Source organism: Stegostoma tigrinum, chromosome 9, assembly GCF_030684315.1.
Source record: "Stegostoma tigrinum isolate sSteTig4 chromosome 9, sSteTig4.hap1, whole genome shotgun sequence".
Classification (NCBI taxonomy): domain Eukaryota; kingdom Metazoa; phylum Chordata; class Chondrichthyes; order Orectolobiformes; family Stegostomatidae; genus Stegostoma; species Stegostoma tigrinum.
The window spans coordinates 3,594,798-3,738,976 of record NC_081362.1 but is presented as its reverse complement, the minus strand read 5'-3'; the positions used below and the strand labels follow the sequence as shown (position 1 = coordinate 3,738,976).

The 144,179-nt window shown below is 43.5% G+C and overlaps 1 long non-coding RNA gene across 1 annotated transcript; it reads left to right on the top strand.

Moving 5' to 3' along the window:
- The first annotated feature begins 66,327 nt into the window (after window positions 1-66,327).
- Window positions 66,328-137,614, top strand: LOC132210029 (uncharacterized). The gene is made up of 3 exons (XR_009446193.1): window positions 66,328-66,464; window positions 93,135-93,257; window positions 137,502-137,614. It is a non-coding gene; the product is annotated as an uncharacterized LOC132210029 (long non-coding RNA).
- The last annotated feature ends 6,565 nt before the right edge of the window (window positions 137,615-144,179 follow it).

The following is a 144,179-nucleotide window of genomic DNA, read 5'->3' as shown; positions in this document are numbered from 1 at the left end:
GAATTCAAGAAAAATTTGGAATTAAAAGGCCAGTCTAATGATAATAATAATAACAATAATAATAATGAAACGTTAACTCTGTTTTCTCCCGCACAGATGCTGCCTGACCTGCTGAGCTTTTCCAGCAACTTTGTTTTTAACAGGAACAGAAACTGCTGATGAACCTCAGCAGGTCTGGCAACATCTGTGCAGAGAAAGCAGAGTCCAGTGGCATTTTCATAAATACACATCATAAATAAATACTGCTTAAAGAAACACCTTCAGGTTCAGTTTAAGCTCATCAGAACAGAGAATCCCACAGTAGCCCGGTACAGAAAAGAGGTTGTGAAACTTCAAAATGTTCAGAAAAGAGCTACAAAGATGTGGCCAGGGTTGGAGGATTTATCTATAGGGAGAGGCTGAATAGGCTGGGGTTAGCTCAGCTGGCTGGAAGGCTGGTGCATGCCGCAGAGTGAGGTCAGCAGTGTGGGTTCAATTTCCATGCCAGTTCAACTCACTATGAAGGATTCTTCTTCTCAACCTCCCCCCTTGCCTGAGGCGTGGTGACTTTCAGGTTAAACCAGCTCCAGTCTCCCCTCTCTGATGAGCATGCAGCCCTATGTTCTGGTAAGACTATGGTAACTTTCACAGCAATGCACAGCTCCCAGTGTCAGGGACCTCGGGCTGAGCCAGGAACAGCCCCAACCTCTGGGACAGTGAGATAATATTTCAAGAGAAAGAAATATAGAGGAAGGAGATCTTCAGTCTGACAGCCTGATCACAACATTTGGGAAAACTTTCCGTGATTAATGGCATGTATCAGCACAAGGAAGTGGTACTGCTGTAACAGTGCATATAATTCCCCTTGACCTACCTAGCCTGGAATTATGACTGATCATTTCAAATTATAATTTTGTTATGAAAATCTGCTTTCTCTCAGGGATAAACATAAAAATATGGCAATGCTTTCTTCATCTGAGTTTTGCAATAATAAAATAAGTCATTAATTCATTTAACCAAGTGTGCTTAATTTCTTGCTGGTCCTCTGTCGGTTGCATTTAGATAACCTCCCAATGATCTAATGGGTGGAAGTGAGGTTTCCTCTCATTTCAGTTTTGCTTGCTTCAGTCGTTACTCTGGGTCTAAGATATTCTCGCTGTTGAATAATCAACTGGACAGAAGTTGCCACGTGCTGTAATTTGGGGATAACTTTGATTTAATGAAGATGAAAAAGTAGCACAACTCATGGGCTCCTTTCAATTGCTTGGGAATTTGCACAAGTAATTTTATGATTGCCTTAGTGATGATGGCTGTCAAAATAATAGCCTGCGGTTGGAAGGTCAGGAAAAATATGCAAAAGACTTTGGAGTGTGCCAGATGATAGTGTAACCTTTAGACCATTGAATCATGGAGCTTTACTGACCCTCAAACAAGTTCAGAGGTTAGTAACAGAGAATGGATTAATATACTCTACCTTCAGTTTGTTCCTTCCAAAAGGTGATAACTGTGATAATTAAACAAGCAAAGTATCATTAATTGTAAAACTCATCTTTTTATCTGATAGTGGACAATTTGTTCTGTTTCCTTTATGGAGACATAGCTGAATCATGTTTAACCCCTTGTCTGCTATCAGCTTCCAAAGGGCAGTGTAACCACAGACTTGTTTGGGTTTATACCATGGCTGTGATCTGTCCTTCAAAGCTGGTGCGTCCCTCGAAGCTTGGTGCAAGTGACCTTTCCCCCCTTAGCCAGCCTCTATACACAGACGATCTGCCCCGAGTAGGGAAATTGCCATTTAAGCGTTTATGTTTACTGGGTCAGACTCCCCTTCAGTAATTCAAGACCAGAGGAAATAGGGGCCAAGTGTGTGTTCTCCAGATTAGAAATGGAAAAGAAATGGACCCATTCATTTTGCTAGGTTTCATTCTTTTTACAGAAAAAGGCAATGTATTTGTGATAGTACAATGTTTTGTTCATTGTGTGGATCTCCAATGATCAACAAGCAGCTTTGCAGAATAGTGTAACTGTGAACCACAACCCGTGTGTGCAACAGGAACAAATAGAGATTGTGCTAAAACAGTTATCATTTTGTTGCTTAACATGTCAAACAAGAGTTCAAGTACAATTTTGAAGCTGTTTCTCAATGAGGCCCGAAGCTTTTTTGACTTGGTTCACATCCCTCAAGAGGAAGCTATTTTAGCATTCAAATTCAAAACTTAGAACTATTGAGGGAAATGCACACTTTGGTAAAAGGAAGGGACAAAGTTCTTCTTCAGTAAGATCCTAAATATATTTTTTTAAAGCTAACAATTGGTTAGCTTGTTTATTTTTCACTTGAGAGGCTGCAAGAGCTAACTGTTGACTTGTGAACAAACTTTACAATCTTTGTTGATTAAACTGATGATTCCCAAGCTATCCACGCTATTGGATTGGACAGTGCACCCACGGATGAAGAATGTTGACTGAGTTTCAATGTTTTACGCAGTAATCTTGCTTTGGTGCACTTCACTTTTTTCCCCCTATCAATGAGCATTTTTTTTGTTTTAAGCGACTGCTGTTCTGACAGAGTTTCCTTCTCTCATGCTTGTGCTGACCCAGTTGGCCTTTGGCAGTGAAATTTAATACACTCTGCCCTGCAGTCAAACCATCAAATTTTCCTGTTTGTACGTTAAGAGTCCTGTAATGTGCCTCTGTTACAAACAATGGTAGCATGATTGCCTTTGGTGGTAATGACCTAATGGCCGAGTCCTGTTCATTGCAGCTTCTCTGAGCTTATACATTTTGTTATTTGTGGTTTTGACATTGATTGATATGATTTCTTGATTCAGACGTCGAATGTATTTGTTTGACTTGTTAATGCTGACTGCACATTTAACTAACGACAACTTTGCTTTCTTTCATCTTCTTCCTTGTCTCGAGTTTAAAAAAGGGAATGTTTTTTCGGCAACTTACGAGTGCACTGAACAAGTTGAGAGGAGCCATGATGGGATTTTGAGTTGTAAGACCAGCTTAGTCCACATTTAATACAAGATACCACCCCGGTAAATAGGCAGAAGCCCAGCACCAGCAAACTGGCTAAACAGCTAATCACCACATTAATGCCAGCTGGCACCCAAATCAAAGAAGGTGAATGGCGTCTTGATGCTTGTCGTCATAGAATTATACAGCATGGAAGCAGACCTTCAGTCCAACTCATTCATGCTGACCAGCCATTCTAAATTAATCTAGTCCCATTGGCCAGCATTTGGCCCATATCTGACTAAACCCTTCCTATTCATATACCATCCAGATGCCTTTTAAATGTTCTAACCGTACCCACCATTACCCCCGGCAGCTCAATCCTTCCATGCACCACCCTCTGTGTGAAAGCATTGCCCTTTAGGTCTGTTTTAAATCTTTCCTATCTCATCGTAAACCTATGTCTACTTGTTTTGTACGCCCCAACCTAAGAAAAAGACATTGGCTATTCAATGTCCTGCAGCTCAAACCTTCCAATTCCGGCAGCATCTCTGTACATCCTTTCTGCATGCTTTCAAGTTTACCAACATCTTTCCTATAGCAGTGAGACCAGAATTTCATGCAGTATCCCAGGTGTGGCCTAACCAATGACCTGTATAGCCGCAACATGACTTTTCAACTCCTTCACTCAATGCACTGACCAATAAAGGCAAGCATATCAAACTCCTTCACTATCCTATCTACTTGTGAGTCACTTTTGGGGAATTATGAGCCTGTATTCCAAGGTCTCTTTGTTTAGAAGCACCACCCAAGATCTTACCATTTAGTGTATAAGTCCTGTCCTGATTTGCTCCAACTGATATTCTATTCTGACAGCCTTGACTGTTTGGGAGTGAACATGGAGATGATTTTGATTCTCAGCAATTCCTTTTCAACATCTCTGCTGCTTCACTTGGCATGCCCAGCTTCTCATGACCAACACTACTTACATGAAGACCCAAGCCCTTCTGGAGATGTTTTGTGCACTTTGTCAAGAATTCACTTGAGCAACATTAATCCTGGGAATTCTTTGAGGGTCTTCACCCAATAACAGTCAGTGCTGTGCATCTGTAACCCCATAGAAATCAGGATTAGACAGGTATTGGTGGGTGTGTTCACAGAGTCAGCCAAGTTTGGTAATAGGAACTCAGATAAAGGGAGCAGGAATGATCTAAAAAGCCCGTCACTGTTGCTGTACCATTCAGTACAATTGCTGTTAATCTTGCGTCAACTTTGGTGAAGTTGGTAACACTCTTATCCCTAGGTTAAAACCCCACTCCAGATTCGTGCTGTTCATAGAATAGAATTCCTACAGTATGGAAGTAAGCCATTCAGCGCATTGAGTCCACACCAATCCTTCGAACCACATTCCAACCCCCTCCTTTACTCTGACCCTTTAACCCCACATTTCCCATGGCTCATCCACCTAACTTATACATCCCTGGACACTTTGGGCAATTTAGCACGCCAAGTCACTCTAGCCTGCACACCTTTGGAAGAAACCGGAGCACCTGGAGGAAACCCACGCAGATATGATGAGAATGTGCAAAGCCAACACAGGCAGTCGCCCGAGGCTGGAATAGAACCTGAGTCCCTGGTGCTGGGAGGTTGCAGTACCAGCTCTGAAGAAGGGTCCCAACCCAAAACCTCAACTTCCCCACTTCTGTGATGCTGCCTGGCCTGTTGTGTTCCTCCAGCTCCACACTGTATTATCTCTGACTCCAGCATCTCCGAGTGCTAACCACCGCTGAGTCACTGTGTTTTTGGAGATGCTGCTCCTGGATGAGGCATTAGAAACTGAGGCTCTGTCCTTTCTGTTGAATGTAAAAGAAATTCCCACGGCACAGCTTTGAAGAAGACCTGGATAATTATTCCCAGTGCCTGAGCCAATATTTTCCCCTCAATCAACATTGAGAAAACAGATTAGCTGGCTCGTTATCACATTTCTTCTTGTGGGAATTTACTGAGTTCATGTTGCTGTGTTTCGTTAGACCTTAAGATGTGGGAAGAGAATTAGGCCATTCAGCCCATTAGTCTGCTCTGCCATTCAATGCGGTCATGGCTGATCCGATAAAACCCATTTCAGCTCAATCATTGAACATATTTAAGAGAGAGATTGGCAGACATCTGGATACTAATGACATCAAGGGATATGGGGATCATGGTGTTGAGGTAGATGATCATCTGTGATCTGTTTGAATAAAGGAATAGGTTTGATGGACTGAATGGCCTACTCTTTCTTGTATTTCCTCTGGTTTCTGTCACTAGTTGAATGATGAACGGCAAAATGCTAACGTATCTCTTTTGGAAATTGCTCTTTTTCAAAACTTTTGAGTTGCTGCCACACTGCCAGCTTCCTTCATTTGTGTTTCCTCCATTCACCATGCTTCAAGTGGAGAGGCAGATGCATGGCTGCCACATCTTTGGCGAATGAGTTTTTTTAAAATGTCTCTTTGGAGTAGCTCAGGACCATTCAGGAAGGACTGTTGTCTATTTGAGATCAGTTAATTGCGTAAATCTTCCCCTGTTCTTAGACGGAAGCATTGGGGTGGGGGGAGAGGGGGAGCAAGGCACAGGGAGAGAGAGTGTGTGTGTGTGTGTGTGTGTGTGTGTGTGTGTGTGTGTGTGTGGTGTGCATGTGTGTGTGTCTGTGTGTTTATCCATTTACTAACAGCCCAGCAATACATTGAAGCAATACATTGATGCACCTTTATGGAGTGCTAGGAAATTAAGAATTGCACCTGACCAGTTGAAGAGGTTTGAACACTCAAATCCAACATATTTTTGGAACCTTCCTTCGGGGGAATGTGGATGTGTATCTCATCTTGGAATTAATCCACAGAGCCTTACAGAAAGTGTAGTTCATTGAAAGTACTTCCCTTCTGAGGACTGAAGGTTGAACACATCCCTCCTGTCTTTGCAGCAAGATATTGTGAAGGTAATGTGACTCTCATTTTGCCACTAAATTGAAATAAGGAACTGCAGATGCTGGAGATCTGAAATAAAAACAGAATTCCTGCAGAAACTCAGCAGATGTGGAGAGAGAAGCAATTCAAGTGCGATGACTCCTCACCAGAACTTATTTTGCCACACTGTCTTAACAATAGGACCAGGTGGGCAGTTTAAAATTTTATAGTTTTATTCCATACTTTTGTGAAAAGTGGAAAACTGACAAAAGTATGAGATTAAATGAAGCATTTGAATTTAAAGATTGCGAAAAGAAAAGATACTTATTTAGCACCTCCAAGGACCTCAGGAAGTCCTCAAAACCCTTTACACCAGTGAAGTACTTACTGCAACAGAGGGCTGTGGAGGTCACATCATTGTGAGTAGCTAAGACAGAGGTAGATAGGTTCTTGATTAGTAAGAGGATCAAGGGTTACGAGGAGAACACAGGTGAATGGGGCTGAGAAACTTATTGGCCATGATCGAATGGCAAAGCAGACTCGATGGGCTGAATGGCCTAACGCTGCTTCTACATCTTGTGGTCCTTATAAACGTCACAACACCGACACAGCCTCATTTTAACATTTCATCTTCCCAGTGAGGCATTCAACAGTTCCCACAATATGCATTGGAGTGCCAGCCTCCTGCTGAAATATCTGGAATGGTATTGGAACAACAGCTTTGTAGTCTTAGAAATGTTAACACCTGGTCCTGAATGACCCAGCAACAAGCTGCAGTATTTCAGTGCATTGGTCATAGTATTTACTGTAGTATATGACCATAGCATTGGTCATTGTTCACACCCATGAAACTGAAATCATTGCTCATACTTTGACCGTGTCACGTGTTATAAGAGGCAGGATTCGGGTGACCTAAATTTGTGTTAGATTACAAAACACTCAAAGTTCATTTACTTCCACACAACTTCCTCCCTGACCGGAATAAATGTTTCATATCCACTGAAGGTCACGAGATTGATTCTTAGACTAGGCTGAGTTTGCTGATCTGAACAAATACAAGGAAAGTCTTGAAATACTGAAGCCAGCATTCATTAGAGAACCAAAGATTAATGGATGATTTGATAGAAGTGATTTATATTGTGAAGTGTTAGAACTGAGTAGCTAGAATCAGGTTGCTTCCAGTGAGGGGTCAAGAACAAAGAAATGTAGAATAAATCAAAGCAATTTAGGAAAGGTAGTATGCAGAACATTTTTGCCAAAACTTTCATGAGGTTTCACAAAGGGAGGATAATGGAAATGGAAACTGGAACAACACTGAAAGTTTGTTTAGGTTGGGCCAGAGGAAAGAAAAGTAAATGTGAGAATTTTATATGTTTTTAACATTCATGGAGTGTGGCTGGGCCAGTATCTATTGCCCCATCCCTAGTTGCCTCTTGAGAAGGTGGAGATGAGCAGCCTTCTTGAACCTACAATCTGTGTTGTAGATTAACCCACAATATTGTGAGGGAGGGAGTTCCAAGATTTTGACCCGGTGACAGTGAGGGAACAGTGATATATTTCCAAGTTGGGATGATGAGTGGCTTGGATGGGAACTTGGAGGTGGTGATGATCCCATATATCTGCTACATTGTCCTTCTCAGTGGGTTTAGAAAGCGCTGCCTGCGAAATTTAGGTGAATTTCTGCAGTGCATCTTGCAAACAATTTACATCGCTGCTACTGAGCATTAGTGATGAAGGGAATGAATGTTTGCAAATGTGATACCCATCAAGCAGGTTGCTTTGTTTTGGATAGTGTCAAGTTTCTTGTGCATTATTGGAGCTGTGTTCATCCAGGCAAGTGGGCAATATTCTATCACACTCTTGTAGATGGTGTACCGGCATGAAGTGAGTTACTCACTGCAGCATTCCTCCCTCTGACCTGCACTGGTAGCTATTGTGTTTATACGGCTGGTCCAGTTGAGTTTCTGGTCAATGGTAACCCTCAGGATGTTGATCATAGGGGATTCAGTGATGGCAACGCCACTAATTGTAAAGGGTTATGGTTGGTTTTTCTCTTGCTGGGAGTGGTCATTGCCTGTCATCTGTGTGGTGTGAGAGTTACTTACCACCGGTCAGCCCAAGCCTGAATATTGTCCAGATCTTTTTGCATTTGGACATAGATGGATTCAGTATCTGAGGAGTCGCAAAAGGTGCTGAACATTGCACAATCATCAGTGAACATCCCCACTTCTGACCTTATGATGTAAGGAAGGCTTTCGATGAAGCAGCTAAAGTTGGCTAAGTGGAGAACACTACCCTGAGGAATTCCTTTTGAGATGATTGGCTTCCAACAACCACAACCGCCTTCCTATGTGCCAGGTATGACTCCAAACTGAGAGGAATTTTACACCTGATTCATGCTGTCTCCAGTTTTACCAGGGCTCCTTGATGCCACGCCCGGTCGAATGCAGCCTGGCTGTTAAGGGCTGCCACTCTCACCTCCCCTCGGGAATTCAGCTCTTTTATCCTTGTTTGAACCGAGGCTGTAGTGAGGCCTGGAGCTGAGTGGCCCTGACAGAACCCAAACTGGGTGTCACTGAGCAGGTTATTGCTGAGCAGGCGCTGCTCGATAGCTCTGTTACTGACACCTTCCATCACTTTACTGATGATCAACAGTAGATGCGGTAATTAGCTGGGTTGGATTTGTCCTGCTTTTTGGTGTACAGGACACACCTGGGCAATTTTCCACAATGTTGTCTAGGTGCCAGATACATAGTTGTACTGGAACAAGTTGGCTAGGGTTAGAGTTAGGGTCAGGGTTAGAGTTAGGGTCAGGGTTAGAGTTAGGGTCAGGGTTAGAGTTAGGGTCAGGGTTAGAGTTAGGGTTTGGGTTAGAGTTAGGGTCAGGGTTAGAGTTTGTGTTTGAGTTAGAGCTGGGTTAGGATTTGGGTTAGGGTTTGGATTAGGGTGAGGTTTAGGATTAGGGTTTGGATTAGAGTTAGGGTTTGGGTTAGAGTTAGGGTTTGGGTTAGAGTTAGGGTTAGTGGTAGAGTTAGGGTTAGGTTCAGGGTTTGTGTTAGAGTTCAGGGTTAAGATGAGGGTTAGGATCAAGGTTATGTTCAGGTTTAGGGTTAGGGTAATGGGGTTAGGATTATATTAAAGTTATGATTAGGGCCAGGGCCAGTGTTAGGGTAAGGGTTAGGATCAGGGTTACGGTTAGGGTCAGGATAAGGGCGAGAGTTAGGTCAGGCCATGTTGCGGGAATGTTGTCAGAGCCCATTGCTTTTGCAGTGTCCAGTGCCTTGAGCCACTTCATAAGGAGTGAATGGAATTGGTTGATGACTGGTATCTGTAATGTTGTGGACATCTGGAGGAGGCTGAAATGGATCATCCTTCAGCACTTTTGACTGAAGAGTGCAGTGACTGCTTCAGCCTTATCTTATGTAATGATGTTCCTGCCTCCCTCATTACTGAAAATGGGGAGATTTATGGAGTGTCCTCCTCCAGTGAGTTGCTTAATGGTCTCCAAATGGATGTGGCAAGGACTGTGAAATCGTTGCTGTTTAAAATGCTCTCCCCTCTCATTGTTAGTGAGTAAATTAAGAGTCTCATCTATGTAGCGCCTTTTGTACCTTCTGGATACGTCAAAGCATTTTAAGGTCAATTAACTGCCTTTGCAATGCTACTATTGTTTCGATGCAACAGGCACCACTAATGTCACTAAACTTGTGATCCAGAACCCCAGGCTAATGGTGTAGGGCCATGAGTTTGAATCCAACTACGGGCATTTGGTAAAATTTGAATCCAGTCAAGATCTAGGATAAAATGCCACCCTAATAGGACCACTGCCAATTGTAATAACCCATCTGGGTTCACTACTATCCTGTAGGGAAGGAATTTGCCAAACTTAACCTCAACGATGCATCTCAGCAAGTAGTGACCACAAATGAGAGGCAGGGGAAAGGAAGGAACTTTGTAAATTAAGAGGTGGTGTGAAGGGACCTTGCCACAAAAGCTGGTTAAGGGTATATCTGCGTTGGCAATGCAACAGCACCACACACTGTTGTAAAAAGAGGATTAGATTGAGGAAACACTGAACTCCCCAGGATCAGTTGCAGATTGAGCAGGGTCCTGTGACTTCCCTGTGAGTATAGAGCACAGGTCTGCATTAAATCAGGCTCTCTTTAAGGCACTTTATCATGCTCGTCTCTAACTTTTTACACTGTACACCTTTCTGAGAGATTGTACCCTTCTGACCGGGAGAGACGCTTTGAGCTGGATTTGCAAGCAGTTTTCAGCATGTTTGCCATGTCATGCATGACTTCTGCAGCTTTAAAATCAAGAGGATATTTTAAAAAGCGTAAAATGATGAGTTGGGAAACAGCTAAAATGAAGAAAACCTGGTTTGTGACCCTACATGTTGTTTAGAGCTGTGTTCTTAGCCCAGGGTATTTTTACTTAGCAGTGATGGTATGGTGGTAATTTCGCTGCTAAGTAATTCAAAATCTCAGATCAATGTTCTGAAGAAATCAGTTCCATTCCCACCAGAGCAGATGGTGAAACTTGAGTTCCATAAAGTGGGAAACAGTTAGGAATCAGAAAGCTGGTTTGACTGTTCATGAAACCCATCTGGCTTGCTCATGTCGTACAGGGAATTAAATCTGCCATCCTTACCTGGTCTGACCTACATATGACTCCTGGCCTTCAGCAACGGGGTTGACATCAAACTGACCTTTGGGTAATTAGGGACAGGCAATAAATGTCGTCTTTGCCAGTGATGACCACATCCCATGAGGAAATGTTTAAAAAAGGCCCTTGTGATCATTGCTGCACTGTAACCTCATCTCAAAATAAGCTACTTCCAGCTAAATATGTAACTTGTGAATGTTGCGCTACCATGGCACTAACCATCTCACTTTAAATTGTCGATTGAATGAGGTATGTACCCATTTTAATTTGAAAATTAATTAATTGGACCCCAAGGTGTGTGTGTGTGTGTGTGTGTGTGTGTGTGTGTGTGTGTGTGTGTGTGTGTGTGTGTGTGTGTGTGTGTGTCTGTGTGTGCAATGGAGGCCCCAATCCCAGGATAAATCCCCAAGCTGCATTCAGATATTTTCCCAAATCGACCTACTTAGAGCTATTGTTACAAGCTTCTGGAGCAGATGAGACTTGAACACCTAGCTCAGAGGCAGGACACTACCCACCATGCCACAGAGCTGCTACCCCCATGGCTGCATTCAAAGTACCTCACTCATTACCAACACATCTGCAAAGTCCAATCAGAGGGCTCAACTGAACTGCCAATCAAGGGCACCGAAGTGATGACGAATCAGAGTAGGGAAAAGCTGTCCCCGTAATAAGCCATTTTGAGGAAATCAATTAAATCTGAGAGAGTGCATCTGCTGGACAGTCATGATTATTGCCTTGAGTTTATAACCCCAGATGATTGGCTTGCAGTGCATGGGAGCCCTGGTTTGGCAATGCACAGCGATCATCCATGACTATCCAACATGATCCAAGAATCCAGTTTCTTTTTCATTCTGAAACACAAAGAAACAAAGTTAGGAACTCTGGGGCAGAGGGTGGAGGATTACTGAAAGTGAGCTATAGCAAATATAAAATGTGTGAGAGCAAATAGAAGGATACGAAGCAAAATTCCTCCTCTACCATCTGAGGAAATAGCTGATTTGATTTATTGCAGTCTTGTGTACCTAAGTACAGTGAAAAGTTTTGTTTTGCGAGCAGTACAGGTAGATCATAACAAACAAGGACATACAGATCATAGGGTGCTGAGACAGAGTGAGGCAGACAAGGTTACACTGCACAGGGAGATGCACAAAAGCAAGACCAACATTAGATTTGCAATTACAGAGGTCCATTTGCCAATCTGATAACAGAGGGGAAGAAGCTGTTCTTGAACCCATTGGTGCGGGTGTTCAAGCTTCTGTATCTTCTGCTTGTTGGAGGGAGTTTGAAGAGATGTGAGGAAGGGAAAGGTTGCCAGTGCTAGAAGTAAATTCTTGCATTGCAGGGCTGTGTGAGAATTAACAAGACATAAAAAGGGGTCTTACCATGACAACTGCGGTAACACGATTATGTTTCTTTCTGTATAGCAGCCGATTTGTATGAACTGTGCTACTGAAGGTTGCCTGACTAGTCATACTTTCTATCGCTGCCTTTCCAACACCTCACTGGTTCCTCGAGGATATCCTTCGGTGGATCACTGGACTGGGATCCTCTGATGGGTGTTTGCTGCCTGGCCTCCTACCAGTATCACCAGCAAAGTGGGTCAGCATCCATTTCTCCAAGGAGCCCAGATTCTGCCTAATCTTGAAATTGACATGCAACTCAAAGCCACCTCTTACCCAAAACTCAACTAATAGTCTTGACAGGCTCAAATTCAACTGCAAGTTTCCCTGAGCATATTTGACAATGCTAAGAGTTTGCTAAACTTTGTTTGACCTAATTATTTTTATAGTTTCATGATCACTATCATGATTTATAATGGAACAAACAGATGGCATGATTAAAACCTTAGAATCTCCTGGGCTTTGTATACTGCAGTATGTTAGCACAGTCCAATAGTGTAGATCACCTAGAATCTTAGAATGGCTAAAGCACAGAAGGTGGCCATTCGACCCCTCAAATGCACGCCAGCTCTCTGCAAGACCAACTGAATTGATCGCACTTCCCCATTCTTCCTGGCAACCTGTTTTATTTCTCTTTTAGGTGCTTATCTAATTCCTCTTTCAAAACCATGATTGCACCTCCCTCTATAAAACAGCGGCTCTGGGGATCACTTGCTACTTGAAATTTGTTCTTCCTCATGTTGCCTTGGATCGTTTGGGCACTTGCTAGAAACTTGTGTTCGACTGCTTCATGGCTTTCCTGCCAACGGCAGACATGACAAAAATAGGGGCATTTAAACAGTCCTTGGATAAGCATATGGATGATGATGGGATAGTGTAGGGGGAGGGGCTTAGATTAGTTCACAGGTCGGCGCAACATCGAGGGCCGAAAGGCCTGTTTTGTGCTGTATTGTTCTATGTTCTATGTTTTATGGTTCCCAGTTCAATTGTTCTTGACCTCATATGATTCTGGACTGTGCTCACAGATCTCCTCAGAACCTTCCCATCTGTAAGCTCCCAGACTTTAATAGAACGCATGTGAATCATAGAGTCCCTATAGCATGGAATCAGGCCATTCAGCCCATCAAGTCCAATCTGACCCTCCGAAGCGTATTCCACACAGACCCACACCCCTCCCCCCACCCTATCCCAGTAACGCTGCATTTCTATGGCTTACCCCATTCCCCCACTCCCGCCAGTCTGCACATTCCTGGACACTAAGGACACTTTAACATGGCCAATCCACCTAAACCTGTACACCTCTGGACGGTGGGAGGAAACCGGAGCACCGAGAGAAAACCCACGCAGACACGGGGAGAATGCGCAAACTCCGCACAGACTGTGCCCCGAGGCTGGGATTGAATCTGGAATCGAACCCTGAAGACTGGCAGTTGAAACCCAAGTCTCCTGGCCAATCACCTAGCCTCCGCACAGTGCATTGCCAGAGCTCTGCAAACCACCATCAGTGAACATCAAACGGCTAATTGAGTCTGATGGGTTGGAAGTCATGATAAAATAATTTTTTTGCTGGTACAATGAGGCAGTGTTTCTTTTGTGTATTGAAGGAAGTCTTGTGAGTTTACTCTTGATATCGGAGTGGCACTTAACCCATTGCAGTTGACATATCTGACCATCAATAATTGACTGTGAATTTCCTCTTAAGTACATAACCTTGACAAGTGTGTTAATTATCATGGCAGATAGCTTCTTTACAAAATAGAAATACTATATCTGCTGAGTGATTCAAAATGCTGACACGGTGGCAGGCTATCCTTCAGGGCTTACAGCAGCACGTCACAAAGTTACACGATATTCTGCTTAGAGCCTGCCTTGCACAGCGTTGGTCTGATTGATCAGGGTGAAGCTTCAAACATTTACAGAAAGCCAAAAGCTTACACAGCATCATAGATGAGTTTGTTCTAATGGAAGCATTGTTAATCGCTTTGTTTAATTAGCCTGCCTTATTAGGTGTAAACCTGCCAAATGGGAGTATTGATAATAACGTGGCTAAGGGATGTTAATTGTAATGACACCAGTCTTTGGTTTGTTTATACCCCAGTGTTGCATGCCATCAGAGCTGTGGGATACTCAATGACCCCCTGTGATAGATGAAGTTTTGGTCGTACATATTTAATTGTGACTGTTTAACTCATTACAGCAATCAATCATGAAGAGTTTATGTATTTAAATAAGTTGTTATGATTTCAGCATGCTTAATGATTCTAATGCATAAGGTTACCCTCCTCATGTTGTTAGACATTGCGGGCTCAAAGATAGTTTCTCACATGCATGGTAGCATGGAGTGTTTGGGCCAAATGGACTGATTCCTTGTTGTAACCTCGTGCTTTGTATACTCCTCATCAATAACATAAAGACACACCGAATCATTAGCAGGTGTTATGGGTGAGCTAATGTGCAGTTTCAAACAGGATTCCATGGGTAACATTGGGACATAACTGGACACTGAGCGTCTTTTGCTGCTGGCAGACTCCCTGCCCAAAGATCAGCCTGACTGATAGGCTTGCCTCTTAATGGTACAGTGATTGATGGGGTCAGTTAGCTGGGCTGCTGGTTTGTGAGGCCATTCCCACTCGAGCTGCGGATATAATGAGGGATTCTCTTTCTCAGCCTCACCCCTCACCTGAGGCGTGTAACCCTCAGGTTAAAACCCACCCAGTTGTCTCTCTCTAATGAGAGAGCAGCCCGAGGACTACGATGACTTTGCCTTTGCAGTAATTGAGCGCTTCATTGTGTTCAGGTGTTAGGTGGGTAAACATGGATCAATATTGATCATGCATCCAGGGAGCATGCTGAAAACATGGTCATTGGGTTTGGAGATGCGAGTGCGTAATTAGCATCTCTGTAAATAAAAGCTTATGAAAGTGTGCAAGCAAGCAGCATTATAGGAGCAGGCCAAGCAGCATCATAGGCACAGGAAGGCTGATGTTTCGGGCCTAGATCCTTCTCCAGCATCTCCAGTTCCTATTATCTCTGATAGCATTTCTGAAGAAGGGTCTAGGCCCGAAACGTCAGCCTTCCTGCTCCTATGATGCTGCTTGGCCTGCTGTGCTCATCCAGCTCCACACCTTGTTATCGCCAGAACACTAACCAGCCTCCTAAGAGCCTTGTGTTAAGCTCTGAAATTGGTGAGTTGATTTCCAAACATGCTCAGAGGTTTAAAGAGTCTTACCTCTTCACCTGATTCTTTCATCAGTTATCTGTGTTCCTCCTGTGATTGACTCTCCTGGTACTGGAAACATCTTTCCCTGGCATCACTTGACCATTGGCTTCTTAGTTTTGAACACTTCAAATAAATGGCACCTTAACCTTATTGTTTCATTATACCCTCACGTGAGTTCTTTGACACTTGTTACTAGCTCAGGTCAGATTTCCTGGTAACTGCTATACTATGTCCAGAAACAGGGCTCAAACTGTAAGGACATATTTAAGGATGAGCTGAGGAGAATTATCTTCACCCAGAGGGTGGAGAGCCTGTTGAATTCTCTACCATGGAACTAGTTGAGGCCAAAACATTGAATGGTCCCAAGAAGGAGTTTGACATGGTTCTTTGGCCTGAAGGGATCAAAGGATGTGGGGAGAATGTCGAAACAGGGGACTAAGTTTAATGATCAGCCATTATTAGATGGCCCAGGGTATGGAGGGGGCTGAGGGGTGTTGGCTAGAGCAGGCCAAATGCCAGGAGTGGGTGCAGGGATTAATGGCAGCAAGTGAGTGTCTCAGAATGGGTCGGAAGCCTGCACTGAGTAGGGGGGCTGTGGAGGCTGGCGGAAGGGGTAAGGGGGTATCCTATGACATGACCCAGCCTCCTTTCTGGCTGGGACTGATGAGAAGCCTAGGTGGAGATTTGGAGGCTACAGAGGAAGTATGTGGGAAGGGGAAGTTTGTTGGGAAAAGTAAAATGAACTCTTTTTATTCTGTTATGCAAGCTAATTTACATCCAGTAGGCACAATCTTTAGACAGAGATAATGGGAACTGCAGATGCTGGAGAATCCAAGATAACAAAGTGTAGAGCTCTACACTTTACAATCTTTAGACAGGCAGCTGCTTCCTGTCACTTGAGAGAGTTGGCAGTTTTCTGACCATCAATAGTTGCCATCCACATGGGGACTCAGCTTTTCATTGAAGCCATCACTACACTTCTCTGCTGAGAGAAGAATCCCAGTTTTTGCAGTATCTCCTTATAACTGATAACCTTCATCCCTGTAAAATTGCCAAAGCCCTTCTGGACCACACAACTGCTCTCACACTAGAGACAGTGTTAGAGAGACGACTGGGGGTGGTTTAACCTGAGGGTCACCATGTCTCAGGGTGAGGGGAAAGGTTGAGGAGGACAGTTCTTCATGTCTACCTCACCCAGTGCAGGAATTGAACCCACACTTGGCTTGGATTTATTCCATATTGCAAACCAGCCATCCAGCCAACTGAGTCCCAGTCATTCCTGTAAATCTCTGTTTAAGACATTGACATTCTTCCTAAAAGGGAGTTGCCAGAATGAGATACAAAATTTAGCCGATTCCTCAGCAATAACTCATAAAGTTTTAGCATAATTTTCATGATTTTGTGTCCCGTTGAAAGATTATTGAATGTGAATTCCCAAGACCCTTTCCTCCAACACCTTTTTTAAAACTGAACTATTTAATTTATATATAAGAGATAGCAGGCACTGCCAATGCTGGAGAATCTGAGATAACAAGGTGTAGATCTGGAAGAGAACAGCAGGCCAAGCAGCATCAGAGGAGCAGGAAGGCTGACAGTTCAGGTCTCGACAGTTCTTCAGAAACGGGCATTTCTGAAGAAAGGTGTAGGCCCGAAACGTCAGCCTTCCTGCTCCTCTGATGCTGCTTGGCCTGCTGTTCTCTTCCAGATCTACACCTTGTTATCTCTAATTTATATATCATATCTTTGCAAATTGGGCCTCCTCTTCATGGTTTAGTTGATGGCTTTAAATATTAGTCCATTTATAAGCAAAATATTTTCTTTATTCTTTCATGGGATTTGTGCCTTGTTGGCAAGACCAGGGTTTGTTACACATCCCTAATTGCCCTTGAAGAGAGTAATTTGCTGGGCCATTTCAGAGGGCAGTTAAGAGTCAACCACTCTGCTGTGGGTCTGAACTCACATGTAGGCCAGACTGGCTAAGGATGGCAGATTTTCTTCCCTGAAGGACAGGAGTAAAGCAGATGGATGCTCTTGTAGGTTTATTCAGGGAATCTGGGTGTTGCTGGCTGGCCCAGCATTTTATTCCAAATCGATAACTGATCTTGAGAAGGTGATGATGCAACACCATCTTGAGATGCTTCAGTCCTTAGGGGAAACCAAGCGGAGGCTTGGGGACTGCTTTGCAGAACACCTCCGCTCAGTTCGCAAAAAACAACTGCACCTCCCAGTCGCAAACCATTTCCACTCCCCCTCCCATTCTCTTGATGACATGTCCATCATGGGCCTCCTGCACTGCCACAATGATGCCACCCGAAGGTTGCAGGAACAGCAACTCATATTCCGCCTGGGAACCCTGCAGCCATATGGTATCAATGTGGACTTCACCAGCTTCAAAATCTCCCCTTCCCCTACTGCATCCCTCAACCAGCCCAGTTCATCCCCTCCCCCCACTGCACCACACAACCAGCCCAGCTCTTCCCCCCCACCCACTGCATCCCAAAACCAGTCCAACCTGTCTCTGCCTCCCTAACCGGTTCTTCCTCTCACCCATCCCTTCCTCCCACCCCAAGCCGCACCCCCCGCTACCTACTAACCTCATCCCACCTCCTTGACCTGTCCGTCTTCCCTGGACTGACCTATCCCCTCCCTACCTCCCCACCTACACTCTCTCCACCTATCTTCTTTACTCTCCATCTTCGGTCTGCCTCCCCCTCTCTCCCTATTTATTCCAGTTCCCTCCCCCCATCCCCCTCTCTGATGAAGGGTCTAGGCCCGAAACGTCAGCTTTTGTGCTCCTGAGATGCTGCTTGGCCTGCTGTGTTCGTCCAGCCTCACATTTTATTATCTCAGTCCTTAGGGTGTAGGCTGACCCACAAAGCCCTTAAGGAGGGAATTCCAGGCTTTTGACCCAGCGACGGTGAAGGAATGGGGATATATTTCCAAGTCAGGATGGTGAGTGGCTTGGAGGGGAACTTGCAAGGGGTGGTGTTTCCAAGCATCTGCTGCTCCTAATGGATCCATTTGGAATGTGTGAAGGAGCCTAAGATAATTTTTGCAGTGTGATTCATTAAGACCATTATTGCTTTGCTCAGGGAAGAATCCCAGCTTTTGCAGAACTCTCCCTATAACTGATTACCTCATCTTTGTAAAGCTGGTAAAATTGCCATTGTCTTCCTGAACCACAGGACTGCTCACTTATTAGAGAGGGAGACGACTGGTAGTAATTTAACCTGATGACAGCTTCAAGAACCTTTATATTCTAGGATAGTAGGAATTTTTTCTGAAGAAGGGTCCACACCAGAAACATAGCTTTCCTGCTCCTCTGATGCTGCTTGGCCTGCTGTGTTCATTCAGCTCTACATCATGTTATCTCTTTATATTCTAGATCTGTTAATGGAATGTAAGTTCCTCCAGCTGCTATGATGGGGCTCCTGGTCCAGTAACATTACCTCTCTGTCATGGTCTCACCCCATTAATGTTTGATACTATGAAACCTCTTTGGCATTTACAAATATAAAAGTAAAGGTTGATACCATCTAATCATTGCACCTCAACACATACTTCCTTTTCTCGTGGTTTGTTCAGTCCCATTATGTCCCAAACAATATCCCAGTACTCTTCATGCATTTAACTCACAGGTAGAAGTTTATTTTTTAAACTTCATTCATGGGACTGTAGTACTGAGCGTTTTAGTATATTTCTTTATTTTTCTACCTCTGCAACTGAGTTTTCATTCCCCGGTACTTTGTAGGTAAGATGGCACTGTGTGTGGCGATACAGCACACTTTTCACTGTACTCTTCTACCCGTGTACTTGAGCAAATGTGACAATAACACGTAAAGCTAAACCTAGGATGCTCTGTGTTCGCTAACAAGGCCAGTATGTATTGACTATCCCTAACTGCCCTTGAGAAGGTGGGAACACTGGAACAGTGTTTCACTGAATTTTGTGTTACTTCTCATCTCGCACTACCTGCACGTGGTCTCTTTGTGTAATTCAAACTCCTAGGGCTCTCGATACGTTTTATCTCACCACAGAGATTTCATACAGCACCTATTGTGGCAAAGTCTGTCAAAAAAAATCTATGTTTAATGTCCGCTGGAACATAATGATTACAGGCTCATAATAAAGGTCAATGTTGGTGGTAAATAACATTTGACGGTAACAGGGTTGATCATGAATAGAGAAAATCTATTATTTCTTAAATTGTTATGTTCTCCATTTTCAGTTTTGAGTGATGCTGCTGTTGGGATTGTAAATAACCTGCTGCAGTTTTGGTGTGATGGTCTTACTTAAAGTCTAGTGAATTCCATAATCTTGCTTCTCAGTGTTATTTATTGCAAGACAGCTGAAATAATTCTTTAAATAAAAATACTAAAAGGAGAAATTAGTCAAAGATTTATTAATAATAACAGTCCACTTTAATTGCTATACCTGGCGGCAAATTCTTAAAAGCCAGTATAAATTTGGCTTTACGAAAAAGCATTGTGACAAATGCTGATGTTGCTTTATCTCTGCAAAAGCAAGGCAGAACGGACCTCGGCATACTGCCTTCTTATTTAATAAATGTTATAGCTGTGCTAATAAAACTTAGTTTACATTATAACCACTGTCTGCCATGATATGCCTCCTCGGGCTCACTTAGCGTACATTAAGAATGCGCACACAGCCTTGTGGTTACTCACTGCAAATCTTAAATAATTCATTTATGCACCATTGCTTTCAGGCAGTGTTTTTACAAATTCTATAATGAGACAAGTCGTAAAATGTTTTACATGAAAAATGTGGTCTGGGAATGAGTGGAGAGCACTTCACCACATTCCCTGCCCAGAGACTTGAGGGAGAACTTTAAACAAATGGTGAGCTGCAAACCCCATTACTATTTGATTTTTCATCTCTGTGAGAATGATAGGTCAATGTAAGCTACTATCTCCCATGTATTCCTGCCCCCCCTACAAAGAAAGGTACCTTTGAAGCTTTTGTGTCTCCATTTCATTTCCCTTTCCCCAATGTTCCAATCGGTTGAAAATTAATTAAGCCAAAAGACAAATTAAAGCTGGTGAGTGTTTTTTTGAAATTCCCTTTCTTGCTGTTTGACTGCTTAATTTATCTTTGCTGTGCACCGTATGGGATTTCCACTTCCTTGTGTACTGGGTGTGACATGACTCTTACATACGAGCATGTATTAAAAGTAAGATCTTTAATCTGTGAAAATCAGATCCATTTAATTACAGAAAGCGTATCCCACTTAATGCGATAAGAAGTAAATTGTGTACCTATCATTCCTACTGCAAACCCCCTCCCACCCCCTACCTCCTGAAATCAGCAAAATGCTCTTTTTCACCAATGATTTATGACCCACTTTTGAACAATTCTTATCAGTTTCACACAAGCCTTTCTCCGAGCCTGCTCATGTCTGGATGACAAGAGACAGCTGAAACCATTATGCTCCGAAATCTCTCCCATGCATTCTAGACACCTAAGATTACATCTGGACCATTGATTTATTGCTGTGAATAACCAGAGGGACTAGTTTTCAGTTTGTTCAAGAGTTTCTCTGATTGTAAGACTGAAAAAAAAGTGTACATAAGTAAGTGATGGAGTTAGTATAGGGACACCAATTTTCAGAACACTCCAATGCTGCTTGCTGAAAGAAAATGCAGCATTTCATCAGGGGATAAAAGATTGGCATTTATAAAGTGCGCATCTTTGATTACTGGGCTCCTTAAAAGGCTTCACAGCTCATGACATATCTTGTTTTTGAGATACAGCCTCTTTTGCAATATAGAAACCGCTGCCACTAATTCACACAAAGCAAGATCCCATGTGATGATGATCAGAAAGTCTACACTTTAATGTGAAGTGGATTGAGGGACAAATATGGACCAAAACTTTGGAGTTAACATCCATTCTGCACTTCAGAATGAGGCCCAAAGGATCTTTAACATCTGTGCAAGGAAATGACAAATTTGATGTCTTATCAAAGTTGGAACTTCCCTCATTTCAGGACCGTCGCTTCAGCCTAGATATTTTAACACCATAGACCATAGGAAATAGGAACAGAAGTTGGCCATTCAGTCCCTTAAGCCTGCTACATCATTCCGTTCCGTCATGGCTGGTCAAACATTCCTCATATACGCCTGCTTGCCCTATCCCAATAACCCTTGTTTCCCCAACTGATCAAGAACATATCCACCTCAGCAGTCTTCTCACATCCTGCAAGAATCTTTTTTAAGGTTCCTGTTGAAATTTCTCAAGGGCTTTTTCTTTGATTTTTGAGCACTGATTTTTGGTTCTCAGAGGACACTTTCTCAATCTTATAAACTCCTTTGTTAGTTGATGCCATCACACAATGATATTACCTTCTGGATTTCTATTGTTGTGTGTGGTATTTGAAATCAACAAAAGCAGAATTGGAAGAATTTATTAAATCTTCAATAATTCTCGATCCTCCTTTGTATTTAAAACATGAACACGCAAGGAAAGATTGTTTTCTCATTACCGCAGCATCCAAATTGGCATAAGTTAACAACAAATGTTTTTTTTCAAAGCAACTGACAAATTTCTACATTCAAATAGCCATCATCTAAATGCTTTGCAGTTGAGGACATTAATGCATTTCCATCATATTTGCATAAAGTCACCATATTTCACCAGGTAATTGTTATCCTTTTTACTATATTTTAGATCTTAGTCTCAGGTGTCAGTTTAACAATTGATACAGTGTTCATTACAATTACACCCATTACCCTTCTCCCCAACTGCTTTGAGCTGGAGTTATCACATTCATTTGTTTTTTTTAGCTCCTAGTTAGCTGTGTGTTTCTTTGTTGTCAGGTTTGGAATTGCTTTGCCGTGTTAGCCTTCTTCTCATCCTTCTTTCCTTACAGTCTCCCTCTCTGTTCCTGTATTCCACCCTCCCTGTTCTCTCCACATCTCCCACCCCGCTACCCCGCAACCAACCACCTCCCCATTTCCCACATATCTTCCTGTTACCTGACTCCACCCAGCCACACCCCTTTTGCAGCTTTCCTGTTGACACCCCCCCCACCCCCCGACCTCCCCTTGGACCAACTGGGAGACTGGTCTGGGTGAAAAGGTAGCTCTGCTTTTTTGTCTCAGTCGCTGCTGCCTCCTGGATCCCAGCTCCTGGCTCCCCACACCGTTCTCAGTCTCTCAAGCTTTGCTGGATTGGGATTTAAACAAGAAACGTGTGATTCTGAGGCAATTGTACCATCAACTGAGCTACAGCCTGACTCGTTCACTGTGTTAGAATATCTTTGCTGTTTTCCTACTTTCTTTACATTAGCCTGTGCAAGCCACTTGGTCTTTTCAAGAGAGTGTTGGTGGAATGGTGGATGTGCAGATTAGGTGGGAAATGCAGGGTTATGGGGCTAAGGTTGGGGTCGGGGGTGGGGAGGGAGTTGGGGTGTGAGTCCAGGTGGCATGGTCTTGTGAATAGTGGTGTGGACTAGATGGGCCAAATGACCTGCTTCTACATTGAGGAGATCCTGTGATTCCATAACAATATGGCTCCTTTGTTTGAAGATAGTGTTATATACAGAAAATGCTCACTGGGAATCTGTAAACCTCCTACCTGACATCAGGCACTACAGTGCCACACTGACTAACTCATCATCGGACTGATGAGGTATATCGTGTTGGTATTGATAATGATTGACAATAGTTTAAGATGTTAAAAGTAAAGCTGTTAAGCTCCTTAAAGGTGTATGCATATCCTATAACAACATCCCCTTTTACCCAAAATAAAAATCTACCTTTAAAGAATTAAACTATTGACATGACAATGTCATTATTGTAACATTACTGTACTTTACCTCAGACCAATAAGATTATGAGTTTCTGAAACGTATTGCTTATCTGTTGAAGCTTGGTAATGGTGATCTTTGTGGCAGGATACTGTATATTTTCAAGCACTTTGGTTTGGGATACTTTCTGTTGTGTCCTAGACGGTTTGGTGTATCTGATTGTGGTAATGGCTTAATTTATGTCTGTTTCATCGCACCCACTTGGTAGGCCGACGGTTTCTGCCGGATTCCAGGTGTTATCAATGAATAATTCATGACCCACTTGCTCATCATGGGCATCTTTCAATTTCTGCTCTTTCTCAATCAAGGTCTCACAGCCTCCCGGAAGTATCAGTGCATGAGGAACTGGGAAGCCTGGTCTACACCTGTCTGCCTAATTGCTATTCCACTACCTATTCAGTTCAAACATTGCCACACAGCCAGTCAGCTGATGATCTCTGCTGCAAAATCAGGTGATCATCTCCCTGTGTAAGTAAAGTTCTGCTGGTGACACAACTCTGGTCTATGGGCCTCTTCATTGCCTTGACGATATGATGGGGAGGGATGTGGGCGATCATGTACAGTCCCTCATGTACTGCTAAGCCAGCAATTACCTGGAAATTTAGCGTCCACACACATTGTAAATATGGCTCTGTCAATCTTTTTGTAGTTGCTCTGGAGCTGAATGGATGTCATGGATAAAATCTCCAAGTCTTTGAACACAGTGAGGTTGGCATTGATTAGCATCATCAACTCTTGCCAGTTCTGTGGGTACACACATTTCAGTAATATTTCCACCTGCACCTAGTTTTGCATACAACCATACTATCTGTTGGCATTTAATGTAGTCAGTGGCAAAAAGCTTTTGTTGATGCCACCATGCCAATGCATTCTTCGGTGTTCACTGTGCTGAATATTGGTTCATTTTGTGCGTCATTGCCTGTTCATCCTCATGACAGGACGGTTTAATTTGACCTTGACACTGCTCAGTATGGACTCTATGCTTAGGCTGCTGTACCAGTCTGGATTTTGGATGGGGCCTCTCAAATGTTGAACTATTGCTTTGTCCTTCACTTTCTGCATTGCCCTTCTGATGCTTTCTGGTGCCACACATCTTGCACACAATGTTAAAAACTATCTATTTTTTGGTTGTATGTATGAGGACATGCTGCTTGCATTGTGTTCCAGGCTTGCCTGTGTTATCTATCATGCCAATGATGAATGAATTATGCATAGCTTAAAAATTCTATCATCTCATTTGTACGATTTTGTACTTGTGACAAAGTTGCATCTGGTCTTCATGTTATGGCTTTGGCTTGGTCCAGGATGTCTTTTTGGATGCTTCCTTTGAGTTTATGTTATTATGAGCTTAATTCTTCTGTCACTGATTACACCCTTTGTGACTGCATCTACCCATGAACTGATCAATGGTATATTCTAAAGCTGAGCTTAATTCTTAATTATCTTCAAATCTTGACCTTATTGCAGCTGGGTTTCTAAGATTAACGCCAGACAAAAGTGACATGTTTAGCCTGTGGAGACATTCATTACCTATTTCTGTACTAATTTCAACGGCTTGTTTATCTGTTTTAGAAAAGCTGAGGTCCACAGGTTGGTACGTCATTGGAACAAAATAAATTCAGAGGAGATTGCCTGTGGTCCAATTGAATGGAAAGTTTGAGCACATTTGGTGCTGCCTTGTGAAAGCTTTTCACAGCTACCTGGCTTTCTCAAGGTTTTCCAGAATTATAGTAGCTCTGAGTTGCATTACCTTCAGTAGCCATTGTCTTAGCTAGTGATCTGTTAGAACCTTCCTTTAAGCGTAGTACTGTTGTAAAATTTTTTGTCTTGCACTCATCAGGAACAATCACAAGAATTCCAAACGAAGGGGAAAACCAACATTACACTACTTGAAAGGATAGTGGTCATTGGCTGACAATGGACACTGATTGGTAGAGGCATTGACATGGAGGATGCAGTAGTTGATGATGATCGGCAGTTAACTGCTGGGTTGCATTTGAATTTAAACGAGGAAAGTTGCCTCTGTGTGGTCATGACATTGTCTTGAGAAATGAGCCAGTGACTGGCTGTCTCCTTTTTGTTTGTTTGAGGCAGGTACCTTGCGTGTCACGTTCTTACCATTTGCAAAGGTCAGGGCCCTCGATGATAAACTATGTAGCCTTCAGTACTCGCAAGTGTGCCACGCTCTCAACTGTTTCTCAGCAATGCTCAACTTCTGTCCTATCAAACAACTTTTTGTTGGCATAACTACTTTAACAACATACTATTAACAGTATGAGTAATCACTGAAGTTTTATACCCTCTGATGAACACATGGAGAACCACCTTAGCTCCCAGGAATAAGCCTTTATATCTTGAGATGTCAGTTAGTCCTTGCCTTATACACCATTTGCCTTTTCTACTCTACAGGTGATCAGGAGGGAGGCAAGGCAAAGTTATTCCAACTCTATATTTCACATTATATACAGTTTTAGTGAAAGAGCTTTCTCAGTCAGCGTAGTATGTTGCTTCTGGCTGAACCACCTCTCAGATTGCTCACTAACTAATTCACTTTAACCCTTACCCCACAAAGAGACTTAAAGAGGGTGGCACAGTGGCTCACCTGTTAGCGATGCTGCCTCAGAGCGCCAAGGGCCTGGGTTTGATTCCACCCTTGAGCGACTGTGTGGAGTTTGCATGTTCTCCATGTTTCTGTGTGGGTTTCTACCGGGTGCTCCAGTTTCCTCCCACAGTCCAAAGATGTGCAGGTTAGGTGGATGGGCCATGGGAAATTGACCATGTTGTCTCGGGATGTATGGGCTAGGGGGAATACCCATGGCAAATGCATGGTTACCAGGTAAGTGTGAGTCTGGGTGGGATGCTGTTTGGTCGTTGGTGTGGATTTGATGGGCCAAATGCCCTGCTTCCACACTGTAGGGATTCTATGGTTTACAAAGGTCATTAAATATCTATTTATCTGCTGTAAAATGGGACAGGTGCAGGAAGCTTATAGAATAGGCATAGACCTAAACATGCATTTTGGCAATGAGGTCATTTTACATTGGATTCATCTCATTTACTTTATATTACAGTCTATCCCATTTGCAATAAGACAGCATTGTCACACACATCTGTGTTCCCCCGTGATTTCTCAAATAAATAAACAGGAGTAAAACCAGCCCCACATTTGGAAAGTGGGTGTTCATTTTGTTTTGAACAGGTTGATGTCTTCTTTTTTTACCGGCTAACTGATCAATGACATTTTACTACCTCTGTCATTCGTAAATCAGCATCAGTCCATTCAGGTTCTGAAACCGTTCTGTGACCAGCAATAAGTAGGCAGTTGAAACCATTCTAGTACTTTCTACCCTCAAACTGCAACTTTCTGTTCTTTGATCTGAGTGTTTTAGTGCAGTGTGTCTCTATTCTGAGAGGAGAGATGAAGCGCTCAGGCAGATACCCTATTCACTACGCTGTCAATTCCCAATTTGTGCTCCAGAAGCGGATGCCTCTTCACAGGGCTCTTAATCTATTCTGTCTTCTCCCCAACTTTATTGCCTCCTCTATGTAGAGTGTAAGCTGAATGTTCTGGTGGCAGTACCGAAGTGGATGGGGAGGTGGGGGCAGGGGGTGTGGGGGAGGGGAAACGCGGTGGAGCGCTACATTGTCAGATGTACTGTGTGGTCAATGAAACGTGAGACAGAGGGTCCTGTCTGCCCTCTCACCTGGATGCAGAAGAAAAGCAAGAGATTTTTCTCCAGGCTTCTAAGGCCAATATTCATCCCTCAATTGCAAAACATCACCAAAAGAGATTAAGAGTAAGAACTGCCAATGCTGGAGTCAAAGAAAACACAGTGTGGAGCTGGAGAAACACAACAGGCCATGCAGCATCAGAGGAGCAAGAAAGTTGATGTTTCAGGCCAGGATCCTTCTTCAGAAAAGAAACTAGCTTGTGATTATTACTTTGCTGATTATAGAAGCTTGCTCTGCGTGTGAACCAGTAATTACATTGCTCCATTAGAGCAGTGGCTTCCCTCAACTGTACTGCATTGGCTGCGAAGTGCTCATATGTCCTGAGTTGCCAGGGAAATGCAACTACACCCTTTCCTGAAGGATAGCAAGATGTAATTTCACAGTCAACACAAAACAATAACAACCGCCAATGCTGGAAGTCAGAAACAAAAGCAACAATTGCTGGAAAAGCTCAGCAGATCCGGCAGCATCTGTGGAGAGAAGTCAGAGTTAACATATCAGGTCCGGTGACTCTTCTTCAAAACACGTTGGTTTGGAGGGTTTGGTGAGTTCTGTAGAAGGTTTACTAGACCTGAAACGTTAACCATGACTTCTCTCTCCACAGATGCTGCCAGAGTTGCTGAGCTTTTCTAGCAATTTCTGTTTTTGTTTGTAATTTCAGAGTCAGCCGGAAATGCACTTGCAAATCTCCCTTGTGCTTGTTACTCGTGTGTGTGTGTGTGTGTGTGTGTGTGTGTGTGTGTGCGTGTGCGTGTGTGTGTGTGTGCATGGATGTGTGTGCATGTATGTGCATGTGTATCTGTGTGTGTGGAGCCATGTTAACAACATATGAGAGGGATAGCAGTGGTTAGTTCTGGAGGTCACTGCAGGGTAGTCAAGTACATGGATCCTGGTCCTTTGTCCCCACTCACTCAGGGACTGATGATAATTATGGGTCACCTATGACAGACTCAACTTCGACCACAACTCTGGCCTTGACCTCAGTATTCTGCTTGTTACAATCCATTATGCCACACACTTTACCTGTGTGTCGGTGTTGATATATGACATTCTCTGTGTTTTATTGGCGTGGTGCTGAATTTACCTCTTCAATATGGAACTTACCAATGCAGCTCAGATTTTGGTTACCTTTATAAAGAGGCGAGCTGCAATGCTCAGTGAGTTTTAATATACCTTTTTATTGATAGTAATTTATTTTTTGGTAGTAATTAGAATATATTAAAATGTCAAATTTACTAGTTGGTATATATCCTTGGTGAGAGTAAAACATTTAAATTGCAGAAATAATGATTAAATTTCAGAAATTCACCAAGGCTCCTTAAACAGATTTCCCACTTCCATCTCGGAGGTCAAGGGCAGCAGATACATGGGAACACCACGCCCTACAATTTCTCCTCCAAGCCACTCTCCATCCTGACTTGGAAATATGTCGCCGTTCCTTCACTGTCACTGGGTCAAAATCCTGGAATTTCCTCTCCAAGGATTTTGGGTCTACCCACAGCACATGGACTGCAGCGGGTCAAGAAGGCAGCTCACCACCACATTCTCAAGGGCCAACTAGGGATGGGTAATAAATGCTGGCCCAGGCAGTGACACCCACATCCCGTGAGTGAATGGAAATGAAACCCAATATTTTATTTTATTCATGTCACAGAACTTATGTTTCCACACCGGAATGGATGTACAGTTAACATCGTAATATTTGATACATGATATTTACTGTATAAATCATTTGACTGCACTAAATAACCTTGGGTCCTTGTCTCATTAGAAAAGGAACTTTGGGCTCGGTTTTACAGATGCCAAGAGGACAGGTTGGCAGTGGGTTTGATGAGTGTGTAAATTACAACCCGGTAGATTTATTGCACCTCATAGCAGCTTAACCTAACAAGTGGTACATCACTGTCTTTGTTTCTCTTGTTACTGGCTGTTTAAAAAGCGTTTTCAAGACTTAGTGCTCTCTGATGAAGGGTCTAGGCCCGAAACGTCAGCTTTTGTGCTCCTGAGATGCTGCTTGGCCTGCTGTGTTCATCCAGCCTCACATTTTATTATATTCAAGACTTAGTGCTCTGGCCATTTCTCCGGCAGAATTTTCTAATCAGAGATATTTCCTTTGCAGCAGTTGTCGAGTTTTGCTGTCCAATCTTAAAGGGGTCCTGTTGATCTTTTGATAAAGTGATTTTTTTTAAGCCCTACTCTTCTCCAAATGATTTCAGATCTGTTTTTTTGATCTTCACTGTTGTCACAATTTTCGAAGAAGCGGATCCCACTACTGCCACCGTCATTTACCAGGTGGTCTCATGTCACACAATGGGCTTGGCGTCAAGAGACACTGGGCAAGGAGAGGACAAAGTCAAGACAATATCATCCTGAATATTGCTTTACATGGTCATCAAAAATAAAATAGTCTCTGACCTATAGTTACATTATTTCAAAATTAATTTATCTTCTTCATGCATTTACATATATGTAGAGTTCCTCCTCATGTTCTGATTGCAGCATATTCTAACTCCAACCACACTGTGCTATTTATACTCAGTGACATGCAGCTCCACTACATCATCGCAAGGCTGCTGCAGGGTCCTGAAGGCTTACACAACAGTTTGTGACAACCCTTTGCCTAAATGAATGGTTTCATGTTGAAAATATAATCAAACAGAATTAAGATTCCAATCACTGTTTGGATTGCTGGAATATAAGAGGGACCAGGGTTAGTTGTTGCAGGTTATAGCTGCACAATGAATCGATGCCTAATTGTAAACCCAGCTTTTCACTTGTAATCCAAAACAGTCTGAAAATTACAGTTATTTTGTCATTATCCTCTCTTTAGTCTATTAACGCTCAGCATGTTACCTCATTCAACAAAGACTGTAAAGTGCGAAGAGGATCAGAACAGTGAAATCATCAGACAAGGCCACTTGAGAGATTAACCACTCTCTGATTTACTCTGTGTCAGTCGTCAAACTCATTGTAATTAGGGCGCAGTCCTGTTTTGTGATATTACTTAACTTCTTTAACACGACTAATCAGTCCTGGTCTGCCCTCGGTGTACGTTTTCATTAATGTTTGAAGCACATCTTGAACACGTTACCCACTGTGTACAGCTTTGTCCTCACAACTTGCACTAGTGTTGTTTCATCATGCCAAAGTGCAAACACAGGACTGGAGGTTGGGACTGAAGGGCGAGCTTTATTAATGTGAAATCCCATCAGACGCAGGCTGGAATATTCCCTGTTAAAAACTTCATTCATTACTGAGTGGCATTAGTGACATGAGAAGCACATCGGGTCTATGAACAAGCTCTTTGGCGTGCAATAGCTATTATGAGTTGAACCCCACTGAAATTAGGATTCATTATTTTTTTGTCAATAACATTTGTGATCGGAACCAACTTTTTGACATTTTCACCTTGCAATTTAAGAAAACCTCAAATGGTTTTAGAACATGTTAGAATGTCAGTGTCGTGTTTCTCAAAAGCTTTATTTAGTTTACAAATTACATGATGCATACTGACATTTCCTAAATTGAAAAATTATGTGCTCACTGATTCTAGGAGGCTTGTTTCCTCTCGATGCCTTTGCAACCTGAGAATCTGAATGCTCAACCTACGTTTAGCGCAGGTTGGAAAATATACTTTGAGTTTGATTTTGGGCTTGAAAAATTGAGTGCGGAGCTCTTCTGATGACACAGAGAAGTTCAAGTTATCAGTTCTGTTAGGAGCCATAATTCAGCCGGAGATATGAGGAAGATTCTTACTGACTTGTAGAAAAATTTTTCACTATGACAGATTAAGTCAGCAAATAAGCAAAAATCAAAAGAACTGCCAATGACGGAAATCAGAAACAAAAGCAGAAATTGCAGGAAAAGATCACCAGGTCTGGCAGCATCTGTGGAGAGAAATCAGAGTTAATGTTTCGGGTCCAGTGACGCTTCTTCAGAACTTTTGAAGAATATGGGCCAAACTAGCACATGGTACTAGTTCAGTTTTGGAAATCTATTCAGCATAGCCAAGTTGGATTGAAAGGTCTGTTTCCATAGGCTATGTGATCCAGTGATGAGTTAAGCCTAGGGTCAGGAGAACGTTAGAAATGAAATGACACTAAAGGAAAATTCTGCCCCCCCCCACCCCCACCCTCCAGCTCCACTTTGATTTAGCCCTTTCCTCTTTCCCCACTTCCCCTCACTTTTGATGGTTATCTTTGCCCGTAATGGGCTTTGGTTGTAAATATTTGTTTGGCTACAGTGGTTAGTACTGATGGTAGTTAATAGGAACAAAATGAGAAAAAGGTCACTGATTTTGGTGGTGGGAAAGTTGCTCAGTTGTGCATAATAGCACTTCTGGTTATGTGGAACATACTTCTTGTCCCAGTACTTAGTTTGTATCTTGTTGATGCCAATCTTGCTTTGCAGTGTAACCTTGTATGCCTCACTCTGTCTAAGCACCCTATGACCTGTATGTCCTTGTTTGTTATGATCTGCCTATACTGCTCACAAACAAAGCTTTTCACTGTACTTAGGTACAGGTGACTACAACAAAGCAAATCAAATCAAAGATAACAAAATAAAAGATCTTCAAGCAGCCTACCAGTTAGGATTTATGGGTCATGCACAGTATACAGGACTGAAGCAGATCATTCAATCCATTCAAACTATGCCAGCATTTGAGACACACATTAACTTTCCCCCATCTTTCCTTACCTAAGCCTGAGCAACATAACTCTATTCCTTTCCCTCTCATATGCTTATCTAGCCTCTGTTCCATGGACTCAATGGCCTTTTGTCCCTGATAAAATCAACCAATATTTCAGTGCTGAAGGTGCTTGGATGCAGAGAATGAGTTGGGATTGGAGATCATGGCTGATCTGTGAACCGTCAGTTCCACTGCCTTTTCCTTTGTTGAGATTAATATCTACTTTCAATGTTTACTGACAGTGAAAAATTTCCAGTTCAAGTCACTATACCATGGGTTTGCAAACCATATGTGGGGATTAAAAAATGTCAAGGCTTAAAGATGGCAATTGCCCTCCATGGAGTTGAGTGAAATCGTTTTTTTTTCCGACACGTGTAGAATTTCAGTCCCTACAAGGGGCTTGAAGTGTTGTCACTCTACTTCCTAGTGCTTTTCAAGACAATGGGACAAAGCAGGCCATTCAGCCCATCAGGTCTGGTCAGCCGTTCAATGAAATCATGGCTGCTCTTGTAATCCTCAACTCCATTTTCTTGCCTTTTCTTTTAAGAATTATTTTCACTTCTCTTCTGTAGAAACAAAAAACAGCTGGAGGAAACCTGATTATTTTGGGATCTCTCTCTCTCTCTCTGAATCTCACCCTAACCCTTTCCTTCTCGTTATCAGACACACATTGTATTCCTGCTCCTAACATTGTCCCATTTCCCTGTCAAAGGCTACACTGAGGAGTTGTGGAAGGCTGCCACTTGTGGCTTAGTATACGGAAAGGGCCAGTTACCCCCAGGAGAAGCCACCACAGCTCCAACAGTTGGAATCTGATTGCTGCCCTCCACCCTTTCCCTCCTCAGCATTGCAGCAAATTCTGCCTGTTGACAGCACAACGCATTTGCTTAGCCACATAAGGATAAAACCCAGGATAGCGCACAATTGGGCATTTGTCTTATGTTCAGCTGCAACATTTTCTTGAATGAGGAAATGGGTGCTTCAAAACATATATTTGCTCAGAAGAATGTTTCATATACCTGTGGAGTATTGGATTTCATTTGTAGACATAACATACTGCAGGAAAGAAAATTATCGTAATTTTGTATAAACTAATAGTAAGTGTGTATAAATATCAAACTAAGAACTGGAACTGGAAGCACATGTGTCGTTCCACATTCAAACTTGACAATTCTACTGAGGTAGACATTCATTCTCAGTACTGCTTCAGCCTTGGAGATTCTATTTTGCAAACAAAGGTTGGTTATGCCTTTTTTTTAGAGCCAACAGCAGCAAACGAGTGGATCCTAAGGGTATGAAATTGAACAGGGGCCTTGTTTTGAGAATCCAGGCAGGCTGCTTCCACATTACCACTATCGCCCAGTTGAAGACCCCACTTTCAGGCCACGTGTTCAATGGCGGTGCCTGGGAGAGGGGGCTTGAGTGGTCAGAGACGGCAGGGAAGGGAACCACAACAATCATGGAAGTATGGTGGCGGTGTCCAACTGCTGTGGGGTCTACTGCAGACCTCACCCAGACTGTTGCAAGAAAAAAACCTTACAATGATCAGACATAGGAACTGAAGTAGACCATTCAACCCATCGATTCTGCTCCACCATTCAGTGAGATCACAGCTGATCTAAGAATCCTCAACTCCACTTTCCTGCCTTTTCCCCAGAACCCTCGATTGCCATCCTGATTAAAATCTGTCTCTCTCATCCTTGAATATACTTAATGATCCAACCTTGATAGCCCTCTGCAATAAAAAATTCCACAGATTCATTATCTTCTGATAGATGAAATTCCTCCTCATCTCTGTCTTTTATGGGCAATCCCCTTACTCTGAGATGAGGTTCTCTGGTCCTAGACTCTGCCACAAGGGGAAACAATTTCTCCATATCTACCCTATCAAGTCTTCTAAAACTCTTGTAAGTTTCAATAAAGCCACCTCTCACTCTTCTAAATTCAAATGAGTGTGGCCTGAGTCTACTCACTTCTTCACATAAGACAATCCTCATGACTGGTATCAGCTTAGACAGCCTTCTCTGGACTGCCTGCAGCTCTAAATTCCTCTGTGCTGTGGCCTTCTGCAGTCTTTCTCCATTTAAAAAATATTCAACTCCTCTATACTTCTTGCCAAAATCACAACTTCATATTTTCCAACATTATAGTTTATCTGCCATGTTTTTTCCCACTCACTTAAACCTGTCTATATCCCAATGTAGGCTCATACTTTCATCCTCACTGTTTGCTTTCCCATCTATTTTTGTGACATCTACAAATATGGTTATTCAAACATTCACTTTCCTCATCCAAGTCAGTAATATGCATTGTAACTATTTGTAGCCCCAGCACTGATCCCTGTGGAACTCCATAAGCTGCAGGTTGCCATCTTAAAAACTTCCACCCACCCCCTTATCCTAAAACCCTGTTTTTTCTAGTTAGCCACACCTCAATCCATGCTGACTTACCACCTCAACACCATGGTCTCTTATCATATCAAGTAGTCTATCGTATAGGTCCTTATCAGACACCTTTTGTGAACCTAGATATATTGTATCTACCAGTTCCCCTCTACCTATCCTGTTTGTTACCTCCTCAGAGAATTTGTCACATGTGATTATTCCTTTATGAAACCATGCTAACACTCTTTCATTATATTAAACATTTCAAGGTGCTACGTTATTATATCATTTATAACAGACTCTAACACATTCCCCTTTAAATTTCTTACCTCCTCCCATCAACATTTGAAATGATCTGATCAAAGATAATTGCTTGCTGTTGTAACTATTCAAACCTGTACTAACGAAACAGCTCCACCGCTTTTTCCTTCCTGCTTGCTCATTCGAGAAGTGACATAGCCCTGAATATTCCCAAGTGTAACAAGAACACCTATGTCTGTCCCCAAAAAAAGGCCCTGAGCTTCCAGTTGCCTGCCACTTCAACACACCGCCCTATCTCAGGCTTGCTGCAGTGCTCCAGTGAAGGTCAGTGCAAGCTGGAAGAACAGCACCTCATTTTCGGCTCTGGAACTCTGCAGCTTCCTGGACTCAAGGTCAAGTTCAATAATTTTGGAGCTTGAGGCACCCTTTTACATTTCTGTACCCCAACCCCCCACACAGTAGGCCTTGTTATCATGTAGTCTGCTATTCCACACAACCCTTTGTTAGCCACTAACAGTCCCCAATAGCAGACATTCATTCTCCTAGGCTCATCATTATTCACTCCTTTGATAACAAAGTGTGGAGCTCGATGAACACAACAGGCCAAGCAGCATCAAGGTTTTATGCTCCAAGATGCTGCTTGGCCTGCTGTGTTCATCCAGCTCCACACTTTGTTATCTTGGATTCTCCAGCATCTGCAGTTCCCATTATCACTGATATTATTTACTCTTTTGTTTGTCTAAATGCTCTTCTTTCTCCCTAGGCTCTATTGCTGCCTCTAGTCTACTTCATATCCCTTCCCCAAACCTTATCTTCTGCACAAAAGTCAAGCATTTCTTACCTACCTTCAGTTCTGAAGAAGGGTCACTGGACCTGAAATGTTCACTGTGATTTCTATTCCACTGATGCTACCAGATTGCTGAGTATTTCCAGCAATTTGTGTTTTTGTTTATTTACTTCCCAGTTTTGAACTCCTCTTAACCATGTCTCCCGAATGGCTAGTCAATCTCTTTACATCATTAATGCATTTATTTTATTCCGAGCCCTATGTACATTTAAATAGAGACCCATTAATTTTGCCTTTTATTTATTTATTCCTCTCTTTACCTCTGTTTTCTGCTTGATTTTTTTCATGTTTCTACACTGTGTCCTTTCCTATATCACTCTGAGTGTTATAAGGAGGTGCCCAGGAATCTTTTTGCTTTCTAAAGCTATGCTTCCCCACTCCCAAACTCTCTTCCCTCTAACTGGTTTAAAGGTCTCTCTTCAGCCCTAGTTATTCGATTTGCCAGGACACTGGCCCTTAACACGGTTTAAGTGCAGTCTATCCCATCAGAACAAGTTCCAAATAAAGTTCCTCTCCAGCCCTGGTTGTAGTAGGAGCTGGAATTACTGCATTAAAGAGCAGTGAGCTGAAACTTCTGCACAAGCTCCTATTTCACACAAAATCAGGGGCGTGCTGGGAGCTGACTGTAACACGCCGTTTGGAGCAATCTGGGACACTGTGCCCTGATAAAGCCTTTGGTCACACCTCCTCTTGGTGTAAGGGTATTATCATTGGACTATTAATCCAGAGACCCAGCTTTTGGGGACCTGGGTTCAATTCCTGCCACAGCAGATGGTGGAATTGGAACTCAATAAAAATCAGGATTTTTAAGTCTGATGATGACCATGGCCAATTGTTGGGGGGTGGGGGGAGAAAAACCCCACCAGGTTCACTGATAACACAGTGTGGAGCTGGAGGGACACAGCAGGTCAGGCAGCATCACAGGAGCAGGAAAGCTGAAAAAGAGTCTTCTTTAGAAGTGGGACATCTATGTTGTTCACTAATGTCCTTTAGGAAGCTGACCTACATGTGTATCCAGACCCACAGCATGTGGTTGACCCCCAACTGATGGGCAATAAATGCTGATCTAGCCAGCACCACCCTCACCCCTTAAGTGAATAAAAATGCACAATAGGGCCTGATTTCTACCCCTGTGTTTACTTATCGGTTCTGGATCGGACAGTAACCAGGGAAAAGAAATAACTACGAGCAGAAGATGGGGACAAAAGCAAATCAGACCTCACTTCACCGACATCAGTCTCTTCTCAAAGTTGTACCTAGGGTAAGGTCCCCAGTTGCCAAGTTGGTATAGGCATTCCTCTAAATCCTATTCTGAAATAGGATTGCCTATTGAAATCCATTCAATGCCCATGCAAGTGGTGGGCCCAATGGAAGCCTGATATTACTAGCTCTTCCTGTTCCTGAGGTAGCCAAAAACACCAGCTTATTGCTGGAGGCTCTCAAAAAGGTAAATCAATATTTATTTTCCACTTACCTGGTTATGAGCTCAAAGGCAGCTGGAGTATCCTGCTCATCATCCACAAAAACCTGATCACTGACCCCCACATCTACATCCACCCACTCAACCTGCATTTACCTTCCAGGCCTTGCCAGTAAGAGCAGGAGTAAGCTATTCAGCCCTTTGAGCCTGTTCCTCCGAGCAATATGACTTTGGTTGACCTCAATAGCCTGTTCCCACTTCTGTCCTGTCTACTTTGATGCCTTTATCACCAAGTGCGTTATCCAACTCCTTCGTGAAATAATACATTGGTTTGGCCATGACTGCTTTCTGTGGTCATGAATTCCATAGGAGCATTCTTGCCGATAAAGTTGGGAATGAACGTCAGTCAGGCACCACTTGCTTTCTTGGTGAATCTATTCCAACTACACCCGTGTGTCTCACTGATAACATCATCACCAGTGTCCAACATGTACAACCATTTACATTCATTTAGCAACTTTATCATAATCACATGTCCCAGGATGCTTCGCAGGAGCAACTACCAAGGGTGATTGGACCTTGAAGCAGGTAAGGTAAATGTTAGGATATTAGGTCAAAGAATTGGGTTTTGCAGATGGTCCAGAGAAAGGTAAGAGACAGACAGGAGCTGCAGACCCAAACACCAAACGAGCAGCAAAGAGAATTGGAGATAAACTGGGGGCCAGAATTAGAGGAGGCTGGAGACCATGGGGGGCTGTAGGCCTGGAGGACAATAGGGAGGGTATCAGGCCATGGAGCAATTTCAAAACAAAGATGAGAACCTTAACAGGAATGTATTTCCCACACTGTTGGTCAGTGAGTATAGGGGATTTGGGGGATGGGGTTTTGGGTGAATGGGACTTGATACATAACAGAACACAGGCTGCAAAGAATTAATTCAGGATAGTTTGGAAGATGGAAAGCCAGTCAGGAATATGAGAGTTGGTAAAGTCTAAAAGAAGAAAAAGAATACCTAATTATACATATAGATTCATGTACACGTTCACATACTATATTCACTCACACAAAGATCTCACAACCAACAGATCAGATCTAAGCTCTGCAGTCCTGCCACACCCAGTGGTGAATGGTGGCGCACAATTAAACAACTCACTGGAGGAGGAGGCTCCAGAAATATTCCCATCCTCAATGATGGAAGTGACATCAGCATTCACAGCAATCTTCAGCCAGACATGCCGAGTGGATGTTCCATCTCAGCCTCCACCAGTGGTCCCCAGTATCACAGACACCAGTCTTCAGCCAATTTAATTCACTCCAGGTGATATCAAGAAACGGTTGGAGACACTGGAGACTGCAAAGTCTATGGGCCCTGACCACATTCCAGCAATAGTACTGAAGATTTGTGCTCCAGAACTTGCCTCTCCCCTAGCCAAGCTGTTCCAGTACAGTTACAACACTAGGATCTACCCGGTAATGTGGAAAATTGCCCAGGTATGTCCTGCACACAAAAAGCAGGACAAATCCAACCCGACCAATTCCCACCCCATCAGTCTCCTCTCGATCATCAGTAAAGTGATGGAAGGTGTCAGTAACAGAGCTATCAGGCAGCACCAGCCGGAAATAACCTGCTCAGTGACACCCAGTTTGGGTTCTGCCAGGGCCACTCAGCTCCTGACCTCATTACAGCCTCGGTTCAAACATGGACAAAAGAGCTGAATTCCATAGGTGAGGTGAGAGTGACAGCCTCAAAGTTAAGAGTGTATTCGACTGAGTGTGGCATCAAGAAGCCTGTGTATCAGGGGGCAAACTCACCAGGCACAAAGGAAGATGGTCATGATTATTAGAGGTCAGTCATCTCAGCTCCAGGACATCTCTGCAGGTGTTCCTCACAGTAATGACCTGGGCCCAACCGTCTTCAGCTGCCTCTTCAATGACCTTCCGTCCATCATAATGTCAGAACTGGGGAAGTTCACTGATGATTGCACAGTGTTCAGCATCATCTGCAACTCCTCAGTTGCTGAAACAGCCCATGTTCAAATGCAGCAAGATCTGAACAATATCCAGGCTTGAATTGACAAATGGAAGGTAACATTTGCATGCCATACAAATGCCAGTTTATGACCATCATCAATAAGAGATAATCTAACCACCACCCCTTACCATCACTGAATTCCCCCACTATCAACATCCTGGGGGTTACAGTTGACCAGAAATTCACCGGACTTGCCATATAAGTATAATGGCTACAACAGCAGGCTAGGAATACTGTGGAGAATAACTCACCTCCTGACTCCTCAAAGCCTGTCCACCATCCACAAGGCACAAGTCAGGAATGTGATGGAATACTCCGCACTTACCTGGATGGAGGCAGCTCCAACAACACTCAAGAAGCTTGATACCATTCAGCACATCAGCCGGCTTGATTGGCACCACATCCACAAGCATTCACTCCCTCCACCACCAATGCTGAATAGCAGCAGTGTGTACCATCTATAAGATGCACTGCAGAAATTCACCAAAGATCCTCAGACAGCACTTTCCAAACTCACACCCACTTCCATCGAGAATGACAATAGCAGGAGATACATGGGAACACCATCACTTTCAAGTACCCCTCCAGGCCTCTCACCATCCTGACATGGAAATGTCTCACTGTTTCTTCAGTGTCGCTGAGTCAAAATCCTGGAACTCCCTCCCTAAGGCCACTGTGAGTGTATCTACAGCATATGGGCTGCAGAGGTCCAAGAAGGCAGCTCACCACCGCCTTCTCAAGGGGCAACTTGGGATGGGGCAATAAACGCTGGCACACATCCTACGAGTGAATTTTAAAAATACAAACCTAAAATGCAGAGCCTGAAAACATCGTTAACGATGGCATGTGCACCAATTTGTTTAAAATTAACCACATTCTAGTGTGTAGCTGCTGCATTTCACATGACTCCATTTATAATGTTATCGGAGCAAACAGAAACACAGAGTTATGTTATAGATCTCCGACTTCAGGGCAGGAATTCTGATGCCATTGTTACAGGGAGTTATATGAGAGTCTCTCCATACTGTTGATGCCAAGGCGCATTGCTTGTTGATTAGCTTTGGTAATCACATCTTCGTTAATCAAATTTCTTCAATATTCTGTCACATTTTTTGCATTATGCTGCATTATTTTTACAATTTGATTTCTTCAGGCCTTGACGTTGTTTTGTCTGTGGCTAACGTGATTAGATTATGGAGTCCTGCATGGCTGGATCTTTAAGCTGGCTGGGCCAAGCTGGGAGAGGCTGTGTCTGATAATCCTCCATCTCTAATAGGCAATAGAGTATGGACAGATGCAGGACAACAGGTTCGGTTCAGAGGGTGAAGGAGGGAGCTGTAATTCTCAGAGAAAGTGAGGTGGGTGGGGGGAGGTCTGGAAAATATTATTGTTACAGTGGGGTTGCTTTCAACAGAGGCGTAGTAATTGCTTAGGCATTCTGTCAAATAAAAATGAAACAAAGGCTTTGGGAAAAGACTGCAATTTCTTCCCTTTTCAAAAAAAGCGCATTCTAAAATGGTATACACAATCTCTTTCTTTAAAAAGTGCTTTCTAAAATGGTTGATACAATCTTTCCCTTAAAAAGCGTATTCTAAAATGGTATACACAATCTCTTTCTTTAAAAAGTGCTTTCTAAAATGGTTGATACAATCTTTCCCTTAAAAAGTGTATTCTAAAATGGTATACACAATCTTTTTCTTTAAAAAGTGCATTCTAAAATGGTACATACATTTTTTCATTTAAAAGAAGTCCATTCTAAAATGGCTTATACGTTTTCTTAATTTCAGAAGAAGTGCATTCTAAAATGATTTACACATATTTTCTTTTTGTAAAGAAGTGTGTTTGAAAATGGTTTATAAATTTTTTATTTTTTAAAAAAAAGTGCATTCTAAAATGGTTTATACATCATACAGATTTGATGATAGCTTCATTTAATGAACCCACTCTGGTGTACTCGTGACCGCAATTACACGTCGACTTTGCTCGTAAATTACTTCTCAACCTTTAAATATCACTTCTGACAAACAAAAAAAAGAATATGTAACTGAATTTCCTGAAGGGTTTGAAATATCAAGTTGGGATTATTATTGTTTATGTCTCTGTTTTTGTAGCTCCAATGTCTCCATAGTCTGCTGTGTTCTCTGCCTGGCACTGATGGATGACCAACACAGTGGCTTATTGGAAATGGGTTGATTTATAACCCTCCGTCTTTCAATCTAATGGCTTCATTTCTTTTCCAACAGCACATGATGTCACAGCCAAGGTCACCCTGCCAATGCCCTTTCTGTTGTCTGGCTGTTGATGGTCAGATTGTTTGGGATTCAGACCTGTGAGAAGGTAGCCTTTAATTTTTAATTTTTTTTTCCTCTCTCTCCCTCTCTCTCTTTCGCCTCCTGATAAGTACAAGCCAACAGTAGATTAAATGCCTTCTTATATTCCGTTCACACTGCTTGTCAGACAGTGGGCTGCTTTATGATGCTGGGTGAGAAACTGCATTACTCACATCTCCTTTAAATGACCAACATCAAATATATACAGCTCCCATTAAGGGCAGAATCAATAAAAATACCATTAAGATAGTAAAAGTTGCTGATATTAGTGGAGCCCAAACAAAATATTTGATTTTCTCTCAGATAGTTAGTGAGATGGGATAGAAACACTCTGAGAAAAGAGATCAGGCTATGCCTATGGTCAATAATTTATCTCTCAGATTCATATGGGTATATCTCCAGATATTGCCTTCTGTCTATTGATTTCCACATCATGATTTGTCATAAGCCACCCCTAACTCAAGGGGAAAATATACCCTGTGTCCAGTAGGGGCCATGCTGATAGAATGGAGAGAAGTTTTCATTAAATTCAAAGCTCCTGGGCTCCATCACAGCTCGTAGGCATTTTACAACACTCATTTCTTGCAAACTGGTTTTTATCTGTAAGCACGCAGGGAAGCAAGTGATTTACTTCAAACTGTTTGTTTCTTTTTAAACCTCCATAAGAAGTTATTTGAAACATATGGACTCAGCAGTAATATGCAATGGGGTATTTTCATGATGTTGCATTCTGATTAGTGACAGGGACAGCGGTGAGGACCAGACTTCACCGGCTCATATGTGTGTGTTTCCTCCGCTTCCCAACGTGCCCCCGCATTATCCCTTCAACCACACACCCCTTGCTCCCTTCCCCCACCCCATCAACTACAACCAGGGTGGATCCTCCATTGAGGAAAACGGAAAGTATCAGAGGGAACCTTGCGGAAGGAGACATCATCAGAGCAGGTACAACAGAGATGGATAACAGGATGGAGTCCTTACAGGAAGCAAGTTGTGAGGATGTGTAATCCAGGTAGCTGTGGTAGTCAGTGGGTTTGTAGTGGATATCAGTGACCAGCATACCCCCAGAACTGGAATCAGAGATGCTGAGGAAGGGAAAGGAGGAATCAGAGATAGACTGGGTGAAGATGAGGGAAGGACTGAAATTGGAAGCAAAATTGAGACATTTTCTTTCCATTTCGGGTTGGACCAAGAAGCAGCAACGAAGACTTCATCAATGTATTAGAGAAAGAGTTGTGAGTAGGAGCCCAAGTGGGACTGGGATAAAGAATGTTGGCAATGGCCTAGTAGTATTATTGAGAGACTATTAACTCAGAGACTCAGGTAATGTTCTGGGGACCCAGGTTCAAATCCTGCTGTGGCAGATGGTGGAATTGGTATTGAAGAGAAATCTGGAGTGATGAGTGCAATGATGATCATGAAAACATTACCAATTATTTGGGAAAAGCCCATTTCGTTCATTAATGTCCTTCATGAAAGGAAACTGTCATCCTTACCTGGTCTACATGTGACTCCAGACCCACAGCAACATGGTTGATTCCTGACTGCACACTGGGCTATTAGAAGTGTGTAATAAACCAGCTACACACATACCCTGTGAATAAACTTGAAACAAAATCGCACAAAGGGACAGCCGTAACTACAACCAAAGCAAAGGACCCATAGCCACACTTTTGATAAAAGTGAGACAAGTTAAAGAGAAAGTTGCTCAAACTGAGGAGGAGTTCAGCCAGGTGAAGGGGGTTAACGGGTGGATGGGGATGGTTCAGGCCTCCTTTCAAGGAAGAAGCAGAGAATCTTCAGACCATCCTGATAGGAGACGGGACATGGTGAGGGAGTGCACATCCATGGGGAAGACGAGGCAGATAGGACCAGAAACTGGAACTTGTGGAACCAATGTAAAGCACCAGAAGAATCACAAATGTGACTGGGAAAGAGTGAACAAAGGAGGAAGAAATAGAATCAAGATAGTAAGAAATAAGTTGAGTGGGGCAGGAGCAGGCTGAAATAATGGGAATGCCAGGGCACTCCTGTTTGTGGATTGCATGAAGAATGCAGAAGCAGGTTTGGGGGACGATGAGATGGGAAGCGGTAAAGTGGAGATGGCTGGTGATTCCCAGGCGGACAGAGGGAATCCTTCAGGGATGTCCTCAAAAACTCCTGAACAGGTCAAACATCATACCGACCCCTGGCTATTTATTGAGCAAAATGGAGAAGGCTCATGGAGAGCATCCATCAGAAGTCCACAGAGGGGATGGTCAAGGTCTGACAGGGAGTGTACAATCCTTCAAGTTTACAAGCCTTATGATGTGTAAGGGTAGCCAATCACATATCGGACTTATCGATCATGCCAGAGAGATGATCAAACCGGAGGAGTCACAAGAGCTGGGTCCTGACGAAGTGCCTGTGAAGAAAAGATAGCGTGAATCACTCCAGCAAGGACTCCTGCAGCTGGAGTGAGTGGAACTCGATTGCCTGGTGTTTAGAAGCAGGAAAGGGGACTCCATTACACATTGCAATGTGCAAAGGCTTGGCAGCTGAGAGGCTGTCACATCTGACTGGGGAACGTCACGGTGGGGATTATAGACCCCAGTGAGGAATGTTTAAGGCTGAAATCAGAAGCACTCCCTTCACTCAGAGGCTTGTGTATCTTCAGAATTCTCAGAATTAAGAAGTACCTGAGTGGCAACTGTTTTACACAGAGAGTAGTTTGTGTGTGATGAACTGCCAGAGGGGGTGTGGATGCAGTACAATGTTTAAAAGACATTTGGATAAGTACTTGAATAGGAAAGGTTTGGAAGGATGTGGCCAGACACAGGCAGGTGGGACTAGGCTGGCGAGCTGAGCATTCTCAGCCTTTGAGAATAATCTGGAAGGAGACTAATTGACTCTTGCCCCTACCGAGAGAATTGAGGCAGGAAAGTAGACTCAAAGTAGAAGACCAGCCCTGAACTGATTAAATGTTGCAACAGGCTTGAAGGGCTAACTGGAATACTTCAGTTCCAATCTCTCATTGAAGAATACGCTGTGGGTCAATGGTCAATCTGTCGGACTCTGTGACCCTCTAGCATGACAATGAAAGATGGATGAAAATTTCTTGGAGTTCTTTGCCTGTTCCATTTGGATTGTACTGAAAGATTAAACACTCTAATTACAGCGAAAACTGCTAGCATAAGGGAAGACAACTTGGCTTGATAAATGGTGCCCTTTTTTTTAAAACATATTTGCTGCCTTGCTAATTATACGCTAATTCCACCGATAACAAACAATGGCCCACTGACTGAATGTGCTGACTTTAATGGACATGCATTCTACAGATATTACGAGTTGTTCTTGGGAGCGAACAAGGCCATGAGATGATTGCTTTAATCTCTTCATTCTAGAAAGGTCAATGAGGTTTGGAAGCTAACCAGTGTAAAAGAAGAGGGAGAGAAAGCATTGGGCTGGGCACAGTTTTCTGCTGATTACACTCGATGATGACAGGAGCCTTAACAATGTACTTAAAAATCTCTGTGCAATCAGAACAAGTCAATGTTGTTTTATGAACAGGAATATGGTCATGTTTATTTGGGGTTTAATTTTGCATATGGAGCAAATGAGGTAGACAAAGGGGAACGAGTAGATGTTGGATTGAATTTACAGGAGCTAGTGCATTGCTCCACTTGCCCCCATTATAGCATCATAGAGTCATGCAGCACCGAAACAGACCCTTTGGCCAAACCAGTCCATGCTGACTAGGCTCCGAAACAAAACTAGTCCCACCTGCCTGTGTTTGGCCCATATCCTTCCAAACCTTTCCTATTCATGTACTTTTCGGATGTCTTTTAAACATTGTACTGTGCCTGCATCCACCACCCCCTCTGGCAGTTCATTTCACACACAAACTACTCTCTGTGTAAAAGAGTTGCCCTTCAGGCTCTGCTTAAATCTTTCTCTTCTCACTTTAAAAGTATGTTTCCTACTTTTGAACTCTCTCACTGCAGTGAAAAGACCTTTTTCATTCACCTTATCTGTGACCCGCATGATTTCGTAAACCGCTCAACCTGCTACATTCCAGCAGAGAAAGTTCCAGCCTATATTTATAGCTCAAACCCCCCATCCGCACAACATCCTGGTAAATCTGTTCTGAGCCCTCTCCTATCTAATAATATCCATCCCATAACAGGGCGACCAGAACTGCACGCAATACTCCGGAAGAGACCTCAACAATGTCCTGTACAACATTACAAAAATACTGGTGAATCCACAGGGAAATGGTCCTTTTGCTTGTTTGGATTTTCTGTTCTTTAGTTTCTCTTCTCCAGATTCACAGAAGGTGCTGCTGTTCAGCACACTAACTACAATGTCCCTTCACCACTGGTTAAAAGAAACAGCAACTGGTGAAGGAAAACAAAATGGCTTTCTTCAAGCTTTCTCAGAGATAGTAGGAACTGCCGATGCTGGAGTCAGAGATAACACAGTGCGGAGCTGGAGCAACACAGCAGGCCAGGCAACATCAAAGGAGCAGGAAACTTGACGTTCCGGTTCGGGACACTTCCGTGGAAATGAAGAAGGGTCCTAACCTGAAACATCAACTTTCCTGCTCCTCTGATGCTGCCTGACCTTCTGTGTTCCTCCAGCTCCACACTGTGTTATCCCTTCTTCAAACTTTTGATGTTTTTACTGGGCAGAAAGATAAACCTAGAGATGTAGCCACAACATCTGGATAATCCATTCGTGCTGCCAGACCTCCTGAGTTTTCCCAACTATTTCAGTTTTGGTTGCATGGGATTTCTGAAGCATTTTCTGCAAAGGAACAGTGAACAGCTGAAACAGTTCCAAATGCTTCCAACTCTCTGTTGTTAGATCCCATCCAAAACTGCCAAATCTTGCAGCCACGCAATAGTTTCTGAGTTTATTTCTTCAGTAGTACATTAGAAGCAACAGTTATGGTCTACCAAACACATTCAAGAAACTCACAAAGATATTATCTTACCACTACAACAACAACTTGCCTTATGGAGCACCTTTAACCCTGCAGCACTTCACTGGAAAGTTGTCAAATAAAATTTGGCGCCAAGACGTGTCGTGAGATAAGCAGAACAACTGATCAAATTTTTGACCAAAGAGCTGGATTCGAAGAAGCATCATAAAATGATAAAATATTAACATTAGAATCTGAGACGAGAGGACGGTGTAACCTTCTAAAGGGAGCGAAATTACAAGAGATCAGTAATGTACAACAGCGTGTAAATAAAAGAGTTTGCTGGAACTCCTAAGAATGAAACAAAAGGGAAGGTAGCTGCAGAGTTGCAACAAAGTCAGGGTGAAGTCTCTCAGTGTGGGACAGACCTCACTCCTTTCAACCCCAAGTGCCTATCCTCAAAGCATGACAGTTTATCTCAGAAGAAACAGTCAACTCAGGGCTGTATTGAGTGAAGAATGATCAAACCATGAAAAGCTAGGCAAGGTCACACTTCAACACTCAATATGAAGCAGCTGTCAGCTGTCACATGGTATGGCTAATTATTATTAGCAAATGGGACTAGATTAATGTAGAATATCTGGTCGGATTGGACAACTTGGTCCATTTCTGTGCTGTATATCTCTATAACTCTGTTAGTACCAAGCAAATTCACAGCAACTTGAAGACTGGAGCTCATTTGAATTCGGATCTTCAACAGTAGGAGTTCTAAAATAAAGTTTTCTAAAGATAGTATAAGTTCTTTATCGTATAAAGATTCCAATTGTTAGTTCCTGTTCATGTTTACGAAGTAAAACTAAATTTTGTACATTTCAAAGCAGAATATTAGCCATGCTGCACAATGTATGTCATCTGAGAGGCTATCTTCAAGTTGCTAATTCGTACCGAAACAAGAGATAGACTATAGGATCTTGACTTCTGTTCTTCTGTATTTGGAAATGAAACAAACTCATAACTAATGACTTCACATCAGAAATACTAAACAAGGATTCTAAATGAAAAAAAGAGAGCTTACTAGTTTGTGTTTAACATCTGGCTTCTGTCCTTCTAATTTCTAGAGAGCCTGCTCACTTTACAATTCCAAACCAGCTGAGTTCTAAGCTCAGACTCCCTGCACAAGCTATCATTTTACCTTGCTGCTATGTAAGCTGTGCCTTTGAGATTCACACAGTTTGCTTCATTGGAAGTTCTCTCTGCAGTGATGGGCAGGGATTAGGTCTCCACCCATGTTGCTATCTCCTGTCACTGTAGCAAATCTGATGATGCATTAATTCAATTCAGTTTGGCCCACCTAAATATAACATTGAAAACACAATATCACATCGCATTCCAGTATTCGTTTAAACTTATGCTTAAGTTTTCATCAAGAATCACTTCGGTGAATTATCAAGACATCTGAGCCTGAGCTCTGTCTATCCTGATTCTTTTTACCCTGTGTTTCAAACAATCCTCCATTCATTCTAATATATTACTCCCAGTTCTACAAGTCCTTACCTTTCTCTCATTGGATATAGATGCCTGTGACTGGGCCACCATTCATTTCCCATCCCATGAGAAGGTGAGCCACTGCTGTCCATGCGCTGTCGGTACATTGACAATGTCATTAGGGAGTGAATTGTCACAGTCTGTTGCCACAGTTTACTTCATAACACACATTGGGTATGACACTTGATTGGATGTCTTTCAAGGTACAAGTTACTATTTGGTCCTGACGAAGGGTCACCATTCCAAAATATTAACTCTGATTTTTCCTTCACAGATGCTGCCAGACCTACCGAGTTTTTCCAGCAGCTTTGGTTTTTGTTACTATTTGGTGGAATGGGTGATTGGGTGGCAGATGAAGTACTTTGGAAAGTGACTCAGTTTGGCAGAAGGAGTATGGAGAGACAGTGAACAACAATGGGTACAACGCGAAAGGAGCAGAGGGACTTGTGTGTGTGTGCATAGGTCACTGAAGGTCACAAGACAAGTTGACAGTGCAAAGGAGATCCTTGACTTTATCAATAGGGGTGTGTTAAAAGCTGTTTTAATGGAAATTCAAATCATGTTTACATTTTACTAACAAACCTGGGAGGAGTAATCCTGATTTATTTTCCAATTTACGTCAATATTTCTCACCGTTTCCCGTTTTCGAGACATAGAAAATAGAAGCCAGTTGGCCCTTTGAGTCTGCTCTACCATTCAATATGATCATAGTTAATTATCCAACTCAGTCCTCTCAGTTCCTGCTTTCTCCCAATGCCCTTTGATCTCTTTAGCCCTCAGAACTATATCTAACTCCTTCTTGAAAACATGAAATGTTTTGACCTCAACTGCTTCCTGCGGCAGAGAATGTTGAGCTGTATTTGAACTCCAATGTCAGAGTGGGAAGATGAATAAATGCTTCATCTTGTGACACACACAGTCTATTTTCCCCATGATAGACAACAATGAGGGACGCTTGCAGGGCATTGGAAGTTTCTCTGCCTCTGAGCCCGGTGGCCTGGATTCAAGTCCCACCTGCTCCATTGTCATAATATCTTTGAACAGACTAATTAGACAACATCGAAAGATTTCATACATCCACTTGATGTCATACATCCTAAGTAAATTGAATAGTTCCAATTTTTGTTTTTACAAAACCACGCAAGACAATTCTCCACAATATATTTCATGTGAGGAATTTTTTAACATCAGTTGCCAAACCTTGCATGAAATGAAAAAACATTGGCCAGAGGTAAAACTGATTGTTAAGTGGACTTAAAGCGGGTATTTTAATTTCTAAAATATACTTCAATCATATTTTTCTGTGAAAACAGGCAACACCAATACCTGCCACAGACTCAGTCCCAAGATAGGCACTTCTTGTGAAACTGTGCCTGCAAAAGTTTTCTAAAAGTCTCTGTTTGTAATTCTCCAGGCGTGAAGGTGTTAACAAGTAAGCAAAGGCAATCTGGCCTTGTCCCTCTTGTGCAATCAATGAGATATTTTCCTGAATCATCCTGTTACAGGAATGTTATGGCCCACTCTGGAGCAGGTGGGACTTGGTCCCAGCCTCCTGTCCCAGAGGTAGGGACGGTACCACTGCACCAATAGAGCATGCAATGAATGATTGTGCCCTGGTGGAATGGGCTTTTGTGGAAGGGAGAGATAATGGGAACTGCAGATGCTGGAGATTCCAAGATAATAAAATGTGAGGCTGGATGAACACAGCAGGCCAAGCAGCATCTCAGGAGCACAAAAGCTGACGTTTCGGGCCTAGACCCTTCATCAGAGAGGATGCAGGCTCTCTGATGAAGGGTCTAGGCCCGAAACGTCAGCTTTTGTGCTCCTGAGATGCTGCTTGGCCTGCTGTGTTCATCCAGCCTCACATTTTATTATTTTGTGGAAGGGAGCAGGTTTAATCTGTTCAACAGTAGAATCCAAATCGTCTTAAACCACCGCACATCCACTGTGAAGACTAGTATGTGATTATCATGCGTGTCATCAGCACACATTGTGTTGGCTTACCTTGCTTAACTGTAAATGCTTGGTTGAGCACCCAAATTCCAGACTGGCTCCCAGGCCTGTTAGGAGTTACTGATTAACAATTATTTCAGTAGCTGCTGCTTGTATTTTCCTTTCCTAGTGCATGAGAGTTAGTTTTATGATTTTTTAATTGAAGTGTAAATACTAGAGCACCATAAAATGCTTTGATTTATAGGTGACAGGTATGAGAGCTTGCGTCAGGGAAAGCAAGGTCGGTGGTTTCTACAGTTCCTGGCTTTTCAACACTAATGGTGTTCTCCATCAACTTCAGTTTCTCCAGCCCTGGGATTTATCCCGCACAGTTTAGAGTTCACTGCTGTGCCTTTCTTTGTAATGTACAGTCATTACTGGTTTAAATATTGTATGTACCTCATCTTCTGACTCCTCGGTCCATGAGCCACACCTCTCTGGGGGGATATTTACAAATGCAACCAAAAGCCACGATCAATGGGGCTGCCATGCAAGCTGCCTGCAAGGCAAAATTCCCACACCTCGCTCAAAAGCCTGCAAACCAACTCCTATTGTACTTTGCTTATCATCCATCAAACTGTCACTTTAATTCAGATGCAATGAGTTGTTTTAATAATATACTTTTCACACACACACGCATACACACACACACACACACACACACACACACACACACACACACACACACACACACACACACACACACACACACCAGAATCGGTAACAGTGGGATGGGGAGTTGACATCAGACTTTTATCAGTGAAACCAACTTCTTGAAGCTGGTCGTCAGGTTATATTCATGTAAGCATTCGGATTCACATAATTTGTATTAGATATTTTCCTAATCAACCTGCTCATTCTGGTAGGATACACCTCTAGAGCAGGTGGGACTTAGAGTCAGAAAGTCATTCAGCACAGAAACAGACCCTTCTGTCAAACCAGTCCATGCTGAACACAATCCCAAATTAAACTGGTCCCATCTGCCTGCTCCTGGCCCATATCACTCCAAATCTTTCCTATTCATGTACTCATCCAAATGTCTTTTAAATGTTGTAACTGTAACTGTACCCACATCCACCACTCCCTCTGGAAGTTCATTCCAGATGCACACCACACTCTGTGTAAAAAAATTTGCCCCTCCTGTTTTTAAATATCTCTCTTCTTACCTGAAAAATGTGCTCCCTCGTCTTGAAATCCTCCATCTCAGGGACAAGACAATTACCATTAACCCTATCCATACTCGTCATTATTTTATAAGCTTCTATAAGGTCGCCTCTCAACCTCCTATGCAGCAGTGAGAAAAGTCCCAGCATACCCAGCCTTTCCTTATAACTCAAACCCTCCATATCCAGCAACATCCTGGTAAATCTCTTCCGAGCCCTCTCCAGTTTAATAATATCCTTTCTGTAACTGGGTGACCAGAACTGGATGCAGCATTCCAGAAGCAGCCTCAACAATGTCCTGTATAACCTTGGCATGGCTTCCCAACCCCTGTACTCAAACGTTTGAGCAATAAAGGCAAGTTTGTCAAATGCCTTTCTAACTACCCTGTTTATGTGTAAAGGCAAACTTCAAAGAATTATATACCTGAACTCCTAGGCATCTCTGTTCTACAACACTACCCAAGGCCCTACCATTAAGTTTATAAGCCCTACCTGTATTTGTTGTACCAAAATGCAATACCTCACATTTAGCCATTTAGCTAGGTCTCCTAGCTCAGAGATATGGACAGTGCCACTGTGCCACAAAAGTTCTGTGCCTATGCTATTTTATCATTTATCCCTGCATCTACCCCAGTTATTTTCTAATGCAGCTATTCAGAAATGTTGTGACACACCACTGGAGCTGGTGGGACTTAAATCCAGGCCTCCTTCCTCAGAGGTAGGGGCACTACCATAAGAGCCTTGTCATAATCCAAATAACTCCCTTATTCAGCAAACCTGAATTAAAGAACCAGAGATAACGAGGTGTGGAGCTGGATGTACACAGCAGGCCAGGCAACAATAGAGGAGCAGGAAGGTTGACGTTTAGGTCCAGACCCTTCTTCAGAAATGGACCTGAAACGTCAGCCTTCCTGCTCCTCTGATGCTGCTTGGCCTGCTGTGTTCATCCAGATGTATACCTTGTTATCTCAGATTCTCCAGCATTGGCAGCTCCTACTGTCGCCTCATTTAAGAATCAGTGTTTTGCTTCTGTTTCGTTCCCCCAGAAAATGCCTTCAATATCTTTTTGTATTTCTCTGCCAATGGTTTAACTTCAGATTGAGTCGAGGCAACTGCATCAGTTCAGGTGAAACAACCCTTTGAGATGTGCCGGAGAGGATGACCGATTTTTTCTTTTTGATTAAAAGGTGTACCTTCACTAATGTTCATGCATGTGTTTACTGTTTTCGGAGTGTGTGTATATATACACATCCTGAGGAATCGGTGTAAATGACAGCCCCTTTAAATCAAAAGCAACTTGAAAAATGCCCCATCACGGTTAAAGCTTCTGCTGCATACCTGCTTTGAACTGTACAAATAATGAATGCCTTGCGTTTGTTTGCTGGATACAGTCACACTGTAATGCTTATTTCATCATATGCTACTGTAGAGAACCAAACTGCTTTAGGGACTGTGTATGCATGCATAAAAAGATACTTTTCTGAATAAAGTTTAATTTTGAAATTAAAAGAAAAGCTGCTTTAAATTCAAATTTTTTGCCAAAATATAACAAGAGTCTGTTATGATTCAAGGTTGCCTTAAAGGGAATCTAAATAGTTTCCTTTCATGTCTAGAAAACGTTTTTTGTGTTGCAACTGGATTGAAGCTCTAGCGAGGAATGTCAGAATTCCAACCTACTTTCTGCAATGCCTGTACACAACTGTCTAATTACTTATATATACCATTCGAACTCATTCCACCTGGACTTAATTACTCATTACACAATCTACTGGTGGAGTCAGTTGTGTCCCATCCGCTGAGCCAGGGGATCTGCTCCAGAGGTGGGTCATGACAGCTCTGTAACAGGTTGATTAGGAATATAACTTACTCACTGAAAAAAAAAACAGATTGCCTCTGCTTATGATTTAACACCTCCACACCTGGAGAATTCCAAACACAGACTTTTAGAAAAACTTCGACATGCAAAGTTTCACAAAAATGCCTACCTTGAGACTGAACCTGTGGCAGGTTTCAGTCTTCTGTGTTTTCACCGAAAAAAATATTACAACTGAAGCGTATTTTTGAAATTAAGAAAACCTGCTTTGAATTCACCACCAATCAGTTATCCCTTTCACCAAAGTAATTCTCAGTTTTTGGAAATTTGACAACTGATGCAAAAAAAGGCTCTTTTGAAATTTTGAAATAACTCCACAGAGGCTGCTATCCCATCATCAGGTCACCCTTTATTTACACAGTACGTGACATTTCTCTGTTTCCTCAGAGCCCACTCTTGGTATGAATGGATCCTCTGACACTCCTGTTTCTGTCTGTCAGCCAGGGCTCCCCGATTGGACTACATTAACAGTCCCAATCAGGGAAGTCATATTCTATGAGATACATAGAATACCTGGCTTACCTCATTATATTCGCTATAAAAGTGATAAAATGAGCATTGGTTGGCTGTGCAGTAGCTGAAGGACCAGTCTGTCCATGATAATTTTTTTTCTGATGCAGCTCTACCAACGCTCAAAAGGCTGTACACCATCCAGGTCAACCTGCATGTTCAGAACATCTATCCATAACAAGGACTTGAATGTATAAAGCACTTTTAATTTTGTAAAATATCCCAAGGCATTTTACAGGGTTTGTCATCAAACAACATTTGATATTGAGTTACCTGTCTAGGGAAATATATCAGCAGGTGACCAAAAGAATTAAAGGAGTGTTTTCAAAGAGAAATGTCCAGGCAATGGAGCTGTTTAAGGAGGGAATGCCAGAGCTTCAGACAGCTAAAGAAACACCCCCAGTGGTGAATCAATTGAAATTGGGAATCTGCAGGAGGCCAGAATTGGAGTTACGCAGAGATCTCATAGGGTCGTTGGGCAGAGAGGACATTACGGAGATACCAAGGGCTGAAATCATGAATAGATTTTTTAAAAAGGACAAGAAATTTAAAGTAGAGGTGTTGCTTAACAGGAAGCCAATGTGGCATGGGAAACAGGAGTAGTGGGTGAATGTGACTCATTGTGGGTTTGGATAGGAAGCAGAGTTTTGAAGACTGCACATTAACAAAGTATAGGTTGCAGAAGGCTGAGGTCTTGTAGAGAGGTTACAAAGCTCTGAATGACAGTTTCAGAAGGAAATGGGCTAATTTAGAGTTGAGATAACAAAGTGTGGAGCTGGATGAACACAGCAGGGCAAGCAGCAACTTAGGCCTGCTGGGTTCATCCAGCTCCACACCTTGTCATCTAGGATTCTCCAGCATCTGCGGTTCCCATTATCTCTAATGCAGAATTGAATCAGGTTATTGCTGGATCAATGGACAACTGTGGAGATGACACAGCAATGGCCAAAACGCCTACCCCATGGCACAAAGTTTCAGCACAAAGCATTGCCAAGCAGACGGATGGAGGCTGTGTCGTGGAAACAGATTCTGTTCGGGGTGTCAAAAGGCGACCTCTACTTTCCCAATAGCTATTTAACTGAAATTTTGCCAGGTCTATGATTGAATTTCAGATGAACAGTCTGACAACTCAAAGACAGAGAAGGGTAGTGACAAGATAGAGCTGGGTTCTGTCAGTGTTCATGTGAAGAGTGACACTAAGCTTTTGAATAATATTGGAAGGGGTTGAGCATGTACATAAGAAATAGAAAGGGTCAAAGTCAGGTCCTCCTGAGACGATAGAGCTAACTGTAGGAATGAGAACGTGTAGGGAAGACTATGATTTTCTACAGATAGATGGGTCAGAATGTATCCAGCTGAGTGCAGCTTCCTGACAGTGGGGTGGGACTGAAGAAGATCACTCTGTTAGACTTACAAGCCTTATCCATTTCAATGGCTTTGCCAAACAACTTGCCCCAAAGCAATACTCTGTGGCTGATACCTTCTGACACACTGTAGAAAAGATGAGAAGTCTAAGGAGGAATAGTTCACTTTTGTGACAGGTTGAAAGGAAACCAACGTTCATTCCTTCCACCGACAGCACCAGGGGTAGCAGTGTGCACCTTCTCCAAGATGCACTGCAGCAAATTGTCAAAACTCCTCCAACAGCGCCTTTCAAATGCACAACCTCCACCATCTAAAAGACCAAGGGCAGCAGATGCTGGGAACACCAGCCCCTGTAAGATCCGCCTCCAAGGTACTCACTATCCCGAGCTGGAAATATGTCACTGTCCCTTCAATGTCACTGGGACAAAATCATAACGGTGTTGTGGATTGACCCATGGCACATGGGCTGCAGCTGTTCAAGAAGGTAGCCCACTACCACCTTCTCAAGGGGCAACTAGGGATGGGCAAAGAATCCTGGCCCAGCCAGGATTCCATAACCCTTACTGAATAAGTAAATAAATCCATTGTCTGACTTACATAGGAGTAGCAAGGTGTTCAAAGAATTAGTTGTAATTATAGAGTAGATCCTGCTCATATTAAACAGGATATTCAGTCCTGCTGTTACTAACAGCAAATTTGAGCAATGAGGTACAAAATGGTGATAAGTACATCCCAGTCAATTTACTACAAAGTCTCATCAGCTTTCAGCAAGTGTCAGTCAAAGATTAGCACTGCCAGGGAGATGACAACTCAGAGAACACCAATGACAGCAGCATATTGCTCCCTAATGTGTCGCTGCTGATGTGAAGATAGCCTCTTATAATGTAGTTGCTATTAGATGACTGGTTGTATGAGAGGGGTTTGTATGCAGTTGCGTTTATTGGGGCTGGATTGAGAGCTCAGGTTGAGAGTGTGTAGCAAACTTACACTTTTATAAGATGAGATTCTAGCTCACTCATACAACAATGTTAAATCGGGCTCTCCACTGCAACATTCAGAACGTGGCATTCACCAAGATGTTGAGAACCACGTCCTGGACATCCCCCTAATTCCCATTGCCGGTTTCAGGTGAAGATCAGCAGATTCTGGATGACAGCTGCCATTTGGACAGCTCAGGGGCAGCATCAATTATGACAGGATTGCCCTTGAGAAGGTGGTAGTCAATAGCTTTCCTGACCTTCTGAATTTCTGTGGTGGAGGAACACAGGGAGTGATCTTTGAAACAGTGCTCCTATCTATGTTGCTCATAAAATACTTCAGTGGTTCATAGAATCCCTACAGTGCAGAAGCAGACCATTCAGTCCACACCAACTTTCCGAAGAGCATCCCATCCAATCCTTATATTGCTACATTCCCCACAGCTAATCCACCTAGTCTGCAGATCCCTGGGAAATTTAGCAAAGCCAATCCACTTAATTGTTGAACTGTGGGAGACACAGGGAGGATGTGCAAACTCCACGCAGACAGTCACCCCAGGGTGGGATTGAACCCAGGTCCCTGGCAATGTGAGGCAGCAGTGTTAACCACTGAGCCACCGTGCTGCCCTGTGGGGCTATGAAGTGTTTTGCAATGTTCAGAGATTATCAATGTATGGGTCTTTAGTTAATCACTGAAATATGTTGAATGGTTAGAAGTCAGTCTAACACTAACATAAACAGAAGTACTTCACCAATCTGCACAGCAGCATTAATAGTTTTACTATTTTCACCGTTTTTAATTAAAACTCTGGCACTATTTCTGCTTTCAGGATTGTCCCAGAATCTGAGTTCATACCGTAGATTTTTGTTTCTCTAGGAACAGAAAGGTAATATGAACTTTACAAATCCTACCTCCTGTTTTTATACTGATTGAATGTACCTACTTTATAGCACTCCATCCTTCGAAAGCTCCTGACTAGTTGTTAACTTTACAAGCCTTATCTATTTCAATGGCTCTGCCAAGAGACTTGCCCAAATGCTGCAACAAATATACTCTAACACATTGTCTTGTCAAGTCATTCCTACGGCATGTTGGAAAGAAATTTGCAGTAACTCTGGCAAAATTTCACATCTGGAATATAATTTACTATAAATTAATATAATTAATATTTTAGTTGTATTAACTCGTAACCAGATCTGTTTGGAATGTTCAGTTGTGTGGTCCAGGTGAACAAAGTTGTGACTATTCCCAGTTTAATGCGATACAGAGAGACGCAAGTCTATGAAATGAAAGGAGATTGAACAGGGCTAAAATCAACATCAGATACCTGCTCATATCAAGATCTACAGCATGAGTAACAAGCAGGCAGCAAGGGGAGTTTATTGACCTTCAAAGTTAAGGTTAGGCTTGTAGTCACCTTTGGATGCAAATTTAGTGCTAACTTTCCAAAGGGTATTGGGTATATTCATGGGCATTTGCAGATCCATAGTGAAAGGCTAGAGGGGAATGGTGCAGAAGTGATGGGCTGAATGGCTTCCTTCAGTGTGCTTTCATTCAATGATGCTAAAAGAGAAATGTGATCATTTTAAATACAATATCTGAGAAAACAGAAGCAATAGATCTCAAACTACACAGGTTATTTCCGCACATATTTGCTTAGATGCACACATGCACACATATACACCATGCTGGCCCATATGAAGTGGGTCCGTGGTTAACACTGCTGCCTCACAGTGCCAGGGACCATCCTCAGACAACTGTCTGTGTGGAGTTTGCACATTCTCCCCGTGTCTGTGTGGGTTTTCTCCAGGTACTCCGGTTTCCTCCCACAGTCCAAAGATGTGCAGCTTAGGTGATTGGCCATGCTAAATTGTCCCATAATGTCCAGGGATGTGCAGGCTAGGTGGATTAGCCAAGGGAAATAAGGAGTCAGGCTAGGTCTGGGCGGGATGCCCTTTGGAGAGTTGGTGGGCCTAATGGCCTCTTTCCACACTGTCGGGATTCTGTGATATACATACACAGAGGCATACAACACACCCTAAACCATCTTTCAGTATTGAATAAGCAGAGATTTTGTCCCATTGAATATTGGGAAGAATCAATACATTGTCTACGAACCCTGTCACAAACTCTGTCCCCTAGCCACTGATCTCCATTGTTCTGTTTGAGGCTGCTTACAAAGTCACGGCCATCAGATTCAACTCAGAGACAAGCTTCAAACTACACATTCACTGCCACATGAAAACTGCCTCTTCCTCTGGGACATTTTGGAACCCGTGACAGTGAGGCATTCCCTCAACACTGTACTGACCGCGAGCATTACCCTAGAATTTTCCCAGATCAGAAGAAATGCAAACGGCACATCGTGGTCTGACACAGCTTATTACTTCACAGTGAGGATCCAATACATTCATTTGAAGAGTTGGCCTTTCCCTCAGGAGAAGGGGAGCAGGGTGTTTATGGATCGGGCCCTCAAGTGGGACGTGAACTTGCAATCTTTTGACTCTAAGGGGAGATTATGACACTGAGATATGTCTTTACCGAAGAGCCAGTGTAGAGCAAAGTATCATGCCACAAGCAGCAAAGGGCCAGACTCTGTATGCAGTGAGAAAAGAGCTGGAGAACACTGGATACTTCCTAACAGTGTAATGATGAGTGGCAAGTTAAATATCTTGATTCTCCTTGTAAGGTTCCGTGAACCACTTTTTAAGAAGATAGGCTCCAGATTCACACTGGCAACATTTGACCCGTGGTCCCTGCTGTGCAATGGGTTACCTGATCTCAGGCTTGAGGGGGGAAGGCATTTAGGGGCGTACAATGGAGATTGGGGGTGTCACTTGACAATGAAATATCATTTTTCTTTTACAAGTTTAGTTAGTAGAGTCTGCATAATTTGTAGTTTCCTCTCAATTGTGCTTTAGGCCTGCAGACTGCTTTCGCGAAACCTAATATACTTAGCAGCAATGTCTGCTTAATTGTTAGGCATGTTCAAAAATATTGATACAGAGCACTAAAGAAACAATATAGTGGTTTAGTACACAGTGGAGATGTCATGACCCACTGTGAGACATGATTTACGTTTCCACATATATAGGAGACTGGATAGCTTACAAGTGATGAAATAAGTCTTGAGTTATGATCAGGGCCCTGAAGACTAATATAAATCAGTGCACATGACCAACTGTGATGATTTCTAACTCCATCATTTGACTAATATTATTTTGGGAGGGATTTGGGTAATTTGTGGAGTAATTATAAATATTTTATATTAATTTCTTCTCCCTGCTATCATTTTAAGCTGGCAACGAGAGACTAGAATTCAGCGATGCTGTGGGTTTCCCAATCGGGTGAATAACCAAGATCTTTTTCCCAGGGTAGGGGAGTCCACAACTACATGTTTAGGGTGAGAGGGGAAAGATTAAAAAGGGACCTGAGGGGTAACTTTTTCACAGAGAGGGTGGTGTATTTACGGAAATGAGCTGCCAGAGGAAATGGGGGAGGCTGGTGCAATTACAACATTTAAAAGGCATCTGGATGGGCATCTGAATAGGAAGGGTTTACAGGGCTATGGGCCAAATGCTGGCAAGTGTGACTTATCTGGTCAGCATGGAGGAGTTGGACCGAAGTGCCTGTTTCCCTGCTGTACAACTCTACGAATATTTATGAATGTCCGACTTACACGTTGATTTTATGAACATGCTCACATACAGGGGTGTAATTCTAGGATCTTGATACACAAACATTTCCTGTACTTATGAGCAGCTATTTTACATTGTCCTTGCATACAAATCAACTTGTGAACAGACTTCAGAACAAAACCTGTTCACAATCCAGGGACTGCCCGTAATTTAAACAACCTCGCAATTATCACCACCTTGAACATTCATTTAAGAAAAAGTAGGGTTAACGTTGAAGCATAAAAACAACACCTAGAAATCTGGCTTTGTTAGCTATATTACAATGAGGTAGGCACTTAGTCATACAACACTTGAGAAGTATGGAGGAAGCAGACATATTGTTGAAGTTTTTCATCTTGCACTCATCAGGACAGAATTGCAATGCCAAATCTCAAAGGGAACAATTTGTATTGCCTGAGTAGAGGTGCTGAAGAGTGGCAAGTGGGCACAGATTGCACAAGGCATCGCCATGGAGGCTGCGCCAGGGAACAGATAATATCTAAGCTTTAAGTTAGATTCAAACCAGACGAGTCAACTCCAACTGGTTGACAAAATGCTACGGGGATTGGTTGACCCTGAGACTTTGTCCAATTGAAAAAGGGGCAGTACCTGGACATGTTCAGATTGCAAAGGGCAGGGCCCTGTGGATGACTGTATGGAGCCGACAAGTGTGGGTGAGTCCTCATGCAAACCATCAATACCTTTCATGGTTCTATAAGCACTGGCCCTCTCCCAAATATGTGGATAACCTCCACCAACCTGATGCAGCTCTCAGAGATTTATCCAATTTTAATCATTCTGTTATTGGTGGCCATGTTTTCAGTTGCCTGGGTTTCAAGCTCTGGGCTTCCTTCCCAAAAATCCTTCATCTTTGATAGTCTGTCCTAAAATGTACCTCTATGGCCAATCTTTTGGTGATCTGTCCTAAAATCTCCACTGTGGCTCAGTGTTGAAATTTGTTGGTGGTTGCTCCTCGCAAACTCTTTGAGATGTTTTACCGAGTCAAAGGGGCTGTTTCAATGCCGATTCTTATTGTTGCAGTGTTGGGGTTTCGGTGTTCGGTCGCAAACACCTCGTTCTCTGCACGATGTGGTTGTCAATGAGAACAGCAGCAGAACTTTAAGCACACTGGTGAAACCTGGCTTCAGCATCATGATGGGGAGCCCTGCACACAGCAGCATTGGTGGCTTGTGAGGAGTTAGGGGGTGGCGAGAAAAGGGGGAAGGTGGAAGCTTTCATAACTGATACACTATTGGGGTGACAAGGTGGCTCACAGCACTAGGAACCCAGGTTCAATTCCACCCTCAGGCGACTATTTGCGTGGAGTTTGCATGTTCTCCCTGTGTCTGCATGGGTTTTCTCCCACAGTCCAAAGAAGTGCAGGGCAGATAGATTGACCATGCTAAGTTTACCCCATAAGTATCAGGGATGTGTAAGCTCGGCAGATTAGCCATGAGAATTGCAGAGATTGGGGAATGAGTTGGGTGAGATGCTATTAAGGAGAATTTGTGGGCTGAATGGCCTGCTTCCACACAGAGAGTCATTGACTGTCAACACAAATGTGCCCAGGGTCCAAAACATGAGAAATTCATCTCTGTGTGTCTCAAAATGTCTGATTGTGATCACAGGCTTCTTACATTTTACTCCTTCCTTTATCCTCTAGAGCACTTTTGCTTCTGACCTCTCTGTGACCCTCGGTTTGAACCTTTTCCAATCTACGTGCTGCTGAAGCCACAGTTTCTGCTCAGCTCGTACCTACAGTGACATTATTTGCTCACTTAATGTGAGGGATTGAGAGCTTGGGGGTTGGGTTAAAAATATGGACAAGGAGTAAGGAAACTAAAGTTGAAGTCAAATCAGAACTCTTAAATTCTTCACTTTATTGACTTGAATTCAAAAGAAAGAGTAATTGAAGGGCAAGAGAGTTTGGGGTGAATAATGTGAAACAATTTTTTAAAAAATTAAATAACAATATTTTTTCAACTTAACGTTTTAGCACTCTAAGGCCAATGAACGTTGTATTGACTGGGAAACTAACAGGACAACTGTCTCCAGCCCTACTGCGAACTAATTCATGCATACTCACATAATGGGTAGAATGTCTGCCTATCCAATGTTGCATTAGACACTGCAAATTGCATTTTCTTCATCTGCAGTAATTTTACACTGATTTTAGTGAGGGTGGTATTGAACTGGCTCAGATCATGCTTCGAGGTAATGGGAACTGCAGATGCTGGAGAATCCGAGATAACAACGTGTGAAGCTGGATGAACACAGCAGGCCAAGCAGCATCTCAGGAGCACAAAAGCTGACGTTTCGGGCCTAGACCCTTTTCTGATGAAGGGTCTAGGTCCGAAACGTCAGCTTTTGTGCTCCTAAGATGCTGTTTGGCCTGCTGTGTTCATCCACCTCCACACTTTGTTATCTCAGATCATGCTTACTTCAACTGATGTCATTCTTTGCAAGCGTGAAAGAGATGGACTGTTCAATAGTTTGATTGTTCTGTATTTGATTCGAAGAATCTGGTGCCTGGTGGGTGCTCAATTGGTTAAGACTGGGGTTTGACTCAGAAATGAGTAAACAGCCAACAAAGAGCAGAAGGTTTCCAGAAACTAAGAGTCGAGACATGCGCCTAAATCTTCAAGGATTAGGCAAGCACAGTCAGATCGCCACTCTGCTGCTACCTTCCTACGTTAGGATCCAACTCTACAACTCTCACTGCCCCTTCTGATCCTGGCTCTGTCAGGAATATGCAGGCCACCAGAAATCCAATTGGCCCTTCAGAGAGTACGATAGTCAGGGGGTGGTGGGGGGGGGGGGGGGGGGGGGTTTAACTCAGCCCCACTTTGTCAGAGCAGTAGATGCTGTATTTTGTCATGTTTAAACATTCCCAGGCTGTGTGTCAACAATAAATCGTTATCCCATGGGGATTTCTTTGTTTAGTGTAAACACATCAGCTCAAACACCCCACTTTCTGTCAGTGACCCCTTCCACACTCCCCCATTCCCTGTCAGTGACCCCACCCTCACTCCCCCACCCCATGACAGTGACCATTCCCTCACTCCCTCACTGTCTGTCAGTGACCCCTCCCTCACTCCCCCCCACGACAGTGACCATTCCCTCACTCCTTCACTCTCTGTGTGACCCCACCCCCTAACAGTGACCATTCCCTCATTCCACCACACCCCAACAGTGACTATTCCCTCAAGCCCCCACCCCCTTGACGACTCCCTCACTCCCTCACTCCCCCACCCCACAACAGTGATCACCCCCTCACCCCTGCTACTTCCATGTGGGAGGCTGACTGTTAGTGTGGCTATGGAGAGCTCTGATCCTCAGCTGATTGACTCTGAATTCTGTGACTCAGTGAACGTCAAGACCAGCTGTGAACAACTTGGGATGAATCTGTGTAAATAACCAGGCAAGTTACAATGCAAACAGTTCAAGTCTGTGTGGTGCAGATCTATCACAGAGCAATCCAAGCTGGGGTAAATGTTTGACTTCCTGGGTAAATACTACAGCTGTGCTCACACCCACACTTCCTCAGGGTCTTGAGGTACCTCAGTAACATATGTAGAGTTGGAGGCTTCTTCCCACATTGGAGGACCCAGTTGTAAAGTTTTAAAGCATTGTACAGAACCCACGATGTAATGTATTTACATGTCTGGTGACATCTCCACATTGCTATGAGGAAAATCAAACATAAAGAACACACCACACATCAAGTTGGTCACTCATTCGAGAGAGGCAACTCAACGTGACTTAATCTGAGGGTCACCATGCCTAAAGTGAGGGGTAAGGTTGAGATGGAGAGTCCTTCAGGGTAACCTCAGCTGCCACTGGAATTTTCTTACAGAATCCCTATGGTGTGGAAGCAGACCATTTGGCCCATCAGGTCTGCACTGCCCCTCTGAAGAGCATCCCACCCAGACCCATCCCTGGACCTCATCCTTGTAACCCTGCATTTCCTCCTGGCTAATCCACCTGACCTGCACATCCCTAGACACGATGGGCAAAACCTCCCAAGGAGAGTATCCACAGCCTGAAATCAAAGCCAGGTCTCTGGTGCTGTGAGGCACCACTGAGCCACTGAGCTGCCTCACACTGAACCCGCACTGTTGGCTTCACTTTGTATTTTGACCCAGCCATGCTGCTAACTAAGATAACAAGGTGTAGAGCTGGATGAACACAGCAGGCCAAGCAGCATCAGAGGAGCAGGAAGGCTAACGTTTCAGGTCTAGACCCTTCTACAGAAAATGCCAACTGAGCTGACCAAATACCACATGAGACACTATTTAAATGCAACTCTTCATTCTGTCCCAATATAATTTTGAAGCAGCTAAGAGTAGGCATGCAATGCCAGTCTAAGAATGACAGGGAGACTGAACCACATGTTCTTGCCATCCACTGACATGCCTGGTTCCTCAATGTGACAAGGCTGAGCCTGAGAGCGGGTTCTCCAAACATCCCGTCAGTACACTTTGCGGTAGTGTGCTGATGGTACAGCTTTCAAGCATCTTCTCTGACAGCTGGAAAGCCAACCAGTAATGCTCTTCTGCAAGAAGATTTTAATTCACCTAGATTCCTGCCTGCCCAGGTCTGTCGGATGCTGCACTGATTTACCTCTCTCTGATGGGGGCCCGTATACTGTGGGCTTGCAGCAGAGTCTAACCTAGTCGGACCATTACCTCTCGCGTGTTCACTCACTTCCTCCACCCTCTACTAAACCCCTGCAGCGAGAACGGAGGAGACATAGTGAGTCACCTCCACCAACCACACAGTGTCCACAGCCACAAACACCCCTCCTGAAGCTGACAGCAGTAACTGAACTCTTTCCTCCACATGCATTTGAGTACATTGTGCTATCCTCTCTAAATTGGAGCAGCCATTAAAGACCAACCAATCAGCTGATTGTCTATGCTCTCTCTGCAATTCTGTCTTCTGTTCCCAGTCAGACACCACTTTAATTCCATGTCTGACCAGCCTTTGATCACTCTATCTTTTTGATTGCTCCCACTGCCTCAGTCACGTTCAGTACAAAATCTGTTTACAGCTCCTTTTTGTTTCATTATGTTTGCTTCACATATGGGACATGGGTATAACTGGCTGGGCCAGAATTTATTGCCCCTGTCCCTCAGTTGCCCTTAAAAGCGTGGTGGTGATGTGTTGCCTTCTTGAACCGCTGCAGTCCAAGTGGTGTGGGGACAACCTCAATGGTCTCCTGAAGGTAATTCCAGGATTTTGACCCAGTGACAGTGAAGGAACAGCATTATCTTTCCAAGTCAGGATGGGGTGCGGCTTAGAGGGGAACTTGCAGGGAGTGGCACTCCCTTGTATCTGTTGCCCTTGTCCTTCTAAGTGATAGAGGTTCTGTGTTTGGAAGGTGTTGTCATAAGAAACTTGATGAGTTTCTGCAGCGCATCTTGTAGATAGTACACACTGCTGCTACTGAGTGTTGGCGTTGGAGAGAGTGGATATGGTGCCAATCAAGTAGCTGCTTTCTCCTGGATGGTATCAAACCTTTTCAGTGTTATTGTAGCTGCACCCATCCAGGCAAGTGGGGAGTATTCCATCACACTCCTGACTTGTGCCTTGTAGATTGTGGACAGGCTTTGGGGAGTCAGGAGGGGAGTTACTTGCTGCAGGATCCCTAGACTGTGGCCTGCTCCTGTTGCCAAAGTATTTATGTGGCTAATCCAGCTCAGTTTCCAAATGATGCTAACCAGCAGATAGCAGGTGATTCAGTGGTGATAAAGCCATTGAATATCAAGGTGATGATTAGATTATCTCTTGTTGGAAGTTGTAATTGTCGACATTTGTGTGGCACAAATGTTACTTGCCACTTGTCAGCCCAAGCCTGGATATTGCCCAGATTTTGTTGCATTTGAACACGGGCTGCTTCAGTGTCTGAGGAGTTGTGAACGGCGCTGAACATTGTGCAATCATCGGCAAATATCCCCATTTATGGCATTATGATGGAGAGAGGGTCATTGATGAAGCAGCTGAAGATGTTTGGGCCTAGGACACTACCCTTAGGAACTCCTGCAGAGATGCACTGGAGCTGAGACACTTGGCTTCCAAAAACCACATCCTCCTATGCTATCAGAGATAATGGGAACTGCAGATGCTGGAGAATCCAAGATAATAAAATGTGAGGCTGGATGAACACAGCAGGCCAAGCAGCATCTCAGGAGCACAAAAGCTGACGTTTCGGGCCTAGACCCTTCATCAGATCCTATGCTATGCATTTTTTCTGATGAAGTGTCTAGGCCCTAAACGTCAGCTTTTGTGCTCCTAAGATGCTGCTTGGCCTGCTGTGTTCATCCAGCTCCACACTTTGTTATCTCCACCCATGCTTGTACTAGGTTTGACTGCAACCCATGGAGAATCCAGCTTCATCTCATTTAGCTCCAGTTTTGCTAAGGCTTTCCAACAATACAGTCAGTCAAATGTTGCTTAGACGTCAAGGACAGTCTCTCTTACCTTCTTTCTTGATTTCAGCTTTTTTGTCCATGTTTGGAACAAGGCTTGAATGATGTCAGCAACCAAGATTCCCTGGTGGAACTCAATTAAGCAATTTATTGTTGAGTTGCTGGGTTGCGTTATGGAGTGGCACGGTAGCTCAGTGGTTAGCACTGCTGCCTCACAATACCAGGGACCAAGGTTCGATTCCAGCCTTGGGTGACTGTCTGTATGTAATTTGTACATTCTCCCAGTGTCTGCATGGGGAAGCAATGGTCTAGTGGTATTACCAATAACCTGTTAATCCAGAGACCCAGATAATGCTCTGGGGAACTGGCTTCGAATCTTGCCATGGAAGGTGGTGGAATTTGAATTCAATAAAATTCTGGAATTAACAGGCTAATAATAAACATGCATCATTGTTGATTGTTGGGGGGGGGTGGTGGTAGTGGTTGGAGAGAAACCCCTCTGGTTCACTAATGCCCTTTAGGGAAGGAAGCTGCCATTCTTACCTGGTCTGGCCTACATGTGACTCCAGACCCACAGCAATGTGGTTGACTGTCGACTGTCAACTGTCCTCTGGGCAATAAGTGCTGGCCTAGCCAATGAGGCCCTTCATCCCATCAATGAATAAAATAAAAGTTGCTTTTATCTTGATCCAGATTTCTCTCTGGCACTGCTGACTTTAACAGGTATTTAAATTGTGTCAGTGTTCCTCAATCCAATCTAAGCTCATACTCGTCCCCGTCAATCAAGCACCCAAGATGTTCTTAAATAACTGCAGGGTTTTCATCTCCAAGACTCCATCCTATGTATTGATCTGGGGATCATAGAGATCTACCAGTTGAGTCAATTTGAGCTGGGAGATTAGCATGCCTTTAATACAAGCTCGAGGGGCTGGATAAACCTGACTTGCTTCTAAATCCCACATTCTCATTGCCATCGATCCTTGCATAACGAAGAGCTGCCTTACACTAAGACAATATTCAGCGGGCCAAATAAAAACTGCCAACTGGACGCCACTTCTGCTCAGAAACAAACTGTACAGCCACCTTTCAATTGGGATCAAATATTCACCAAAGGCTTCCCTCACTTGGCCTCTGTGTAAACTGAGGCTCTCTCTTGTGCACTGGGGCCTCATGTATTGCTGGTGACGTCCAGATCCAGTGACTGTTAACTGTTTGTAACAGTGGATGGAGATATGTTGTCAGAGTAACTAAAATATCGTCAAACTCAGATAGAATTTCTGGTTGCAGCAGCAGCGCGAGCGGGAGCTCGGAGCAGGGGCCTGTCGGGAAGCCGGTGAGACACTGTTTTTTGAATCGTTAAAAAGCTTACCTCGTGAGCAGGAGCGGAGACGGGTCTGGTGAGTGAGTGAGGTAGTATATTTGTGAGGTTGCGTTACCCGAAACACTACCCGGGTACTGTCTCCCACCCATCCTCCTCCTCTGACCAAAATAAAAGGTTCTGGGTGCCTGATTGGGAAGGTAACAGGTTTATTTTTTATTCTTTATTTAATAAGCCTTGGGAATTTAGAATAATGGGAACGGAGGTCAGGGCAGTTGAATGTTCCTCCTGCAGAATGTGGGAGGTAAGGGTCACCACTAGTGTTGCTGCTGACTACATCTGCGGGAAGTGCACCCAACTCCAGCTCCTTGAAAACCGCGTTAGGGAACTGGAGCTGGAGCTGGATGAACTTTGGATCATTCGGGAGGCAGAGGGGGTTATTGAGAGGAGTTACAGGAAGGTAGTCACTCCTCAAGTACAGGAAAAAGGCAGATGGGTTACGGTCAGGGGACGGAAAGGGAACTGGCAGGCAGTGCAGGGATCCCCTGTGGCCATTCCCCTCGACAATAAGTATACCGTTTTGGATACTGTTGGGGGGGAACGACTTACCAGGGGAAAGCAGTGGGGCACAGGTCTCTGGCACAGAGTCTGTCCCTGCTGCTCAGAAGGGAAGGGGGAACAGGAGCAGAGCATTAGTCATTAGGGACTCCGTAGTTAGGGGGACAGATAGGAGGTTCTGTGGGGACGACAGAGACTCACGGTTGGTGTGTTGCCTCCCAGGTGCCAGGGTACATGATGTCTCTGATCGTGTTTTTGGGATCCTTAAGGGGGAGGGGGAGCAGCCCCAAGTCGTGGTCCACATTGGCACCAACGACATAGGTAGGAAGAGAGACGGGGATTTAAGGCAGAAATTCAGGGAGCTAGGATGGAAGCTGAGAGCTAAGACGAACAGAGTTGTTGTCTCTGGTTTGTTGCCCGTGCCATGTGCTAGTGAGGCGAGGAATAGGGAGAGAGAGGAGTTGAACACGTGGCTACAGGGATGGTGCAGGAGGGAGGGTTTTGGATTCTTGGATAATTGGGGCTCTTTCTGGGGTAGGTGGGACCTCTACAAGCAAGATGGTCTTCACCTGAACCAGAGGGGTACTGATACCCTGGGGGGAAATTTGCTAAGGCTGTTTGGGTGGGTTTAAACTAATTCAGCAGGGGGATGGGCACCAAAATTGTAGTTCAACTATAGAAAATGTTGAGAGTAGGGTAGTCCGAAATAAAGTTTCAGGGAAGCAAGATGGCACCGGCAAGCAAGAAGTTGGATTGAAGTGTGTCTACTTCAATGCCAGGAGTGTCCAAAATAAGGTGTGTGAACTTGCAGCATGGGTTAGTACCTGGGACTTTGATGTTGTGGCCATTTCGGAGACATGGATAAAGCAGGGACAGGAATCGTTGCAGGTTCTGGGATTTAGATGTTTCAGTAAGAACAGAGAAGATGGTAAAAGGGGTGGAGGTGTGGCATTGTTGGTCAAGGACAGTATTACAGTTGCAGAAAGGATGTTTGGGGACTCGTCAACTGAGGTAGTATGGGCTGAGGTTAGAAACAGGAAAGGAGAGGTCACCCTGTTGGGAGTTTTCTATAGGCCTCCGAATAGTTCCAGAGATGTAGAGGAAAGGATAGCAAAGATGATTCTCGATAGGAGTGAGAGAGACAGGGTAGTTGTCATGGGGGACTTCAACTTTCCAGATATTGACTTGGGAACACTATAGTTCGAGTACTATAGATGGGTCAGTTTTTGTCCAGAGTGTGCAGGAGGGCTTCCTGACACAGTATGTAGATAGGCCAACAAGGGGTGAAGCCACATTAGATTTGGTACTGGGTAATGAGCCCAGCCAGGTGTTAGATTTGGAAGTAGGTGAGCACTTCGGTGATAGCGATCACAATTCTGTTATGTTTACTTTAGTGATGGAAAGGGATAGGTGTATACCACTGGGCAAGAGTTATAGCTGGGGGAAAGGCAATTACGATGAGATTAGGCAAGATTTAGGAGCATAGAATGGGGAAGGAAACTGCAGGGGATGGGCACATTAGAAATGTGGAGCTTATTCAAGGAAAAGCCCCTGAGTGTCCTAGATAAGTATGTACCTGTCAGGCAGAGAGGAAGCTGTAGAGTGCGGGAACCGTAGTTTACAAAGGAGGTGGAATCTCTGGTCAAGAGGAAGAAGAAGGCTTATGTTAGGATGAGATGTGAAGGCTCAGTTAGGGCACTTGAGGGCTACAAGGTAGCCCGGAAAGACCTAAAGAGAGAGCTCAGAAGAGCCAGGAGGAGACATGAGAAGTTGTTGGCGGATAGGATCAGGGTAAACGCTAAGGCTTTCTATATGTATTTAAGGAATAAAAGAATGACAAAAGTAAGATTAGGCCCAATCAAGGATAGTAGTGGTAAGTTGTGTGTGGAGTCAGATGAGATAGGGGAAGTGCTAAATGAATATTTTTCAACAGTATTCACTCTAGAAAATGACCATGTTGTTGAGGAGAATACTGAGATATAGGCTACTAGTCTAGGTGGGATTGAGGTTCACAAGGAAGAGGTATTAGAAATCCTTCAGAAGGTGAAGATAGATAAGTCCCCTGGGCCGGATGGGATTTATCCTCGGATCCTCTGGGAAGCCAGGGAGGAGAATGCTGAGCCTATGGCATTGATCTTTAACTCGTCATTGTCTACAGGAATAGTGCCAGATGACTGGAGGATAGCAAATGTGGTTCCCCTGTTCAAGAAGGAGAGTAGAGACAACCCTGGTAATTATAGACCAGTGAGCCTTACCTCAGTTGTTGGTAAAGTGTTGGAAAAGGTTATAAGGGATAGGATTTATAATCATCTAGAAAAGAATAAATTGATTAGGGATAGTCAGCACGGTTTAGTGAAGGGAAGGTCATGCCTCACAAACCTTATTGAGCTCTTTGAGAAGGTGACCAAACAGGTAGATGAGAGTAAACCGCTTGATGTTGTGTATATGGATTTCAGCAAGGCATTTGATAAGGTTCCCCACAATAGGCTATTGTACAAAATGCGGAGGAATGGAGTTGTGGGAGATATAGCAGTTTGGATCGGAAATTGGCTTGCTGAAAGAAGACAGAGGGTGGTAGTTGATGGGAAATGTTCATCCTGGAGACCAGTTACTAGTGGTGTACCGCAAGGGTCGGTGTTGGGTCCACTGCTGTTTGTCATTTTTATAAATGACCTGGATGAGGGCGTAGAAGGATGGGTTAGTAAATTTGCAGACAACACTAAGGTCGGTGGAGTTGTGGATAGTGACGAAGGATGCTGTAGGTTGCAGAGAGACATAGATGAGCTGCAGAGCTGGGCTGAGAGGTGGCAAATGGAGTTTAATGCAGACAAGTGTGAGGTGATGCACTTTGGTAGGAGTAACCGGAAGGCAAAGTACAGGGCTAATGGTAAGATTCTTGGTAGTGTAGATGAGCAGAGAGATCTCGGTGTCCATGTACACAGATCCTTGAAAGTTGCCACCCAGGTTGACAGGGCTGTTAAGAAGCCATACAGTGTTTTAGCTTTTATTAATAGAGGGATCGGGTTCCGGAACCAAGAGGTTATGGTGAAGCTGTACAAAACTCTGGTGCGGCTGCACTTGGAGTATTGTGTACAGTTCTGGTCACCGCATTATAAGAAGGATGTGGAAGCTTTGGAAAGGGTGCAGAGGAGATTTACTAGGATGTTGCCTGGTATGGAGGGAAGGTCTTATGAGGAAAGGCTGAGGGACTTGAGGCTGTTTTCATTAGAGAGAAGAAGGTTGAGAGGTGACATAATTGAAACATATAAAATAATCAGAGGGTTAGATAGGGTGGATAGGGAGAGCCTTTTTCCTAGGATGGTGATGGCGAGCACAAGGGGGCATAGCTTTAAATGGAGGGGTGAAAGATATAGGACAGATGTCAGAGGTAGTTTCTTTACTCAGAGGGTAGTAAGGGAATGGAACGCTTTGCCTGCAACAGTAGTAGATTCGCCAACTTTAGGTACATTTAAGTCGTCATTGGATAAGCATATGGACGTACATGGAATAGTTTAGGTTAGATGGGCTTGAGATCGGTATGACAGGTTGGCACAACATCGAGGGCCGAAGGGCCTGTACTGTGCTGTAACGTTCTATGTTCTATATAGAATCTGCGCCTCAATCCAACAGAAATTGAACAGGGCACGTGTTTGCTTAACACAGCTACACTTCATTGTACAAAGTTCAATGTCACTGGGAGTGTCTTACATGTCCTGAAGTTATGAAAGGCACCACATAGATGCATTTTTTAAATTTGCACTCCTCTGACCATTTTCCAATCTTATGCAACTTTTTATGTTTTAAATAAAGCAGGGAGGAAACTGCAATGCTAAGAAAGGGAACTAAAATAGATAATACTATTAAATAAAATGCAGCACGTGGAAGAACAGGAACAAAAATAGAAGTTATTGGAAAAGCTCAGCAGGTCTGGCAGTATCTGTGAAGAAAATATCAGAGTTAATGTTTTGGGTCCAGTGACCCTTCCTCGGAACGCAGACCTGCTGAGCTTTTCTAGAAACTTCTGTTTTCGTTCCTGATTTACTGCATCTGCAATTCTTTTGGGTTTTACCTGGAAGAACAGGATTGAGAGACAGAATGCCCTGAGTTTGCTTTATGTTCCTTTGTTGAACAACATCGTTTAAACAGAGAAGATGGAAATTGTGTGCCTTTCTGGAATCCACATTCTCGGATAACAAAGTGTGGAGCTGGATGAACACAGCAGGCCAAGCAGCATCTCAGGAGCAAGTTCACAATAAACAGCTGCACCTCCCAGTCGCGAACCATTTCCACTCCCCCTCCCATTCCTCAGACGACATGGCCATCCTGGGCCTCCTGCAGTGCCACAATGATGCCACCTGAAGGTTGCAGGGACAGCAACTCATATTCCGCTTGGGAACCCTGCAGCCCAATGGTATCAATGTGGACTTCACAAGCTTTAAAATCTCCCCTTCCCCCACTGTATCCCAAAACCAGCCCAGCTTGTCCCCTCCCCCCACTGCATCCCAAAACCAGCCCAGCTCGTCCCCTCCTCCCACTGCATCCCAAAACCAGCCCAGCTCAGCCCCGCCTCCCTAACCTGTTCTCCCTCTCACCTATCCCTTCCTCCCACCTCAAGCCGCACCTCCATTTCCCAGCTACTAACCTCATCCCGCCTCCTTGACCTGTCCGTCCTCCCCGGACTGAACTAGCCCCTCCCTACCTCCCCACCAAAACTCTCCTCTCCATCTATCTTCTCCTCTATCCATCTTCAAACCACCTCCCCCTCTCTCCCTATTTATTCCAGAACCCTCTCCCCATCCCCCTATCTGATGAAGGGTCTAGGCCCGAAACGTCAGCTTTTGTGCTCCTAAGATGCTGCTTGGCCTGCTGTGTTCATCCAGTTCCACACTTTGTTATCTTGGATTCTCCAGCATCTGCAGTTCCCATTATCTCTGTCCACATTCTAAGAGGTGTGTGATCGCACTGGAGAGGGTGAAGAGGAGATTGATCGGCATGTTGGCTGGGCTGGAGAGTTTCAGTTATGGAGAGAGATTGGACAGACTGGGGTTGCTTTACTTAGATCAGAGGAGACTGAAAGGGACATTACTGAGATGTATAAAATGATGAGGGGCATGGACAGCATAGATAGGGAGAAACATTTCCTGTTAACAGATGGATCAATGACCAGGAGGCTAGAACAATTTTTTCACCCAGAGGTTGGTGGGAATCTGGAACTCACCGCCTGTAAGGGTAGTAGAGACTGAAACACTCAGAATATTGAAGAAGTGTTTAGATATGGAGTTGCAATGCTAAGGCAGATAAGGCAATGGGCCAAAAGTTCTAGAAAATGGGGTTAGTATAGTTTGATGGTTGTTTTTGACTGGCATAGACTTGATGGGCTAAAAGGTTTTTCCTGTAGACCTCAATGACATGATAGCTTGTTATTTTGGGGAGGAGTAATTTAGAAAGAGATCAGTTCTGGTCGAATTGAAGGTTGGGATGGGTTTAAGAGGCTGAATGGCCGCCTCCTGCTCAGGGCCATTGTTCAAGTCCATCTTTGATCAGGCTGTCAACATTCACCGTCCCCACTAACAGGAGGAAAGTGAACAATTCGGAAGAGTGCCAGTGACATGGAACTGTCGAACCACAGACATTTGCTGCACCTGGGAAAGGGAGGGAAAAAAATATGAAAAAAATTAGCCCAAAAAGCAGAATTTACTTAATACAAATGAGGTAAATTGTAACATCAACTGAACCCATTGGCTAAAAACTGCAAATTGCATGTTTAGCCAACTTGGAAGAGCACAATGTTTATGAGATTAAGGATAACACAGAGATAAATTAACTGAACACACCTAATTTGTGAATGTAAATGAGGTTAATTGGAATATAGACTTTTATCTGCAATATGAAGGATATGTTTGGTGAACAGTTAGGAGGAACCTATTAATGAATTATGCTAACCAGATTCTATTTGCATAAATAAATTAAGTTAGGTAAAAATGGGCTTGCACTGTCATTGGAAAATGTCCATAGTTCTAACAATGGGCTGTACTTATTGTGTTAACAGTACCTCAGTGGAAATGGGTTCAGTCCACTGCTGAAGTGAACCTTACCAACTGGATATGGCCTGGTTTCAATTGAGCTTGCTGATCTGAGATCAAGGTAGCAAGATGCTGTTAAACGTGAAAGGGTTCAGAAAAGATTTCTGAGGATGTTGCCAGGGTTGGAGGGTACAAGCCACAGGGAGAGCCTGAATAGGCTGGGGCTATTTTCCCTGGAGTGTCAGAGGCTGAGGGTTGACATCACAAAGGTTTATAAAACCATGAGGGACATGAATAGGGTGAATAGACAAGGTCTTTTCCCCAGGGCAGGGGAGTCTAAAACTAGAGGGGCACAGGTTTAGGGTGAGAGGGGAAAGATTTTAAAGGGACCTAAGAGGCAATGTTTTCACACAGAGGGTGGTGCACGCATGGAATGAGCTGCCAGAGGAAGTGGTGGAGGTTGGTACAATTACAACATTTAAAAGGCATCTGGATGGGTGTATGAATAGGAAGGGTTTAGAGGGATATGGGGCAAATATTTACAAATGGGACAAGATTAATTTAGGACATCTAGCCAGCATGGACAAGTTGGACCGAAGGATCTATTTCCATGCTGTTTATCTCCATGACTCTAACATGCATCTATATAGCAACTTTAACACAGTGAGTTATCCCAGACTGTTCACAGGAATAATCATCAAACAGTGTGTGTAATTTATCTTTATACTGAGACATCAAGACAAGCAACCAAAAACATGATCATGGATGGTAGGGTAATGGCAAATCACTGAGTTAGCAATTCAGAGACGCAGGTTAATGTACTGGAGATATAGGTTCAATTCATGGTAGTGAAATGTGAGGCTGGATGAACACAGCAGGCCAAGCAGCATCTCAGGAGCACAAAAGCTGACGTTTCGGGCCTAGACCCTTCATCAGAGAGGGGGATGGGGAGAGGGAACTGGAATAAATAGGGAGAGAGGGGGAGGCGGACCGAAGATGGTGAGAAAAGAAGATAGGTGGAGACAGTATAGGTGGGGAGGTAGGGAGGGGATAGGTCAGTCCAGGGTAGACGGACAGGTCAAGGAGGTGGGATGAGGTTAGTAGGTAGGAGATGGAGGTGCAGCTTGGGATGCAGTGGGTGGAGGGGAAGAGCTGGGCTGGTTGTGTGGTGCAGTGGGGGGAGGGAGAATCGTTTCTCCCTGCGAGTCCTGAAACAGACACTCGCAGCCATGCGCCGGCACCTCCACACACCGCGAAGATGACTTTCCATATTAAACAGAGGTTCACCTGCACATCTGCCAATGTGGTATACTGCATCCACTGTACCCGGTGTGGCTTCCTCTACAATGGGGAAACCAAGCGGAGGCTTGGGGACCGCTTTGCAGAACACCTCCGCTCGGTTTGCAACAAACAACTGCACCTCCCAGTCGCAAACCATTTCCACTCCCCCTCCCATTCTTTAGATGACACGCCCATCATGGGCCTCCTGTAGTGCCACAATGATGCCACCCGAAGGTTGCAGGAACAGCAACTCATATTCCGCTTGGGAACCCTGCAGCCCAATGGTATCAATGTGGACTTCACCAGCTTCAAAATCTCCCCTTCCCCCACCGCATCCCAAAACCACCCCAGTTCGTCCCCTCCCCCCACTGCACCACACAACCAGCCCAGCTCTTCCCCTCCACCCACTGCATCCCAAAACCAGTCCAACCTGTCTCTGCCTCCCTAGCCTGTTCTTCCTCTCACCCATCCCTTCCTCCGACCCCAAGCCACACCTCCATCTCCTACCTACTAACCTCATCCCACCTCCTTGACCTGTCCGTCTTCCCTGGACTGACCTATCCCCTCCCTACCTCCCCACCTATACTCTCCTCTCCACCTATCTTCTTTTCTCTCCATCTTCGGTCCGCCTCCCCCTCTGTCCCTATTTATTCCAGAACCCTCACCCCATCCCCCTCTCTGATGAAGGGTCTAGGCCCGAAACGTCAGCTTTTGCGCTCCTGAGATGCTGCTGGGCCTGCTGTGTTCATCCAGCCTCACATTTTATTATCTTGGATTCTCCAGCATCTGCAGTTCCCATTATCACATCATAGGTTCAATTCATGGTGGGGTTTAACTTTACCTAATAAAGTTTGGAATTGAAAGCTAGCCTCTGCGATGTGGTTGCAGCAAGATTCATCAATTGCAGTAAAAAGCTGTTTTATCTGGCGATGTCCTTTAGGTGAGAAATCTGCCATCCTTACCTGGTCTGGCCTACAGACCTGCAGCAATGTGGTTCACTCTTAACTGCCCTCTGAAATGGCCTAGCAAGCTAGTCAGCTCCGGGGGCAATTGGAAATGGATTAAAAATGCTGATGTTGCTGGCACTACCCATGTTAAACAAGTAGATAGATTATTAAGAGAAAAGAAACAGAAATTGCTGGAAAATCTCAGTAGGTCTGACAGCATTTGCGGAGAGAAATTAGAGTTAACATTCTGAGGAAGGGTCACTCAACCTAAAATGTTAACTCTGATTTCCCTCCACAGATGTTGCCAGACCTGCTGAGCTTTTCCAGCAATTTCTATTTGTGTTAACATTTCCGGCCCTTCTTCAGATAAATAATGCTTTAAGGACATCTGGCAAGAGAGAGGTGGAAATATTTTGGGATTAGGGCTCCACGCTGTAAGTATATCCATAATAGTGAAGTGATTAGAACTGAGGACGTTCAAGAGGCCAGAATTAGAGATATCTTGGAAGGTGTTGGAGGGATTTACAGAAACAGGGAAGTGTTAGGCCACAGGCAAATTTGAAAATGAGGATAAGAATTTTCAAATCAAGGTACTGCTAGACTGGAGAACAATGTGAATCGGATGGGTAAACAGGACCCATAGTGCACTAAGGCACAGGCAATAGGGTTTTCAGTCAGGTCAAGTTTGCAGAGGGTGGTAAAGGGAGGCTGACCAGGAGAGTATTGGGGTTATCGGTTAACTTCAGGAGCCCAGAGCAGCAAAGGAGAAGGAGAGGGGAGGGGAAGGTACATCTGGTGACAGCCCTGCTTGGAAAATGCTTCAACACTTCATACTTGATGCATGAAAAGCAGTCTTTTGGACAAGTTAGGGGACAGTCATCAGTGTAGGTTCTTGCATGTCAGAAAGGATAAAAGGGTGGGTTACAAAGAAGGCTGTAATTGCCAGAGTATTAAGAAGTAACATGAGTGAGAAACGTAAATCAAGGTGAAATTTGTAAATGAAATAGATAAAAGATTTCTTCATCTCTCACACATTAAATGCACGCCACCTCTTTAGCTTCATATCTCTGATAGTGTTTTAAATACTCACTTGTATGTTGCTTGCTTCATTTGGATTCTTTAATTAAATGTTTGGGTGCAATGCAGCAAGCAGAGTGTAAGTCTTACCGAGTTACAGATAGCTAATGCTCTCTCACCAACTTGCCATTGAGTGAAACGTGGCCGTTGCTTGTTGTTTCTCAGAACAGTTATACTGTTTCTCCACAGTCTGACTACAGCATAAAGACTATTACCATTTGACAGGATGCTCTGTCTGAAAGGAAAATGCTACAGGCACAGACTTAAAATCTGTTTAAGTGCATAGACATTGGGTTTGACAAGGACTTTGCTAAATTAGAGAGACCTATCAGGTTCCTTTACAAATAAAACTAGTGCACTTTTTACTGATCCATTTTTAAAACTAATGTCAACTGCTTCTGTTGGTAATTACAGTTTGAAAGTAGATTAACCCTTAACCCTCAGCATCTTGAATGCAGACTGCAAAGACAATGAAAGGGTTGTTGGAAAAATAAGGTATCTGACAAGAATGAGTTAAAATCTGGTTCATGTGCCCTAAAGTCAGTGATTAATCCACAGGCTGGTGCTTAATTATCCTTCGGGCTAGAGATCTTTCTTCCACGAATGACAAAATCGGGGACATTATGCCGAGGCTGCAATAAATAAGGAGCTTAAAACACAACTTGGAAATGCGCAGTATTTTCAGTGACCACAGAGGACAAAACCTGGGGGTGACCGTGTTGTCAAAACATAACCAATGCTTTCTGCGAAGCCCAGTAAAAATGAATGAGTTTGCAAACTCCGGCTCTAAGCCTGTGTCAACTCCATTCGAATTGACCTTAAACTGCACTCCCTACCCTACAATATCCCACCAATTCTGTTCAACACTGAAAAAAATGGAGCTGATCGAAGGTGCTCGTGCAGCGAGAGTGAGGGGAGGAAGCAAAATAAATTGGTGGGAGGGAGGTTTGAAAGTATGTTCTCTTGTGAGGACTGTCCCCTCCACCTGAAATTTTGCAACTTTTTCAGTGAACAGCTCGATGAAGGAAATCGGTCTTGGGTTACATTCTAAACATTTAGAGGATGTTTTCAGGCAGGTGTGAGGCAATTGTTTGAAGTTACCGTACAACAAGTGGGAAACCTAAGCAGGAGCTGAAACCTAGGGAGGGCAAAAGAGATTCCTCTCAAAATAACCCCGGCGACGCTGCTGTAGAAAGGTCAGGAACAAGTTCCTTTTAGGTGATATTCAAGCCTTTAATAGCTGCCAGCCAGTTCCACAATGATAATTTTCTTGGTCGTGTGGAAAAAAAACAGACTACTTATAGTCTACCTGTCCAGGGCAGTCTGGTAGGAGCAGTAACCTAATCATGCTTGTTTAGAAGGAGGCTGTTGGCGGCGGGGGGGTGGATTTGTGAGCACGCAGCAAAGTGCCTGTGGCGTGCCCGGCCAGCACTGCATTAATTACTACAAGATTCAGGGCAGGATTCAAGTTGCGCATTAGGCCCTTGCTGAGATCACTAATTATAATATCAGTTTTCCCCAAATTAGCCAGACTGAATGGCTATGGTGGCAGGGGTGACTTAAAGTTTAGCTCGAAGGAGGCAGAGTTTCTTTTATAACAAGGCTCCTGTTCTGATCTCCTTGCCATGAGTTCGCCCTGAAAACCCAAGCATTGCCACAAGCAGTGGGAACCGTCTTCAATCACCATTAAAAACATTTCGATTGTATCATGCACAACCTCAGCTCTGACACTTAAATGAGAACGTTCTGCAGTGGAAACTAGTGACTGCCGAGCCAGAATGAATTACTGCTCTCTCCCAAATAAATAGTTCTCACTGGAAAGGCCTGGTCAATTAGACTGACATATTCCCCTGCATTCTTCCAGTGACTTCAGTCTGCTATTCGCTTTGTAAAATGCTGTTTCTCTTGACTTTCATTCACATTTTCGGCCTTTTCGGAACTTTGATAAGTAGGAGGTAGAATGCAGAGAAAGTAACACTTACATTGTTTCAGCAACGACTTTTGTGAACAAATGTCCACATTCCAAGAGGGAACTGGTGGGGGGAGCGGGGATTATGTTTAACATGATGGAAGATGTGCAGTGTTCAGGCTGTGGGCTGTGAATTCGCATCCTTGGGGTACGACTTCTTTCAAAGACAAAAGAATTGCTCTCGGTGTAACATCTCACCCCCGAGAACATTTTCTTGTGAGTTTGAAGTATGTTTCAGAATCTAATACAAAATTCTGTTGTCATTGCTTATTATTGTTTGCCTAACAAATCACAAAGTTTCTGGAAAGACTGCTGCAGGTATAAATTTTTTAACTCACTCATGGGACATGGCCGGCTGGGCCCAGCATTTATTGCCCATCCGCAGTTGCCCTGTGAGAAGGTGGTGGCAAACTGCCTTCTTCAACAGAAACAAAGTTGCTGGAAAAGCTCAGCAGGTCTGGCAACATCTATGAAGGAGAAATCACAGGGCTAACGTTTTGGGCCTGGTGACCCTTCCTCAGAGCTGCCTTCCTGAACCACTGCAGTCCATCTGCTGTAGGTTTACCCACAATCTTGTTAGGAAGAGAATTCCGGGATTTTGACTCAGCGACATTGAAATAAGAGAGATATATTTCCGTGATGCACAGATGCCAATGTTGGACTGGGGTGGACAAAGTCAGCTGATGAAGGAGAAGTGCTCCAAAACCTGTGGTTGTAAATAAACCTGTTGGACTGTATCCTGGTGTCTAATGACTTCTGACTTTGATATATTTCCAAGTCAGGATGGTGAACGGCTTGGAGGGGAACTTGCAGAGGATGGGGTTCCCATGTATCTGCTGCCGTTTGTCCTTCTAGAAGAAAATGGTTGCAGGTTTGCAAGATGCTGCCTGAGGATCTTTGGTGAACTTCTGCAGAGCATCTTGTAGACCTTACACTCTACTGCTGCAGAGTGTTGGTGGTGGAGGGAGTGGGATGCTTGTGGATGTGGTGCCAATCAAGCAGCTGCTTTGTCCTGGATGGTGTTGAGCTTCTTGAGTGTTGTTGGAGCTGCCCCCATCCAGGCAAGTGGGGAGTATTCTATCCCACTCCTGACTTGTGCCTTGTGGATGGTGGACAAGCAGGTGGGAAGTTGGGAGGTGAGATACTTCCCACAGTATTCCTAGCCCTCTCTTGCAGTCATTATATTTATATGGCAAGTCCAGTTGAGTTTCTGGTCAATGGTAACCCCCAGGATGTTGATTGTGGGGGAGTCAGTGATGGTAACACCATTGAATGTCAAGGGGTGGTGGTTAGATTGTCTCTTACTGGCCATGGGCATTGCCTGACATTTGTGTGACATGAATACCACTTGCCCACATGTCAGCCCAAACCTGGATATTGTCTGGATCTTGTTGCAGTTGAGTGCTTCAGTGTCTGAGGTGTCACGAATAATGCTGAACATTGTACAATCATCAGCGAACATCCCCATCTCTGACTTTACAAAGGAGGGAAAGTCATTGATGAAGCAGCTGAAGATGGTTGGGCCGAGGACACTACCCTGAGAAACTCCTGCAGAGATGTCCTGGAGCTGAGATGATTGGCCTCGAACAAAAAAATCTTTATTTTTGACAGTTTTGACTCTAACCAGCAATGTGATTTCCCTGATTCCCCTCGATTCAAGTCTTTCTAGGGCTCCCTGATTCCAAACTCAGTCAAATGTGACTGTGAACAGCTATCACTCTCACGTCACCTCTGGGATTCAGTGTCTTCTTCAAAAGATTCTACAATGTCCATTACGTCTTCATTTGCCCTGTTTTGATTCGAAGCTACGGAATGTTCACACAATGCACACTCTCTACTTGGCTCTTAAAATGTGTTGCATCGTTAAAATGTCTTATTTTCCCTACTTTATTGATAGAAACAGGAATTTCTGAAGTTATGAAATAGGTACACCTCTCGATTTTTAACGTTCACAATAACTGGTATATCAGAGAGAAAAAAATGAAAACTTCAAGATAATCTTTAATAATAAACAAAAATAGATAATTAAAAATATTTTCAGAAAGTATTTCTATTGCTGCTTAGTATGTGATTTCCATTGCCACTGAAAGAATATTTTGATGATTTAAATGATCAAAACATGTTGCAAATTGTTTGAAATATGGAACAACTAAAATGGTGCCCTTTGCCACTTGGTGAATTAAGTAAATTCTTGACTGTAATTTGGACTGGAAATTACAAACAAAATAAACTTGGAAAAGGTCAACATTATATCTCCAGGCTATACCTGTGAAGTCTGTACAGGATTGGCCAGAAACATTCCTTTTGAAACAAGTGTGAGATGAGCAGGAACTCTGTTCAAATAGCAACGTTTATTTCTGTTTCGGCATTTTGGAAATTTTTTTCAAAGCAACAGATGTGCAGCAGGTTTAAGAAGGAGAGTCGTTGGAGGGGATCTTCTCTCTTGTGGGTCCTGTCTGGTGGGTGTCTTCCCTGGTCTGTAATTGAGGTGGACCGTGTGATCCAGTTACTGGGGAGTTCCCAAACATTGAAATTAACTCTTTTCTAAATTTGGGAAAGGTTTCTGCTCCACTGCCAGAAAGTCTTCAACTAAGATATGCCATCTGTAGACATTTGTGACAACTGCAATGAAAAATCTGTAGGACATATTTATCAGGCATGTATATATTTTATACACATTATTTTAGACTCAAGAAATGAAATGGATTTTTAAGTGAAAAGACGGAATCCTCTAAAATCAAGTCAGTGTGGGTTTCCACTTTTTGCTGAGAATAACTGAAGGTTTATGAACGTGTTGGGACTTGAGTCTGTGACGATTATACCTACCACCAGAATGCTATGTTTCTGACAATGTTTCCCAACTTAACTTCGCAACTCCGGTCCTAAAGGGAGACATCGGATACTTTCCAGAAAACAGTTCTGGGAAAGCCAAACCACTCACTGCTCAAGCCTGTGCAATCAAAGCACGAGGTGTGGAAAAATAAAGCTTGCAGAAATTATTTCCAGTTAGCAAGATTCGCTTCCATTACTCTCAAATACTTGCACATTCGTGATTATGGAATTTGTTGGTTGAGGTGGCGGCCAGGTGGGTGGGGGTTGGTTGTATGAATGTGCTTCCAAGGTGTTAAACCATGTTGCTTTAACAGGTGACATCTGCAGCTCATGCAGAAACAGCAGCACCTTCCCAGCTCTCCCTTCATCTTTGTTGAAGTTGCGTCTGCTCAGTTCTTCCCAGGTTTCTGATACAGTAACTTAACCTTGGCTTGGTAACTGCAGATCTCCTAGATAGCCACATGATACCTCTCTGACAGACACTGAAAGCACTCCATATTTTATTCATTTCCACCTCAACCAACAAATTCCATATTCATTTCTAATCAAATGTTCTCATGCATATAAAATATGGATTTTTTTTCTGTTTAAATAGGGAAACCTTAGAGGCTTGTAATTGACATCGTTCATTTGTCTGATATCTTTTCCATGACAGTCGAGTCCTTTGCTTTAGATAAATCACCCTATGCCTTGTTTGAACCAGACTAATCAGCATATAAAACTGATTGTCTGATAAATCTTTACATTTTTTTTGCAGTTGACTCACGAAATCTTCACATGGCTTATTGAGTACTTATGGTTCAAGGCTTGGAAAAATTGTGTTGTTCCTTCCCTTCTGTTGAATCAGAGATTAACGATCCTCAAATAAAACAAAGGACTGTGGATGCTGGAGATCTGAAACAAAATAAAGGCGCTGGAGAAACTCAGCAGGTCTGGCAGCCACTGTGAAGGGAAAGACAGAGTTAGCATTGAGACCAGTGACCCTTCTTCCATCTTGGTCTTGCATACACCCAACGGTTTGAGAATCCATGGCTCTCTGACACAACCTCAGAATATCTCATAAGACTTTTCAGCCAATTAAGTCCCTTTTTTGAAAGGTATTTATTGTTGTAATGTAGGATGCAGCATATTTCGGTGACGGCCTATTGATATTACTGCTGGACTGTCAGTCAAGAGGCCTAAGTAATAGCGAGTTTTGAGAAGATTTGTAGCTCAGGTTGAGGTTCTGGATGTGAGTTTGCTCGCTGAGCTGGAAGGTTAGTTTTCAGACGTTTCGTCACCATTCTAGGTAACATCATCAGTGAGCCTCCGACGAAGCGCTGGTATTATGTCTGTGACATTTTCTATTAGAAAGCGGGACATAACACCAGCGCTTCGTCGGAGGCTCACTGATGATGTTACCTAGAATGGTGACGAAACGTCTGAAAACTTACCTTCCAGCTCAGCGAGCAAACTCACATCCAGGCCTAAGTAATCTCCTGTTTACCTGGGTTTGAATACTGCCAGGGCAAATAGTGGAATTTGAATTTATGACAAAAATCTGGAATTAGAAGTCTAACGTTGACTATGAATCCATTGCTGATTGTCGGAAAAACCCATCTGGTTAAACTAATGTCCTTTCGGGGAGGAAATTATATTTCTAACCTGGTCGGGCCTACATGTGACTCCAGACCAATAGCAATGTCACTGACTCTTAACTGCCCTCTGGGCAATAAATACTGGCCCAGCCAGAGATGCCTTCATCCTGCAAATGAAGAAACGTTTGCATACAACAAACTTCCGCAAACAGTAGTCTGTCCATGACCAGTTGATTTGTTTCTTGTCCGAAAAGAAGGGTCATACTAGACTTGAAATGTGAACTTTGTTTCTCTCTGCTGCCAGACTTGCTGAGTTTCTCCAGCACTTTCCTGTTCTTGTTTTAAAAGATGCTTAGTCAGTTTTCAAATGCAGAATTTAGAAATACATGTAACTAAACTACACGCACCCCTTCCGCTTCCTCTCCACAAAAGGTTTCTGAACTTGCTGAGCTCACCTTAGGATACCTATCTTACAGTGTGACAGGTGTACAATGCGTGTGAACACACAATACATTCATATTCCCATTCTGTTGTACTCTGCATTTCACTGCAACATATTTTAACAGCTCTTAAATCAACACATGCCTCATTAGTTCTTACACATTTTTCTTGTGACACCTGCCAGTTAATAATCAAAGATGTCTTTTTGTGAAAGGACACTTTACAAATTAAGCAATGCTTTCTAAAACACTTACGGGAACAAACTTTCTGGTTCCACAGGCAAGGCAGGATTCCTAGGCAGAGCTGGTACGTTGACAATCTGACCACAGACTCAAATGCATGTCAGTCAGTCTTTTGACTCAAACTGTCACAGAAGCTTTTTACTAATAAATGAAGGAGCTAATTGCCCATGTATATTTTCACTTAAAAAAATGGAAAAAAAATTGAATTGATTTCATTTTCCATCGTGAAATGTCAAGAGTGAAGCCACAGTATTGCATTTATCAGAAACATGTGAAACCAGAAATTGCTGGGAAAACTCAGCAGCGTCTGTGAAAAAAATTAATGTTTTGAGTCCCATGACCCTTCTTCAGCATGCTTTTTGTGTGTTTTAGATTCCCAGCATCTGCAGTTCTTTGTTCTATTTTACTGTACTTATCAGCACTGACCTTTCTCAACTTGATCTGACGTCAGGAGAAATTTAAAAAAAACTTTGGTGAACATAAATAGTACACTTCAAGAATTTTCTAATGTAACAGTCATTTTTAAGGCAATATGAAGGTTTACTGTATCCGGTGTCATTAGATGGCTTTTCCTCTAACTGTTGAGAACACACAGAAGGGTGAGGGGTTCATGTGATGCAGTGCTAGTGTCCCTACCTCTGAGCCAGGTAGGCTTGGGTTCCAGAGATGACTTGCTGAACAGGTTGATTGGAAGATGTGGGGAGGTGGGAAGAACATGAAGAGCTGTAGAAAACGCTGGGATGCTGGTTGGTAAAATAATAGACAGTTGCACCAGTTAAATGCTGGAGGACTTTCTTCATTTTGCCTTTTTTAAATGATTATCCATCAGCCAAAGTAGTAAGTTAATTTTGAAAAATGAATGACCCGGCAATGTCTTTTAGGTTTTGGAGAGGGTCCATGTCATTTTCTGGAATATGATCCGCTCACAGGAGTCAAAATTTACAAGGGTATGGTACTGCAAAAGTAAACTACTCCATGGATCCAGATTCTGAACCAGTTTTCACACCCAAAAACAGAAATTGCTGGAGGAACTCAGCAGGTCTGGCAACATCTGCAGAGAGTCAATGTTTTAGGTCCACTGGCTCCTCCTCAGAACTTGTTTTCACAGTTAACAGAATATTAACAAACTGTGTTTAACAGAGAGGGTTCTTTGAATGACAAAAATCACCCAAGGGCTGAAGTGAACAATGTTAATTACTTTGAAATGGGGATTCTACTGACGAATTTTGCAATCATGTAACTGTTGGCATTCATCTGAGAAAGATTAATATTTGCATTCCAGTGAATACTCACCTTCGCAAACAATTTTGGGGATTTTTTGGGGGAACTTCTAAGCCTTTTCATGAGAAACCAACTGTATCCATCCCATATCTTTGATTTTCTTTCTGGGCACAAAGCTTTTATCTTCTTTTTTAAAATAAAAGTTACCACAATGCTTTTTGCATCCGATGGAAGCATTGGGAAGTGTAAGCAGCTATTGAGAAGGATTCGCAGCTCACTAGTATTCCTGTCAGATTTTGTTTTATTTCAAGGGATGTGTTTTTAAAAGCCAGTATGAGATCTCTGCCAGATAAATTCAAACTTAAAATTCCCACCAGTAGCCACAAGGAGAGTGGGGAGCAGGTGATCAAAAGCTTAGCTATAGAGGTAGGTTATGAGAATATCTGAAAGAAAGAAAGAGAGGATAGAGAGAGGGGAGAGAGAAAGCGGGGAGAGGGATGAAAGAGGGGGCAGAGAGGAGAGACAGAGGGAGCAGGGAGGGAGTGACAGAGGAAGACGTAGGGTGGGGGGAGAGAGAGAGAGAAGAAAGAGTGAGGAGAGACAGGAGAGAGAGAAGGTGGAGAAAGGGAGGAGAGAGAGGGAAGAGAGTGTACAATGTTTCCAGAAGGGAAACTTTGCAGCCAGCCCCCAGGCAGTTAAAAGCTCAGGCACCAATGGCTAGAAAAATTAAAATCAAAGATACACAATAAACCAGAGTTTGAGGAGCAGGGACATCTTGGAAGATATCCAGGAGGTTATTGGACAGGGCTTCAAACGGTTGGGTTTCGGGGTTCCAAGTGAGGCAGTGAACAAAAATGGTTGGGTGATGAGACCTGAGGCAGCGATGGTGTTTGTGGAGTTACAGGCTCCAGCAGCTGTGCTCCCTGTTACACAGGCCCACACTCTCTCAGCTCTCACTGAAGGCTCACTGCTTCAATACAGGGTCACAGTGGGGAAACATTGAAGAAGTGATGTTGTAAACGCTGCAGGAGATTCCAGAGATGGTGGGAGCTGACGCTGTGGAGGGGTTTGAAAACACTGATGGCATTTTTAAAACTGAAGTACTGCTTCAGGCAATGTCAGCGTAGCTCAGAAGGCGTGGGGTTAATGGTTGAAGGCATTTTGATGTGAGTTAGGATATGACCAACAGAGCTTTGGATGAGTTTAAAAGTATAGTTACAGCTGGTACAAAACTTTTACTGCACAGGTGAAGTGCTGTCAGTTATTATGCAGAGTTATGTGGGGGCTGTGAAACTAGGAGCGGAAAGATAGTGAGAGTTCTGTATATCCTTCTGCTCGGTATGGGAAGCCTAGAAAATAAACATACTTTCCATTAACTATTTTTCCTTTCTTTCCATTTAAAATTGTGAAACAACTTCACAACCCGATGGGAACAAAGTGTATCATAACACAGAGAGGCAAGGCTTTGTCTGAACCACAGAGCAATGAAAATGGAGAATTCTGAGCTCACCTTTATGTTTCAATGTGCTGTCACAGATATCTCACGGCCTTCAAAGAGTTGCAATTGACTTTTCCCTTTCACGTGCCTCCTAAGAGAGCAATCCTAAAGCCATAATACAGAGCTCTCCACACTCATCATTCATTTTCCCTGCAGCATACCGAGCTGTATTTTGACATTTTGGACAATGCATGAGATAGCAGCTTTTTAACTGATGTCTATTAACTGATGGTGACACACTGCAGCTGTAAAATTATTTTTTTTCAGAACCAAAGGCTTTTCTCCAATAAAAACCATGACTAGGTCTTGTAAAAATAAGACTATTTGTTGTCAGGCTTGAGCAGAGGTTTTGATTTTTCTCAAAGAAAGCTGTCTGTTCAATTTTTCAAGTTATGTATACAACTTTTAAATATGCTTTACCATAAGACCATAGCATGTCGGAACAAGAGTAGGCCATTCAGCCCATTGAGTCTGCTCTGCCATTCAATGAAATCATGGCTGATCTGATCATCCTCAGTTCTACTTTCCTGCTTATTTTTTAATGAGCCTTGATTCCCTTACTGACTGAAATTCTGTTGATTGCAGCCTTGAATATACTTAATGACCCAATTTCAACAGCTGTCTGATGTAGACAATTCTACGGATTTACTACTCTCCAAGAGAAGAAATTCCTCCTCATCTGTCTTAAATGGGTGACCTCTTATTTTGTGATTATGCGCCTCTGGTCTTTGACTTTCCCAACAAGGAGAAACGACCTCCCAGTATCTACCAAGTCCAAGCCCCTAAGAATCTTAGGTTTTGTACAATGGGAAAAAGCAAATGATAAAGATATGAATATTTTTCATAACTCAGGACATCCGAAAGCACTTTACAGTTAATGAGATACTGTAACTTCAGTTGTAATGTAAGAAACACGGCAGCCAATTTGCACACAGTAAGATCCCACAAACAGTGGGATGTGACATTGAGCAGTTGTCCTGTTTTGCAATGTTGCCTGAGAGATCAATATTGGATCCATAGAGGTGGGGATACTCCTATTGAGGGATAACCCCCTCCACCTGCTTATGTACCTGGGAAAGCAACGATGGTCTTAACTGAACATTCCACTCAAAAGACTGTATCCCCCGCACTACTGCACAACCCCAGTTCCGTATGTCCAGATTTTTGTGTTCAAAAGTTTCTAAAGTAGGACTTGAACCCACAACCTTACAATTGCAACAGACACAAATGATACCCTCTGAGCCAAAGCTGACTCAAGCAAGTCAGTCAAGCATTAAAAGTGTAGAAAAATAGGCTTGAGGTCAGATTTCAGAACAGGCTCGTATAAACACGATCTGTTTTGGAACACACCTCATCTCCAGTGGAATGAAACCTGGCTAGTTCAATAATGAATCAGCAGTCATAATTAAAATTCACCGCATGGTCTATTGGACAGAGAAGTATGCATTACTTGAAATTGCGACTGAGCTGCTTAAAGGATGCTAATGGTTAGGAGAATGGTAGGAATCCCTACATTAGTACATAGTTGGCATTGTATCTCATGTAGTTAATGCATTGTCTAGGCATTGGAAAGTCATAGAATCATGGAGTGATACTGATCAGAAGGAGGCCATTCAGCCCACTATGTCTGTTTGGGCACATAAGAAGCTTTAGTTAGTGATGTTCACATGGAGCCACATTGTTAATACAGCCAGGAGTGGAAGATAAATTGTTATCGATGTGTAAGAGGGTGGTCTGACTGTGTGAAATGGCTTGTTGAACTGAAAGTTAGGAAAGATACAAAACTAGCTCCTGATTCATTAATGCCTCATGTTAATCTTTGTTATAAAGGCTCTTTATACCATTTTATAAAGGACAAGATTGGAATCTCTTGCTGGAAAAACAAGTTTTACAATGAAAGGACAGGAAGGAATGCAGAGTGGTTTCATATTTTGAAGATTTACACCATTATTGTCAAACTTTAACCAGCATTCTTCAAAAGGGTGTTTTTAGTTCTTTCATGGGATGTGTCTGTCTGGCAAGGTCAGTACTTGATGGCTAAATTTGCTAACGACACAAAAATAGTTTGGAAAGTATATTGTGAAGAGGATTTAAAGACACTACAAATAGATATGGATAGGGTACGCAAGTGGGCAAAGATCTGGCAAACTGAGCCTAATGTGAGAAAAGTGAAATTGCCCATTTTAGCAGGAAGAATACTTGAAAAAAGTTATATCATCCAAACAGTGAGAGATTGCAGAGCTCTGAGATGCAGAGTGGTCTGGGAGTCTTGATGCATGAATAGCAGAAGGTTAGAATGCAGATCAAGCAAGTAATTAGGAAAGCTCACCAAATCTTTGTTTTAATATGAGAAGAAATAAATACAAGAGCAGGGAGGTTATACTTCAGTTATACAGGGTTCTGGTGAGACCATATAGTCATTCAGCACAGAAACGGATCCATCAGTACAATCAGTCCATGCCAGCCAGCTTTCCCAAACAAATCTAGTCCCATTTGGCTTCTTTGGCCCATATCCCTCTCACCCATCCGATCCATGTACCTGCCCAAATGTCTTTTAAATGTTGTAACTGCACCTGCATCTGCCACTTCTCTGGCAATTCATTCCACCTATGAATCACCGTCTGTGTGAAAAGGTTGACCCTCAGGCTCCTTTTAAACCTTTTCCCTCTCACCTCAAACCTGTGCCCTCTAGTTTTGAATTCCCCTACCCTGGGGAAAAGACCTTTTGCTATTCACCTTATCTATGCCCCTCATGATTTTATAAACCTATATAAAGTCACCCCTCAACTTCCTGCGCTCCAGGAAAAAAAGTCTCTGCCTTTCGTTATAACACAATCCCTCCAGTCCCGGTTAACATCCTTATAAATCTTTTCTGCACCCTTTCCAATTTAATAATATCCTTCCTATCTAGAGGACTGTCTGCGACACCGGTCACTTTGTTTAAGAAGTGTCTAAGTGAAACTAGAAGCAGTTCAGAGACGGTTAACTGGACTAACACCTGGAATGAGCATGGTTTCTTAGAAGGAAAGAGCAAACAGGATAGGGTTATGCCCACTGGAATTTAGAAAAGTATGAGAGTTCAGAATCAACTGCTTTTTTGTGAGGTCTAGAGGCACATGTAGGCCAGACTGGGTAAGGACAGCAGATTTCCTTCTCTAAAGGGCTTTAATGATGCTAGTTTCACAGTCACCATCACTGAGACAAGCTGTTTCAATTTTAATTGAATTTAAATTCCATTAGGTCCCCACTGTGAGATTTAAAACCATGTTTCCTGGTCTCTAGTTACCAATTCAGTGAAATTACCACAACATAACTGACTTAATTAAATTATTTGATTGGATTTGATTTATTATTGTCACATGTACCTAAGTACAGTGAAACGTTTTGTTTTACATTCAATACAAGCAGATCATAACATACAAAGATCATAATGGAACAGAATAGAGCAAGGAATCCAAGGTATCAGAGATACTGCATCTCCCAGGCGCAAACCATTTCCACTCCCCCTCCCATTCTCTTGATGACATGTCCATCATGGGCCTCCTGCAGTGCCACAATGATGCCACCCAAAGGTTGCAGGAACAGCAACTCATATTCCGCTTGGGAACCCTGCAGCCTAATGGTATCAATGTGGACTTCACCAGTTTCAAAATCTCCCCTTCCCCAACTGCATCCCCAAACCAGCCCAGTTCGTCCCCTCCCCCCACTGCACCACACAGCCAGCCCAGCTCTTCCCCTCCACCCACTGCATCCCAAAACCAGTCCAACCTGTCTCTGCCTCCCTAACCTGTTCTTCCTCTCACCCACCCCTTCCTCCCACCCCAAGCCGCACCCCCATCTACCTACTAACCTCATCCCACCTCCTTGACCTGTCCGTCTTCCCTGGACTGACCTATCCCCTCCCTACCTCCCCACCTATACTCTTTCCACCTATCTTCTTTACTCTCCATCTTCGGTCTGCCTCCCCCTCTCTCCCTATTTATTCCAGAACCCTCACCTCATCCCCCTCTCTGATGAAGGGTCTAGGCCCGAAACGTCAGCTTTTGTGCTCCTGAGATGCTGCTTGGCCTGCTGTGTTCATCCAGCCTCACATTTTGTTGTCAAGGAATCTAAGGTTACAGCTGCAGAAAACGTGCTCAAAAAACAAAATCAACATCAGATTTGAAATTGAGAGATCCATCCAGAAGTCTAACGACAGCGGGGAAGAAGCTGTTCTTGAACCCGTTGTTATGAGTATTTAAGCTTTTGTATCTTCTTTCAGGCTGAATTACTTATTGCGATCAACACCCATTTAAAAGCATCATGCTGACACCTTGGATATTAATCCAGCAATGGGGGAAGGGCCCTACCATGCATAAAACAAGACAAGCAAACCCATGTAGGTGGGGCTCCTGGGGACAGGAACACCAGGCCCATCAGGATCTGGCATCAGGAGGTGAGGTGCTATCCACTACATCAGCTGCTAACACCCCATCCCCCACTCTAGACGCTTAAATCAGTGAGGCTTCCAGAAACAGAGCAATGCAAGACTCCTAACACCACAGCAGCCTGAAGTTGACACCCGTACTACCTCTGTGAAATATGCTCCACTATTCCTCCAGAGCAGTAGCATCTTATAAAGTAGACATTAGCTACAACATTTTGCATCAGGCTGCAAAATCTAAATAAAATGCCATTTTTCAAAAGGTCACTTGTTATTTCTGAGTGATCATTTCAACAAATTCTTCATGGAGCGAAAAGAAATCAGGGAAGATAAGAAAATAAACAAAGCAGCAATCAACAGCAAGTCTAAGGTATCTCTTGGGATCTGGTACTTGGCATGAGGTTGAGATGTGTGATAAGGATTTCACCAGTAGTTAGTGTGGGATCCAAGAGTGACACAGAGGCGCCAGAAGGTGAGGAGAGATTTCTCAGTGTTGTGAGAATGCCAAGCTGTCCCTCAACATACTTGTTTACCAAAAATGCGTTTGCAGCACAGCAGGGCAATGACACCACTGTATAACACTGAAGAACAAGACGGAATAATGAGCTCTTCAAATATCGCAAATACACCCTGCCAGTTTTAGCACTACATTGAAAACATGGTTGCACTTTTCAAGCCCACAGTTAATGACATTCCTGTTTATAATTGAGTGTAAGCAATTATGTCAGGAAGTTTGCTGTTGGTGTGTACTTGTTAATTTCCTACCAGGCTTCAACTGACATATCTCTTTGTCTCTATAACCATTTTGTGGGGAAAAAATACATTGCTGATAAGTTAGCAGAACCTTACACCTGTTAATGCACCCACTGTACTCTACAAAACTGGTGTGCACAGGTGCCCAACTATAGGCAGAGGGTTGAGACTGTGGACTGACACTATGCAGCAGTGAATTGTGCTGGCTTTCACTGGGCCAGAGCACGGGCAGGTAGGGCATACCTTTTCCAAAGACCTTCAGCACCAGGAACACTCCTGGAGATAAGGCCGGATCACCATCAAAAATAAGGAACAGCCATTCTGAAGGGAAAACATAACGGAGCTCTGGAACAGACATCACTCATCACAAGCAGACAGGAGCTAATATCAATGTAATGAAAGAATTTCTTTATGACAGAATCAAATGATTTTCTATTTGGACATGTTCCTATCTACTAGTGCAATCTTCCAATTTTGGCAGGATGTTAGACTCAGCCTTTATATCTGATACAATCAGCAAAGAAAACAGATTTTCACTGATTCAATTGTATCAATTGGAGCAAGCGAGTCCAAGTGACATAGCTTGATCATTTTGGGTTTGCAGCAGATCACAAAGGGTTAATGGTTCAGTGGGTGTAGTGGATGCCAACTCAAAGCTCCAAGTTAACACACAGGCTCACTGCAGTCTGCAGGAGGCAGTAACTTGAAGGAGCATTTAAACCACCTGGATCTCCTTGTCCTGAGAGCAGTGTGTGCGTGTGATACCAGCTCACTGTCATAGGAGTTAGGATGTGCTGAGTATTGGCAATCTTCGACAAAGAACTGTAGAAACTAGGAGCAGGAGTAGGCCATTCAGACCTTCCACCCTGCTCCTCGGTTCAGAAGGATCATGGCTTATCCTCTCTCTCAATGCTATATTCCCTTTTTCTTTCTCCCCTTATCCTGTGATGTCTTTAAAATCTAAAAGACACTATGTTTTTCCTTCAGTGACTTGGCCTCTACAGCCTTCTGTGATAGAGAGCTCCACAAGTTCACTACCCTCTGAGTGAAGAAATATTTCCTCATCTCAGTCCTAAATGGTTTACCCTGTACCCTGAGACCGTGTCCCCGGTCCTCAATTCCCCAACCAGGGCAGAGAAACATCCTGTCTGCATGTAGTCCGTCCAGCTTTGTTAGAATTTTATGCATTTCAATCAGTTTCCCTCTGTCCTTCTTCTAAACTCTAATGAATACAGGCCCAGTTGAACTGATGTCTCCTGCTGTTACCAGTATCAGCCAATTGCATCTCCACTGCATGCCCTCGAAAGCAAAAATAAATTAGGCAGGGAGGCCAAAACTGCACACAACACTCCAGATGTGGTCTCACCAAAGCTCTGTTTTCCTGCAGGAAGACATTCCTACTTCTGAACTCAGTTTCTTTTGATGTGTTCATAGCACATGAGTAACACTGACTAGGCCAGCACTTATTGCCCATTGAGCAATTAAGAGTTAACGATGCTGCTGTGAGTCTGGAGTCACATGTAGGCCAGACCAGGTAAAGACGGGAGCGTTTCCTTCCCCTTTCCTTAAGGGCATTAGTAAACCCAGTGGGATTTTCCCCCTGACAATGGCTCCATGGTCATTATTAGCTTCACAAATCCAGATTTTTAAGCAAATTCAAACTTCAGCATCTATCATGGACAGGATTCTGAACCCAGAACACTGTGTGGGTCACTGGATTAATAGTCTGGTGATAATACCACGAGGCCAACATTTCCACCACTGCAAATCTACTTAGAATGAAGGCCAATAGATCATTTGCCTTCCTGCTGAATTAATTCTACTGTCTTAATTTTACTTACAGAGCTGTTTGGATAAGGGATCTCACATAAACTTTACATTTGATGGCATCGGTACCAAACCGGACTGGGAAGTAAGAACAGAAAATCTACTGGAGGAAATCAACATAAGCAGCATTGAAGCCCAGGTAAGCAGCGAGCACCAGCATAACATTGTTAGTACAGGCACCGTGTGTAGGGAGGAAGATACCAAGCTATGTTGTTCCCGTGGGAGAGTTTATTTCAGTTCACGATTGTCCTATTATCAGTAAAGGACTGGTAGTATTCAGGGACTGGAGCTAATGATAGAAGACCTTATCATGAAAGTCAAGCCGAGGGCAGCACGCAAGCAGGACAGCGCAAAGATATTTTAAAAATCAAACAAAAATCTGGGGATGCTGGAAATCTGAAACTAAAACAGGAAGTGCTGGGGAAACTCAGCAGGTCTGACTGCGTCTGTGGAGAGAGAAACAGAGTTAATGTTTTGAGTTCAGTGACTCTTCTTCAAAACTTTGTCAGAGCTATTCTGCTGGGGAGTCACCAGACTCAAATTGTTAACTCTGTTCCCCTCTCTGCAGGTGCTGCCAGACCCACTGAGCTTCTCCAGCACTTCCTGTTTTAGCTACAATGATTGTTTATTCCTTTCATTCCCATAAACGTTCTGTCTTTGTCATGACAAAGGAGCAGCACTCCAAAAGCTTATGATTTCAAGTCTGCTGGACTATAACCTGGTGATGTGTGTCTTCTGACTTTGTACACCCCAGCCCAACACTGGTACCTCCACATCATAAGTTAATTAGAAAATGGTCTATCAAGCAGAATGAATGTCATTGTTGATTCTGGGCATGTTATTTCTCAACTAATAAAATGTGAGGCTGGATGAACACAACAGGCCAAGCAGCATCTCAGGAGCACAAAAGCTGACGTTTCGGGCCTAGACCCTTCATCAGAGAGGGGGATGGGGTGAGTGTTCTGGAATAAATAGGGAGAGAGGGGGAGACGGACCGAAGATGGAGAAAAGAAGATAGGTGGAGAGAGTATAGGTGGGGAGGTAGGGAGGGGATAGGTCAGTCCAGGGAAGACGGACAGGTCAAGGAGGTGGGATGAGGTTAGTAGGTAGATGGGGGTGCGGCTTGGGGTGGGAGGAAGGGATGGGTGAGAGGAAGAACCGGTTAGGGAGGCAGAGACAGGTTGGACTGGTTTTGGGATGCAGTGGGTGGAGGGGAAGAGCTGGGCTGGTTGTGTGGTGCAGTGGGGGGAGGGGACGAACTGGGCTGGTTTAGGGATGCGGTGGGGGAAGGGGAGATTTTGAAACTGGTGAAGTCCACATTGATACCATTAGGCTGCAGGGTTCCCAGGCGGAATATGAGTTGCTGTTCCTACAACCTTCGGGTGGCATCATTGTGGCACTGCAGGAGGCCCATGATGGACATGTCACCTAAAGAATGGGAGGGGGAGTGTAAATGGTTTGCGACTGGGAGGTGCAGTCGTTTGTTGCGAACCGAGCGGAGGTGTTCTGCAAAGCGGTCCCCAAGCCTCCGCTTGGTTTCCCCAATGTAGAGGAAGCCACACCGGGTACAGTGGATGCAATATACCACATTGGCAGATGTGCAGGTGAACCTCTGCTTAATGTGGAGTGTCTCTGATATTATTTCTCAACTAGCCTGGATTCTGGTCGACTTCATATCAACTCAGGACAGACCTCAAGGTTTCTTAAGATCATACACATGATGACCAGATATCAGAGTTCCCTACTCCAACTCCAACCTTCTAGCAGAGTCTCAATAACATGGCCACTGAGGTCATTGGTATATCACAGCTTATCTACATATTCATTAAAACCCTTTCACACTCCCAACATTCCTGCTGTCTTCGCCAGCCCAATCCAAGAGACACACACGCACAGACACACAGGCACACACACACACACACACACACACACACACACACACACACACACACACACACACACACACACACACACACGAACACAGAGACACACACAGACACACACAGACACACACACACACACACACACACACACAATAACATTCACTAAATGCACACATACATATACACTGAGACCCTTGCTGACAATGACAGGGTTCACATTCTTACAGCAAGAATTGCTGCATTATAATCTAGGCTCGGGAAATGTAGCTGATTTTCTCCACATGTACAGAAGACTGAGAGGCCAATGCATTCTGGAAAGCATGTGGCATGTGGAAACTGGCAGTTTGCTCACAGAAAGTCCTGTGTTTAGTGACTAGTCCAGCCAGTTTAAGTACAGTCTCACTGACACTCTGAAACTGGCAGCGTGACAGCAAAGAGGATCAGCAGATACAATGCCAAAATAATGGGTGAGAACACAGCCATAGGATTTTTGGGTCCCTTCATTTTTTTTAATATTCATTCCTGGGATGTGAATGTCACTGATTGGACCAGCATTTATTGCCCGTCCCTAGTTGCCCCCTTGAGAAGGTGGTGGAGAGCTGCCTTCTTGAACTGCTGCTGTAGACCCACAATGCCCTTAGGGAGGGACTTCCATGATTTTTACCCAATGACAGTGATTATTTTGCAGAGAAGGAAACTTCTTTGGTGAAAAAATACATGATGTTAATCTACAGAATCAATCTACAGAGAATTAATGTTGCATTTAGCAGCTGCTCTGAAGTGAACTAGGAATGACTTTGGTGATGAACAGAGATTTTTCTGGGTGATGATTGACAAGAGGAATGAGTTTTCAGTCAGTCTAGTTGATTACCGATGCTCTCAGCCAGTTTTACTATCAAGACCGATAGACATATTTGCTGAGTTTTACAGCTAGCTTTCCTATTCTGTCCCTTCCTGAAAGAGCTAGATTCTCCAAACTCGCCATGTCATCATTATTTAAAAGTGATAGAGGGTGTAATATAGTTTGAGCTCTTTCTTTCAAATTCATTCATGGGATGTGGTTTGCTGCTGACTGGATCATCATTTATTACCCCATTTCTAATTGCCAAGTGGGCAGTTAAGAGTCAACTACACTGTTTTCCAAATTCTAATGTACGCCAGACCCAGTAAGGCAAATGGATTTACTTCCCTAAAGGAAATCAGTGAGCCAATTTTTTTTTCTAAATCACACAATTGATAGTTGTATATAGTCACTACTGTACCAGCTATAGAGTCATAGAGCTGTACAGCATGGAAACAGACTCTTCAGTCCAACTCATTCCTGCTGACCAGATTTCCTAAATTAATCTAGACCCATTTGCCAGCATTTGGCCCATATCGCTCTAACCCCTTCCTATTCATATACCCATCCAGATGCCTTTTAAATGTTGTAATTGTACCAGCCTCCACCACCTCCTCTGGCAGTTCATTCCATACAGGCACTGCCCTCTGCGTGAAAATGTTGCCCATTAGGTCCCTCTTAAATCTTTTCTCTCTCTCCTTAAACCAATGCCCTCTAGTTTTGGATTTCCCTACCCTGGAAAAACGATCTTGGCTATTGAGGCATGTGTTGGGCATGTCTGAGTTCCTAGCTTGAGTCCTGCTGAAACAGCCTCGGTATTCTGGGTCTGAGAACAAGGAAAGTAACCAGGATTCAAATTTTGATGATCATCCTGTGAAAAACGCTTGCGCTCTGATATCTAAATGATTTGTTTGCGTTTATTCACGGGATATGAGGCATCATTGGCCAGGCCAGCATTTATTGTCCATCCCTCGTTGCTGTGGAGAAGGTGGTAGTGAGCTGCCTTCTTGAATCGCTGCAGTTGTGTTATGTAGGTAATGAAAGGGAAACCATGTCTGGCTAATTAGAGTTTTTTGAGGAAGTTTCAATTGGGCTGGATAGCGTGGAGCCAGTAGATGTGTTGTGTTCGGACTTCCAAGAAGGGACTTGACAAGGAACGTCACAAAAGCTCGTCGTAAGATAAGAGTCCATGGTTTTGAAGGCAGTCTACTGGCATTCTTAGAGAATTGGCTAAGTGGCAGGAAACAGAGTGAGGATAAGGAGTTTTTTTCAGGTTGGTGACATGTGATCAGTGATGTTCCACAGGGCTCAGTGCTGAGACTGCAACTGTTTACAACATATATCAATGACTTGAAGGAAGAAAGCGAATGTACTATAGCCAAATTTACAGACAACACAAAAATAGGTGGAAAGGCAGGCTGTGAAGGGTTTTGAAACAGTTGACAGAGAGATATTGACATGTTAAGTATGTGGGCAAAACGTTGACAAATGAAGCATGATGTGGGAAAATTTTGGAATGGAGAACAAAAGAATATGGGTATGAGTTTGCTCGCTGAGCTGAAAGGTTCGTTTTCAGACGTTTCGTCACCATTCTAGGTAACATCATCAGTGAGCCTCCGCCGAAGCGCTGGTGTTATGTCCCGCTTTCTACTTATCTGGTAGGTTTCCTTGGGTCGGTGATGTCATTTCCTGTGTTGGTGATGACATTTCCTGTTCTTTTTCTCAGGGGGTGGTAGATTGGCTCCAAATCAATATGTTTGTTGATGGAGTTTCGGTTGGAATGCCATGCTTCTAGGAATTCTCGTGCGTGTCTCTGTTTGGCTTGTCCTAGGATGGATGTGTTGTCCCAATCAAAGTGGTGTCCTTCCTCATCTGTATGTAAGGATACGAGTGATAGTGGGTCATGTCGTTTTGTGGCTAGTTGATGTTCATGTATCCAGGTGGCTAGCTTTCTGCCAGTTTGTCCAATGTAGTGTTTGTCACAGTTCTTGCAAGGTATTTTGTAGATGACGTTCGTTTTATTTGTTGTCTGTATAGGGTCTTTAAAGTTCATTAGCTGCTGTTTTAGTGTGTTGGTGGGTTTGTGGGCTACCCTGATGCCAAGGGGTCCGAGTAGTCTGGCAGTCATTTCGGAAATGTCTTTGTGGTTATGGTTTCTGAGCCCGTTTTGTCTGTTTGTTTGGGTTTGTTGCTGAGAAATCGGTGGACTGTGTTCATTGGGTACCCATTCTTTTTGAATATGCTGTATAGGTGATTTTCCTCTGCTCTGCGTAGTTCCTCTGTGCTGCAGTGTGTGGTGGCTCGTTGGAATAATGTTCTAATGCAGCTTCGTTTGTGGGTGTTGGGATGGTTGCTGCTGTAGTTCAGTATTTGGTCCGTATGTGTTGTTTTCCTGTAGACGCTGGTTTGAAGTTCCCCATTGGCTGTTCGCTCTACTGTGACATCTAGGAATGGCAGTTTGTTGTTGTTTTCTTCCTCTTTTGTGAATGTTATGCCAGTAAAGGGGATTATTGATGGTCTTGAAGGTTTCCTCCAATTTGTTTTGTTTAGTGATGACAAAGGTATCATCCATGTAGCGGACCCAAAGTTTGGGTTGGATGGTTGGCAGAGCTGTTTGTTCGAGTCTCTGCATTACTGCCTCTGCTAAGAACCCTGATATCGGAGATCCCATGGGTGTACCGTTGGTTTGTCTGTAGGTTTTGTTATTGAAAGTGAAGTGGGTGGCAAGGCATAGGTCCACTAGCTTGATGATGTTGTCCTTGCTGATGAGGTTGGTGGTGTCTGGTGTATGTGTCTTCTGTTCTTCTAATAGCATAGTCAGTGTTTCTTTGGCCAGGTTGATGTTGATGGATGTGAACAGGGCTGTTACATCAAAGACATTTCCGAAATGACTGCCAGACTACTCGGACCCCTTGGCATCAGGGTAGCCCACAAACCCACCAACACACTAAAACAGCAGCTAATGAACTTTAAAGACCCTATACAGACAACAAGCAAAATGAACGTCATCTACAAAATACCTTGCAAGAACTGTGACAAACACTACATCAGACAAACTGGCAGAAAGCTAGCCACCAGGATACATGAACATCAACTAGCCACAAAACGACATGACCCACTATCACTCGTATCCTTACATACAGATGAGGAAGGACACTACTTTGATTGGGACAACACATCCATCCTAGGACAAGCCAAACAGAGACACGCACGAGAATTCCTAGAAGCATGGCATTCCAAGCGGAACTCCATCAACAAACACATTGAGTTGGAGCCAATCTACCACCCCCTGAAAAAAAAACAGGAAATGACATCACCAATGCAGGAAATGACATCACCAACCCAAGGAAACCTAACCAGATAAATAGAAAGTGGGACATAACACCAGCGCTTCGACGGAGGCTCACTGATGATGTTACCTAGAATGGTGATGAAACGTCTGAAACCGAACCTTCCAGCTCAGCGAGCGAACTCACACCCAGAACCTCAACCTGAGCTACAAATCTTCTCAAAACTCGCTAGAACAGAATATTGTTTGAATGGAGAAAAACTGCAGAAAGTTCCAGCACAAAGGAGCCCAGGAGTAATGGCATTCAAAACGCAGAAAGCCAGCACACAGGCACAGCCAGTAATCGGGAAGGCTAATGGAATAAAAACTGAAAGAACTGCGGATGCTGTAAATCAAAAACTGAAACAGAAATTGCTGGAAAAGCTCAGCAAGCCTGGCAGCATCTTATTTCAAGGGGGTAGTAATGAAGCCTCACTGCGACTATAAAAGGTACTGGAGAGACCACATCTGCAGCACTGTGAGCAGTTTTGGTCCCTGTGTTTAGGGAAAGTTATCATTTCATTGGAAGTCGTTCAGAGAAGGTTCACGAGGATGATCCGTGATATGGCAGGATTGTCTTTATGAACAAAGGCTAAACAGGTTGGGAGTGGAGTTTATGAGAATGAGAGATGATCTCATATAGAATTTATAAGGTAAATGCTGAGAGGATGTTTCCCCTTATGGGAGAGTCGAGGACCAGAGTGCACAACCTCGGAATAAAGGACAGAAATCACATGACACCAGGTGGTAGTCCAACAGGTTCATTTGAAATCACAAGCTCCTTTGTCAGGTGAGCAACAGCACTCAGATAGCTTGTGATCTCAAATCAACCTGTTGGACCATTACCTGGTGTCATATGACTTCTGATCTGGTCCATCCCAGTCCAACACTGGCACCTACACATCAGAACAAAGCGACACCAATTTAAGACTGAGATGAAAAGGAATTCTGTCTCTCAGGCAGTTGTGAGCCTTTGGAACTCCTTCCCACAGAGAGGGGGCAGAATCCCTGTGTATATTTAAGGCTCAGAGAGATAGATTCTTGATCAGTCGGGGAGACAAGGGTAAGTGCTGGGAAATGGACGTGCGGAATGTCGGACCAGCCATGGTCCTATTGAACAGCATAGCAGATTAAAGGGGCTGAATGGCCTACTCCTGTTCCTATTTTTGATGGTCTTATGGTCACAGGGAGGGAGGGAGTCCTAGGATTTTGACCGAGCAGCAATGAAGGGACGGTGATACATTTCCAAGTCAGGATGGTATGAGTGATGTGGAGGGGAGCTTGCAACTTGAGGTCTGTTCCCATGTTTCTGTTGCCCTTGACCATCTCAATAGTGGAAGCCACAGGTTTTTTTTAAATCAAGCTTGACTGAAACATCCTACCACAGCTGAATAGCCACTCAAATGAATTCTTCACTGTTTCCCCAAGAGGAGTAGCTGACTTTGAAAGTGTGGTTGGAAATCCAGAGAGGAAACTGAGAACGCAGTCAAATCAAACTCATGCTGAAGTGCATATTAACTTTCCCCTTTCACTGTATCTCTCATCTCATGCTCCATTTCTAGTTTCTGCTGTTATTTTCTCAATGCTTTTTCATTCCAAAGTCTCAGCTCAGTGTGAGTGTTTTCACTCTGAGGCTGATCCACTTGTAGAGTCGTACAGCTCAGAAACAGACCCTTCAGTCTGACTTTCCCATGCCAATATGTGGTATTTTTGCCCAGAGGACAAAGGTTAGCTATATTGGCCTAACGCAAGTCAGTCATCGTGCCCCATTAGTGTGTTTATTCCCCATGAACTGAAGGGTGCATCTGGAATGGAAAACTGTGAGCTCAGAAAGAACTCTGCCTTTTGCTTCCAAGAGATTGACGAGGCTGATCCTGGAATTGTCAGCAACCACTTTAAGTGATGTGGCAGCTAATTGTATCTGACACAACGCATCTGCCACTTGGAGTGAATCCTGGAACTAAATTTGAATTAGTATTTGTAAACTTCTGAAATGCTGTTTGGTCGTGGAGATAAAGATATTCAGTATCTCTGCAACTGGTGAGAAAGGTACATGCTATCTGAGGCTGTGGCAGCCCAGATTATTATCTTAATCTCCACTTAATGGGTTTACGACACAGCAGCCAATCAACCCTGAACTTACAAACGAAGACTGCCAAAACATATAATCATTAATGAAATTAAGTATTACTGTACTTTTTAAAAATGCTTTAACTTCTTTCATTGTAGAGGGACGTCAAATTAGTTCACTCAGGATTTTGTGTTGAGAATAACATGAGGTCATCAACCTTCACTGTTACTGTGAGGCCAATCAAAGAGTAACTTTCAGAATCTGCATGTGTGTAGTTAAACACAGAACTCTGGATAAGTTATAGTACAGCCCTCACACAGTGTTAGAGCAGTGACTCAGTGATTTACTCATCATGCGTTCTCACGATGCCTCTCAGTCGTGTTAAACTAATCCCAGTGCTCTGTCTGGACGTTACATTGCAGGGTACAGGCTCCATTGGCCCTGGGCTGAGCTGGTCCCTGCTTGCTGTTGGCTAATGCTATGAAATAGAACCTGCTGCCTCTTGTTTGGGTCTGGAGCTTGTCCAAGCCTCTCCTCTCAAACAGAACCCGGGTGAGCTGAGCCTAGGGCCACAACCAGATTTCTGTCAGAAATTAGTTGTATGCATGAGTCCTCAGATCTCTCTTGGGCATTGTCTGCAATGCAGGGAGGTGCCATCATCAGAATTATCCATTCCCACAGCTAAATCTCTGAGCTGATGCCAGAGAGAGAGAGAGAGAGAGAGAGAGAGAGAGAGACGGACAGAAGTAGAGGCAATGTGAACAGTGAGGGCGAGATTGGGTAGTATAGACCAACATATGAATCAGGAGATGGAGTAGACTGTTCAACTTCTTGAGCCTGCTTCACCATTCAATAAGATTATGGCTGATCTGGTTATGGTCTCGAGCCCACATCACTGATGACCCTTTGATAATATTTGACTCACTATTAGTCAGAATTGCCATGAAAATATTCAACAACACTGCCTTCCAACGCTGGGGCAGAGAGTTCCAAACACACTGAGAGAAAATAAAAGCTCCTCGTCTCCATTTTAATTGCGCAATCCCAAATTCTAGACTCACCCCCAAGAGGAAACGGCCCTTCCACATCCAGCATGTCAAGAACTTTCTAAGGAATGTCACTCATAAGCAGAGACTGCATGGGAAAGTCAAAGGACGCAGATGACACGCCTTGGCTGTTTTGTTGATGTTTTTGTAATTTCTTCCCACGTGGACAAGGAATCCTGGAGGGCCATAAGGTGACAATCAGGGACAGAGTGATTTGCCTCTAGTCAGTGTGTAATACATTACTTCAGCTGCAAACACAAATAGATCATTCTTCCATTTATGAAGGCCACCAAATTGTAGGGCTTTTACATTTGTCTTTACATTCCAGCTGCTGTCCTTATTCCTGAACTTCCCTACTTCCTTCTGCACTGCCATGAATACTTTGAAGTGTACCCTCATTCAAATTAGGAGCAGGAGTAGACCATTCAGCCCCTTGAGTTTGTTCTGCCATCCACTTCAATCATTGATGATCAGATTGTGATCTCAACTCCCCATTTCTCCCCTGAAACCCATTGACTTCCCTGTCAATCACTAAGCAATCCACCTTGACTTTAAAAATATTGAACAAACTCACCTCCGACGTTCTCTGGGAAGAAGGGTCCAAAGACTCATACCCTCTCAGAGGAAAGAGAGGTTCTTTCCATATCCATCTGAAATGGGAGACCCCTTACTCTTACAGAGTGTCACTCCTCCCTTCCTGTTCTGGTCTCACTCAGAAGGGCAAACATCCTATCAGCAACCATGCTGTCCCATCCCCTCAAAATCTTGTGTGATTCACTAACATCATCTCATCCTCCTAAACTCCAATGAAAAAAGGCCTAATCTGTCCAACCTTTCTTCATGAGATAATCTCTCATTCCTAGGATGGAGCCTTCTCTGAACTTACTTTTAAAACATTTCCATTCTTTTTTACATTAGGAGACCTAAATGGTACACAGATGTAAGTCTCAACAAAACCTGGACAGTTCGAGCAAAACATTCTTACTTTTACATCCCATTTCCCTTGCAGTCAACACCACTCCAATTGTCTTCCTAATCACTTTCCATACATGTGGACTAATGTAATGTGATTCATGTCCAAGGACACGGATCCCCCTATACATCAGAGTTCTGCAATCTCTTTCTCTTTAAATAGTATCTTACCTTTCCATTCTTCCTTCTTAAGTGAAAAAAATTCTATTCAAGTTCCAATAGCTACAGAACTCTTTTATATATATTTTCAGCTAGTTTTCTCTTGTACTCTTATTTATTAATCTTTTGGTTGTGCTTTGCTGTTCTTTATGTCTCGCTCTGTCTAAGCACCCTATGACATGTATGCCCTTGTTTGCTATGATCTGCCTGTACTGCTCGCAAAACAAAACTTTTCACTGTACTTAGGTACATGTGACTACAATAAACCAAATCAAATCAAATTTTCTGTCTCCTTTTTTCAACCAGCCACTCATTTTTTGCAGAATTATGTGCTTGTTCTTTCAATTTGATGCTATCTTTAACTTTATTAGCTGCCAATGATGCGTCCTTCCCTTAAAGCCTTTCTCTCTCACTGCAGTACATTACTGAAGGTGGTTGTGAGCTGTGGTCCATGTGCTGTAGGTAGGCCTACATTGCTGTCAAGAGGCAGTTCCAGCATTTTGACCCACCAATACTGATGGAACAGCTTTATATTTCTAAGTCGGGCGGTGGGCTTGGGGAACTTGCAGCCGGAGGAGCTCCCCAAGCTGCCTTTGTCCTTCCAGATGGTAGAGGTGGCGGGTTTGGAAGGTGTTGTCTGAAGAGGGTAAATCCAGGGAGATCCTTCTCTCTGTTACTCCTGCCAAACGTTAAATGATCATCTAGCAACAAGAGGTTGGGAGCAGATCATTGCCATATTGTCTGTCAGGGAAAACATGCTTTGTTCTGCCAGTTTTCGTTTGATGCAATGATTGCTTTGTAAATGGCCCCACACTTGCTATCATTTTGAAGGATAACTATAAATGGAATAGTTCAAGGTCCAGATCTGTAATGAGCAGGAAACTCAGTCTTCAGTTTATATAACTAGTGCTTGCATGCCCTTGCAGACTCCAAATAAGGAATTCTGAGTTTTCAAGTGTCATGCTATTCACATATTTCCTGTCTCTCTAATTCTCACAGTTCGAGACATTCCAAGGTAGAGGGTCATTCAGACATAGTTGTAATTTCTTGTGCATATTTATTTTCAACGTATTATTCACATTCTTTCCCACTGAAATCATCCGGTAAAGCCAAGGGAATGCCAAATAGGTTATTTTTCAAGATCGAGTGCAAGGAGCTGTCAAACTTGGTCCATTTTGGAAGGTGCCAGAGTTAACTGGAATGTAATGTACCGACAGAACAAAGCAAATCCAAACCAGAAAATAGCATAACCATATTAGTTACTGCGAGGTGACATTCCTATTATAATTCCACGTTTAGCTTTTAACCTTTCAATGTCTAGGGCAACATGTCTTTCCCCTGCCCCTGCCAAAAACTAGGACAACCATAGATGTTCTTCATCTTGCTTGGAGAATGTTTATCTGTCAGTATTTAGTGTCATACTTTCACAACAAGATTTGTATGAAAGCCTGAAGAGAGTCTTTGCTGCCAAAACATGCATCACGCATTTAAAAAACGGTGCAACTCTGAGTTCAACTCTGTGCAGAATATTTCGCTTGGGATAAATTGTCGTCTTGTACTGTTCAGGAGTGGCGTAGAGCTGTGGATAATGGTTGACCCTTGGAGGCTCAAGGTTCGATACACCAAAAAAAGCCAAACTCTTTGGAGAAAACTTACAGTTAGATTAAAATTTACAGTTGGATTAAAATTTACCTACAAAATGGAAGACAGGGTTGAGTGCTTTAACCCCTTATAAACAGTGTTCATACTTCATCAGAATCCCACAGAGGTACCACCACCTCTTCATTTGATCCAACGAAAACAGGCTTTGGTGTTTAAAAGGTAAATACATTTTCACCACACGTTCAGTAACCACACAATAACCAATCTCTCCTCAGAAGTGAAACTCTCCAGCCCAGGCAACATCCTGGTAAGTCTCCCCAGCACCTTCTCCAGTGCAATCACATCCGTCCTACAATGTGGATTCCAGAACTGCAGAACTCTATGTTGGTTTACATTTCAAGGGGGTTTGACTGCAGTCTTGTAGAACCTTAGTACATCATCGCCTGCAGTATTGTGGATACTTTTGAACTCCTGATGTTAGGAAACATAGGAACAGGAGTAGGCCATTCAGCCCACTGAGTTTGTCTTGCCATTCAACACAATCATGACCAATCCAACAATTGAATATCTTTCCCTCACGCCATCCTCATAACCATGTACCCATGAGGAGCAGCAGGTGCAGTTTAATTCAGATAAATGTGAGGTGTTGCTTTTTGGTAAGAAAGCCAGGGCAGGGCTTACACAGTTAAATGGTAGGGCTCTGGGGAGTGTTCTCAAACAGACAGACCTAGGGGTTCAGGTATGTAGCTCCTTGAATGTGACGTTGCAGGTGTACAAGGTGATGAAGAAGGTGTTTCGCACGTTTACCTTCCCCCCTGCTCAGACCAATGAGTTTGGGAGTTGGGACGTCATATTGCAGTATAGAGGAAATTGAAGGGGCCACTTTTGGAATACTGTGTACAGTTCTAATCGCCCTGTTACAGGTTGGATATTAAATAAGTGGGAAAGCTTGAAGAAAAGATTTACAAGGATGTTACAGGGCTGGAGGGATTGAGTTATAGGAGAGGCTGGATAGGCTGGGAGTTTCTGTCCTGGAGCATCAGGGCTAAGGGGTGGCCTTACAGAGATTTATATAATTATGAGGCGCGCAGATAAGGTGAATATCAAAGGTCTTTTCCCAAGGGTGGGGCAGTCCAAAACTAGAAGGCATAGGTTTAAAGAGGGAGTGGAAAGATATAAAAGTGACCTGAGGGGCAACATTTTCATGCAAAGGGTGATGTGTGTATGGAATGAACTGGCAGAGGAAGTGGTCGATGCAGGTACGGTTATAAAATTTAAAAGATATTTGGACAGGTACATGAATAAGAAAAATTCAGAGGTATATGGGCCAAACACAGGCTTAATTTAGTTTGGGAAACCTGGTTGGCATTGATTGGTTGGACCAAAGGGTCTTGTTCCATGCTGGATGACTCTGCGACTCTATAACCGACTGTGTAATTGGCAAAATATTCTCTATCTGGCAGCTTACATGTTCGGTCTTAAAATGTACAAATCAATTTAATGAAAAGCCCTGAACACATGTTCCCCGCAGCCTTTCAACTTCTGTGAATACTGAGAGAGAGTAAACGTGAGTGGGTGGATGGGTAAGTGACAGTATATTTGTGTGTGTATGTGTGTGTGTCGGTGTGTCGGTGTGTGTGTCGGTGTGTGCCGGTGTGTCTATATCAGCATGTGTTTGATTGTAAGTAAGTGTAGATAAGTGTGTGTGAGTGTGTGCACATAGATGTGAGTTGATTTATTGTTGTCACATGTACTGAGATACAGTGAAATGGATTGTTCTGCGTGCTAACCAGACAAATCATACCTTACTTAAACACAATAGGGTAATAGGACAGAATGCAGAATATAGTTACAGAGACAGTAGGAACTGTCAGTGCTGGAGAATCAGAGACACCAAGGTGTAGAGCTGGATGAACACAACTTCTTCAGAAATTTCTGAACAAATGTCGAGACCCGAAACGTCAGCTTTCATGCTCCTCTGATGCTGCTTGGCCTGCTGGGATCATCAGCTCTACACCTTGTTGTCGCAGAACATAGTGTTACAGCTACAGAGAAGGTGCAGAGAAAGATCAACTCTAATATAAAAAGTTATTTTCTAAGTCTAATAATAATGGTGATTAACAACAATGTATTGTTTGCATGTGTGAATCATGAATGTGTCTGTGAGAGTGAGTATATATATATGTGTTTGTGTGTGTGTACCTGACTGTGTGCGTACATGACAGGGCATATATTAATGTGCTTTTTTATGTGTGTTAGTGCGTGCATGTAGTATGTGTGTGTCCGCATATACACGTGTGCATATGTGTGTGTGTGTGTACCTGATGGTGTGTGGAAGAGTACATACTAATGTGTTTTTGTGTGTGTGAGAGTGAGTATGTGTGTGAAAGTATACTTAAAGTGCGCATGTGAGCGAGTGTGTGAATCTGACTGAGTGCGTAAATAAGTGCATGTGTATCAATTTGTGAATGAGTGTGTAAATTTGTGAGTGAGTGTGAGTAAGTAGTTCTAACAGTCTACTGAAACTGTGCAACAGGATGGCCGTTTTGATCTAACTTAGATGGTCTGTCAATCAACAAAGTCCAGCCAATCATTTTATTAAACTGTGACAGCAAAAATCTGTCTTTTCATGTTTAAAGAGAAGTGAATTTAGAAACTTTCAGGTCATGATGTTTATTAGAGACTGGTTCCACCCTTCGAGATCATTTAAATATATTTCACCAATTCAAGATTTCCACACGGCAGCTTAAGACTCTTGGAAGAGCTAAAATATAATGTGTTTGTGTCAAGCTGAAACGATCCTGAGGAAATAACATTTCCAGTCTGTATGAAACACATTCCACCCCATACCCTCTCTCCTGCTTGCAAGAATTGGAACTTCCTAACTCCACAAAAAATGCCAAGAATGACTGAGTGAGTGTGTACATGTGTGAACGAGTGAGTATGAGTGTGAATGAGTGTGTACATGTGCGAATGAGTGTATACATGTGTGAATGAATGTGTATGTGTGTATGTATGTGAATGAGTGTGTATGTGTGTGAATGAGTGTGTACATTTGCGAATGAGTGTATACATGTGTGAATGAGTGTGTATGTGTGTGAATGAGTTTGTACATGTATGAATGACTGAGTGTGTATGTATGTGAATGAGTATGTGTGTAAATTGGTGACTGTGTTTGTGAGTGGATGTTTATATATGCTGACTTCTGTTGGAACTGCCTGGCCTGTCACTGCCATCAATCTTTCTTGCTGGTATTTACTGGCACAATGTGGGGAAGGATGACCAATCAACATGCCAGGCAGGAGATAGACTCAATCCTGGTGAACAGTATTGAATAACTTATTAGTGAGTTACATTACACCTAATGTACATGATGGACTTTTGTAAGACAGTTAGGTTTTCAATGACATTACAGCTCCTGAATTATTCTCATTCAACATCAGTAACATGAACAGAACTCCCTAAATAGTAATAATGGGAACTGCAGATGCTGGAGAATCCAAGATAACAAAGTGTGAAGCTGGACGAATACAGCAGGCCAAGCAGCATCTCAGGAGCACAAAAGCTGACGTTCGGGCCTAGACCCTTCATCAGAGGCTCTCTGATGAAGGGTCTAGGCCTGAAACGTTAGCTTTTGTGCTCCTGAGATGCTGCTTGGCCTGCTGTGTTCATCCAGCTCCGCACTTTGTTATCGAGAACTCCCTAAATAGTCTGGTTTGCTCTCGCAGAACCATCCTTAACATCCTGATGGACAAAGTCTAACTTACAATATCCCAGTTAACTTCTTCTGGTCTTAACTGCCTTGTGCAACCTGCATGTGTGTGAGAGTGAGTTTGTGTGTGTGAGTATGCAAGTGTATGTGTGAATGAGCTTGTGCATGAGTGTATGTATGTGTATGAATTTGTTTCTGATTGAGTGTGAGTGTGTTTGTCTGAGAGTGTTAGTGAGTGTGACCGTGAGTTTGTGTGTGAGTCTGAGTGAGTGTGTGAGTTTGTATGAGTGTGTGTATGTGAGTGTGTGTGTACATATGAGTTTGTGTATGAGTTTGTGAAGGAGTGTGTGAGTTTGTGTATGAGTGTGTGAAGGAGTGTGAGTCTGTGTATGAGTGAGTGTGTGAGTGCGTGAGTTTTTGTGTGAGTGAGTGTCAGTTTGTTTATGAGTGAGTGTGTGTGTGTGTGTGAGTTGTGTATGAGTGAGTGTGTGAGTTTGTGTATGTGTGCGAGTGAGTATGTGAATGTGTGTGTGTGAGTGAGTATGTGAGTTTGTGTATGAGTGTGTGCAAGTGAGTGTGAGTTTGTGTGTGTGTGTGTTTATGTATGAGTGTGTGTGAGTTTGCGTATGAGTGTGTGTGTGTGAGTGTGTGTTTATGTATGAGTGTGTGTGTGTGTGTGTTTATGTATGAGTGTGTGTGTGTATGAGTGTGTGTGTGTGTGTGTGTGTTTATGTTTGAGTGTGTATGTGTTTGCATGTGTGTGTGTGTATGAGTGTGTGTGAGTGAGTGTGTGAGTTTGTGTATGAGTGTGTGTGAGTGTGCAAGTTTGTGTTTGAGTATGTGAGCGTGCACTGGCAAGTTTGCGTATGAATGTGAGTGACTGTGATGTGTATGGTTGTGTATGAGATTGTGCGTGATTGTGCCATCCTAGTAAGTGGGCAACGTGTGATTATATTTTTAACACCAGCTTTTTCACCACTTTTTCTGTCTGGGGAGGGAGCAAGGGAGAGGTTTGGGTGCTTTCATTTCAATTACAAGCGTCAGGTAACAAACAGCGCAGGTTTGTTCTAAGTGCTGGTCGTTGCTTTGTTGAACACGTGGGGGCTTGCTGCTGACATTTGGGAGATCCCCTCGTGGTAGAAGTGGTAATGGCTGTTTTCTCTGTTGGTTGACAGAGAACCACATGCAATTCTTGATTGCAAATTATCAATATACACGTTTTATGGCACTGGAATCCTTTGTGATATGATATCGACATGATAAATCGTTGACATCACGACATTCACTGTGCACATGGGCACTGGCTAATTTGGTTCTTCAATGGTGACCAGAAAAATGGACAGCTGCTCGGACGAAAGCTGCAGCTGGTGAGAAACAGCTGCTGGGGAACAACCCTGTGACTTTGCCAGACGACAGGACATAAAAATAGCCATTGTTTATTCATCTTCTCAGAAGCTGCATCCTCCACATTCTCCCACCCTCCCCCACTCACCGCTTTGGGATCATTCTGTACCAGGTACTTTCCAGCCGAGCCTCCCCGGTCTCCTCTCATCGCCAGACACACAATTGGCCACAAGGAGGCACAGTGACGTTTGTAAGATACAAGAGGGGATCCACAAAGTAGACATAGACAGAGTGTTTCCTAGTGTGGGGCAACCTAGAATGAAGGGTCACGGTTTTGAATAAGGGGTAGCAGATTTAAAACAGAGATGAGAAGGAATTACTCCTCCGAAAGGGTCACGAATCTGTGGATTTCACTTCCCCAGTTGCGGGGACATGAGGAATTAGGCCATTCGGCCCACTATCTCTGCTTCACCTTTTAATCATGGCTCAACCCCACTCTCCTGTCTTCTCTCCATAATCCTTGATCCTCTTACCAATCAAAAGCCCATCCAACTCTGTCTTAAAGACGCCCAATGACTTGGCCTCTCCAGCAATGATTCACCAATCTCTGGCTGAAGGACTTCCTTCTCATCTTGGTAAATTTGAGTACATTTAGAGAGGAGATAGACAGATTTTCAATGAAGAGTTATGGAGAGCGGACAGGAAAATGGAGTTGAGGCCGAGATATGATCAGCCACAATTGTATTAAATGGTGGAGCAGTCTCAATGGGCTGAATGGCCTCCTCCTGCCGCTAGCCCTTGTAGTTTTAAGAGCTATGACCAGCTCTCCGGTCCTGTCTCATTGCTTTGTGGGGAGTTCACTGACTGCTTCTCAACACCAGCCTTACAAAGGCAGATTTGCTATGCATCACCTAAACAGCAACTTCCATTCTATATTTCCCACCACCCAGCCCAAAAGAAAAAATAGGTGCATCAAGCCAGGTCTGACATCGAGCTGCATGACAGAATGGGCCACCAATGGCTCGGACAAAGGGATAGGTTTAGGGAGTATTTGAAAAGGAGGGAAGTGCAGTGATGGGGGGTGGCTGTGGGGTTTTCGGGAAGAGGGATTCCCTGATTTTGGATCGCAGTGGAAGGAATGGCTACCACTAACAGTGCGGTTGAAACTGGGGAGATGGCCAGGCGAGATGAGAGGGCTAGAGAGGCTAGGGGAGGATAGTGGCGCTGAGGAAGGTTACAGAGATAGGAGGGGCCAGGCCACAGTCGGATTTCAAAACAAGGATGAGAATTTTAATTACAGGCAGAAGCTCGTGTCTTGCCATCTCAAAGCCGTCAATTTTAATAGCTTGATTAACCAGCAGCAATTTCTGAAAATGTCACACAATTTCTGCATCACTGGTGCCTGTACAAAAACTGTAGAAGAGGACTTCAGTTTATAATGGGTTATGACAATTAAATTGTTGTGTCACTTTAAGACTAGCATTAATCTCCACTTGTCATCCCTGCTTAATGCAGGTTGTAAAAGGCTCTGTGTTTTAATGAATTGGGATGCATGAGATCTTTCCGTATTGAATAACTGACAATGTACTGGTCAACCTGAACTCATCATAAAATTTTCGAGAGCAGTGGAAATATGATAATCTGACCAGGGAGGACATCCATTTCCTAATCAAAACACTGACCAGTGACAGTCAAGTAATTATCTTCTGTGCCATCAGTCAAGGCTTTCATCCTTTCAAGTATTGCCATTGTTAATTAATTGTGTTTAGCCAAACCGCACCTTTTGCTCTCAATAGCCCTCTTGCCCCTTTGAGATTCAGAACCAGTTTAAAAAAATTGTGGTGAATATCTGAATCCTGACAGAGCGTTCCCACTGCCTGACCTCCCATCTAGAGCTAAGCATCCATCAGAGCACGGTTGACAGTCTCAGGCCGGAACATGCTAATTCGCTCCATTGTTTCAGGGTGAATGGCTTCACAGTATTTATCAACAATGGATTTTGCATAAACCTCCTCATTTGGGGGATTGCATTTGAACCTTTTTGTCTCGTCTAGCCTGCCCCTCCCCCCAACACATATAAGGAAATAGTCAGGGACAAATGTTTTGTTTTTAAATTCTGTGTGTTACAAGGGATTACCAATAGGATTAAGTGTGTCGGCCTGGCTGTTTTATATTCATTGCTGCTAAATGCGCAAATAGTGAACATGCTATTCTCAGAGACCAACTGTAGAACAGCCTTTGTCACTGAAGGAGCACTGCACATTATAATTTCTTCAAAACAAACTCACACCCTTCTTAAAAGTTATTGTGTGGAGTCAGGGTTGCAACAGAGTCAGAAACAGAATGCACGATTCTTGCCTTCTACATTGATACAGTGAATAAAATATCCTGTAATGCTTTGTCTGGCACACCTCAGGAACATTCGTTTCTCACAGACCCTGAAAGAAGATGATAACAAAACATCAAGAACAATGCGGGCACATTGACAGGAGAAGGATTCTTGAAGGTTTAGGATGACAACATTCTGATTTCTTCCTTATAACATTGGAGGCACCAATTCTAGTCTCTGCATCCCTGGTTTTCATTGGCCAACATCTACATCTTCAAATTTCTGGGCCCCATGCTCTGGAATTCCCTTCCTGAATCTCTCCACAATGATGCTTAATTGTATCTACCTTTCTTGTCCTAATATCTCCTTGCATGATGCTGTCAAACTTTATTTGATAAAGCTCCAGGGATACTTTGGGATGCTTTGCTACGTCAACAGTGTCTATGTAAATGCAATTATCCCTGTGAGCACTGAGAAACTCAAAGACTAGTAGAACATAGAACAGTACAGCACAGGAACAGGCCCTTCATGCATGCTGTGCTGAACATGATACCAAATTAAGCCAATCCTTTCTGCCTGCCCTTGGTCCATATCCCTCCATTCCTTGCTATTCATGTGCTTATCTGATAGTCCCTTAAATGCCCCGATTATTATCTGCCTCCACCACTATTCCTGGCAGCATCTTCCAGATTCCTACCACTTTCTGCATAAGAATATTTCCCTTCACATCTTATTTGAACTTTCCCACTCTCACCTTAAATACACGCACCCCCTGGTATTAGACATTTCAACTCTGGGACAAAGATTCTGACCATCAACCCTTTTTCATCATTTTATAACCTTCTATCAAGTCTCCCATCAGCCTCCCCCGCACAAGAGAAAACAACCTGAGTTTTTCTAGCCTGTCCCTATAGCTCATACCCTCTAATCCAGGTAGCATCCTGGTAAACCTCTTCTGCACCCTTTCCAAAGCTTCCACATCCTTTCTGTAATGTGGCGACCAGAATTGAATGCAATATTCAAAGTATGGCCTAACCATAGCCTTACAAAGTTGCAACATAACATCCTGACAACTGTAAATTTTAGGATCTTGCTTTAGACATTGAACACATGAAGATGGTCATTAAGCTGTTTTGAGTGAGCAGTATGGTGCTTTATCTAATTGCAGATTTTGGAATATTGATGGGGTGATATGTGGGAGGTTTGCTGGTGTGTGCCAAAAATCAATTGGGCCAATATGTAATATTTGTTGTGTATCTGACTATCAGTGGGAATGTTCTTTCTACTGTGTATTAAAAGGGGTCCATTTCCCTTAATTCCTTTATTCAGAATGATTGCTGCCATCAGGGTATTTATAAGTGGGATATGAACATATTTTTCTTAAAGCAAAACCTGAGACTTTGATGTGAACGGGACAGAAATCCTGGACTTGCTGAAGGAGTTTAAAATGAATAAATCCCCAAGATTAGCTGGTGTTGATCCCAGACTGTTGAGAGATTGGAGTTGATTTAATAGTCAGTGACAAGCACTATGAGGCATTCACTGAGCACTGGGAAATGGGCCAATCGATATGGACAAATACCATTGTTACATCCATATGCAAACAAACAAGAGCCTTACAAACCACCCTCTAGTAGTCTCTCAAAGGGAGGAAGACATGTGCTACAGGGAACAGAACATGAAGAGAACCCATCCATGCAGATTTGTTAATGGTAGGAGGGTTTTGTACAAAAGTTCCACTGATCCTGACTGAGCAGGAAACTCCCCTGGTTCGAGATTTGGAGCAATTTGCAGATCGATAATTGAAAGTCCATGCCCTGAATGAATCCAGGCTTCTGGCTCAGAAAATGGTACAATGCCCACTGACCTGCAAGACCTCCCTGCTCCAGCCTCATCCGCCTAACTTTAATTCCGTGGGAATTGCAGGAATTTATTTTATTTTATTTGTGTATTCATTCTCATGTGCTCTCAAGACTCTCCCTCATTCTAGAGTGTTGTGTGGTCTGGTATAGAGTGTTCCTACTCCACCCACACTTTGCCATTTATACTCCGTGATGTGCAGATCTTTGACATCATCTCAAGATTGCTCCAGATTCCTGAAGCCGTTATAGAACACTATTCACCATATGGTTCACAATAATTCCAAGTTTTGTTTTTAATCATCTACAAGTTTTAAAAGCACGTTGCCAATACTGAGGTCTTGGTCCTATACATATACCCAGGAGAGCAAGCACCTGAATCCTAACCACTGGGAAATCTGTATTACAAACATTCATCCAATCCAAAATTAACCTGTAACCACAGCTTTGAGTTTGATCACAGGCCGCAGTATTTTACCAATATCTTTCCTAAGTCCATCTACACTACATTCACAGTATTACCCTCACCAGGCCTCTCTGTTATCTCGTCAGAAATGGACAGCAAATAAGTCAAACATGATTTGCCCCTAATACAGCCAAGCTTGTTCTCTTTAATTAACCCACACCTGCCCAAGCAATGAGTAATTCTTTCCTGAAGTATTCATACTGAAATGAAGGGAAATCTGAATTCATGGCACTTAATCCTCCTGAGGTCAGTGGCATCACCAACTATACCTTTCACCCTTTGCTAGATCCTATAACATGGCTGGAAGTAGAAATGTTACATTGATATATAAGTAATAACACACAAATTATGAACAGGAAGGGGCCCACCAGCCCCTCAAGCTGATTTGGTAACTTCATATTGCTACCTAACCACTCTAACAACATTTCATCCCCTCGCTATCAAACATCTAACCGTCTCTCCTAGAAAGATTGAACCTGCTTGAGTCTTTGAGCTCTGGAACACAAACAGTCTAAGAAGACAGTGCAGTCTAAGATGAAGGATGAGCTAATGACAGCTACTGCCCAGGCAGGAATCAGTTCCCTGGGAAAAACAGGCGAGGACTGCAAACCAGGCTGGTTTGCTAACAGATGATTTGCAATGGCCAGCAATGTCAAAAATGTTGATGCCATCCAGGACAAAGCATCCCTGCTGATTGGCACCAGATCCACAAGCATCGACTCCCTCCGTCACTGATGCTCAGTAGCAGCAGTGTGTACTATCTACAAGATGCTCTGCAGAAACTCACCAAGGGTCCTCAGACAGCACCTTCCAAACCCATGACCACTTCTATCTAGAAGGACAAGGGCAGCAGATACATGGGAACACCACCCCCTGCAAGTTCCCGTCCAAGCCTCCCGCCATCCCGACTTGGAAATATATCGCCATTCCTTTACCGTCACTGGTTAGAATCCTTGAATTCCCTCCCTGAGGGCATTGTGCATCTCCCTGCAGTGCTTGGATGGCGGCGGTTCAAGAAGGAAGCTCACCTTCTTAAGGGCAAATAGGGACAGGCAATAAATATGGACCCAGCCAACAAAGACCAGATCCCATGAATGAGAAAATAGAAAAGTATGAAGGAGGATAATAGAGCTAGAGCCAGCAAGGCCACTTTATGAACATGAACTTGATGGAGTTTAGAAGAATGAGGGAGGATCTGATGAAAACTTAGAGAACACTGAGAAGCCTGGACAGCATAGACATGGGGAAGAAATTTCCACTAGTAGGAGAGAGGGCAAAGCTTCCGAGTGAAGGGATGACCCTTTACAACTGAGATGAGAAGGAATTTCTTCGACCAGAGGGAGGTGAATCCGTGGAACTCATTGCTGCAGAGAGCTGTGAAGGCCAAGTCATTGTGGGTCTTTCAGACAGAGATAGATAGGTTTTGATAAGTCAGGGGATCAAGGGCTATGGGGACAAGGCAGGAGAATGGGGTTGAGAAACATATCAGCCATGATCAAATGGTGGAGCAGGCCTGATGGGCCGAATGGCCTAATTATGGATTTGTTTATATCTTAATAACCATATGGGTAGAAAAATATCAAAAAATTAGATGCGATCCTGACAAATAATTAGCTATTGGATTTAATTTTTCAAACCGCGTTTCAGCCATGAATTTTTTCAACCACAGGTTTTAAAGTGATTGAGGTATTCACATTAAATCATTATGCCGACTAATTTAACAAGTCTATATCAATATGTTCACTGTTGTTTACCTATATTCACACCACATCAACAGGCCCAGGTGGAATTTGCAAAATCCCACGCCGTAGCTTAATTATCTCACTACCTATGACAGTGAGAGCTGTTACTTTGTTCATACTACTGTCATTTGGACTGAGTAAACCAAGCTCCAAATCGACTTTATTAGATAGACGCTCGACTGTTATTTAAAATTAACTTTCAGGTCATTGGAATTCAAGAGAACATCATTATCCAGAGACCAGTGGAAATATGGAACTCGCTATAACTGGGATTACAGGTGAAAAACTGAGATGCATTAACAGGAAAACTGGATGAACACATGAGTGAGGAAGGACAGGAACAAAGGAAATAAGAGCAGGAACAGGCTATTCAGCCCATTGAGCTGATTCCACCATTTAACTAGGTTATGGCTGATTACCTACCTACGTGCCATTTTGTGCAGATGATGGTTTAGTAGCATTATTACTGGACTAATAATCCAGAGACCCAGATATAGTTCTGGGGACATGGGTTCGAATCCTGCCAGGGCAGACGATGGAATGTGAATTCAATAAAAATCTGGAATTAAGAGTCAAGTAATGACCATGTGCTGATTGTTGGGAAAAACCCATTTGGTTCATTAATGTCCTTTAGGGAAGGAAACTGCCAGCCTTACATTGTCTGGCCTACACGTGACTCCAGGCCCACAGCAATGTGATTGACTCTGAACTGCCCTCTGAGCAATTAGGGATGGGTAATAAATGCCGCCTAGCCAGTGATGCCCTTGACATGTGAATGAATAAAGGGAAAAAAATTACAGCAGCATTTCCATATCTCTTGATGTCAATAACATTCGGGAATCTACCAATCTCAGTCTCGAACATACTCACTGACTGAGCCTCCACCATGCCCTCTTTGTGGAGAATTCCAGGTTCCCTCTGAATTCTCCTTATCTCAGTCCTAAATGGCCTACCCCTTATTCTGAGACTGTGGACCCCTGTTCTGTGAATACAATGGATACTTTGGATAGGACGGATGAAGAAAAGTGAAGAGAGTTATGTTGGGCTGAATGGCCTGTTTCTGTGCTGTACAATCCTCGTGATTTCACAGGTAAGCAGAATTTTGTTAACCCCATTTCAGGAGTTGATGGTGAATCCTGCTTTTAGACTATCACAATCCACGCTATGCAATAATGTAATTAAGATGAAGACTGTGGTTCATGACACTCAATAGAACAATGTTATGTTGCCCAAATATAATGAGATATCATTTTGCATTAATGGTGTACTGTGATGGAATCCATAATTTTATTAAAAAGAGCAAAATTTGTGATGATCTATATCTTATTATAAAATTGCTACAATTGAATGAATGGTCAGTTTCACCCAAGATAACTTCGCTTGACAATGTCTGAAATTGCTGCTTAACTGACCTACTTGCATTTAATTCAATATATCAATTTATCAATATCTACGTTTATCAACAAAGGGACAAACAGCAAGACATTCTGCAAAGGAAATGTGTAACATTGTCTCAAAAATGAGTGAGTGGAAACGCTAATGAAAAATAAGGAAATGGCAGAACTATCGAGACAGATATTTTGGCTGCAATTCTCACACCAAGGTTAGAGATAATCTCCAGCTCTGCAATCCGAGAGTAAGTGACCCAGAAGTTCAGATTTTTGTTTTAGAGGGACCAGGGAGTCCTGGCAAGCATTCCCAGAAACTGCATAGAGGCGGTCTCGTGGTTTGGAATCCAACCTTGATGCCCTGGCATTCTTTCAAGATAGGAAAAAGAAGACAATTAAAACCAACATTGGCCAATGTGCCCTCATTCCTCACCCCTCACATAGTCTGTACAGCCCCTTCCTTATGACCCATGCCATCTTACCACCTCCACTCACCAACTACACTCCATGCCTTTCCAACCACCTAACATGCCCATTTATAGCCCCTCTACCAACTTAATGCCAATTCACGGCAACACATACATCACCCAACCAACACACCTTCTGTGACTACTCTTTGAATACCCACTGTAGGGCAGCACGGTGGCTCAGTGGTTAGCACTGCTGCCTCACAGTGCCATGAGCCCTCAGGCGACTGGCTGTATGGAGTTTGCACATTCTCCCCGTGTCTGCATGGGTTTCTTCCAAGTGCCCAGTTTCCTCCCACTGTCCAAAGATGTTCAGGCTAGGTGGATTGGCCGTGCTAAATTGCCCTGAGTGTTCATGGTGCGTAGATTAGATGGGTTATGGGGGATGGGTCTGGGCGGGATGCCCTGAGGGTCAATGTGGACTTATTGGGCTACATCGACCCATGGTGAGATTAAGCAAACTTTTGAAGTGTTTATTTATGAATTCATTATTTCAAAAAGAAACACTCTCATTGATAGAAATCTATTAACTACATTTAAGTTCCTATAATACCTTATAAAAGAAAGTATTGGATTCATAATCATACTTCAATGAGACTAAAACCACTCAATGCTGTCGATCCAGCTTGGAATTGAAAGACACCCCACTGTAATAATGGAAAGTTATGAAATCAACAATTAATCCTACTCATATAATGATAACCCCCAAGCTTATATTAACTGAGAGAGAAAGTAGCTATCAGATTTGTTTTAAGACAAAGCAGATAAATTTTTAAAATGTTTAAAGGGTAGCAGTTTTAAACACATCGACAACTTGGCTCCCCTAGCTGACATCTCCATTGTTAGCTCCTTACTGACAGATCTTTTGTCAATTGTCTGTGACAGATTGTCTCTTGACATTAGAATGTGTTTAAGCACTGTTTATGCACATATATGTTGCTTATTTAACAACCCCAAAGGGCAGATTATCACCTCTCAAGGGTGCAGTTTCACTCTCAAAGGGCAACTTACTACTCTTACAAGGAACATGACCTCCTCAAATGGTGCCCATGGACCATATCTAAAAGTGCACCCACAGGGTACCCCCACCTCTGCAAAGAGTGAGATTAGGCTTTCCGTACCGAGTCTGTTTTAAACTTCTAAATAATGAAAACTGGATCAGTTTATGGCAGCTGCATTTGTGTGGCTGTGCCCCCCGTAAACCAATGTGCAGCTTGGAACCCACCACATTCTTTCGCCGCTCCACAAAACTGATAGATGCTACAGTTGAGGGCAGGACTTCAAAGCCATTTTCATTATTAATGGTTTCTCCATCTTTACAAAAAAGTCAGATGCACTGTTGTCATTTCAGGGGGAGTGGAATATAAAAGTAGGTATGTTCTGCTGCAGTTGTACAGGACCTTGATGAGACCCATCTCACATACTCCTTCCAGGTCTCTGCATTCAAGAAAGGATGAAAAAGCATTGAAGGCAATGCAGGGAAGGCTCGCTCAATTCGTTCCTGGGATGAAGGGGTTATTTGATGAGAAAAGGTTGGACAGCTTGGGCCAGGTTAGAATGAGAGGTGATTTTGCTGAAATAGATAAGATTCCTGACGTGGCTAGACAGGGTTGGTGTTAAGTTCCCCTGTTTGGTAGAGATGAACGTTAGGAAAACAGAGTTGAAAATAAGAGGTTTGCCATTTAATATGGAGATCAGGACAGTTTCTTTATCTCAGAGAGTCATAAGTCTATGGGATTGCCTTCTCCAAAGACTAGAAAGTGTGGGGTTATTGAGTATTTTTAAAGCAAGGTAAGACAAAGGTAGTTACAGTGTATAGGGGCATAGTCACATAAAAACCACCAGGCACTATCTCATCAAATGGTGAAGCAAACCCAATGGGCCAAATGGCCTACACCAGCTTCTAATTGGTGCGCATATGTCAAATATTGTTAACACTTGAAAAAAAATGGATCTTAATTACTGAGTTCTAGTAAATGTATCGCTGCCTTTTTCAAGAGTCATGAACAGAGGCTGAATGCATTTTCAGTAAGGACTTGTCACATGAAATGGTTATTAATGTGTTGACACTTTTGGGAAACCAAATTCATAAAAATGAATCAAAAACAGAAATTGTTGCGGAAACACAGCAGGTCTGACAGCATCTGTGGAGTGAAAACAGAGTTAACGTACCAAATTCAGAACTGATAAAGAGTCATTGTTAACTGTTTCTCTCTCCACAGATGCTATTGCACCAGCCGAGTTTCTCCAGAAATTTTTGTGTGTGGTTTCGGATCTCCAGCATCCACAGTTCTTTCTTTTGTACATAATGGTACAATCTGACATAATATATACAAATATATGTATATGAATAGCCACAATTCAAAACTCAACAAAACAAAAAGCAGGAATTATTTTAATGGTAGGTTAATGTTTCAGAAGGAATTCTTTGACAGCACATTAATGGTGTGGTCTCATCTGAAAATGTTATAATTTATTTTTCTCGTTGCATGCCTCTGTCTTTGGTTCGACATTATAATGTGGCAGAATGTGGTCTATGTGCGTAAGAACTAAGTAAAAACCACCAACCACCTGATGGAAGTGTCTGTCTTATTTCTCAGTTTGGAATCAGGCAAAGTGAGTCTGACTGAATGGTCCTCATTCAATGGCCTTTTTTTTTGTTTTTAATAAAGTTATACAATTAAAATAGCCCTATCCCTTGCATCTGCGTGGTTCCCAGACAGTTCCACTGGGTTGTGATACGTTGTGAAGGTGATTAATAATTAAAGGACGTGTGACAACATATCATTGGACCAGATTGTACAAGAGGTAGCCGAGCAAAACAGCTCCACCTGAGGGTGGCCTGAGTCAAAGGTCACTTGTAATAGGACCTCTTGAATTCTCCACACCTATAAATCAGATTAGAGGTTTGTTACACTCCACTACACACTCTGTCTGATACCCACACCAAACAAACCACTGAGCTCAAACCCATGGTCACTGATTCAAAGACATTTACCTTATAACTTCTCCCTCATTTTAACCACCGTCTATATTGAACATTAAGATTTTAGCGCAATCTTCTTCAGCCCAGTTAAAACACCTTGCAAATTCTGCTCGGGGGTTTCTGGGCTAGAATCCAGTGAATCTGGGATTTACAAATGTATACATGGTCTTCACTCTCTTTCTCTATAGAGTGTCCCCAGTGTCTGAGGGCATCTAATCATGGATTAATACATGATATTACAATGTGGTAATACTTGGAGGGATAGACCTCAAGAATTTGCATAGGATATAACTCATGCTGTGAGTGTCATACACCATACTCTCACCATTTAGGCAGCTGTGCTAAACAACCCCATGTGCACAGCCACAGAAACAAAATGGCTGAAGGCTCACTTTCACTCCCAAGGGATTGTGTTTAGTGAGCCTGTGAGAGTCATAGCAAGGGGTCAAGACCCTTTCACCACCATTATTGCTTCCACATTTCTCTGTGGCTGCCTGACATTTGCCCTAGCACACGTGCTCTGTCTGCGGCCTTTTATAACACGACTTGCAAAGTGAGTTCAAACTTGGGTAACTCCTTGAGGCTGTAGAATGTCGCATCATCCACATGTCTTGCTACGTTTGGGTCTTCTCATGATTTTTCTCAAGTGTCAATTTAGTACTTACGCCTGGAAGTATAATCACCCTGCAAAGGTCACTTTGGGTTTACTGCCGTCCTTCTGCAGCTTTGAACACTGTTAGTTTTTAGCTGATCTAGAAAATCATTTGGGAAAGCTTCAATGGTGGTGGATGAGATCCCCCCCACTGAACAATTTTAATTGCTACAAAAACAGAAGATGCTGGAAAAGCTCAGCAGGTCTGGTAACATCCGCAAAGGAAAGAACAGAGTTAACATTTTGGGTCTGGTGATCCTTCTGCAAAGGACCCTACCTCTGCGGAAGGGTCACCAGACCCAAAATTTTAAATGCTTTTTCTTTCCCAGATGCTTCCAGACCTGCTAAGCTTTTCCAGCAGCTTTGTTTTTGTTCCTGATTTACAGCATCCACAGTTCTTTCACTTTTAATTTGAATTGCTACCTCCCCATCTGAAAAATCATTTCTACCTTCACTGCCTCAAAATATCGTGAAGGGATTCTCTGTATGCTCCTGTTGAAATAACGTCATCCCATTGGTGAAATTGGAAATTTAATCTGACTTTGCATTAATCATCCAATGTGGTCCATATCTTTTGAGGATCTTTTAGCACTTTAGCTGTTAATTCTGATGTGATAAATCTTCGTTGATTTTCATTCCCATTAAGCAAATCTTAGTAGTATATTTTTCTGCATTGGACACACCCAAATCTAAAAATCACGGAAAATATTTTAAATTCTGTTAGGAGGTCTGCTGTGTCCTAGTTTAAAATAAGGAACTTTTTGGATATTCTGACATAATGTCTTTGGCCTTCCCTTGCCTGCTATTACAGTGGCACACACACTGATCATTTGCCTTTCTCATATGAGTTAAACTATGCTCTCAGTTTCGATTTGTCGGCTATGTTTCCAACATCGTTCGAAGCTTTAATAAAAAGAAGGACATTCAGGGTTTTCTCTTGCACTTCAGTGCAATTTAAGACTATCGATCATATGTTAAGTTGCTTCAGCAATTAACTTGTTTGCTGACTGCTCAATCAAGCAAACCTCATCAGCACAATGTTTCCCACCATAGTTCACTGTGTCACATTAATGGTTGTCATCTAATAACCAATCACTTTTCAGGGGTTGATTAAATATTCAAATCATTGGAACATGTTACAAGCTATGAAGTAGATATTACAGCAACCCAGCTGATTTCTCTTTGTCAAGTTTGGAGACTAACAGTCGGGGAGAGTCACAACATTGTATACACATAGCACATGAAGTCCTTAAAGGCAACCTCTCTAATAGGCAAGTTCCATAAACAACGTATTATCGGTTACAAAGTAGAAATGATTCTATACTTGTATATGATATTGGTAAAATGAATTACAATATTTGACCTCCAAGACCTGATTTTAATACATGGGACCTTTGATGGTCTAAAATGGTTTTAAGGCTGACTTAAGATGAACACCGTAATTGGCTAGCACCGGGCTGAGGCAGTTCGTTGAACCAAGACTAAACAAGAAGTAGACTAAACAAATTAACATTCCATCAAAATGACTAAAGCAAATTATTCAGAACTGTGTGTCCTCTTTGAGTTACACCTTTCTGGAAATTTCATTTATTGGGATGAAAGAATTTTCCAGCTTGAGTAAATGGTGAAGCCAGACATGGCAATGCACAAATGAAGTGTACTTCAGGTAGCTAAATTTGAACAGAGCAGAAAGCTTAATAGATGATCCATCTCAGCCTCTCCAGTAGACCATCATGCCCAGTCTTCAGCCAATTTCATTCACTCCATTTGATATCAAGAAACAGATGGAGGCACTGGCCCGTGCAAAGGCTATGTGCCCTGAAAACTTTCCGGCAATGGTAATGAAGATCTGATCTTCAGAACTTGTTGCTGTCCTAGCCAAACTTTTCCAGCACAGTTACAACACTGGTATATACCTGACCATGTGGAAAATTGCCCAGGTACATCCTGTGCATAAAAGGCAGGAAAAATCTAACCCGGCCAATTCCCACCCCATCAGTCTCCTCTCGATCATTGGTAAAGTGATGGAAGGTGTCAGTAACAGCACTATCAAGCAGCACCTGCTCAGCAATAACCTGCTCAGTGAGGCCCAGTCTGGGTTCCGCCCGGGCCACTTAGCTTCTGACCTCATGACAGCCTTGTTTCAAATATGGACAAAAGAGCTGAATTCCAGCAAGAGTCAGAGGACATCTCGGCTGCTTTCAAATGAGTGTGGCATCAAGTAGTCCTAGCAAAACTGAAATCAATAGTTATCTGGGGCAAGCATTCCCCTGGTTGGAGTCATACCTGTGGTTATTGGAGGTCAGTCGTTTCATCACCAGGACATCTCTGTAAGGGTTCCAGAGAGTAGTATCTTAGTCTCAACCATCTTCAGCTCTTCATCAATGACATTCCCTCCATGATAAGGTCAGAAGTGGGGATCTGCGCCAATGATTGTACAATGTTAAGCACCATTTGCAACTTGACAGATATCAGACATGTTCAAAAGCAATGAGATCCAGACAGTAGCAAGGCTTGGGCCGAAAAGTGGCAAGTAAAATTTGTGCCACACAAATGCCAGGCTATGGCCATTACCAATAAGAGACAATCTAACCATTGTCCCTTGACAGTTACCATCACCGAATTTCCTAATATCAACATCCTGACCAGAAACTCAATTGGACTCGATACATAAATGCAATGTCTACAAAGCAGATCAGAGGCTAGGAATACTGCAGTGGGTAACTCATCTCCTAACTCCCGAAGTTTGTCCACCATATACAAGACACAAGCCAGGGGTCCGATGGAATGCTCCCCACTTGCCTGGATGGTGCAGCCAAAACAACACTCAAGAAGCTTGACACAATCCAGGACAAAGCATCCGCTTGACTGGCACCACATCCACAAGCACCCATTCCCTCCACCACCGACGCTCAGTAGCAGCAGTGTGTACTACCAACAAGATGCACTGCAGAAATTCACCCAAGCTCCTCAGACTGCACTTTCCAAACCCATGGCCACTTCTGTCTATCAGGACAAGGGCAGCAGAGACATGGGACCACTGGCCACCTGCAAGCTTCCCTCCAAGCCGCTCACCATCCTGACTTGGAAATATATCGCCATTCCTTCGGTGTCAGCTCAGCACCACTTTCTCGTGGTGGGGGTGCGGCAAAGGACAGCCAATAAATTCTGACCTAACTGTGATGCCCACATCCAGTGAACAAACAAAAAAAAACGAAACTTTCCCCCTCTCTCCTGCCCTGTTTTCTCTCAGTCTCTCAAAAAAAAGCCAAATGATAAAGCAAATTGGAGAAGCATTCATATAGCAAGAACTCATGGATATCTAACAGGTTCTGTTCCTGCTGAGAATAATCAATCAAACAACCGTGATGTCAGGTTAAATTTAATATCTCAAGGATGCTAAAGACATTATCATCTGCATATGCTTCATCTTCCTTTTTGCACTGTACCTCCTCTCCTCTCTTAAACTTTAACCTATGGGTTTAGTTATTGCTCTGTTTAATCAGTTTTGAGCTGTGTAGGAAATAAAATTCCTCTTTCTTTCACTCAATGAACTCTTGTAAATGGCGTCTTAGTTTTGAACTATTGAACTAGGTTTTAATTGAAGTCTGGTATGCGAGGAATGGGGAAGGCACCTTACTTTCTAAATGAAGAGAAACTTCATACAACCATAAGACCATAAGACATAGGAGTGGAAGTAAGGCCATTCAGCCCATCGAGTCCACTCCACCATTTAATCATGGCTGATGGGCATTTCAACTCCACTTACCTGCACTCTCCCCTTTGCCCTTAATTCCTTGCGAGATCAAGAATTTATCAATCTCTGTCTTGAAATCATTTAACGTCCCAGCCTCCACTGCACTCTGTGGCAATGAATTCCACAGGTCCACCACACTCTGGCTGAAGAAATGTCTCCTCATTTCCATTCTAATTTGACCCCCTCTAATTCTAAGGCTGTGTCCACGGGTCCTAGTCTCCCCGCCAAATGGAAACAACTTCCCAGCATCCACTCTTTCTAAGCCATGCATTATCTTGTACGTTTCTATTAGATCTCCTCTCAACCTTCTAAACTCTAATGAATACAATCCCAGGATCCTTAGCCGTTCATCATACGTTAAACCTACCATTCCAGGGATCATCCATGTGAATCTCTGCCGGACACGCGCCAGCGCCAGTCTGTCCTTCCTGAGGTGAGGGGCCCAAAATTGGATACAGTATTCTAAATGGGGCCTAACTAGAGCTTTATAAAGCCTCAGAAGCACATCGCTGCTTTTATATTCCAACCCTCTTGAGATAAATGACAATATTACATTCGCTTTCTTAATCATGGACTCTACCTGCAAGTTAATCTTTCGAGAATCCTGGACTAGCACTCACAGATCCCTTTGTACTTTGGCTTTATGAATTTTCTCACCGTTCATAAAACAGTTCATGCTATATTCTTTTTACCAAAGTGCAAGACTTCACATTTACTCACAGTGAATTTCATCAGCCATTTCCTGGACCACTCTCCTAAACTGTCTAAATCTTTCTGCAGCTTCCCCACCTCCTCAGTACTACCTGCCTGTCCGCCTATCTACGTACCATCGGTAAACTTCGCCAGAATGCCCCCAGTCCCTTCATCCAGATCATTAATGTATAAAGTAAACAGCTGTGGCCCCAACACTGAACCCTGCGGGACACCACTCGTCACCGGTTGCCATTCTGAAAAAGAGCCTTTTATCGCAACTCTTTGCCTTCTGTCAGACAGCCAATCCTCAATCCATGTGTCGGGTTAAATCAGAGTGCTTTGGTGCAGAGGGATCTGGGAATTCTCATGCATGGATCACCAAAACCTTGTATGTAGGCAGGACAGGTAATAAGGAAGGCAAAGAACAAGGAATAGGCTCGAGGAGTAGAATATAAAAGTTAGTAAAATGTTGTTGCAGCTAAATAAAGCAATAATGAGAACACACCTGGGGTATTCCACTTAATTTAAGTCCACTAACGTGTGTAGGGATGTAGTTGTATTGGAGGCAGCACAAAGGAGAGTCACTAGATTGATTGTAGGGCTAAGGGCTGCGTCTTACAAAGAGATATTGAGCAGTTTAGGCCTATACTATCTGTAGTTTAGAAGAGTGAGAGGAGATCTAATTGAGAGAGATAAGACGCTAAAGCGGAATGACAAAATAGACATAGAAAGGATGTTTCCTCATGTGGGGCAATCCTAGAATGAGAGGTCATAGTTTTAGGATGGGGGGCAGCAGATTTAAAACAGAGATGAGGAGGAATTACTTCTCTTAAAAGGTTGTCAATCTATGGAATTCACTCCACCAGAGTACATTGGAAACTGGGACATTGAGTAAATTTAGGGAGGACGGCGACAGATTTTTGATCAGTAATGGGTTGAAGAGTAATGGAGAGTGGGCACTAAAGTGGAGTTGAACCCAAGTTGAGATCAGTCAAGAATGTCTTAAATGGCAGAGCAGGCTCGAGGGAGTGAATGGCCCACTCCTGCTCTTAGCTCTTATGTTCTTTTGGTATAGACACATGCTAAAAAGAATTTACAATCCTTGTTGTGGCTAACTAAGGGGGTTAACAAAATGGGAATTGAGTCACTCCATTGCCTGCTCACAGCAACTTGGAACCACTTTGCATGTTTATTGGAATGGGGCCATTTTAGAAGAGATACTGTCCACATAGACAGATGGTCTGAAAACTGCATGTCGGCATTTGATTGGACCCTGGAGACCTGCGATGGATGCCGTCAGCTTTCATTTGCTGTGGTTGACCTGGGATCCATCACCTCGAACACACAACACTGTCCTGGGTCTCACTGATGCCAGTTCCATCGGGCATTTCAGCGTGACCTGCACCAATATTGAAGCAGGCAGACATGTGTACATCCTTAATGACATTTTCTTTGACATCTTGGTCTCATCCATGGGCCTAATTGTTCCTATTGCTTTCATTGTTTGCGTTAAGCTGGGAGTTATCTGTGAACAGCAAATCTTTCTTGGGGGATAATCTCTGATGCTGAGCTTTATTATTTTGATATTTTTAGAAGTCATAATTATGCTCTGTCAATCTCCAATATTTGGGAACTAGTATCTTGAAAGTTTCAGCATTTATATGTAGGCAGACAGCATGCCAAATGGCTCTGATTGGCAGGATGTGACAAGCTGGATGGAGGGCTATGAGCTGGGTTCAACCTTTTGTAATTTAGATCAATGACTTAGATGAGGGTAGCAAAGAGATGCTAGTTACATGCGCACAGGACACCGAAATAGGAAGCAGAGTTTGCTGTGGAAAAGACATAAGAAACTTGCAGATGGATATAGAGTGAGCAGGCAAAAAGCTGGTAGATGGAGTATGATGCTGGAAAATGTGAGGATGCTCAGCTTTCACAGCAAGAGTAAAGAGTCAGAACATTACTTAGATGGAGAATGACTCTAAGTTGTGGAAGGTTGTAGGTGTTCATACATGTGAGTCACAAACAGTTAGTGCAGAGGTACACCACTTAATCCAGAATGCTAATGGGGTAGTAGCCTTCATTATGAGTGGGGTTAAATATAAAAGGAAGGATGGACCGTTTCAGTTATACAGAGCATTGATGAGACCATATCTTGAATACTTTGTTCACTTTTGGTCTCCCTTATTGAAGAAAGTTTGCAAATCCTTCAGAGGCCATTGACACAAAAACAGAAAGTGCTACTTTCTAGTTCTTTATTCATTCACGGGATGAGGGCATTGTTGGCCTGATAGCACTTATTGCCCATCCCTGATTGCCCAGAGGGCAGTTAAGAGGCAACCACATTGCTGTGGGTTTGGAGTCACATGTAGGCCAGACCAGGTAAGGATGGCAGTTTCCTTCCCTAAGGGACATTAGTAAAGCAGATGGGTTTTCCCCCTAACAATTGACAATGGAGTCACGGTCATCATTAGACTTTTAATTCCAGACATTTATTGAATTCAAATTCCACCATCTGCCCTGGTGGTATTTGAACCTAGGTACCGAGAATGTTATGTGGGTCTCTGGATTAATGATCCAGTGATAACACCACTAGGCCATCTCCTCCCGTTAGTATCAGAGTATTAACTGTCTTTCTCACCATGAGGGGAGAAAGTAGCAGTTAGTGGGGCAGTGCATTAACATCGTATGGCACAAAGGTCCGTTAGCTGTTAGAGCATCCAACAAGATATCAGATACGAGTGAAAAACCAAAAAATTGCAGGTCCTGGAATTCAGAAACAAAATCAGAAATTGATGTAAAAACTCAGTGCGTCTGGTAGCATCTTTGGAGAGAGAAACAGGGTTAATGTTTTGAGTCCAGTGATGGGCTTAACCTGAGAGGGGAAAGGTTTAAAAAGGACCTGAGGAGCAACTTTCTCACACAGAGGATGGTGCGTGTGTGAAATGAGCTGCTGGAGGAAGTGATGGAGGCTAGTACAGTTACAACATTTAAAAGGCATTTTGACAGGTACACAAACGGGAAGGATTTAGAGGGATATGGGCCAAAAAGTGCAGGCAAACAGGACTAGTGCACTTTAGGATACCTGGTTGGCATGGTTGAGTTGGGCTGAAAGGTCTATTTCCATGCTGTATGACTCTATCACTCTATAACCCTTCTTTGGAACTGATTATAGCTAAGAAAAGGTCAGTATATATGCTAGAGAAGGGGTGGGAGAAGGGGGAAAGAGTAAATGATAGATGGAGATGGAGCCCAGAGAGAGAGGAAAACAGTTAGGCAGACAAAGGAATTGATAAAAGTCAGCCTCGGAGAGTGAATAGCTGCGAATGGGACCATGAGCGTCAGATAATGTGTTGATTATAATAAAAGTTCATGCAATGATAGGGACTGGTGTGCGAGGGTTGGGGTAAGGAAATGGAAGAAGGTGCCTCAAGCCCTAAAGTTATTGAACTCAAAGTTGAGGCCAGAGATTGCAGAGAAAATGAGATGCTATTCTTCCAGCTTGTGCTGAGCTTCGCTGTGGCAACGTAGGAATCCTGAACAGAGATGTTGGTCGGGGAACAAGATGGTGTGCTGAAATGGGATGCAACCAGAAGCTCGGGGTCTTTTTTGCAGACAGAATGTAAGTGTTCCATAAATGCAGTGCAGGTAATGTGCTGGGAGGTACATTTGGGCCCTTGAATAGTGAGGAGGGAGGAGGGAAATGGACAAGTATTATGCCTTCTGCAGTTGCATGGAAAGGTGCTGTGGGGCCATGGGGGAGATGTTGGGAGGGGAGGAGGAATAATGGACCAAGGTGTCCCAAAGGGAGCAGTCCCTGCGGAAGGTTGACAAGGGGCGGGGTCAGAGGAATATATGTATGGCGGTGACATCTCACCAGAGATGGCAGAAATCGCAACTATTGATCCTCTGGATGTGAATGCTGGTGTGATGATAGGTGAGGACAAGGGGGACCCTATCACTGTTGTGGGAGTGAAGAACAGGGGTGAGGATCAAAGTGCAGGAGATAGGTTGGACATGGCTGTCAACCCCGGTGGTCATAGTCTAACACAGCTAATCATTTTGTCAGACTGACCCTTATCCATTCCTTTGTCTGTCCAACTGTTTTTCTCTTTGATAAAAAGGTGTGGAGCTGGATGAACACAGCAGGCCAAGCAGCACAGAGGAGCAGAAAGGCTGAGGTTTCAGGCCTAGACCCTTCTTCAGAAATACCCATTTCTGAAGAAGGGTCTAGGCCTGAAACCTCAGCCTTTCTGCTCCTCTGTGCTGCTTGGCCTGCTGTGTTCATCCAGCTCCACACCTTTTTATCAAAGGTCCAGGCCCGAAACATCAGCTTTCCTGCTCCTCTGATGCTGCTTGGCCTGCTGTGTTCATCCAGCTCCACACCTTGTTATCTCAGATTCTCCAGCATCTGCAGTTCCTATTATCTCTGAAATCACTTGGTATCTTTCTAACTTACCTTACTGCCCACGAGCCACAGAGTGGGAGATTAATCAGGCTGCTTTTGAAAAATATAATCAAGCCAAGTTTCTGGTTGTAATCAGCATTTAACAACCAAACCCACCCAGGGGTCATATTTCTCTGATTATTTTATATCCGAGATGAAAAACAACTGTGATATTGAGCCAGCAATTCAGCTTCCACTTTTGATGAATTTATATATGTGCCACTGATAAACACTGCCTGACTCGAACTCTGCACTCCTGTGTTCATAGCAATTCAAATAGCTCACAGAGAGATTACATCACATCTAACAAAAATATCAGTGAATTATGATCCCTAGTGAGCAAGAAGGACAGTTTGAGAAAATGGACAAGCAGCACTTTAGGGTACAGATTGACAAAACAGACAGAGGGAGACACACTGAGGAGAAATTCAGGCTCTGGGTGATATCAGATCAGCTGTGATGCATCTTCCTTGATTTTTCCACATGCATGTGAAGTCAAAGGAAGTGATGATTATGAGAGATGAATAACAGTCTGCTGATCTGATACCACCCATTATATACCGTGGTATAAAGTGAAAATGATCCCCATGAGGTATAATCTGTAATGTTTCTGATTCACTGCTGTCAGCCGAGTTGATACCAAATGATAGCAGCCCAGTGATCAATGTCAGCATCAGTTTACTTTAAAGCCTTTCACCTGGTCTGTTATGCAGATAATGATAAAGTCAGGAGATGGCTGCAGCATGAAATGAGACTGTTCTGCCCAGTATGTCTGTGCTGGTTGCCTGTAAGATTAAGTCAATTCCTTCATCTTTATGCTGGATCGCAATGAAATGTTTTCACTATCCCATTTGAAGTCTGGATAGATTCTGCCTCCACTACATTGTCAGGCAATGCATTCCAGATTGTATCCACTCACTGTGAGAACACAGATTTCTTCATGTCACTGCTGGCTCTTTTACTTTTGAGCTGAAATCTGGCTCTCAATGCTTCCATCAACAGATAATAAAATGTGAGGCTGGATGAACACAGCAGGCCAAGCAGCATCTCAGGAGCACAAAAGCTGACGTTTCGGGCCTAGACCCTCTCTGATGAAGGGTCTAGGCCCGAAACGTCAGCTTTTGTGCTCCTGAGATGCTGCTTGGCCTGCTGTGTTCATCCAGCCTCACATTTTATTATCTTGGAATTCTCCAGCATCTGCAGTTCCCATTATCTCTGCTTCCATCAACAGGACCAGTTTCTAGCTGAGTAAAGTCACTGCTGTCCCTGAGGACCATAGGGCTGCTCTCTTATTAGAGAGAGAGAAAGAGATAACTGGGGGTGGTGTATCTTGAAGGCTACCATGGAAACCTCAGTTGGAGTGGGAACTGAACCCATGCTGTTGGCATCACACTATGTCACAAACCAACCATACAGCCAACTGAGCTAACTGATTGTTTCCATTCGAGCTAAACCCCTCATTATTCTGATGGCCTATCAATCTCTTCTTTCCCTTTTCCTGTCCAAGCAGCACAGCCCCATATTTCTCCATCTATCCATGTAACTAGAGTCCTACACCCCTGAAACCATTCTCCACAACTCCCGCCTCCACCCACTCAAAAGTCTTCACCTCCTTCCTAAGGAGTGCTGTCCAGTTCTGGGCCCAATACTCCAGTCAATGTTAACTCTCAGTATTCTATGCAGATTTATTTTCTTTATATTTTCTTTTCAACTTCACCTCTGATTCCTTTCAATTCTTTAATGCTTCCTTCCCAGTTTCATATCCCATTCCCAAATTGTTGTTGATGGTCAGTCACCTGTTCCTGGGCTGATCTTCAGTAAATTGTGTAGATGTTTGTATCTGGGACCTGGACTGAACCTGCTTTCTGATTGTGTGCTGCCACTGGGTTAATACAGGGCCTCTACATGGTGGTGCCATAGTTCATTAGGGTCTACAAGCTCTTGGTATTCCACACTGCCCTACATTTGTAGAATCAAACACCAGGCCAGCCCTGTAGTTTGCTTCCAGTTTGGAGACCAATCTGCACAGGATTCCGGAGAGTTCATGCAATCCTGAAAAAGGTTAAAAGTTTTTCAAGTCCGATTTTAACTTAACGATCTCAAATTGCTCTTCACAATTAGGCAATCTTAAAAACTGGTTTTAACAAAACAGTTCTGACACGTATATTTCAGATTGAAAGCACTATGTTATACAAATGAGCTTTCTGATATTCCCACGTTCACATTGACACACACAGATACATACACGTGAGCACAGTCACACACACACACACACACACACACACACACACACTCACACACTCGCACACAAACACAGACACATAGACACATACAGTCACACACACACATATGTATGTATGCGCGCACACACACGTACGCACACAAATTCACATTGCAATCTATGTGGATACACTTCTACACCAACTCTCCCTCATGCACACACACACACACACACACACACACACACACACACACACACACACACACACACACACACACACACACACACACACACACAGATGTACACACACTTATCTACAAACTTGTGCACACACCACCCCATGATTATTTATGGACTGGCACTTGATAATACAGCCAGTGCACACATGATGGGCCGATTAGCCTCCTCCTGCACTGTAATCATTCACTGATTCTGTGATTCCGGAGCTCAAGCTCTGTTCACAGCCACCTCAAAATTCTTGTTTGAAGTTGTTGTGTAGAGGTACCTTACAGATGTGCAAACAGTTTTTGAACTTTGTTTTGACTTTGCGAGGGAGAGAAACTATTCAATTGCAATATGATATTCAAGTGAGGCTGATGAACTGTACAGACGTGATTTATGTTTTTGTGCCATGCTTTTTCCAATGAAGAAAGCTTTACCCACAATTTTTTTTCACAAACAATGTGGCCCCTTCAACCTATGATCATTTATTGCATTGTTTTTGCTGGCATTTTCTCGAATGAATGGATATGAGAAAAATTCAGCTCCTCACTCCCTGATTGTGCTGTAGACTGTCATTTAAGCAGGACTAAAGCGCACTCTGGGCCCTTAATGGAAGAGAAATGACCTTTCCACTTTGGCCACCCTCTTTCCTTGTAAACATTTCCTTGTCACATTTTTGTTGAACTAGCTTACAGAACCTGCTTCAGGAGAGTGTATTCCAGATCACTCCAGCTCTCTGTGTACAACATCTTCCTGACCTCACACTTTGTCTTTTAGTAATTACCTTAAGGCTCTGTCCCAATGTTACTAACCCTCATGAGACTTCCCTTCGTCATGAGAAACTCACAAAGGTTTAAACACCCAACCTCCGAAAATTGATGACAGCTTTCAAACAGCTTGAGTCCTCATCACCGTTTTTACAACATTTTACAACATCAATGACATGGACTAGGTCGTTTCTTTTACCTCCCAAGATGTCTGAAAGATCAAGAGGGCAAAATTTAACATTGAGAAACTTGATGTAATAGTAGGATAGATGATCAAGACTTGAGTCTAAGAGTTTCAAGGAGCGTTTTAGAAAAGGAGAGAGACCTGGAGAGGCAGAAAGTGTTCGGACAGGAACGCCAGCATCAATTTTTAAAAATTCATTCATGGGATGTGGGCATCGCTGTCCAGGCCACCATTTATTACCACTTCCTAATTGCAGGTGTGGAAGCCGTGTCCCCAAACTGCAACAGTACCTGGTGTTGTCTCACCTCACAGACATTATCCCTGACAGTGTGGCACTCCCTCAGCACTGACCCTCCGACAGTGCGGCACTCCCTCAGCACTGACCCTCTGACAGTGCGGCGCTCCCTCAGCACTGACCCTCCGACAGTGCGGCACTCCCTCAGCACTGACCCTCCAACAGTGCAACTCTCCCTCAGCACTGACCCTCCAACAGTGCGGCACTCCCTCAGCACTGACCCTCTGACAGTGTAGCACTCCCTCAGCACTGACCGTCCGACAGTGCGGCACTCCCTCAGCACTGACCCTCCAATAGTGTGGCACTCCCTCAGCACTGACCCTCTGACAGTGTGGCACTCCCTCAGTACTGTCCCTCCAACAGTGCGGCGCTCCCTCAGTACTGTCCCTCCAACAGTGCAGCACTCGCTCAGCACTGACCCTCTGGCAGTGTGGCGCCCCCTTGGCACTGACTGTCCGACAGTGCAGGGCTCCCTCAGTACTGACCGTCTGACAGTGTAGCACTCCCTCAGCACTGACCCTCCAATACTGCAGCACCCCCTCAGCACTGACCCTCTGATAGTGCAGCACCCCCTCAGCACTAACCCTCCAATACTGCAGCACCCCCTCAGCACTGACCCTCCAATACTGCAGCACCCCCTCAGCACTGACCCTCCAATACTGCAGTGCTCCCGCAGCACTGGCTTTCTGACATTATGGTGTTCCTTTAACACTGGTATGCCTGTGAAAGAGCAGTAATATAGTTTCAGGTTGGATGGTGTGCAGCTTGGAGGGAAAGCTAAAGTACTGGGTGAAGCAATGTAGTTTTTTGTATTGTATTGCATATAGCATATTTGACAGTAACTGTATTCTTATTGAGGCAGATGTCTTGGAGTTTGTTGACCACAATAGCAATGTTACATATACAATCTGCAAACCACGCCTACTTAGATTCCTAATTACATTGTACACATAGCTGACCTGTTGACGTACTGATAGACTGCAATGAACTGCTTAACTGAACTGATTGATTGCTGAAAGTATGATGGAGAGTTTTTCTAATATGCCATCATATGCCTTGGTGTCATCTATCTGTTTAAAGCTATACTATCTTTCTGAGATCTGTACCATGGTACAACAGTAGTGCACTTATCATTTGCCACCCTTGATCTTCGTAGCTACGTGCAGTCAAGGGGACACACTGCTGGGCATGAAGGATGCCATAAAAATATAGCTATTTCGTTCTTTGCTAAATTAATTATTTCAGTCTATTTCTGAAGCTATTCATAAGTGTGCACTTTCACTTTAATCAATGAATAATCTTCCTCTAAACAATAGTTTAACTCCATCACTCTAAGTTAGTAATTTTCTGGAGTTTGTAGCGTAGATTTTAATCTTCACCTCCTGGTGGCCCTTTACGAGACCCAACCAATTTTAGTTCTAATTAAACTAATAGCATGGACATTGGGCAGATTCTATTGGCAGCAGGCAGTTCACTTTCCCAGATTACTGCTCAGGCAGAGAAGGTGAAAATCTCCTCCCAAGTATCAGGCAGTAAGTCAGGTACAGTACTTTGATCAATGCCAGGAGCTACTGTCACTCCAAGTAGCCAAGGAATTCTGACTGGACTCTGTCTGTTCAGTAAGTAGAACTGGCACAGACACGCCTAAAGAAATTAAACACGCCCAATGGTCTTCCGTTCCCTTAACCTTGATAATGATCCTATTTGATAGCTCTACCAAGCTTAATGCATGCTGCAGTATTAATACATATTCATAATGTCTACCATAATTCAAATGGTATTCTGATTCACTCACTCTAAAATTACCAGTTCCTTTTATTCTTCCATGGCAAATGGGTATTGCCAGCAATGACAGCATTTGTTGCTCATCTCTACTTGCCCCTTGAACTGAGATGCTTGCTAGAGCCTTTCAGAGGGTAGTTAAGAGTCAACTACATTGCTGTGGGTCTGTAGTCACATCTAGGCCAGGCCAGGTAAGTGATAGTAGATGTCCTTCCCTCAAGGAACGAGATGCGTTTATAGGACAATGGCTACATAGTCACCATAAGGCTAGATTTTAATTCCAGATTTTTAAAATTGAATTATATGTTCACAGTGGGATACAAACCTATGTCTGCAGAACATTAGCCTGGAGCTCTGGGTTCCTAGCCCAGTGATATGACTACTACACTATGACCCTTAATGATATACATACCATAACCCAATACCTACTGTAATCCTGGCAATTACATTGCACTAGCGAGTTTTGAGAAGATTTGTAGCTCAGGTTGAGGTTCTGGATGTGAGTTTGCTCGCTGAGCTGGAAGGTTAGTTTTCAGACATTTCGTCACCATTCTAGATAACATCATCAGTGAGCCTCCGACGAAGCACGAGTGTTATGTCCTGCTTTCTATTTCTATTTCTATAGCGGGACATAACACCAGCGCTTCGTCGGAGGCTCACTGATGATGTTACCTAGAATGGTGATGAAACATCTGAAAACTAACCTTCCAGCTCAGCGAGCAAACTCACATCCATTACATTGCACTGATGGATGTCCTAACGTAAGCTGTAGGAACTGCCCTAGTAAGTCCAATGTTGATTGCTATCTGACTTCTAACTTAATGAAAAAGTGATTTGCAAGCAAGAACCCTGTCAACATAAGGAGTTATACCATCCTTATCAAAATATTATACCAAGGTAATTATAAACCTAAGGTTCGATGTCTGCAGAAACACAACTCATAAGCAACACCCTCCTGCTTTTAGAGGAGAACCGCAAGCACACGTTGATACCTGTGATACTGCAGTGTGAACACACAGAGATAAAAGCAGCGTCGAAATGTACAACACTGTGCGTATCGGGCAGTTCATCTGTGCTTTGCGGAATTTATAAAAGCCCTCTTGCAGTAAATGAGGCCTGCTCTCTGTTGATTTACAAGTGACATGTGCTGTCTTACTGTAATTTATAGAACACAGATGGCCACGGAGTGCCCCTGATGACTTGTGACTGAAATGGAAACGGAGACTGTGTGTCATCTGCTGTCGCTACCTTTGGTGTGTTTCTCAAATCCTCTCTTCAGTCAGACAAATCCATCACAGTAAGGTGGTAGTACTTTGGTGGTGTTGTATGTGGAATAAACACACTTTAATTTATATTTTGCTTCAAATTTATGAATTTCTTTAAGCAGGGCATACAGCAAAACCAAGCTGTGTCGGTCATTGTACCATCCTTATTCCAGTTCCTTTGTTGTGTGTCTACTGCTAACCTAGAGACAGCACCTTATCAATAGCTCAGTCTAGGACAACTAACACACTTCGTCCACAATTTATTCTCACAAACAAAACAGTATCTTCCAGATATCTTGACGTGGCCAAGGACTGCTGCCAATCTGTGCTATATACATTTACCAGGGTGACTAGAAAGTCAGTGTAATTCTCTTATTTGAGACGCTGAGATGGCAACTGCTCAATTTGATGTCCCTGATGTCAGGAGGATCAGCTCTCGGTCAGTCAGGGAGCTGGTAGCTTTTTTGTGCCCTGAGTGACAGTAGCGTCAGTTACTGTAGATGGCACTGTACCCACCAATGGGTCAGTCTCTGCTGCCCTGTGTCATGGCAATGCTTCATCTCTCACAGTCCAAACAGTTGCCACCTATTTCCAGAACCGAGTAATAACCTGGGAGAGATGAGCACCAAATGCAAAATAATTTGCAAACATTTGTGTGCCAGTTACCAAACTGCAAATCCACAAGTGACTTCCAACAGCAGTGGATGAGTACAGTCAAGGCCATGGGCCGGCACATTTCCAATCAACCTATTCACAGATAGCGAGTTTTGAGAAGATTTGTAGCTCAGGTTGAGTTTCTGGGTGTGAGTTTGCTCGCTGAGCTGGAAGGTTAGTTTTCAGACATTTCATCACCATTCTGTGACAAACACTACATTGGACAAACTGGCAGAAAGCTAGCCACCAGGATACATGAACATCAACTAGCCACAAAACGACATGACCCACTATCACTCGTATCCTTACATACAGATGAGGAAGGACACCACTTTGATTGGGACAACACATCCATCCTAGGTCAAGCCAAACAGAGACACGCACGAGAATTCCTAGAAGCATGGCATTCCAACCGGAACTCCATCAACAAACACGTTGATTTGGAGCCAATCTACCATCCCCTGAGAAAAAGAACAGGAAATGACATCACCAACGCAGGAAATGACATCACCAACCCAAGGAAACCTAAACAGATAAATAGAAAGCGGGACACAACACCAGCGCTTTGTTGGAGGCTCATTGATGATGTTACCTAGAATGGTGACGAAACGTCTGAAAACTAACATATTCAGATATTATTACACAGCCCCAGAGCAGGTGGGATTTGAACCTGGAAGCTCTGGCTCAGAGGTAAGGACACTACCACTACACCACAAGAGACCCTTCTGTTGCTGGGGCTACAGATCTGATGCCCATGGGGTCCACCTGCTTCGTAAAATGATGTTTACACCCTGGTCTTACTGCTGAAGAAGTCTTGCTTGCATCAGAAAGGCTACCAGTGCTTTTGACAGGCCAGCATGCTGTGACTATCTCGATATTCCGTTCCTGCTCTCTGTTATGAAACCTGACCCTACAGCGTGGCAGTTGGGTGTACATATAAACCAGGATAAAAAGCCCTGCTGAGACAGGTTTGGTTAAGGTGCAGTGGGTGGTCTTGATGGACATTGAGAAAAGGCGAAATGGCAAAGACCCTGAGATAGTGCGAACTTGACACCTTGCCCTCTCACCGACTGGTCCACTATAATTCTGCAAATCAATTAGCAGGAACACACCCCTGCAGCCCGAAAATGGAAAATCAGAAAGTGCCGGAGAAAATGCAGGAGTGGTGGGGTCTTCAAAGGCATAAGGAATGGTACTGTGCCATTTGGCAACATTGGCACAAAAACAAAAAAAAAAATGGGTAGCAGTTGTAAACTGGGCAGGAGATGATTGAGAAAGATGTGGCTCTGTGACAGACCTAGTTCAGATCTGACAGAAACACTTCAAATCCTGTTATACATAGGCAGGGATTTAATTGGGCTGATTTTTTTAAGGAAGGGAGGGATCCTGGCCTATCAGTTGGAGAACTGATGGAAAACCAATTATCCCCTCCTTTCACTTTGGTAGGAGAGGCCTGATGGGATCAGGCACTCAATTGGTCACCACTCTGACTGAGATTCCTGGTGACAGGAGGACCAGCTCTGGGTCAGTAAGGGGGATGGCAGCTTCCTTTTTACCCAGTGCCAGTGACTGCTAGAGGCACTGCCCCCATCAATGGCTGAGGGTCATTGTGGGAGCCCTAGCCAAAATGATAAGGGCAGGATTGGGGGACTGATGATAGGGTGGAGTCAGATGCACAAGCCGGGGTGGGGTAACTCCCCATGCCCAGTGCCCTCACCCACCCCCACGCCCGAGCAGACACAGATAATGAGAGATACCCTCTCCAGCCTGTCAGCTGGAAAATCCCACTTCATTCTGGAGTCACAGTGACATTGTATGGGGCTCACAGACAGTGGCCGTGAATTCGCTCCTTAATGAGCTGGCTCATTAACTATCAAAATCCTTCAGCAGTGTCCCTAGCCCAGTGCACCTGCCTGACAGGGTGAGAGGAATGCCATTTACAGGGCTTTATCTAGACTTCAGGTGAAACCACACCAGTTGGCAGGAGCTAATGACACATTGACCTTTGGAATGAATCAACCTATGACTCAAATAAATTCTTCGGTCTGTAACGGGTTATGGCATCTCTGGATGGGTCAGCATTTACTGCCCATCCTTAATTGCCCTAAGGGAGGTGGTGCTGAACCTCCTTCATGAGCTTCTGCAGTCTGTGTAACCAATGGAGGACTTGAGAATGCAGGAGTGTCAGTGTCAATGAGAAAAGCCCTTCCCAGAGAAGAGAAATGTGTCCTTTCCCTTCTGGCCAGTGATGTCAATTCCCTCCTTCCCTGCGTGTATTATTACACAGGAGACAAGGTGTACTGATGGGCATCAGTGAATCTATTCATAGTCATCGGATGTTTATCTCCTGTTAATATGACTCAATTCTAACTTTACCAATCTGAGGCTTTGCCTGGCCACTCCTTGACAAGACTGCAGAAATAAAAGACATGAATGTGCTATTGGGGTGGCACGGTGCCTCACAGTGCCAGGGATCTGGGTTTGATTCCAGCCTGGCAAATGTCTGTATGGAGTTTGCATGTACTCCCGGTGTCTGCGTGGGTTTCCTCTAGGTGTTCCAGTTTCCTCCCACAGACAAAAGGTCTGCAGGTTAGGTGGAGTGGCCATGCTAAATGGCCCAGCATGTGCAGGGATGTGTAGGATGGGTGGATTAGCCATTGGAAATGCAAGGTTATAGGGTAGGAGGTTGGGTGTGGGTGGGAGGTTCTTCAGAGGGATAGAGCAGACACAATGGGCCAAGCGACCTGCTTTCACACTGAATTGTATGATTCTACTCCAGTGCAAGGATAACAGTACACTACATTCAGTCTTGGACAGATCAAACATCATTGCACCAAATCCCGCAACCACCACTCACCTCTCCCCTAACTGCGTCCGACCCCTCCAAATAAAAAGATCCGACCACTGAGCAATATCACCCCACCCAGAAAAACAAGAGTGGCTCGCTACAGAGACTGCAGCATGAAGCCAACATTTAAAAGGTGACATTCTGAGGGCAAGTTGCGTAGATCAGGTTATATTCCCTCAAGCAGCCAGGGGTAAAAAGCAAAGTAAAGTTAACTGGTCCATCGCGGTGCTCTCTCATTAGAGACAGGTAAGGGGTGCTCTAATTGGGCTGTTCAACATAACTCAAAGATTGGACAGAGGATGTAGGTAGAAACTCATTCCATTGGCAGGGGGTGTTAGGAAGTGGGCAAGGGACGGGTGATAAGTTAAGGAGTAATGGGCAGGAGGCATTCAGGAGTGATGTCAGAAACACTTTGACATACATGAGTCAGGCAGAGTGGGAATCAGGAACTCTCTATCCCTCTACCAAATGAGGGAGATGAGGATGAATCATTTCAAAGTTGTGGTCCTCATGTGTTTACCAGGCAAGGTCTTTTTTTACTCACTTGCAGTACATGGGCATTACTGGCTAAACAAGCATTTGTTGCCCATCCCTAGTTTCCCTTGAGAAGTTGGTAGCTGCCTTCTTGACCCGCTACAGTCCTCCTGCAGTGGGTTGACCCACGATGCCTTTAGGGAGGGAATTCCAGAATTTTGACCCAGCAACAGTGAAGGAACGGCGATACATTTCCGAGTCAGGATGGTGAGTGACTTGAAGGGGAACTTTCAGGTGGTCATGTTCCCATATAACTGCTGCCCTTATCCTTCTAGATAGAAATGGCCATGGGTTGAGAAGGTGCTGTCTAAGGAGTCTAGGTGAGTTTCTCCATTGCATCTTGTAGATGGTGCATTCTGCTGCCACTGAGAATCAGTGATGGAGGGAGTGGATATTCGTGAATGTAGTGCCAATTAAGTGGGCTGCTTTATCCGGGATGGATACAGTTTAAAAGGATTACAGAATACACAGCCAAGAAGGGTGAACATTGTAAAGACACAAATCAGCATGTTTTACTGAATGGTGGAACAGGCTTGAGGGGCTGAATGGCCTACTTCTAATCCTGCCTTCCTGTGACAGAGTCACAAATATGTTATTATAGAAAGAAACTGCTCAAAATTAAATGGTTCATAACGCAAAAGTAACTTCCTTCAAATCAAATAAGGTGTACTAATGTGCAAAAGAGAATCATATTTGTTATTTTCTGACATTTCACAGAGACAAGTGGTTGCAGATTAAATAAATAGCTCTGTACGTTCACATGGTTTACAATAAAGGAACTGAGTGATTTAAACCTGCCTTGTCTCATCAAATAGTTGCTAAATCTACCTGTAGAAACCTTAATAGGCATATGAGAGATATAAATATTCAGACTGATTGAACGAATACTATAGTTACACCCCCAGTTTGCACTTTCATGCTTAGAAACTGGACATGACACCACCATACAACATGCAGCCTGTTCAGATCACTTATAGACCGAGCAGCAATGTGGCATCAAACTAAGTTTGTAACAAAAGCAGAAATTGCTGGAGAAACTCATCAGGTCTGGCAGCATCTGTGGAGAGAGACAGAGTTAATGGCTCATTCCGAACTGGGACAGTTGTTCAGCCAGGGTAGGTGTTGCGGTCTGGGGTAAATGGAATACTCAACAGTGCTCAAAGAAAGTCGATGATCCTCTGCGCACGACAAAGGTGAGAGCCGCATTGTACCCTTTGCTATCACATATTCCCGCCACTCACTCACACTTGGCCACTGCATTGATCTCACCGGGGCTCACGGTCACAATCACATAATCTCCACTCAGCAGCTCTCCCTTAGCTCCTCCTCCCTTCCTGCCCTCTGAACTTCCTACTCACTCATGAGGGATACCTCACTACCTTTCCTGCATCTGCACCAAACTAGGAGCTGTGCTGGTCACTGCCATCAAACTCAGTCCCTCCTTTTGTCTCGTTGCAGGGAATATTCGTCCATCCCTGAAGACTGATGTCTTTACTGAGCCTCCTGTAATCTTGGAATTGACCGCACTTCTCCGATAGGGCTGACTGGCTCAGTGCCCTACTGCAGGAAATGGATCCCGAGACTCCAGTAGGACCAAGCACATGACTGACTATGACAACCTCTTAGATTGAAATTGTTATCATCCATTGACTGTGATGGTCCCCCCGACCCCCTGACTGATTCAAGTTTCTCTTTACCCATCAAGGACTGCTTTTGATTTGATTTGATTCAGTTTGATTTATTACTGTCAAGCATACCAAAGTACAGTGAGAAGTGTTGCCTTATAAGTTTTACAAGCAGATCGGATTATACAAGTGCATCAGGCTGACAGAACAGAGTGCAGGATACAGTGTTACAGCTGCTGAGAAGATGCAGAGTGAGAGATCAACATTAACATGAAAGAGGTCAGTTCGAAAGTCCGATAATAGCAGGGAAGAAGCTGTTCTTGAATCTGTTCATACATGTATTTAAACTTTTATATCTTCTGCCTGATGGAAGAGGGTGCAAGAGAATATAACTGGGTTGGGAGGGCCCTTTAGTTATGTTAGTTGCTCTCCTCTAACTTTCAAACACAGCGATTTGCTTGAAGCACATGCAGAAAGTTTGCCACACTGAATATTCTCCAGGTTTGATATTGATCTAGCACAGTGCCGTACAGCAGCATGGCCATTCTCTATATGGCTGGTAGATTGACTGTTCAGTGTACTCCACTGTCACAAGCTGCCTGCCTCTCCCTCTGGCAGTGAGTGTGGGAGCAGGCAGCCCGAGACGGTGAGATGGGAGCAGGCAGACCCGAGGCAGCTGGCAGTGAGTGTGGGCCACACAAAGGTTGGCTGCCCATAAGCCAATGCTGAAGTAAGTATGCACTAAGAAAGCGAGTTGCGAGCCAGAAGATGGTTCCTGTTCAAATATATGTGATGCCTGTGTCTCTAGACAGAGATCTGGCAGGAACATACAAGTCTTAGGTATCCCTGAGCTCCGAAGTAAAGTGTAGAAGGAGAAGTGGTGTCTGATTTGGTCCAAGAGCAGACAGGATGAGATTGCA